The 142,802-nt window shown below is 44.2% G+C and overlaps 3 protein-coding genes and 1 pseudogene across 11 annotated transcripts in view; 3 read left to right on the forward strand and 1 right to left on the reverse strand.

The window, feature by feature from the left end:
- Positions 1 to 18,360, forward strand: part of PSTPIP2 (proline-serine-threonine phosphatase interacting protein 2) — a 71,105-nt gene extending 52,745 nt beyond the window's left edge. Inside the window, exons 6-15 of the mRNA XM_036322930.1 lie at positions 2,698 to 2,760; positions 6,143 to 6,241; positions 6,825 to 6,870; positions 7,956 to 8,035; positions 10,432 to 10,530; positions 11,287 to 11,383; positions 11,502 to 11,583; positions 13,442 to 13,476; positions 14,530 to 14,587; positions 16,802 to 18,360. Of these exons, the coding sequence (XP_036178823.1) occupies positions 2,698 to 2,760; positions 6,143 to 6,241; positions 6,825 to 6,870; positions 7,956 to 8,035; positions 10,432 to 10,530; positions 11,287 to 11,383; positions 11,502 to 11,583; positions 13,442 to 13,476; positions 14,530 to 14,579 (651 nt within the window). The 3' untranslated portion in view covers positions 14,580 to 14,587; positions 16,802 to 18,360. The remainder of the gene's footprint in view (positions 1 to 2,697; positions 2,761 to 6,142; positions 6,242 to 6,824; positions 6,871 to 7,955; positions 8,036 to 10,431; positions 10,531 to 11,286; positions 11,384 to 11,501; positions 11,584 to 13,441; positions 13,477 to 14,529; positions 14,588 to 16,801) is intronic.
- A 4,820-nt stretch (positions 18,361 to 23,180) lies between these two features.
- LOC118663398 lies at positions 23,181 to 23,838 on the forward strand (annotated as a pseudogene).
- A 4,945-nt stretch (positions 23,839 to 28,783) lies between these two features.
- Positions 28,784 to 117,750, forward strand: EPG5 (ectopic P-granules autophagy protein 5 homolog). 9 transcript variants are annotated; one of them, XM_036321459.1, is made up of 44 exons: positions 28,784 to 28,895; positions 36,096 to 37,037; positions 38,304 to 38,547; positions 39,861 to 39,997; positions 40,883 to 40,990; positions 42,357 to 42,430; positions 44,317 to 44,422; positions 45,262 to 45,376; positions 45,808 to 45,958; positions 48,455 to 48,610; positions 50,302 to 50,459; positions 52,238 to 52,392; positions 55,760 to 55,900; positions 57,184 to 57,348; positions 60,004 to 60,123; positions 60,648 to 60,907; positions 64,641 to 64,781; positions 65,390 to 65,534; positions 65,732 to 65,929; positions 66,303 to 66,413; positions 68,041 to 68,163; positions 69,744 to 69,910; positions 70,963 to 71,184; positions 73,799 to 73,922; positions 78,335 to 78,479; positions 81,820 to 81,991; positions 83,446 to 83,608; positions 89,959 to 90,101; positions 90,746 to 90,902; positions 91,941 to 92,135; positions 93,462 to 93,675; positions 95,651 to 95,799; positions 96,683 to 96,884; positions 97,697 to 97,769; positions 98,588 to 98,688; positions 101,332 to 101,507; positions 105,722 to 105,907; positions 106,383 to 106,592; positions 107,450 to 107,594; positions 110,493 to 110,735; positions 111,808 to 112,024; positions 112,533 to 112,748; positions 114,325 to 114,439; positions 115,780 to 117,750. In XM_036321459.1, the coding sequence occupies exons 1-44, from the start codon at positions 28,833 to 28,835 to the stop codon at positions 115,960 to 115,962; spliced, it is 7,731 nt and encodes a 2,576-aa protein (XP_036177352.1). In that variant the 5' UTR covers positions 28,784 to 28,832; the 3' UTR covers positions 115,963 to 117,750. The 9 variants fall into 9 exon arrangements, with proteins under 9 accessions (XP_036177352.1, XP_036177354.1, XP_036177355.1 ...); XM_036321457.1 differs by having other exon boundaries at positions 28,833 to 28,895; positions 98,585 to 98,688; XM_036321461.1 differs by lacking the exon at positions 112,533 to 112,748 and having other exon boundaries at positions 98,585 to 98,688.
- A 7,747-nt stretch (positions 117,751 to 125,497) lies between these two features.
- Positions 125,498 to 139,021, reverse strand: SIGLEC15 (sialic acid binding Ig like lectin 15). Its single transcript, XM_036322664.1, has 6 exons — positions 138,970 to 139,021; positions 129,468 to 129,527; positions 128,713 to 129,096; positions 127,214 to 127,594; positions 125,812 to 125,842; positions 125,498 to 125,618 (listed from the first exon to the last, which is right to left on the reverse strand). Exons 1-6 carry the CDS (start codon positions 139,019 to 139,021, stop codon positions 125,498 to 125,500), a joined length of 1,029 nt encoding a protein of 342 aa, XP_036178557.1.
- Positions 139,022 to 142,802: the final 3,781 nt, after the last annotated feature.

The raw sequence follows: 142,802 nt of genomic DNA on the forward strand, positions 1-142,802 counted from the left end.
CCCAGCCCAGAATGTCCTAAGCCTGACAGACAGCACGTGGTCAGTTACTCTCTCCTCTGGTACCCACGTCATTTTACCATATCAGCTGAGATCAGAGTGACCATGGCAGAGTTTTGTTCTGCCTATTTGGAGAGCAGTCTCCAAATAAAAGAACCTCCTTGGTTCCAGAGAGTGATGCTTCCAGTTTTCAGAATACAGTCTGAGTGGGGTAGACAGACAAACAGATCACTAAGTAGTTATTTCCATAATTAGGGCAGGGTCATTTGGGCCATTTATAAATCTCTCTTCCTTTTGTCCTCCCTCTTACTTCTCCCCACCCTATAACAGGGATGATTGTGCTTTTGCACTGCTTTGTGTTACTACATTTGGCCTGAGCAGGAAGTCCGAGTCCTCAAAGAAGCGCCTCCCCAAGGAGACCTGAAAGAGAACCCTTGACTTACAGGGGCCACCATGAGTGGGGTCACCCTCTAAGTGAACCGTGGACATGAGGACACTTAAATCAAGGTGGTGCAGCAGACAGTGCAGGACTTGGTGTCACCGAGTAGCCTTGAACAAAGGTCACCAATGGTGTGACCTCTGGGACTCTGGGTTACACCTGTCAGGTGAGAGAGTAGATTGCTGCTCTCGAGGATCCTACTGATGTACAAATGCCAGGAAACCTTGAAGGCAGAGCGAGGAATGATATGAAGTGAAAAGGTTTGGCTCACAGAACTTTGTAGCCATCTGAGAGGTGCTTGAAGCAGGTGTTATGCAGAACTTGGGCATAAGGAGCCCTGGCTTGGGCCATAAAGTATAAAATAGTCGCAGCTTCCAAACTGGAAGAATGGCAGTATGTATATTTGGACTAGAAAGGATCATGGAATAGACCAACATTGCTAATGAATCTGCTCCCTGGAGCCAGGGAAAATCGGGAACCGTTATCAAATACATAAACCCAGCTCCTCCTCTTGGCAAATGCACATAGGGGCTAATGTGAACCACACAGCTCCATGCAATGGCAAGGATCTGCCCACGCGTCCTCCATGTGGGGATCATGTTGGAGCCCTGTCTGTTCTCTCTGTCTATTTACCTTCACCATTAGCAGGCGCATAGCTACTTCTGGTTCCCCCTTTCAGAGATGATGCCTCGGTTCTCTGAGGGCCTCTTGGGGTTCTACAAAGCTCATATTTGAAGTGAGATATTCTCTCCAGATATCTTGAAAATCTGTATTTGTGTGTTATGGTAACAGAGAGCAACTTAATATTGCGGAAAAGAAACCACATTCAAGTTTAATTTTCATATTATTTTGCATTATATCATTTTGCACAAAAGCAATGTCATAGCTCATTTTGAATGATTGCATCTCCTGATCTTCTATCTTCCCAATTGCTTTTATAGGGCTACCATAGGGATAATGGTAGTTTGGGGTCATGATTAGGAACAAGGGTCAGGTTTCTGGGCTCAAATCTCAACTCTACTTGCTGAGTGTTAACCTTTGGTAAATTAATCCACCTCAGTTTATTGTCAAGAAAATGGGAATAAGAGTATTAGGTTGTTGTGATACAGGAAAACTGCTGATCACATAATGCTTGATAAATTGGAGCGACTATTATGTCTGAGGTACATTTTTATTATTAGCTGCATTACTTTGGCTAATAAATGTATTAATGTCACAACCACAATAAAGAAATTGGTCCCAAGTGCACACAACAGAGTAGTTTACCTTTTCTGGATTAGATGGAGTGAAGAGTAGGACAACAGCCTGGTTGTTGTGGCTCAGTGGTTGAGCATTGACCTGTGAACCAGGAGGCCACGGTTTGATTCCTGATCAGGGCACATGCCCTGATTGCTGACTCGATCCTCAGTAGCGGGTGTGCAAGAGGCAGCCGATCAATGATTCTCTCTTATCATTGATGTTTCTACCTCCCTCTCCTTCTCCCTTCCTCTCTGAAACCAATAAAAATATATTTTAAAAAAGAGTGGGAGAACAGTTTTTTTTAGCTGTCCTACAAATATTTCTCCCCTTCATCCTGTCCAGGCTCCTTGCTGGGTAAGGGTGTGTCATTGATCCACAGAAGTGAATGTTTATAAGTCTAATTATTTTTTTAAAATATATTTTATTGATTTTTTACAGAGAGGAAGGGAGAGAGATAGAGAGCTAGAAACATCAATGAGAGAGAAACATTGATCAGCTGCCTCCTGCACATCTCCTACTGGGGACGTGCCCGCAACCCAGGTACATGCCCTTGACCGGAATCGAACCTGGGACCTTTCAGTCTGCAAGCCGATGCTCTATCCACTGAGCCAAACTGGTTTTGGCTATAAGTCTAATTATTGTGCCAATATAAGCTTACGGAAAAAAGACCCCTTTTAAAATATAAATGGCACGTTAACAAAAGTGTAAAAAGTCCTTTTGACACCAAATGTTCTTGATCCCAGATTTGCTGAAGAGACTGTTCTAAGGTGATCAATGTTTCCCAATGGTGGCAGCCCAAGTTCAAAGATGGACCCCCTCCATTAATCAGCATCGGACCTTGGGCAAATTGTTCAACCTCTTTGCTGCAGTTTTCTCATCTGTGAAATAATAAATAGTATATCTACCTTCTGGGTTGTGTGAGGACTCAATGAGATAATCCATCTTGAACACATCCCTTCAAGATAAGATGGTATTAACAATAATTTCTGTTTGTATTAATAGTGCTTGTGTTCTCTTCACAGACAGAGCTTATAATGGATGCTGTCCATAAACAAAGGAGCTTACAATTCAAGAAAACCATGGATGTGAGTTTCACTTTATTGCCTTTTCCTGAAATTCTGTGCTGTGTATGAGCATATTCCTGCTCAAATAACATTTCAATAATGTTATTTATTAATACAATGACTCTTAGTGATTTCACTTTTCTTCTTTTTAAAGCCTTGGGAATATTGAGGATGAAACTAGATAGTAGGAACATAATATTACCTTTCAAATATGGGAAAGTATAGCAAGTTAATTTAAATATTTTAGGCCAAGACACAAAATTATATATACCATATGATCCCATTTATCTTGTTGGGATTTATCCCCCCCCCCCCCCCGTGACTATTCTCAATCTTTTTTTTTTTTTTTTTTTTTTTTTAAATCTTTATTGTTCAAAAAAAAAAAAATAAATCTTTATTGTTCAGATTATTACATTTGTTCCTCTTTTCCCCCCCATAACTCCCCTCCTCCCAGTTCCCGCCCCACCCTCCGCCCTCACTCCCCACCCACTGTCCTCATCCATAGGTGCACAATTTTTGTCCAGTCTCTTCCCGCATCTCCCACACCCCTTTCCCCCCCAAGAATAGTCAGTCCATTCCCTTTCTATGTCCCTGATTCTATTATAATCAACAGTTCATTCTGTTCATCAGATTATTTATGCACTTGATTCTTAGATTCACTTGTTGATAGATGCATGTTTGTTGTTCATAATTTGTATCTTTACCTTTTTCTTCCTCTTCCTCTTCTTAAAGGATACCTTTCAGCATTTCATATAATCCTGGTTTGGTGGTGATGAACTCCTTTAGCTTTTCCTTATCTGTGAAGCTCTTTATCTGACCTTCAATTCTGAATGATAGCTTTGCTGGATAAAGTAATCTTGGTTGTAGGTTCTTGGTATTCATCACTTTGAATATTTCTTGCCACTCCCTTCTGGCCTGCAAAGTTTCTGTTGAGAAATCAGCTGACAGTCGTATGGGTATTCCCTTGTAGGTAACTGAGTTTCTTTCTCTTGCTGTTTTTAAGATTCTCTCTTTATCTTTTGCTCTTGGCATTTTAATTATGATGTGTCTTGGTGTGGTCCTCTTTGGATTCCTTTTGTTTGGGGTTCTCCGCGCTTCTTGGACCTGTAAGTCCATTTCTTTCACCAGGTGGGGGAAGTTTTCTGTCATTATTTCTTCAAATAGGTTTTCAATATCTTGCTCTCTCTCATCTTCTGGCACCCCTATAATTCTGATGTTGGTACGCTTGAAGCTGTCCCAGAGGCTCCTTACACTATCCTCGCATTTTTGGATTTTTTTTTCATTTTGCTTTTCCGGTTGGGTGTTTTTTGCTTCCTCGCATTTCAAATCATTGACTTGATTCTTGCGCTCCTCTGGTCTGCTGTCGGGAGTCTGTATAATATTCGTTATTTCAGTCCGTGTATGCTTAATTTCTAGTTGGTTCCCCAATATAAGATCGAGGGTCTCATTAGTTTTCTTGTAGATCTCATTAAGTTTATCGGCGGCTTCTAAACAGTTCTTGAGAGACCTTAAAAGTGTGGTTCTGAACTCTATATCTTCCATTGACAATTTTGTCCTGTTTCTTTGTCTCCGCATTTTGTTATGCTTCCTTGGTGCACCCCCTAGTGGTCTTTGTTCTCAGTCTTATAATTAAACCTTGATTGTTGTAGCTAATACCAGGGAGGGTTTGACCTCCAGGCCAAGTGGCTATGAGAATCAGCTGTGTCAGCAATGAGAGAACTTCTGTCCTCTAGGGAGGTGCTAATCTAGCCTTTGCCTGAGGCTATCCGGCAAATGCCTCTGTGCAGGGCTTGGGCGGAGCGGGTCGCACAGGATCAACAGGGCGGGCCGGAGAGAGCAGTTATGGCGGCTCTCAGTCCCGTCCCCAGGGGCTCTGCCTCTCTGAGTCCCAACACCCACTGCAAAGCTCGGAGAGAAAGCTGCACTCGCTCTGACCGAAGCCAGACAGTCCCGCTTCTCCCGTTTGAGTCTGGGTCCCTAAAGACTCGCCCGTATCTGGAGCTCAGAGTCTGCGACTCCCTCCCGATTGAAAACGCCAACCGCGCCCTCCGCCGCCAGCCCGCTCCGCGCACTCCGCACCTCAGAATTTGACTTCAGCACTGCGCCTCCTCTGAGTGTCCGTATGCGTTTCTCTTTCCTCCTAGTTGTAGGACTTCCACTCAGCCAGCGTTCCTGTGGTTCTGGGTGATGTCCCTTCCGTTTTTTGGTTTCACTTTTGAAGTAGTTGTTCAAAGCAGCAAACTCCGGCGTTAACCTATGCCGCCATCTTGGTTCTCCCTATTCTCAATCTTGATTTCTTTTTTTTTTTTAATCTTTTTTTAAATCCTCACCTGAGGATATGTCTTTATTGATATTTATTTTTTAAAAATATATTTTTATTGATTTCAGAGAGGAAGGGAGAGGGAGAGAGAGAAACATCATTGATGAGAGAGAATCATCGATTGGCTGCCTCCTGCATGTCCCTTACTAAGGATCGAGCCCACAACCCAGGCATGTGCCCTGACCAAGAATCAAACCGGGCTCAAACAGAATTCTTTAAATCACAAAGGAACATGACTATTCTTATGCAACAGAAATCATGGGATTGATGCTACTGTCCACGTGCACTGGTGAGGCACAGTAGAATATTGAAGCATAATTATAATTTCCATGACCAAGTGATTCATAAACCTAAGTTCTAAGGATTATGAATGTTGGATTATGTTTTTTAAAAATTTATATGTCTTTCCTTCAATGTTGTTTTTTTTTAAGAGAGAGGAAAGGAGAGAGATAGGGAGATAGGAACATCTATGAGAGAGAAACATCATTGATCGACTGCCTCCTGCATGTCCCCTACAGGGAACTGAGCCCACAACCCGGGCATGTGCTCTGATCGGAAATCGAACTGTGACCTCCCAGTTGACAGTTTAATGCTCAGCCACTGAGCCACAGTGGCTGGGCTGGGTCACATATTTTATAGTTACCCTAGAGGCCCGATGCAAGGGGCTTGGCCCTCGCAGCCCCTCGCAACCCTGGCTTCATCCGGAAGGTCATTTGGCTGTTCAGTCTAATTAGCATATTAGCTCTTTATTATATAGGATAGGTCTTTTTATTTTTTTCCATCTGAAATGCCATCTTCTGTTCTGGTCAGTTTTTAACGCTCATGCACTTTGCTTGCCAAATAAGAGTTTTTATTTCCTTGATCAGGCTGCCATTACGTACATCATTGGGAAAAAGGCTAGAGAGATGTTGCAGCGATAGACAAGAAAGAGCATCAGCCTTCTGAGCAGCCACGTTCTAATGGTGATCACAGCCCTGTTCAGGGTGCCCTGTATTCGCTGGGCTTGGCAGGCTAGGATGGCTGCTTTTCAGGGTTATGTTCTGCTCACCTATTTTGGTCCTCTTTTGGCTCATAATAAATCAGGCAAAGAAGAACTATGAGCAGAAATGCCGAGACAAAGATGACGCAGAGCAGGCTGTCCACCGAAGTGCCAACCTGGTAAACCCGAAGCAACAGGAAAAGGTACCTGGGAGGGCTGACCGCCTGAAAACTCTGAGATTTACTATCTCAAGCTAAAGCCAATCAGTGATCTTAAATGAAAGGGACCTGCTCCCCAAGCTTCTGGCAATATCTTCCTTTGGGCTAATTAGGATCCTCGGAGCCAAAAAAACCCTTCACATTTTGGGGGTTGTGGAAGAGCTAGAGAAAGGAGGCCATGGGGAGGGAGTGGGGTGATAAGTGGGGGAGGGAATTTTGATTTTTTTTTTATCTTTCTTCAAAGCTCAACTCATGTATTCTTTGTAGCCAGGCTGCCTCCTGCTTGGGTATATGAGAAATTTAATTTTATAAAATATGGATAGAAGATTGTCAGTAACCAGAGGGCAGGAGTATGGCTTTAGGAAGACGTAGGGCAAGGTGCTTGATGGATATTTTGCAATGGCGAAAGATTAGAGGGCAAGTTGAATGATTTGCTCTTGGGAGGACCCTAGGTAAGACTTGTACTAGCACTTGTCTGTTTGCAGCCATTGCTTTTAGATCTGTTATGCCTATAGAATCCTGGCCCAGCTTTCCTGATCCCTTGTTCGTTTGCTTTATGTCCTCACAGCTTTTTGTGAAACTAGCAACCGCGAAGACAGCTGCAGAAGACTCCGGTGAGGGGGCTCCCCGGGGATGGGGGAGGGTTGTGGTGGGGTTTCCCTTATCCTAAATCTATCTGGTATACCTAACAATGAAGAACATATGGATATGCAATGGGCTTTCAGAAACAGGAAGGGGGAAAGGAAGGGAGAAAAGGGTAGGGAAACTGAGGAAGTGAATAGCTAACAGTTTCTGGCCACGGCTTGCCCAGTCTGGCTGCTGTACATGTAATAGGATGGAGATGGTAGGGGCATGAGGCGGCTGCTTTGTGTTCTGGAGCTCACACTGATTTTTTTTCTGGAACATTTATTTAAAAAGCCCATTTCAGCCCTGATTAACTCATACCTGCTATGAAAGAAACAGCCACGCCTGGAAGCCTCGTCATCATTGAAATCTAAGCTCCAAGCTTTTAATCCCCAGCGTGTCCTGCAGGAAATAAACCTCTCATGACCACGGTCACTTAAGAAGTGTCTAAACCTAAAGCTAAAGTAACTCGGTGCCCTTTTGGGCTCAAGGTAGTTCTCTGCATCTCTCATTGGATACATTTCCTGAAAATGAAAAGGGGTGGAAACTATTGAGGTGGAATCAGACAAAGGAAACCCTGGCCAACGTTCCCCCGCTGCTCTCACTTCTCCTTCCTTGGATCATTTCTTTCTTTTTTCCCCCTTTAATATATATTTTATTGATTTTTTCACAGAGAGGAAGGGAGAGGGATAGAGAGTTAGAAACATTGATGAGAGAGAAACATCAATCAGCTGCCTCCTGCACACTCTCCACTGGGGATGTGCCTGCAACTAAGGTACATGCCCTTGATCGGAATCGAACCTGGGACCCCTTGGTTCGAAGGCCGACGCTCTATCCACCGAGCCAAACCGATTAGGGCCCTTGGATCATTTCTTGCTAATTGCTTGGGTCAGTGCTTATTTCACAAAGATATTAGGAGGGTGAGCGAAGTGATTATGGCCTTCCAGTGTTCAGAGCTCATGGAGCCCGGTGCGCTCACTGCGAGTTTCATTTGCCATCTGGGATGAGCCTGATGGGTGGGTCTGCGAGCTGCCCCTGCCCTTTGCTGAACCCAAGCCCCTCACCTTCATTGCAGACAAGGCGTATATGCTGCACATCAACACGCTGGATAAGGTCCGAGAGGAGTGGCAGAGCGAGCACATCAAGGCCTGCGAGGTAGCCCAGCCAGACGCTGCTCAAGAGGGGGCGGAGAGTCTGCTTTTGTAGAAATGTGCCGTCCGCTTATTGTATCTACCGATTCTGATAGAATTGCTCGAGGGCAGATTGGAAATCAGAAGATGAAGTGGAGGATGGAAGGAACTGGCATGTTTCCCCCTAAACCTCATTTTTCTCTCTCTTCCCTACTCTGTCCAAGCCTGTTCAAGGCCTTCTTGTGTGTTCCGTTAGCACAGGCATGAAACAGCTGAAGCAATTAATGGTTAATTAGTTACTTAGAGAGCCTCGCGTGCACTTGGTATGTGATAAGGAAAATGCAGACAGCAGGTGAACAGGCTTCAGACGTTTTAGCCTCCCTCCGCCTTTGATTCCACCATTGCCCCCCTTCATTTTTAGCACATTGTGTTTACAAGAGACAGTAAGACATGACCCGGAAACTTCCTCCATTTTCCGTTACCTCCTCTACACATTTTCTTACCAGTGGTTCTCAAAGTGAGGTGCCAAGACCCGTAGCATTAGCATCACCAGGAAACTTGTTAGACCAACTCCAGACCTCCTGAAACAGAAACTCTGGAAGTGGGCCCAGAAGCCCTGCCGATGATTCTGATGCCAATTCAAACTTGAAAACTGCTGATCTACACATACCCTTTCCCTCCTTTTCTCCTGATACAGCACAGAAGTGGCTGCTCCCACCATCTGGGCTCAGGATCCCATCCAGCTGCCTGTCTCCATTGTCTTGTGCACACTTCCCTTTTATGGGGATTTCTTCCATTACCATTTACGCAAACTCAGCTCCCTCCTGGCTTTAAAACTTAGCAGCTATTGCTTCCCATCTCTACCTTCTCCTCTCTTTACAGCCTGGCTTCTTGAAGGAGCTGTCTCCACATCCTCATTGCCCCTGCCTGTCCCAGCCTGCTGGTCCTGGGGTTTGCTCCCTGCCCCTGCCCTCTTGGAGGAACCAGTGATCCCCTTGGTGTGAGGTCCAGTGGCCTGCTTCTAATGTTCCATTAGCACCAGCATGAAACAGAGGAATCAATTACTAGTAATGGTTAAGAAATTGCTTAGCCTCACATGCACTTGGTATGTGATAAGGAAAATGCAGGGAACTTTGCAGTTTCTAATCTTAGTTGACCTGTCTTTACCATCTTCTAAAATACTCTTTGTTGTTGTTGTTTGTTTGTTAATCTTCGAGGATATTTTTTCCATTGGTTTTTAGAGAGAGTGCAGGGGAGGGGGAGGGGGGGCAAGAGAGAGAGAGAGAGAGCGAGTGAGCAAGAGAGAGAGAGTGAGAGAGAGAAACATCGATGTGAGAGGGACACATGGATTGGTTGCCTCCTGTACTTGCCCTGACCGGGGCCTAGATCAAACCTGAAACCCAGGTATGTGCCCTTGACGGGAATCGAACTCAAGACCCTTTGGTGGGTGGGTTGATGCTCTAAACATTGAGCACACTGGCCAGGGCTAAAACACTCTTTTTTGCTTTACTTCCTTAACTTCACACTCTCATGGGAAAGCCTGGAGTAAAGCCATTTTTATAAGGTTTGAGAACATGTAAAACAATGCATGTTATAAAAACATGCATGGGAATGATAAAATTTAGGACAATGGTTATGTCTGGGGAAGGAGGTAGGCGACAGAGATTAGAAAAAGCACACAGGAGTTTTAACAGAATCTGAAGCAAAGTTGGTCAAAATTCTTGACAAAGCTGGGTAGTTGGTACATGGGAATTCATTATACTATCTCTCTACTCTTGATTATGTTTAAAATTTTACATTGTAAAATGTGTTCAATATTTTAAAAATACATTAATATATTACATTCATTGTTGAATAGAATAGCATCCACTTTATAGAATAGCTTGATTTTCCAAAAGTTATTTGTTTACATTTTTAAAAAACTGTTGTTCAGGCAATAACTTAAAAAACCAGAACTTCAGAAGACAAGTGCAAGGACCCCCATGTACTCATCAACTAGCATCAACAATTATGACCATTTGACCAATCTTACCAATTGAGTTCTTTCATGGGGGGGGGGGGGCGAAGGAGGGGCAAAGTTTGGAATCTGAGGCTCTGGTAGGCTGCCTTGGTGGAGATGCCCCTCAGGCAGTTGGAAATGTGAGCTGGAATTCAGGTTAGAACCAGGGTGTCTGGATTCATCATAGCTGCTTACCTTCAGAATTATACCCCATTGTGTTTGTGTTAATACCATATTAGAATCCATCTGCATTCTTTGCTTGCTATAAGAGTTTATGAGCTTCCTTGATGGTGAGGGGAGTACCCTAAATGGACAATAAGCTTGCATACTTGAGAGGTGACACTGTTTCTTAAGTCATAGCCAATCTAGACAAATGGCCCCTTTCTCTGCATATGTATTCACCTGTGGTTATGTTTCTGTAGGCGTTGGAAGCTCAAGAATATGAACGAATAAACTTCTTTCGGAACGCATTGTGGTTACACGTGAATCAGCTGTCAAAACAGTGTGTCACCAGCGATGAGGTAAGTCAGCGGCATCCATTAGCATGGAAAGAACTATAGACATTTATTAGTTCACTCCTCTCAGTTGAAACACAGAGCGGTACAGTGACTTACCCAGGGCCACACAATTGGTTGATAGAAGGATCCAGATAAGCACCTAACCTGCCTGCCTCTTGGCCTATTTTACTGCTATGACTTTTTCTTTAAGAAATTCAGAGCAGGAGGGCAGAGAAAGGAGATTTGACTACAGTTTAATCTATGGAAGGCAGAGATGTTACACCACGAATGTAAGTCCCAAGAGTCACTCCAGGACAGCACCAAGTACTAGCAGCTGACCGATGCTCCAGCTAATGGTCACTCCAGGGTTCAGGATTTACTTCAGGGCATTCCTGGGCCATTATCCAAGTTTAATTTGTGCGTAGTAATCCCCATGGGGAACCAGAATCTCAGAGGGGCCAGAATCAAGTTATCACAACCTTTGCTAAGAAATAGCCACTCTCACTCAGACGATACATTCACTTTAGAAGAACAATTAAACACAAAGAAAACCTGTAGGATGGAATGGAAGAACTTTTCTCCAAGTAATTGTCTTTGTGTCTCTGTGTGGCATTGGTCTTGGGACTTGGTATCTGTTTACTTTACCCCATCAATATTTTTTTTGAAATCTTTTCAAAATAAAATTTGGAAATGAGTCAGCCATATATCAAAGCCCCTGTTTTAATAAGCCACATCACAAGTTTTATGGAATCCCTCTTCCTTGATGTATCTTTTTGTTAGATGTATGAAGAAGTCCGTAAGAGTTTAGAGATGTGCAGCATCGAGCAGGACATTGAGTACTTTGTGAATCAACGAAAAACTGGACAGATGCCCCCAGGTGAATGGAGCAGCGGGGGCGGGGCTTCATTTCAGCAATTCTGTCCGTCTCTCTTGTCATATGTTGTTGACCGTGGAAGATGCCTGCCTCTTCATGTTTTGTTTCTTGATTCCTCTAGCACCCATCATGTATGAGAATTACTACTGCCCCCAGAAGAATGCAGCCCCACCAGGAAAGGCTACGGGGCCAAGCTTAGCAAGGTAACGACCAGCTTCCTTTCACATGAAGAAAAATACTTTTAATAAACATTTTTTTGTCATTAGTGTTCTAAGACATTAGCATGGAAACACAGCTACCATTGCATTTGCTAGATTTTTGGAAATAGCAATTTTAGGGCAAATGTGAAATGGATTTCTCCAGTCATAGCTCAAGGAGGACAATATCATGCCCGAGTGTGAATTTTATTATTCATGCATGAGTCCTATACCTTTCTCATAGCCTGCAGAGAGTAGGAGTCAGCAAACTCTGGCCCTCTGTGAGTCAGATCTGACCTGCCTGTTTTGGTAGTGCCTGTGAGTATTTTATGGTTGAAAAAAAATGGAAAGAATACTATCTTGTGACGTGAAAATTATATGAAATTCAAATTTCTGTGTTTGTCTATAAAGTTTTTTTCTTTTACTTTTTCCATCACCATTTATACTCCTTTCCCCTCTTCCACCTCCACCTCTCCCACTTAAGTATATAAAGTTTTTTTTTTTTTTTTAATATATTTTATTGATTTTTTACAGAGAGGAAGGGAGAGAGATAGAGAGTTGGAAACATCGATGAGAGAGAAACATTGATCAGCTGCCTCATGCACATCTCCTACTGGGGATGTGCCCGCAACCCAGGTACATGCCCTTGACCGGAATCGAACCTGGGACCTTTCAGTCCGCAGGCCGACGCTCTATCCACTGAGCCAAACCGGTTTCGGCAGTATATAAAGTTTTTATAAAATATGCATTTACTGATTTTAGAGACAGAGGAAGGGAGAGGGAGAGACAAACATCGATCAGCTGCCTCCTGCATGCAACCAAGCCCCTACTGGGGATCAAGCCTGTGCCCTGACCGGGAATTGAACCAGTGACCCCTGGTGCATGAGATGGCATCCAACCAACTGAGCCACGCCGGCTAAGGCTATATAAAGTTGTATTATAACATGACCACACTCGTTTGTTTACATTATGTCTACAGCTGCTTTCCCACTAGAGTTGACTAGAGTTGCAGGAGAAGTGACTGAAGCCAGCAAAGCCTAAATCACTTACCATCTGGCTCTTGACAGAAAAGTTTGCTGCCCCTGACATAAAACATCCTGAGAGAAGAGGAACTTTTGTTTTATATACTATACAGTCACCTTGAAGTCTAAGTTGTTGAATTTTCAATCCAGTTTTTAAAAAGATAATGGGGTGGGTTTTTTTGCTGGGGGAGGGGAAGATGGCATGATCATCATCATTATTCAAAACAGGTCATAGGAATTAGCTCTTCCAAGCCTCACAGTAAGGTGGGAGCTGTTTGCACTTCCCATTTCACACACAAAGATGCCAGTGTACAAGATCAGGAAGTCTTGCCCACACAGCTGAGACGTTCCTCCTGCCAGTCTGGTTGCGGGGGCAGGGCCCTGTGCATCTGACCACGGTGCATCTCGCTCCTCAGCAGAGCAGAATGTCTGCATCTTGCATTCCAGTAGTCAGTGCTGCAGGCCTTTGGCTTCATCGGAACTTTCTTTTTTTTTTTTTTTAAATATATTTTATTGATATTTTACAGAGAGGAAGGGAGAGAGATAGAGAGTTAGAAACATCGATGAGAGAGAAACATCGATCAGCTGCCTCCTGCACATCTCCTACTGGGGATATGCCCACAACCCAGGTACATGCCCTTGACCGGAATCGAACCTGAGACCTTTCAGTCCACAGGCTGACGCTCTATCCACTGAGCCAAACCGGTTTTGGCCATCGGAACTTTCTTGACCCTCTAAAGCAGAAGCCGGATCTGAGGAGAGTGCAAAATGCTTGTTGTGTGATGTAAAAAACTAGGAAAACAAGAACTTCTCTGAAAGACTTTGGTTTTCATTTCTTACAGGAGAGGACCTCTCCCGATTCCTAAGGGTTTACCAGGTATGCCAGCAAGAAAGGCCTTTGGAAATGCTTGTCAGGGTTTCTGTAAGGTTGAGTAGCTAGAATTGTGAAATAAAGGGAAAGAAGGGAATAATTAGAATCAAATTTCTGAAACAATAAGTCTGTATTAGAATCTTATGATAATGCTGTGTGTCACACAGAGGAATTTGGTAATTGTCTATTTTATAGCTATCCAAGAGAATTTAGCTCCTGGAGTGCCAAAAAAAACTTCTTAGAAGGCAGTCTTACTTAAGAGATTATTTTATCTTGGACCATGAGAATGGAAGAGCTGAGTTTCCATTGGATTATACAGAAATACAATTTACAGAAGGCATAGCTATCTAAAACCATTAACTTAATATTGTATGTTTTATGCATTGCCCATAATTGGATTTTTCACTAGTCACTGGTCCCCCCGCCCCTCCCCAAACTGTTACCATATCTCTGGGAGAAACATGCATTTTAGCATTTTTTGTTAGTTATGTTCTTTGGATAATGAGGAGATCCTTGAGGGTAGGCACTTTTCTTTTTCCTGTACCACTCACAATACCTAACACAGTACTGGGCATATAATAGGTACAGAACAAATATCTATTATTTGAATAAAAGAAAGATATACTTAACTATGTTCAAGGGAATGAGGGGAGAGACAGCTATTGCTGCATGGAACAGCTTAGCAAAAATTTAGTAACTGGGGAAAAAAATTAATGGCTGAAATTATATCTTTGAAGAACATAAGGATCTACATTATTTTATTTCTTATTGTCTTATAATTACATGATAATGTGGGACTTATTTTTGTCCATATTTGAAGATGACTTTACTGTAGGGGCAGCTAGCTAGATGTGGATGAAAAAGGACAAAATAATAATAATAATAGGAATTTCCAGAATATTCTCTGGTTTGTAGTTATGACTACCATTTGTGTGCTTTGTTGCCTTCTTACAAAAGGGCAGTCATAGAATCTTTGAGTCAAGTGCCTTGATTTGAAAGGGCTAAGATCCTATGAAAAAAATGTTGGCTTCATGTTGCTTTGTGTTCTGCTCTTTGCAGATGACCCAGATTATTCTTCGGTTGATGACTATAGTTTGATCTACCAGTAACATCAATGGTAAGAGCCATTAATTTTTACGTCATCAAGTTACATTTAGACTGTGATAGTATTTTTGAAGCCTTTGAGGCTGTTTTTGTTTTTAATCCTCACCAGAGGATACCTTTTTTCCATTGATTTTTTAGAGAGAGGGGAAGGGAGGGAGAGGAGAAGGTGTGGAGGAGGACAGAGAGAGAGAAACATTGATTGGTTTGCCTCCCACACCTGCCTTTGGGCCATGCCCTTGGTACATGCCTTTGGCTGGGAATTGACCCCATGACCTTTGATTCCTGGGCTGACCCCATGACCTGCTGAGCCAAACTGGCCAGGGCTGATGCTTCTTTGTAACAGCACTGCACGCAAGCAAGTTCTTGCGCCAGGCATGCTGGTGGGTGTGGTGTTCCTGCAGGGTGACTTCTTTGGATCCCACCACTGAAAGGGGACTGGAGACCACTCCATACCTATTTGAGGGTAGTTTCCCTTCATTAATTATTCTACAACCCTTTATCTTGCTCTCATTAAGCTCTTTTGTGGCTATTACTCACCTACATTAAAAGCAATGCTCACAAGCAAATCACACGTGATCTTCACCTTTTCAGTCTCCAAAGGGGAAAAGTCATGTAAAAAGAAGTCAATAGAAATAAGGCAAATATTAGTACACTCACCAAACACATAAGGGCATCATAGGGGTCATCCTGCACCAGATTACTACTGCTCTGAACCAGCAAACCACAAGGATTCCTCGAACAGGACTACTAAGTCAACCATTGCTACAAAGATGACTCATATTCTTTAGCATTCAAGTGCTTGCAACATGCCCCAAGTCACTGCAGTCTTCACAAATATTTCGAAATGCCTTTGAAGCCAAAATAGCAATATTAAATGGAATTCCTCATAAAGTATAATTCTTTTAACCCAATCAGCCGTATCTTGGGGTATGACGATATATATACATGTATATGAGCAAAGAAAATGTCTGAAAGGATATGTTCCCAAACAGGTGATAGTCTTTCTTTTTATTTGACCAGGTGTTTTAATTTGTCTGCAATGAAAATTTATTATTTCTTTAATTAAAAACTGTTTTTAAAGAATTGATCTTCTTTCCCTGGCCAGTGTGGCTCAGTTGGTTGAGCATCATCCCATGCACCAAAAGGTCACCAGTTCGATTCCCAGTCAGGGCACATGCTCTGATTGTGGGCTTGATCCCCAGTACAAGGCAGCCAATGGATGTTTCTCCCTCCGTTTCTTCCTCTTTCTCTCCCTCCCCCTTCCTCTCTCTCTAAAATCAATAAAAACATATTAGAAAAAGAGTTGACCCTCTTGCACAGTTTGTCCTTTATCTATTTACTTTTATTTGGCCAACACAGATTTATTTCTCATCCCAAAATATACAATTAGCATTGACAGCTTCAAATACTCTTCCTTCTATTTCTTTTGCATATTTCTGATCTTAGTGTGTTCCTGGGAATGAGAGGAGAGGCAGGTAGGATGCAGGAATGGAAGTGGAACAATCTCTCTGCCCCCTTCCTGGTTTTGTGTACAGCATAGTGGTTGGACAGTCATATACTGTACATAGTGTTCCCCCTGATATTTCAAGTACCCACCTGACACTGTACATAGTTGTTACAATATTGTTGTCTATATTCTCTATGCTGTACTTTACATCCCCAAGACAGATGATAACTTTTGAATTAAAAAATGTTTATCAAAAATATAAATACATGTATTATCCTATATAATAAAAGGGTAACATGCAAATTGACCGAATGGCAGAACGACTGGTCGCTATGATGTGCACTGGTCACCAGGGGGCAGATGCTCAATGCAGGAGCTGCCCCCTGGTGGTTAGTGCACTCCCACAGGGGAAGCACTGCTCAGCCACAAGCTGGGCTGACGGCTGGCAAGTACAGCAGCGGTGGTGGGAGCCTGCCTCTGTGGCAGCGCTAAGGATGTCTGGCTGTGACTTAGGCCCACTCCCCAGGGGTAGCGGGCCTAAGCCATCAGTCAGAAATCCCCTGAGGGCACCTCCCCCCTCCAGTGCATGAATATCGTGCACTGGGCATCTAGTTTACCATAAACTGATGGGTGCTATTATCATATCTCATTTTTCATTTGGAATACCCATTTCTTACCATTTGTTTTCCTTTATTCATGTTGAGTAAAATCTCAAGGTAGGAGCAGGGTGCTGAGGTGAATGGTTAATTCAAATGACATTTCTTTGTTATTTTCTTTCAGAAAACAGCTTTTTCTGGCTGGTGCTTCTCTGGCATGGAAGGAGGCACTGAGAGAAGCCGTATCCGTAGAAATTATGTCAATCATGAGGACTTTGAAGTGAACCCTGCTGTAATTCTTTGATATTTTAAATTCATGGTAAACATTTAGTTTAACTTAGCAAGTAGAGTTCTTCAGTTTCTAAAAGAAGTCGACAAACTGGCCTAGACTCAAGAATGACCCTTCCCCAATCAGTTACTAAAATTGTGGATGAATTGCATTTCTTGCTTGATCCAGATCTGGAGCCTTGACTCTTGGGGAATGGGGAACGGGGATGGCTGGAGAGGTGTCTGAGCATCAGCCTGCACAAGAAGATCCTAGGGCTCTGGGGCAGTGTGCTATGGCATTTCCACAGTGACACACTCTCAAAGGTGCAAGATTTAAAATCACCTTCCTTTTTGGCTAGAAGACTCTGATCATACTTTCTCATTTTACAGATGAGGAACTGAGACCCAAAAGTGTGAAATCAATTTCCTTACTGTTGTCCCAGCTGGCTCTGGGCAGAACCAGAACTAGAGTGCGAGCTCAGCCCATATCAGTGTTCCTCTAACCCTTCCTGAGGCGCTGATGCTCACGTTGAAATGTAAGACGCCAAATGTTTTTGCTGGCATCTTCTCAGTTGGGAAAATTACCAGAGTTTAAATGTCAGATTTATTTTTATGTGACTTACTGTGTCTCTTGAACTACACAGCACCATATTTAATCGAATGAAGAAGCATCTAGTATAAAATATACTATTATATATACCACGAAGAAAGAAGGGTGGGAGAGAGTTGACAGTTAACTTGTGATAGTTAACTGGCCAAGCCCATTTGAATTTGAGATGCTAAAGTGTGTAAAGAAAAAAGCATATCCTAGAATCAATGAAATGTGATATTTTGACTATTAATTGAAGAGAAATGTAGAGTTACAAAGCCAGCCCTCCGTCCCGGGTCTTCTTTAAAGCATCAACCTTACCCTTTCACAAAAACCCCAGGTCTTCTTTTGTCCCCCACAAGCAACAGGGAGATTATGTTCCCTTTGTACAACACTCGCGCACTGAGAAAGCGGTTCATTTTAGTTCATGACAAGTTAAAATAGCACCGGTACTTATTCAGTATGTCGTAAAATTCCATTCCCACAAGGCAAATGCTGTCCTCCCCTGAGCTGTGCAGTAGCTTTCCCAGAGCTATGGGCAAGTTGATAGAAGAAGCCGGATTCTTTTCCCTCTTTCCATGTAAGGTGCTATTGAAGGTGGCAGCTTCTTGTCATGACAGGAAACTTGCAGCAGTTGGATATCCTTTTGAGAAATTGAAGTTTGCAAAGGGCCATTGACTTCCCCAAATTGAACGGTCTTAGGACATTTTCCTTTGAACTCAGCACATCCTAAGTGCTTTATTTATTGTGGGCAACTCCTCAGGGATTTCACTTTTCTATTAGTAAGTGTGATTGATGTAAACGTGTTTTATGAATTGACAGTATTTTTATTTTAGTTGCTCTTTCAGTTTGATAGAAGTTAAATAAAGGTTCTTGGTGATTTGGGACTTACTTTGCACTTTTGTTTTAATCACATCTCTCTCCCAAGTGCTGTTTGACCCTTTGCCACACTTGCTCTGGTTAGACTACAGACGGACAAACTGCCATTGAGGGAGTCCAAGTGGAGACTGGTGCCATGCCACGTCCTACTAATCCTTCAGGTGCCAGCCTCAAGGCCACGTCCTCGGGGACCCCACTGCTGTACCCTTCCTCCTTCCCACATTTTTCTTGTTATTACACGATTCACTCTTGAAATCAATTGTTCAAGGTTAGGCTTCCCTCCTAGACCGTAACGTCTATGAGAGCAGGGCCCCTTTCTATCCTTTTTCCAGCTGCATCCTGAGACCGTGATACATATTAATAAATATGAAAGAATAGTGACCTAGAAGAGAACATTCCAGTGGAGAGAGAAATAAAGAGTGTAAAGGGATCAAAGCCAAATACATGTTAAATTTAGTAACTATGAGCTACTCTGCTGACTGTTGGTATCTTTTTAAAAAATATATATTTTTATTGATTTCAGAGAGGAAGAGAGAGGGAGAGGGAGAGAGAGATAGAAACATCAATGATGAGAAAGAATCATTGATTGGCTGCTTCCTGCATGCCCCACACTGGGGATTCAGCCCGCAACCTGGGCACGTGCCCTGACTGGGAATTGAACTGTGACTCCTGGTTCATAGTTCGATGCTCAACCACTGAGCCACGTGGGTTGGGCTGACTGTTGGTATCTTAAATGTGTCTGCAAGCAGTGTAGAAGTATCCTATCTAATAATAGAGAAACATGGTAATTAACCATAACTTCGCTACCCTTCCCATTGGCTAATCAGCGAGATATGCAAATTAACTGCCAACCAAGATAGTGGCCGGCAGCCAGGAAGCTGAAGCGAACAGGAGGCTTGCTTGCTCCAGTGATGGAGGAAGCCAAGGTTCCCCGCCTGCTGCTGCTGGCCTCTGAGCTTGCACTCTAAGCAACTATGTTGCAATTATAGAACCTAAACAAACCCCAGAAACCTGCTTTCAGCCGTCAGAGCTGGAGCGAGCAGGACCGCAACAGTGTTACAATTAAAGAATCCAAACAAACCAGATACCTGCTTTCAGCAGCCGAGGTCTCAGAGCTGGAGCCGAGCCTCAGAGCTAAAGCCAGCTCTCAGCTCCAGTGACAGCCATAGAAGGTAAATAAATCCCAGAATAAAAAGAAAAAGAAAAAAAGGAGAGGTTGGGAGCTTCAGTCACCCGCCAGCCTGAAAACGGCCCTCAGCCCCTCACCCAGACTAGTCAGGCACCCCAGTGGGGACCCCCACCCTGAAGGGTGTGTGACCAGCTGCAAACAGCCATCATCCCCTCATCCAGGCTGGCCAGGCACCCAAGCGGGACCCCCACATTGAAGGGGGTGTGACCAGCTGCAAACAGCCATCATCCCCTCATCCAGGCTGGCCAGGTACCCAAGCGGGACCCCAATCCTGATCCGGGACACCCTTCAGGGCAAACCAGCCGGCCCCCACCCATGCACCAGGCCTCTATCCTATACAGTAAAAGGGTAATATGCAAATAGCAGAAAGACTGGGAATGACTGGTCACTATGACACACACTGACCACCAGGGGGCAGACGCTCAATGCAGGAGCTGCCCTCTGGTGGTCAGGGCGCTCTCACATGGGAGGAGCTCTGCTCAGCCACAAGCCAGGCTGATGGCTGCCAGTACAGAGGTGGTGGTGGGAGCCTCTCCTGCCTCCTCAGCAGCACTAAGGATGTCTGACTGCAGTTTAGGCCTACTCCCCACTGGCAAGTGGACATCCCCCGAGGGCTGCTGTGCTGCCAGAGGGATGTCTGATTGCCATCTTAGGCTCAATTCCCTGGGGAGTGGGCCTAAGCCAGCAGGTGGTCATCCCCTGAGGGGTCCCAGACTGTGAGAGGGCACAGGTCAGGGAGAGGGACAACCCTCTCCCCGAGTGCACAAATTTTTGTGCACTGGGCCTCTAGTATCTAATAAGAAGTTAACACTCCTCACCCTAGAGTTAACCATTATTAACAGTGCAGTGTACTTCCTTTCACACGTTTTCTACCCATGTACAAATATCTGAAACTAGAGGCCCAGCGCCTGAAATCACACAAGACCCAGACCCACCCTGTGCGAGCTGTGGGACCCCAGACCCGCCCTGCACGAGCCGCAGGCCCCGCCTCTACCGTGTGAACCACAGGCCCCACCTCTGCCACACCAGTCCTGCCAGCCCCGCATGAGCCCCACCTCGCCGTGCAAGCTGCAAGTCCTGGCCCCGCAAGAGGTGCTCCATGCACCTTCTAGTGACCGGTTGTTTGGTCGTTCCGCCATTACAGCATCACAACCACAGGCCTTTTATGATATAGATAGCCAATGTCTATGCATATATTACTGGTGACCTTTTTTAAAAATATATATTTTATTGATTTTTTTACAGAGAGGAAGGGAGAAGAGATAGTTAGAAACATCAATGGGAGAGAAACATCAATCAGCTGCCTCCTGCACACCTCCTACTGGGGATGTGCCTGCAACCAAGGTACATGCCCTTGACCGGAATCGAATCTGGGACCTTTCAGTCTGCAGACTGATGCTCTAGCCACTGAGCCAAACCACTTAGGGCACTGGTGACCTTTTCATTTATAAATCTTGGAGATATTTCCTTGTAAGGACAGATAGCTCTACTTCATTTTTCCTTTAATTAAATGTTCCATAACTTTATTTAAACCAACTTCTGATGGTCATTGTTATTTTCAATTTTTCCACTAATAAAAACAATGCTTACAAGTGACCATACTTACATATTTTTGTGCATGTGTGCTTCTATATGGTAGCTGCCCTTCCCCTGAATCCTACCCTGATTCACCATAGATGAATAATAATTGTGATGCTTTATTTTTTTTAAGTATATTTTATTGATTTTTTACAGAGAGGAAGGGAGAAAGAGAGTGATAGAGAGTTAGAAACATCGATGAGAGAGAAACATCAATTCAGCTGCTTCCTGCACACTCCCCACTGGGGTTGTGCCCGCAACCAAGGTACATGTCCTTGACTGGAATCGAACCTGGGACCCTTCAGTCCGCAGGCCGACGCTCTATCCACTGAGCCAAATCGATCAGGACTAATTGTGATGCTTTAGATTAGAGTTTCTTACCATTCTACTTCCATAAACAGTGAGACCCTTTTTACCATCTTACTGGGAATGAATCTAATTCCAGTATCTGATCCTGACATCTGAGCTCCATTTCTAATACTGTCTTAGTTTGGGTTATCCCAGAAGGAGGCCTAGAGACAAGGACTTGAGATCAAACAGCCATCATCCCCTCATCCCCTTATCTAGGAAGTGAGTCCAGCGAACACGGGTGTTAAAAATGGGAAGTCAAAAAGGGAAGAGAAATGAAAAATAGTGGCCACTGTGGGAAATGAACTGACTCCCCCCTGGGAAATAGCACAGAACACATGCCTCTGTTCTTCCACCGGGCAGGTGAGGGAGCCGGGTATTTAGTTTGCTAAAGCTGCTGTACCACAAATTAGGTGGCTAAAATGATAGATGTTTATTGCCTCACAGCTGTGAATTCCAAAATAAAAGTGTCGGCAGGGCTGGCTGCTTGTGTGGGCTGTGAGGGAGGGACCTGCTCTAGGCATCCTTGCCTGGTAGATGGCTGTCTTCCCTCTGTGTGTGTTTCGGTGTCCCAATTCCCTGCCCCCCTTTTTATAAGGACACCAGCCGTACTGAATGAGAGCCCACCTTTATGACCTCATTTTGACTTGATTACCCCTGGAAAAGATCTTGTTTCCAAATAAAGCCACATTCTGAAGTGCTGGGGGTTAGTAATTCAACATATACATATTTGGGGATACAATTCAACCTGTAACTATTTATTCGCCAGCTCTCATCTGCCACTGGTTGAGCGTTGCTTTCAGTTCAGGGCAGTGCATTATTCCCCTGGCACTTTCAGCCTGTCTTACATTGACCAAAGAGAGCGCTGTGGCTCAGAGGGCTAGCTGCTGGAATTTGGGTCTGCATACTCAGAAATAAGTGCTTGGAGGATACAAGCAAGACACCAGCAGTGTCTGATGTTTTGAGGGTGCAAATAACTGTTTCTATGACTCATTTAAACTTTTTTCTTAGGAAATAAAATAGTGAAAGGGAAAATAATAGGAAAATACAGTTTTATGTCTTTCTTCCTGTAGAAGTAAAAGATTAACAGAAGAGATCCCCTCTATACAAGAGTCTTTTTAAAAAATGTAGGTTGGATATTTTTGTTAATTACTCTCACTGTCAGCTAATTGTTTCAAGAAATGGAAATAATTTAGAAGTAACATGATTTTTAAAAATAATTTTTAAAATGCATTTAATAACCATGAATGATGAAATAATGCCTCATACAGAATAATGTACAGGAAGTAATTAACTAGAATGAATGACTTCTTGGAAATTGTGTCATAGGAGGTTTCACCAATGGGGAGTTGCCACCAGATGGCAACAGAGATGCTTGGAATCTAATTTTCCCGAGCAAGTTTAAGAAAGGTCCGCCCAGGGCTCCTTCCTGGTTCAGCAGCTTTCACTGAAGCCCTTATGACAAGCGTGTTCCAGATGCTGGCTGACTTAGGAATCATGGTCATATTACATTTGGGGATGCCATAATATAATGTGTGAATTATACTCCTTTTATGGATGTCTGGTTTTCATTTTTAATTGATTGGAATTTTTTTCTGAGCTTAAAAATTATTTTAAATTATGAAAGGTGCAATAAAATTAATATAACCCATTGGAGGGCATTTTGATATTTACTAAAATTAAAAATGAGAGCTTTCCAACTTGGCCCTGGCAATAATGACTCCCACAAAGAAGGGCGGTGAGAAGAACAAGGGACATTCTGCCATCAATGAGATAGTGACCAGAGAATACACCATCAACCTTCACAGGCACATCCATGGAGTGGGTTTCAAAGAGTGCACCCCTCAAGCACTCAGAGAGATCTGGAAATTTGCCATGAAGGAGATGGGAGCTCCAGATATGTGCATTGACACCAGGCTCAACTAAGCTGTCTGGGCCAAAGGAATAAGGAATGTCCCATACTGTATCCGGTGCGGTTGTCCAGAACACAATAAGGATGAAGCTTCACCAAACAAGCTCTATATGTTGGTCACCTCCATACCTGTCCCCGCTTTCAAAAACCTAGAAACAGTTAATGTGGATGAGAACTAACTGCTAATTGTCGAATAAAATTATAAAACTGCCCAAAATAAAAATAAATGAGAATGTCTCTTTGAGCAGCAATGTAGGCATCTATCTTATAGAAGTACCCATGCTCAAAAATATGTAAGTATGGTCACTTGTAAGCATTGTTTTTAATTAGTGGAAAAATTGGAAATAACAATGACCATCAGAAGTTGGGTTAAATAAAGTTATGGAACATTTAATTAATTAAAGGAAAAATGAAGTAGAGCTATCTTCCCTGACAAATATCTCCAAGATTTATAAATTAAAAGGTCACAGGTAATACATGCATAGAGCATTTCAGAATGTGATATTTGTACATGGTTAGAAAAAGTGTGAAAGGATGTATGCTGCACTGTTAATAATGATTAACTCTAGGTTGAGGAGTGTTCTTTTTTATTATATGTACTTCTACACTGATTGCAGACACATTTAAAAATATTATAGCCGTAGCTGGTTTGCTCAGTAGACTGAAGGGTCCCAGGTTTGATTCCGGTCAAGGGCACATGCCTGGTTGCAGGCTTGATCCCCAGTAGGGGGCGTGCAGGAGGCAGCCAATCAATGATTCTCATCGTTGATATTTCTATCTCTCTCCTCCTCCCTTCCTCTCTAAAATCAATAAAAATATATTAAACAAAGAATATTATAATTTAAAACTATTATTAAACAATAAAATAAAACTATTATAGAAAAATTTGAAGAAAAAAATAAAGCCAATATCCAATAGTCAACATTGTGACTATTATAAATAATTCAGTGTCTTTTAAACAAAATATTTCTGATATTCTTCTTGGCCTCCCTAATGCCGTGACCCTTTAATACAGTTCCTCATGTTGTGGTGACCCCCAATTTCATTGTTACAAATTGAATATAATTAAAGCATAGTGATTAATCACAAAAAAAAATATGTAATTATATATGTGTTTTCCAATGGTCTTAGGCGACTCCTGTGAAAGGGTCGCGACCCACAGGTTGAGAACCGCTGGATAGAGTATTGTAAAAATGGAGAGACCTAGCCTGGCTTTCTATCTTAAAGTCCATTTATACTACACAACTGCATTGGTTCAAATCCCAGCTCCACCATTTACTAGCTGTGTGACCTTAGGCAAATAATTCAGCTTCTGTGAGCCTTAGTCTCTGCCTATAAAATGAGAACGATAAAAATTATTGACTTTGTAGGGTTGTTATGAGAATTAAATTAGTTATGTGAAAAGTACTCAGAACAGTTTCTGGCTGATGGTAAGAGCTCAAGAAATGGTAATTATTACCATCTAGAAAACAGCAGTAGCAAAGCCCTCACTGCTAATTAGGCCAGTAATTAACCTTGTTTGCTGTCAAAGTGATTTTGTTTTAGAGTGACTGCAGAAAGCATTTATGTACAGAAGATATTTATCATTTTTTAAAGTAACTTTTAAATTATTTTAAAATGAATCTTCAATGTATTCAAATCATACACATTTTAAAATTTAGTTTTTCTAAATTTAAATTTTTTTCTAAATTTTTCTAAAATTAAGTTTTCAAGTAATCTTTATAAATTTTGACATTGTATTTATAATTCTAATACATTTAACTAACCACTTTCAAAGGGGAACTTCAACATTTGGTCAACTCAAATTTAATAGACATAACTTTGTTAAATGATCATTCCCATTTACGACTTATACTAGAGGCCTGGTGCATGGATTCATACACTGGTGGGTTCCCTCAGCCTGGCCTGCTGCCTCTTGCAATTCAGGACCCCTCAGGGGATGTTGGATAGCTGCTTTCAGCCTGATCCCCGCAGGCCCTATCCAAACAGGAGGGAGCCCAATCCTGTGCGTTAAGCATCTGTCCCCTGGTGGTCAGTGCACATCATAGCAACCAGTCGACTGGTCGTTCAGTCACTTAGGCTTTTATATATATAGACTAGAGGCCCGGTGAATGAAATTCATGCACTGGGGGTTAGGGGTCCCTCAGCCCAGCCTGCCCCCTCTCACAGTCCGGGAGCCCTCAGTGGATGTCCTACTGACGGCTTAGGTCCGCTCCCCAGGGCCTAAGCCACAGTCTGGTAGCAGAGGCTCGGAGCAGGCACCCTGTGTGTGTGTGTGTGTGTGTGTGTGTGTGTGTGTGTGTCCATTGGGTGCCTGCCCCCAGCCACACTGTGGAGGCTTGGAGCAGGCACCCCTCTATGTTGATCTCTCAGGCTCCTAGGCGTGCCTGCATGTTGTTCTCTTCCTTGAGCGGCGGCCAGGGAGGGCTGGAAGCTTGGCTTTATCCATTGCTGGGGGCAACCCAAGCCTCCAGCTCTGTGGCCACCGAAGCTGGGTTAATTTGCATAGTCGCCCTGATTGGCTGGTAGGTATAGCAGAGTGAGACACCAATTTGCATGTTTCTCTTTTATTAGTGTAGATTCCTTCAAACATTTAAACTTCAGTATGAAATATATTTTGATTTATTCTATTGCCTGAACTGACCAATAAACATAACTTCTTACACAATTCTACTAAGTTCTAACAAATTCAGTTTATAAACACATAATATGCCTGCTTTTCCCCATAGGCTGTCATATATTTATTGCAATTTGTCTATACATTGTGTCTGTTTCCCAACTAAGCTGTAAAGCATGGGGAGTGAAGGTAAAGACAGTTCTGTTTTGTTAAGTAGTGACAGACACTTAGAGAACTTTGAAGACCAAAAGGATTTGAATTGGCAGAGGTCAGAGAGAATTTTCTAGACCAGAAGAAATACCAGCAAAAATTGTGGGTAGTAATGGTGGTATAAACATTTTTGTAAATATTGGCCAAGTTTTGCCTGTGATAATTTTATATACACTTATACCCCCCCTCTCTCGCAGGGTATTCAAAGTGCCTGCATAGTCTTAGTAGCTTTATTTTATATGTTTAATGAGCTCTTCAACAAGACACTATGCAGGTTGCATCTCTGAAGTCCTTTCCACTTTTCATGCCGTATTCCTGGATTTTTCATTGGTGGACAAAAGGGGCCACATGCTAATCTGGCAAGTTCAGGGAAGGCCTGCATGGCAATCTTGTAAACTCTAAGACCTAAAGTAACCACAAGGATGGTCTGAAATTAAAACTTTAACTAAAAGCAGCCATGGTGGGTAGTCATGTCCAAAGCCAGTATCTTCCCTGACAAGGTCAATCTTTAACTTAACTGAGCCTATTGTCTTTTTGCATCTATGATAACATATCATAGAAATGTTAAGGCTACCTGTAATTTCCCTTTTTTCTGGACCTCTCAGGGCACAACCAAATGCCCTGGGTGCCAGGACAGATATCACAAATTCCTTCATTGTTATTGTTATCATGTTTATTGTTGACTGTTAACTATCCTGTACCCACCAAGCAAATGAAGTATGTGTCTATCATTTTACTTTTTATCTAATCCCAGAGGTTAACCCCCACCCCTGCTGCTTTGCTTTCTCCCGCCTCCCTAATCTGTCACCAATGGATTTCATGTAACCCACTAATGTCTCCTCCTTTGATTGTAAAGTACAAAACAAGGCGAAAAGCCGCCATTCTCTGGAGCATTAATCCCAATTCGTTGAGATTCTGCTTCCCGGCAATTGTCGAAAGTTTGGCTCAAATAAACTCACAAAAATTCTTTACAGGTTTGAATGTTTTTAAGTTAACACATTCTAGGGTATGCTACCAGTGAGTTCATAGTTGTTGTTTTTCTTTTCCTCCCATACACACCAACTATCTTATCCCACATCAGACAAAACAACTCACATTCATTCATTTGAATCATCAAATATTAACTGAGCATCTACTATGTGCTGGCCAGGGGTCTAGCAGCCCTTGGGATGCCTCAAGGAACAAAACGAAGAACATTGCCCTTGAGGACTTTATATTCAACCCAGATTAACAGACACAAACCTTAAGCAAATTATTTAGTATTTTAAGAATTATTGCCGAAACCGGTTTGGCTCAGTGGATGGAGCATCGGCCTGCGGACTGAAGGGTCCCGGGTTCGATTCCGGTCAAGGGCATGTACCTGGGTTGTGGGCACATCCCCAGTAGGAGATGTGCAGGAGGCAGCTGATCGATGTTTCTCTTTCATTGATGTTTCTAACTCTCTATCTCTCTCCCTTCCTCTCTGTAAAAAATCAATAAAATATATTTTTTAAAAAAAGAATTATTAAGGGCTTTGGAAAAAAATAAATTGTAGAACTGGAAAAGGGAGATGTGGCCAACATTTTCACACCTGGAATTTTAAATAAAGAGGGCGCATAAAATCTATATAAAGAAATTTTTGGAGAAATGCTCTATTTTAAATTAGGGAAGATATATTGGATAATGTTTTTCTTCTTGATTAAAAATAAGTTCCTGAAAAAAAAAATATTTTTATGGCCTGGCCAGGCATGGCTCAGTGGTTGAGCATCCACCTATGAATCCCGAGGTCATGGTCAATTCTTGGTCAGGGCACATGCTGGGGTTGCCGGTTCGATCCCCAGGGAGGGGCGTGCAGGAGGCTGCCGATCAATGATTCTCTCATTGATGTTTCTTCCTCTCCCTCTCTCAAATCAATAAAAAATATTTTTTAAAAATAATATTTTTATGGGTCTTTTATTGCTTTTTCCTTTGCCTTCCTCAGGACGACTGTCTCTTTCCTGGGAATTTGTATAGTAATGATAATAACTACTATTTATTGACATGCCTGCCACTTCCAAGCACTTTTCACGATTAGCCCATTTATACCTTTATTACACCGGGAAAGGCAAGCACCGTCATTCTCCTCTACAAAAGAGGAAACTGAACTTCGATGGACATCAAGGTTCTTTCCTTAAGCGCAAACCAGAGACTGAAGCTAACTGGATCTGGTTACCAAATAAGATGAACAGGCAAGCACCTTTCCCCGGGCTTCTTTAAGCCCACGTGGCTGACCTGTGCGAGCGCACCGGGGACCCAGAGAGAGTGTGGCTCGGCAGAGCTCGGGAAACTGCCGGTTCGCGCCTCGCCCCTCCCCGCGGCCCAAGGCAACTCAGAGGAATTAGCGCGCCCCTAGGAGCCTGGCGGCCAGAGCACCTGGGCCAGGGGGCGGGGCCTGGGCGAAAGGGGGCGGGGCCACCGCATCCAGTGAGAAGAACTCCCAGAGTGGTTTGTCCTACGCGGCAGCCCGTAGAGGCTCCGAGCTGCCGCCCCTGCTCCGGGAGTGGTGGAGATTTGATCATGTGACAGTGCGGGGGGCGGGGCTGGGCAGGTTGTGGGAAGCGCAGGGGGTTGACAAAAACAAACAGCGACGCCCGACGCCGTAGGGTCTATGGCTGAGGCCGTGAGACCCGCACGCCGGGCCAAGGCCAAGGCCAGTCGGACTAAAACCAAGGTGAGGCTATCCCTCCGCCCGCACCCCCCGCCCCTGAGAGCCCCTGGAGGGGCTGTGTGTCTCCCTTTTCCTCTCTGGGCCTCTCCGGCCAACTCTCCCCATCCCCTGAGTCCTCCGCAGCCGCTGCCCCCCGCCTCCCCGTGTTGGATCCCACCGCCTGCTGACTCCATCCCGGCCCTCTGTTCCCCCTCCGCGTCCCCCTGCCGGACTGTCAGGAGTCCGCCTTTGCTTTTTGTTTCTCTGACCTCGCTGGGCTCTTCTCGACTTTCCTCCCTGGGTCTGGATTCCTGCCATGCAGCAGCTTTTCTCTTCCCAGCCTCATCTTTGAACCTGTCTCTTTTCTCCTTTATAATTGGAGAACCTTTTCAGTGAAGGAACCTCTCCTCCACGCACCGATTGTCCCCTTTGGCTGTATGGATAGCGACAGACAGGAAGTAGACTGTAGTGATGGGCCTCTTCACTTTTAAAATTCAAGGTGGTGGTGGTGGTGCTAGTTATTGATCATTATCCTGGTTGCTTAAGGGGGGAAGGGACACGAACGCCCAGAAGTTAAACTAGGGCGAGACTCACAGGGTTAGACTGACAGGTGGTATTGGTGTGTTTGCAGGTTGACTTGTTTTTAGGTGTAGTCCGAGTTTTCATTTTGTTCCCATATATTTTCTGAAATGACATTTATTTTACACTGAACAGATTAAATGCTACCCCTGGATGGCTGGACCTAGATAATTTTGGCATACCTGAAACTGAATTTACGTTAAGGAAATCATGAGGATGGTATTACAAGTCCAGGATAGTTTCATTTCTTCAAATGGGTGATGTTCCAGAGCTGGGGTAACTTAAAAATGAGACCCAGATCTGATTTCCTCGTGGGAACAAGGCTTGAACAGAAGACTAGTGTTCAAAGGTACCATATTTAATAAGCTGTACGTGATTTAGGTGAATCCCTTTCATTATGGTGCCTTTTAAAAAGACTCTAGTGGCGTTATGTGCATCCGTGTACCCAGGTCTGTGAGGAGTTACTCTTTGTGGAGAAAGCCATCATGTTACTTAATTGCAGAAACATTTTCAAGAGAAATACTTTTGCAATTAATTGGGTAAGAACTATCAAAACAGAGGAGAAAGAAAAAAGCCATGGTCAGCCCTGCATAAGCTCCCTGAACCGAGACTATAATAGTGTTTAACTTGTAAACATCAGTCTGTAGAGAACACAATCTTAATTAATTCTTAATCTCAATTTTTTTTAAAAGAACGATTAAACTAAAGCCTAGCTAAGTGAAATGGTAAGCCGAAGGCATGCAGTTAGTGCAGTTAGTGAGAAAACTCAAGTTAAAGCACCAACAACCTCCAAGGAAGTTTTTTTTTGGCTAAACTGGCCTCTTCATGTTCATTCTTGCTGCCCATTCTCTGAACTAAAGCTGGATTGATATTTTAAAAAACGGATTACTCTCCTCCTGAAAACCTTTCAAAGCTTTGCTATAGCCCAGAGGCTAGAGTCTGTCAAGTCCTTAAACATGGACTCAGGGCCCTCAATGATCTGGCTTTTTTTTTTCTTTCTTTTTTTTCTTCTCAGCCTCATGTCTGTTTCGTGCTCTTCCCTGCCCCCCATCCATCAGTACCACTCTGCATCTTTATGCCATTCATTTATTTCACTTGTAGTTACTTTGTCCACATCTCTATTTTTCCTTAAACTGTGAACTCAGTGAGGGAGGGACCTATCTTGTCTGTCTTGTTCCTATTACCTTTCACAGCTCTGGTAGGCCCTTGGTAATATTTGTTGGATGAAGGAGTCAATGTCAGTATTGAATAATATTTCCAAGCTTTGTCACTCAGGAGAGTTTACTCTGGTGGATTTCCTGAGTGGTGTGAGGAAACAAACAGAAAAAGTGCACAACACCTGTAAGGCCCCCTTACTTGTCAATCTAGAAAGTTAATTCTTCTTTTAGAGTCAGTAGATTCATTTCTTAGCACTGGTTATGGTTTGGCATTGATCATAAAGTCCTGCATTAATGAAACCTTTGCCGTCTGTGCTATAATTTGGCAACTATTTACAGAGTCATAAAGTAGTTCCAAGGCTCAGTTCAGGAAGTGAGTAGTGTCATGTGCTATTGTCTTTGGAATACTTTGGGCGGCTTCTGGATTTTACCCAGTAGCTGACCTGCATTCTTCATTGTTAATCACCTGGTAGATGACCTCACATTGTTAGGTTGCGGTTATCACCTGATACCTAAGAGTTAGTCCTAATAACATTTTCATTAAAAAAAAAGTCATCTGCTAAATATATCACCCACCTCAGAAGACCATGACTTTATTGTATTGATCTTGGTAGATTATAGGTTAAGAACAGTAGATTTTTAGATTGGACTTACTTTGTAGAAGCAGTGTATTTTATAGTCATAGAAAGTATTTTATAATTAATTTTAAATTCTGAATGCCAACAACTCATTAATAGTGAGAGTATACGGTGATTGCTAAGGATAGACTGAGATGTGGCCCAGAAGGCTGATAACAGAAAGACTTTTAAAACCCCTATCCCCTGTTGCTCTTCAGTCCCTCCCTTTCTTTAGTGATTATAGGAATGAAATTGGGGGATACTGTATATTATTATGTAGCTCCTTTTGTGCCCCTTAACAGTCATTCATTTGTTGAAGAAACACTCATTGATCACCTACTCCTACTATGTCCCAGAAACTGTACTAGATATTTGGGACTAATAGAAGGAAAAACAAAGAACCTGATCTTAATGGAGCTTGCATTCTAGAGGGAGAGAACAAACAAACAAAAAACCCTATACAAACAAATAAAATATATCATGTTAGAAGGTGATAAGTGCTGTGGAAAGAAGCAAAAGAGCCAGGAAAGGAGTACTGGTGAGATATTAGGAAGGGATGGAATTTTAAATAGGTTGTCAAGGTGATCCTCAGTGAAGGTGACATTTATATAAAGACATGAAAGAGATCAGGCAGTTAGCTCTGTGAATATTGGGGGAGAATGTCCAGGTAGAGGCAACAGCTAGGGCAAAAACTAAACTTCTAAATGTGCAAGAGCACATGGTAAGTATAAATATTTGTTGGATAATTCAATAATTTCTTCATATTAGGATGCTGTACCTAGGATGGAGCTCAGCATGTAGTTGGTAGTTAATTTTGTAAATTATAGGTCATCATCACTATCGTCTCAAGAAACATTTATTGAACACAGTGTCGAAAGTCAAAGGCAGATCAGATCCAAAGAAGCATAAGATCCGAAGAGGCATAAAATCAAAGGCAGATCCAGAGCCAAAGAGGCCTAAGAAACATTTATTGAACACAGTGTGAAAAATCAAAGGCAGATCAGACCCTTCAGTCCGAAGGTCAATGCTCTATCCACTAAGCCAAACTGGCTAGGGCACTCTTTCCCGATTTTAAAGCTCGTTACACCGATAACGTTACCATTGTCCCTCCTTCTCTCCCTCTGTCCTTCTCTGATCTGCTAGTCCATTTTTCCAGTTACATCTTCAGCTTCTCCTTTTCCCTCACCTTCTTCCCTGGGACGACTCTCTGTTAATTCCTTTTTTTTTTTTTTTTTAACCTAACTTTCGTATCTACACAGGTAGAGAGTTTTCTTTGGTCCCACTTTTGAAACCATGAGAAGCATTAAGTTCTTCTCCCAGGGAAAATAAAATCTAAAGGCTTCTGGTTCTTCCCTGGAGGGGCTAGAAGCTTTTAAAAATTCTTTAGTTGATTATCTAACCACATTATCTGTTGCTATTATTGTGGTTATGATTATTCCTTATAAGGTAGATCTGATGGAAGTGGGCAGCAAGTTTGGCAGTAGCAGCTGGAGACTTTATTTTGTTTAGAGAGGGGGAGAATTTGAAATTGCAAGGGCAGTCCTGCAATGGGGAGAGTGGACGTGTGAGGTGGAGCCGGAGTGGGGCGAGAGTGACACAGGAGGTTAAAAACTGCATGAGGGATGGGCTGGAGAGGAAACATGATGTAGCCTGTGGCTTGGAGGAGGTGTGGTTGTTTTCTGTGCACTTGATCATGTGGCCTGTCATGCGCCTGCTTCCAGCTTATCTTCTCTTCTGGTTAGCATTTATCCTCCCAGAGGTCTCAGAGTTTCAGAAAAGAGAACTAAAATTCTAGTCCAGTCTCTACTTGCTTACTTTTCTTTATTTCTCAACTCAGTAAGTGTTTAAAATCTCTTAGGTTTGTTTTTAACAGCTTTATTGAGCTATTATTAATATACTAGTACTGCCGAAACTGGTTTGGCTCAGTGGATAGAGCGTCGGCCTGCAGACTGAAGGGTCCCAGGTTCGATTCTGGTCAAGGGCATGTACCTGGGTTGCGGGCACATCCCCAGTAGGAGATGTGCAGGAGGCAGCTGATCGATGTTTCTCTCTCATCGATGTTTCTAACTCTCTATCTCTCTCCCTTCCTCTCTGTAAAAAATCAATAAAATATATTTAATAAAAAAAAATACTAGTACTATACAATTCACTTATGTAAAGTGTATAATTCACTGGTTTTTAGTATGATCACAGGGTTGTTCAGCCTTCACCACAGTGTATGAGGATTCTAATTTCTCTACATCCTTGCCACTACTTATTATCTGACTTTAAATAGTCATCCTAGTGGCATCTCATTGTGAGTTTGATTTGCATTTCTCTAATGGCTAATGATATTGAGCATCTTGTTATGTGTTATTTGTATATCTTCTTTGGAGAAATGTGTATTCAGTTCCTTTGCCTATTTTTAAATTGACTTATTTATCTCTTTATTATTGAGTTAGAAGAATTCTCTTAAAGAAATTTAACTAGTAAATTTGAAGATCTAGTAGGCTTTATTAAGTGATTCGTGAATTGGGAAGTATTCCATCTAGCAACTAGAAGGGTCCTCTGAGGAGTTGAACAAAATGAAAGGCTTTATAGGCAGAAGGAGGGGGGGACTAAGAAATTGAGAGGATTATTTCAACTCTGGCCTGTGTGACTCAGTTGGAGCATCATCCTGTAGTAGACCAAAAGGTGGTGGGTTTGATTTCCATTCAGGGCACATACCCAGGTTGTGGGTTTAATCCCAGATTGGGGTGCATGCAGGAGGCAACTGATCTATCTTTCTCTCTCTCTCTCTCTCTCTCTCTCTCTCTCTCTCTCTCTCTTAATTCCTCTCTCTATAACCAATTTTTAAAAAGGAGTGGATTGCCCTCACTGGTTTGGCTCAGTGGATAGAGCCTGCAGACTGAGGGGTTCCAGGTTCAATTCTGGTTAAGGGCACATGCCTGGGTTGCGAGCTTGATTCCCAGGAGAGGACATGCAGGAGGCAGCAATCAATGATTCTCTCATCATTGATGTTTCTCTCTTCCTCTCTGAAATCAATAAAAATATATTTAAAAAATAAATAAAAAGGAGTGGATTATTTCAGGCAGGGGCACTGTACCTGAGGGGGAAGACTGAGGTCTTATCAAGCAAATTATCTCACAGTATTGAAGAGGAAATTCCAGACTAATTGATTTGAATTCTACTCCTATGGGAGGATGAAACTGCACTTAGGATAGTTTTTAAGTCTTGATTTGAGATGTGGTTTAGCATTTTGACTTTCTTTTTTTTTTTTTAATTCTTTTTTCATTTTGGATATAAACCCCTTATAAGATCACTGATTTGCAAAAATTTTTTCCCATTCGGTGGGGTTGTCTTCATTTTCCTCCTGGTCTCATTTTAAGCACAAAAATTTTAAATTTTTATGAAGTTCAGTTTATCTATGTTTATTTTTAAATTCTTGTCACTTGTACTTTTTGTGTCTTGTCTTACGAAGGTTTGGCCTACCTTAGCCAAGGTCATGAAGACTTATTGCTTTGTCTTATCTCTTATACTAGTGTCCTGGTGTATGGATTTGTGCACATTGAAAGGAAATTAATTAGAAGAAATATTTTAATAGTGTTATTTGCATCTTGCCAATGAAAAAAGAATAGGATTCTACCGAGTCTCCTATCTACCTACTCCAGGACTTCTGTGAGGATCAAATGAGATGAGGCATGGGAAAACACTTCACAGACATTTAGTTAAACTGTAAAATGTTTGCACCTGGCTGTAAAGCAAGTCAGGTTCCTGGGCTGAAGAAACTTCAAAGAGGCTAGTAGTCACTAGGGAGAGGAAGCCGGGCATTGCTCCGTGACGTCATTACCTGGCATCCACAGTGACTGTTTCTGGGCTGGGCTGGGCTGGGCTGTGGACCGCATTTTGCGCCATGGGGTCTTGGCAGCGTTGGCTGCGATTTGGTGGGTTGTCGCTCTGGGGTGGTGGCGGGGCCTGTGTCCCACTTGGGGGAAGCCGAGTGTTGGTTTGTTGATGCCAGGTCCACGGTGCCATTTATTTTTAAACTAGAGGCCCAGTGCATGAATTCATGCATGGGTGGGGTCCAGCCGGCCCGTTCCGATGGGGGCCCATTGGGCCAGGCTGGCTGGAGGGAGGTGCCACAGGCGGTTGGCTGGCTGGCCCCGCCCCCGATCGGGGTGGGGTGGGGCATTTGGGGGCAGGGCCAGCCGGGAGGGGACATGGTTGGGGCCTGGATCAGGCCGTTTGGCTGCCACAGTGCATATCATAGCCACCGGTTGTTCCGGTCACTGGGTTTTTATATATATAGATGGCTAGTGCACGGTCATGTCATGGCAGCTCCTGTGTTGAGCGTCTGCCCCCTGGTGGTCAGTACGTGTCATAGCAACAGTCAGACAGACAGACACTTAGCCTTTTATATATATAGATTAGTTGTATGATTTTCTTTGAGTTAATATTTATATATGGTAGGGGTTCACTTTCATTTTTTGATATCAGTTATTCAGTGCCATTTCTCCCCCATTGTCTTGGCATTCTTGTTGAAAATCAATTGACCTTAAAAGGGAGGGCTTATTTCTGGATTCTCAATTTTGTTCCATTGATCTACTTGTCTATTCATGTGTTGGAACCACACTGTAGTAATACTATCGTAATTGGTTTTGAAATGGAAAAAAAAAAGAAAAAGCAAATTGTCAGTTTTCTAACTTTGTTCTTTTCAAGATTGTTTTGTCTGTTTTGGGTCCCTTGTGTTTTCTTATCAGCTTGTTAATTTCTATTAAAAAAAGGCAGCTTAGAGTGAGAAAATTTAGATTTTTATATACAAGTTTAAGATTCCTCATTGAAAACATTGGTTGCTATTATAAGTTATTTCACTGTATAAACCTTGTTTTTAGGAAAAGAAGAAATATGAAACTCTTCAGAGGGAAGAATTTGATGAAGTCTCCCTTGCGAACAGCTCCAGAGAGCTGGAAATCCCTACTCCAGTGTGTGAACTCACAGGAGACCAACCAAAGGTGTTAACTGATTCCGAGCTCCAGAATGATGCCCGTGGACAAGACGAAAGTGAAATGTTTGATGTACAACTCTCCTCCTTAACTATAAATAATGAAAGGTCCCTGACATGGAACGCAGAGACCCTAAAAGAAGGAGAGGAGGTTGGAGCCTGTGTTGGGGGTGATGCAGTCAAGCTGAAGGTTGACCCTGGAGACAATGTTGGAACCAAAGTAGGAACCCCCAAGAACTTTACAGATGTAGAGGAAAGTAAATTGGTACACTGTGGACCTTCTGAAAGCACACTGCAATCTAGTTTTTCTTATAATCAGCAGGAAATGGAAAATTTACAAGTCAGAGAAACTCAGCATAGCAAAGAAGACAAGCAAGCCTTGAATCTTTCTTCAGAGGTGCTACAAAATGTTGGCTTGCAGAGTTCTTGTGAAGCTATGGACGTTTTTCAGCCACCTAGAGTGAAAAAACTGTATCCCCAGTTGCCAGCTGAAATTGCTGAAGTGCCAGCTTTGGTGGCCCCGAAACCTTTGCTCCATAATGAGCGACTCTACCCGGAGCTCCCATCTCAACCAGAAGTAGTACCATTTACTAAAGAACAGCTAAAAATCTTTGAGCCTGGTTCATGGTTGGAAAATGTTGAGTCATATTTAGAAGAATTTGACAGCATGGCTCATCAAGACAGGCATGAATTTTATGAGTTGCTTTTGAACTATTCACGATGTAGGAAGCAGCTGCTTCTGGCTGAAGCTGAGCTGTTTGCTCTGACATCTGATTGCCAAAATGCTAAAAGTCGACTGTGGCACTTTAAGGAGGAACAGTTGTCTGTACAGGTATTTTGACTAGTGTTCTGTTAAGCTTTCTGGAGCCTGGGGAACTGCTATTCCCTTGATGCCCTCTAGGTCTGGAGTCTGCTCCCTATTCCCACACTGAGCCTGTCTTAGCTGAGTAGTATACTGCAGGAATTGTAAACTCAGGCACCTGCAAGGGCCATGCAGGTAACTGAAGAAATGACGCAGGCTGAGAGGGTTAGTGGTCTCTGAGTAAACCCATGTCTGGTCCAGCAGGGGCAGCTGCTCTTGAGTCCTAGCTGATTATTGCTGTGTGGTTGTGTTGATCCAGCAATGCCACACCTTACGATTTTCCAAATGTGAAGGATCTTGATTTGTTACTGTTACACACACACACACACACACACACACACACACACACAGGAGTAGAGGCCAAGCAATCATGTGTCCAAGTCATATTCAGCCTGTGGACTTTTTAGTTTGTGACCTTGGGCATAATGACAAGAATATTCAATGTGTAGAGAGTATCAAGGAGAGGATGATTCATGGAACAAGGTTAAGAGGAGATGAGGAAACAAGCAAGGCAGTTAGATGTGTCCCTATGGACAGCATGGTGACCATCAGGAAAGCCATTTCATAGTGGCTTGAAAGGAATGGCAGGGAAGAGAAGGCCACTCTAGACAAGTTTGTCATTGAAGGGAAACGAGGAGATACCAGAGAGAAACCCGTGATTTTCCCTCACCCCTAATCCTCTCGTTCATTGGGATACCTGTGTATCTCTTTGTAGACAGGAAGGAGTCTGTGGAGAGGGAAACATTTGGGGATATTGAAAAGGAGGTTAGAAACAACACAGCAGGCAGTGTTAGTATTGGAAAGGAAAGGAGTATCTTCTCTCGAACAGAATCACAATGAATGATGAGGATGAGTACAGGGATATTTTGAGTCCCTTGCACTTGAGGGGGATATCACATGGACCTTAGTGGGTTTGTAAAGTAGAAGTAGATCATCAATCACAAGGGTCTTAGGGACAAGCTCTATTTTTTCTTGTACCTTTCCCCACCTACTCCTTAGGGTTTCTCTTCTCTGAACTTGTGATTCATTGGTGATTGGCAGTATACTTGGCACTATACTCCTTGGCATGTGATTCTATACTTTATTGTTCTCTGTGTGGTATTACTGCCCCCTTCACCGTGATTTATAAGCATGTTGAAGATGGTACTGAAACCTATGTGTCGTATACCTGCTGCCTGATTATTTAAAGTCTAAAGAGTAACTGGTTTCATATTTTACCCTTTTGTCTACTGCTAGGGTATCTGTGCAGATCAAGTGAAAGTTTCGGGCTATCATCGCTACCAAAGAGTAGAGATGAGTGAAAATGCACTGGGGGAGCTAAAGAAGCTATTTGATGCCAAATCTGAGCACCTCCACCAGACCCTGGCTCTGCACTCCTACACGTCTGTGCTCTCAAGGTTGCAAGTGGAGTCTTACATTTATACATTGCTTAATAGTTCAGCTGTTCTGAGATCGTTAGCAGTTCATCAGCAAGGCCGAGGTGTGTAAGTAATGAAAGTCTCACTTTTGTAGTCTGCAGTTGAGGGGTACAATCTGGTTGAATTGATTGTACAGTAATTGATATTACAAAGTGCCATTGTACGTGTGGTTTTACCTTGCCTCCCCAATATAGGATTGTGACTTGCCTTACTAACGTTTTTAGGGAGCAGTGTGAGATCTACCTTCCCCATGGCTATCATCTCCTTCTCCAGGAAGCCAGCAAGCTCACTCTTTATCCTTAATGTCCCATATTGTCCTAATTTATGTGCTTGGACCAAGTCAGGTCCAAGTAGAGTGTTTGGTTGTAAAACTGATAATCGAGTACTTTTTCATTCTGTCTCTTGCACTGTATTTTCATTTGTCCAGCTTATTGGGTTGTTATCGTATTTAATTTTCATCAGAGGATCTAATGTTCTGAAATTTTCATCTTATTTTGGGTTTTAAGAAATTAGGCTTTACTATAGTGTGTGTAAAGTATTAATTATACTAATTGAATCATGTATTTTTTATATCTGGAAGTATAATATATTAGAATTGTTTAAAGTAAAAAATCCTCCCCCACCCCATCTTGTTCTCATAACTAATCAAAGAGCTGGGGCCTGTGCCACAGATCTGCTGCTTTTTAAAATATATATATATATTTATTTTTTAAATATATTTTATTGATTTTTTTACAGAGAGGAAGGGAGAGAGATAGAAAGTTAGAAACATTGATGAGAGAGAAACACCAATCAGCTGCCTCCTGTACACTCCCTACTGGGGATGTGCCCGCAACCAAGGTACATGCCCTTGACTGGAATCGAACCTGGGACCCTTGAGTCCTCCAGCCAACGCCCTATCCACTGAGCCAAACTGGTTAGGGCAATATATATTTCTTATTGATTTCAGAGAGGAAGGGAGAGAGATAGAGAGATAGAAACATCAATGATGAGAGAGAATCATTGATTGGCTGCCTCTTGCACACACCCCCCGTACTGGGGATTGAGCCTGCAACCCAGGCATGTGCCCTTGGCTGGAATCAAACCTGGGTTGCTCTATCCATTGAGCCAAACCATCTAGAGCTGCTGCTTTTTAAATAAAAAAGAAATTTTAATAAGTTAATTTTCTCTTGCTTTGAAATAGTTAACAAAGTTAAATACTTTTTTGGTTTACATATTTAGTAGAAATTCAAATATTTTTGATGCAGCTTTTCTTTTTGGATTTTTATCTAAAGTAAATATTTTAAAGAGTACTTTTTTAAAGTGAAGATAATAAATATCCCCCCCCCCAACACCATTTATATGGGATTCATTTAATTCTCTCTTTAATTTATAGCTTCTAAACAGGCAGAGAGCATTCCCTCTGATCTGTGTCAACTGAAAGAGTGCATTAGTGTCTTATTTATGTTCACCAGGAGAGTTAATGAAGATACTCAGTTCCGCGATGATATTCTTCTCTGGCTGCAAAAATTGGTAAAGCAATAGAAATAGATACAATAGTTTTTCCTTTATTTCCCTGATTACTTAATTATTTCTTCTTTCATTATAGTTTTTCTCCAACAGTTTCTTTAGCTAATTCATTTAATTTATTAGTGACATTGTCTTTGATCATGACACATGGAATTAAGTTACATTTACCTACTGCATTGTTAAACACAAAGTGCTTTTCTCTCTGATAAACTTTATGTTAAATGATTTCTAGCTTCAACTTAGGAAGAAATAGAAATGTGTGAAGCCTGTTACATTTAAGACTAGATTCATATTTAGAATATAGGTATCTGAACTAAAAATTTTCTATATTTCTTTATTATTTTATGTTTAATCTTACACTTAGTCTTACTTTAAAATTTTTTAGGGGGAAAAAGAAAGATGTTCGAAAAACGTAGGAAAGATGTTAGGTGTGTTATAGGGAAGGTGATTTGCTTATTGGTTATATTTCTTAATGGGGCTGCCTTGGGTGCTGTTTTGTTTTGGAGTTCATACTAAAGTTCTTAAATATGGATGAGGTTCCAAATATACTTATTTGTATTTGAGAAACTATTACAAACTGAGAATAGATTAAAATACTTGACTTCTGTCTATTCACAGATGGCCAGGAAAGTTAGTGATTTGTAATTTGCCAGATGTACAATTTTTGCAGAGAAATTACAGAAGATATTTTTATCGTAGTACTCATAGCTTCATAGGCCTCTGTGTGCCTCTGTGGTGGAAACTTAACCAGTGAATAGTGTATCTTATGCCTGGTTACTCTTTTGAAAGATCACATATGTATAAACATCAGATAAGTGTTTCACTAGACTGCTAGATACATTCTTCTTCTTTTTTAAATCGTGAAACTATATGTTCTTTGTTGTTCAGGTGTCAGTGTTACAAAGAGCTGGCTGTCTTGGAGATCAACTCTTCCTTCTAAACCATATTCTTCGATGCCCAGCTGGTGTTAGCAAATGGGCTGTTCCTTTCATTCAGGTTTGATGAATATCCGTCTGGTTTTGAGCAGCATGGGAGGGAGATTTTGTTAAACATTATTCCTAAAGAAATTGCTTTTAAAAAAGGCTAGTTAAAAAAATATTGATATTTCAGATAAAATTCTTAAAATACATCCAGAATATATTTATGGGAGTTTTTTATGCTGTAAGTTCTTAGGCCACCCTAAGAGCGTAATTGATGAAATGAAGTAGAACTGCGAAAGTTCCGTTATAGCCTGGCTTGGTAGGCTCAGTAGTATTTAATTCTGTAAAATTTCTATGTGGGAAGGCTCTCTCGGACTTTTTTTCTGTAATACTCAACACAGCTCCCTAAATTAATCCACTTCACACCACAGTTGGTACAGGTGAAGCAGAAACTACCAGCATCTCAAAGTTTATTAATATTGGCACATGTCCAGGTCTGTGTGATCAACTCTCATATAATTAACTTAGGCGTGGATTCTATGGTTTATGGACTTTCCTCTCTGCTGATTGCCTTTGGGTTGTTTTGTTTCTAGTAGCAATCACTCAGACGAGTAGAAGCCAGGTGTATGCCAAGTTCAGCCTCTTTTTTTTTCTTAAATGTATTTCTTTATTGATTTCAGAGAGGAAGAGAAAAGGAGAGATAGAAACATCAATGATGAGAGAGAATCATTGATTGGCTGCCTCCTGCACACCCCCTACTGGGGATCGAGCCTGCAACCCAGGCATGTGCCCTTGGCCGGAATAGAACCTGGGACTCTTCAGTCCGTAGGCTGACGCTCTATCCACTGAGCCAAGCCAGCTAGAGCAAAGTTCAACCTCTTGACATTACCTTTCCTTTAGGATTTCTAGTGGCAAGAAGTTTGAATTTTTTAAAAAATAACTTTTATTTATTGATTTTAGAGAGGAAGAGGGAGAGAGAAAGAGAGAAAGAGAGAGAGAGAGAGAGAAAGAAATATTGATCTGTTGTTTCACTTATTTATGCATTCATTGGTTGCTTCTTGTATATGCCCTGACCAGGGATTGAACCTGCATTGGGATGACACTCTAATCAACTGAGCTATCCAGCCAGGGCGAAGTTTGAATTGTTTTAGGTAGAAGGAGGATTTTTTAATTTTTGATTAAAATAGCAGTATTGTCCTTTGGCCCATATTGATACTGTTCAGGTAATTGATATAAACTGCTCAGCTACCTCTGCTCGTTAAGTACATCTGAATCAGTCCTGCCAGCTAACCCATGAGCTGTGCTCTCACTCTTGTGGGTTAGGTACCAGTTCCAGCTTTGCTTTCTTAAAAGCTCCCTTTCTCAGAATTCCTGTGAACTAAGATTATGGATACTTGCATTGTTGGTTTTCTACAGTATGCTTTTTCCTTTTTTGATTTCAGATCAAAGTTTTGAATAACCCCTCAGGGGTCTTTCATTTTATGCAGTCCCTTGCCCTGCTAATGTCTCCTGTCAAGTAAGTGGAAGATCTTTTTGAAATGGAAATTGAAATGCTCTTTCTGTCAAAGTATTGACTTCCTAAATTGTCCATATCCAAAGAACTATCAAGGCCTGGGTCAGCATCCCAGAATTTAACATTGCAGATTTTCTTTGGGTTTGATGCCCTTTGTCCCAAAGTGACCCCATTAACCTTTTTGGGTCTCCCTTTTAGTGGGTTTGCCTCTCCTGTCATATATGTCATTGTGAAAGATACTGTGGGGAGAGACAAAAAGATGATCTGTTTCTTAGAAGAACAGCTTTAGTGAAAGAGGAAATAAACCCCACAGAGACTTAAGTGCTGAATTGTGAAGCCATGATTGATGTAATGAGAATAAAGAGAGTAGAGTGGAGTTGTCAGAGAGGGTCAGAGTGGAGGAGCTGGGTTTGAAGAATGGAATGGATTTCAGTAGGAGAGAAGGAGTAGAGAGCACTGTAGTGAGAACAGTGAGCAGTGGCCCGAAGTGCAGGTGAGGATAGCTGTGCTGGGGACAGGTGGGAGGACAGCATGGCTGGGATGGTAACAGAGATGAATAGGGTGAGTCGGATTATAAAAGGCCTTGACATTAAGACAGAAGAATCTAGATTTGATATGGTCTGGCCTTTGTGGCAATTGAGGGTTCTTTGAACAAGGATAAAAGTTATATTTAAGGAAGTTTAGCCTCAACTGGAGGCAGAAGGTATGCAACTGAATTACATTATGGACGCCTGGCTCTCCTGGTTCTGGACCTAACCCAGCATCAAAAGGACAGACACATCCTTAACTGGGGAGAAGGCAGAGTCTGTGTCTATGTGACCTTGAACAGTGTTACCACCACTGGCTCTCAGTCTTGGAAAGCTTGTGTGCTTCCAGGCCTGAGCTGGGGTAATGGTAGTGGGAAAGAGAAAGAGGGGAACCTAAAGTCATCTCCCTACAGAAGGATGAGGTAGTTGATAAAAGAAAATCTGGGAAAGGAGTGCTTCAGATATAACGCCACAGACTTCTGAGTTCTAGTGACAGAGAGGGCATTGGCAGCCCTAATAGGCAGTAGAGACAGAAGGGAGGGCTCTTTTGTAAGGAGGAAAATTTGAGGTCGTTGAGGCATATATTCAATTGGATACACAAGAGACAGATACCAGTGGACATTCGGAGCTTCAGGACTGGAACTTCTCGAGTTGAAAGGCAGCTCTAGAGTTACAGAGCTGGAGATCATAGAATAAACTTCCTGGTTAAGGGAAGGAATGTATGAATGTTCAGGGTCAGGCCAGAGAGGAAGGAACAGAGGACTGAGAACCGGGTTGTGGTCTCAGAGAAGAAACTTCTCTGACTGCACCTACTCACTAATCCAGCCAACACCGTGTGAAAATCTGGCTGGCAGGAACTCTTCCTGATTCCTCTTTCACTTCCTAGATACAAGGCACATGTGATTTGTCTTAAAAATGTTTTTGCATTTAGATGTATTTGTGTGTGTGTGTGTGTGCGCGTGCATGTGTGTGCCTTAAACAAGCTTCTGCATTACCTGCGGATTATCCTTTTTATTCAATAAAGCATGATTTTTTAAAGTCATCTCTCTGGCAACACTCTGTAAGCCTGGTTAGAGTTAAGGTACTGCAGCAGTCGGGTGTATTGAGGTCCTACTGTGTGCAGGACTGGTACATTTTAACCGCTTTTATGTAATTACTCTCATCTTTAGTGGTCTCTGCACTGAAATTAGTGAGATTTTGGTCTCCTTGAGTTTTAGTCAGTTCTTATTTCTTATTTACTAATTTAAACCATTTGAAGATTGGGTCAATATCTGACGCTTCTTCAGGGTCAGTAGGTGATCCAGAATGCATGCGTGTGGGCTGTCAGCATTTGTGATTGGAGTGATGTCACTTGTCCTTTAGAAATCGAGCAGAGTTCCTGTGTCACATGAAGCCCAGTGAGGGGAAGCCATCCACCTCGGGGCCTGCGTCTGGGTCGTGGACACTAGTAGATGAAGGAGGAGAAGAGGTAACTCGCATTATTTTGATTAACCATTTTTGAGCTCTTTTTATGTGCCAAGTATTGTTCTAAGCACTTTCCACATATTATCTCACTTAATGGCGCCCAACAACCTCATGAGGCAAGTACTGTTGTGGTCCCATTTACAGTTGAGTAAACTGAAGTGCAGAGGGGTGAAAGAATTTGTTCCAAGTCATACAGTTATTAAGTGGCGGGGCCTCTAGGGCCTGTGCTCTGATCTAGTGTGCTATGCTGACACTTTTAGAATACATCCCTGTTGAGCTGAGAGAATAGAACCTGGAAATATTTACAGATTATGTAAACTTTATGTTAGGATTGTATTTTTTGTAGAAACAGTTTTCTGGGCTTGAGATCTCACCGCAGATTATGTGAGGCTGTGCCACAAAGAACTGGAGCTTACCAGGGTTCTGCCTTGCCTCTTATAAACTACTCAGTTCTTCTCTTTTGAAAGTAGAAGATGGTTTTCTATTTTTGATGAGACTTTAATGATCAAAATCCATTTTCTCAAGAAAACCCTCATTGATTTTTCTTTCTACTATTACACATGGTTAGTGGATCTGTAAAGATTTTTTTTTTTTTTTCAATTAGTTATTACTGAATGGACATGACCCAGATACACGTAAATTGTACTCACAATTTCAGGGGATTTACAGCCCATCCATAGAACTCATGCCATAAATCTCTGTCCCAGAAAAGAATTTGATGAAGGCTCATGAGAATACCACACATGTACCATTGAGACCTGTGATAATTTAGCTTCTGTAACTCTAGACCATAGTATGATCTGATCAAATCAGTGGACATGCTTTTTGCATCTTTTCCTTTAGGATGAAGACCCTGAGACTGGTTGGATTCTCCTTAATGAAGATGACTTGGTTATCCTTTTCTCACAGTTTCCATTTCATGAACTCTTTCAACATCTTCTTGGGTTTAAGGCAAAAGGTAGACTAATTCTTTGGTCATATGTAAAATGTGGTAGTGCCAAGTTCAAACAAAGGAACTCAGCATCAAGTCTTACCCTTGTGCAGGTTCCTGATTCAGATTCCCCTGTGCCCCGCCACGCTCTACAGAGGTGATTGCATCATACCTTGATGAGGCTTCCTTCCTTTCTCTTGTGCTTGTAATTTCCTACCGAATGTTTAACTGCAAAAAGGGTGACTAGCGCACACATTACCCAGCTTAAATAAATTGTTTTAACTTTATACCTTGTTTCAAGTTTCCCATTTCATATTAACACAGGAGCCAGAGAAATGGGAATTGTTAATTCTTCTCCTATTGGCTTTGTTTTCTTATTGAGGTATCTATACCTATATCTTTCAGTGTTTCTTCATAGTAATTATAATTTTTTTCTTTTCTTTGATTTTAACTTCCAGGTGATTATTTACCTGAAACAACAAGACCTCAAGAGATGATGAAAATTTTTGCTTTTGCCAACTCACTAGTGGAACTTCTGGCTGTGGGGTTAGAAACCTTTAATAGAGCACGCTATAGGCAGTTTGTGAAGCGGATTGGTTATATGATCAGGTAATACTGCTGTTGTTACATCTTGTCTATTTGCTTTGGTCAGACACAGATACTGCATAATTTGGATTATGGACATTGATGTGTATACTTCAGGTCTTATTTATCATAAAAATAAGAATTGGGTTTTTTTTCAGCATCTACTAGATGGAAATTTATAAAGGCTTCCAGTGAGAATATGTGGTTAATTGTCTCAAATTTAACTGTTGCTTGACAATTGCTCTTGGAGTCAAGATCCTCAAAGCAACTGCTGGGTTGAACTTAGCCAGAGAAACTGAACTTGGTCAAGGAAAATGTAGGCTCTTTCCCCTTCCCTTGCCCTCTATTTTCTTCTTTCTCCTAGCTTCTGCCTGGGGATTGTCACTTAGCTATGGGAAATCAGCAATTGCTCTTTTGTGTCATTGTTTTCGTTTTCTTTCTTATTTATTCTTATCCTCATTCCTGTTAAATATCATTTAAGGAAAATTCTGAAGACTTCAGCAGTGGCTACTCTTTTGATCTGGGAAAACATATGATTTATTTGAGTGAAAATTTGGTTTATGTTTTTATTATCAAGAAGAAATTTTTGAGAATAAGTACTACTTTTCATAGATTTAATTTTATATATTTTCTGCATCATCAATTTTTCTATCTGGGTCATTTCCTACAGCATATAAATATGCTTTTATTTCTTCCAACCATCCCCTTCCCCCAAACCCCTCCAAAAAACTTCGAAACTTTCCCTCCCCTCATTTGTTTCTAAAACAACATTGATTTTAATTAATTTTAGATGTGTTATTTATTCCTCAATCCATCAGCTTTATAAAGCCAGCTAAATGATTATAAGATGTCCTGCAAAGGCCAGGGGTCACTTTTAAGGTCTAGAGAAAACCTTCAGTAGAAGGTTTAGAAATGAGATGGTGGGAGGAGGGAGAGTTGTTGAGTTAGAGAGTAATTTCTTAGAAGCTAAAAACTTACTTGCTTATTATCAGAAGTCCTACTATACCTTTTCTGATTCTGTTCTGATAAATCAGGTAAAATTCGCCCTTGGGCTCACACACATTCTGTAGGATTGAATGATTACCATGTGCCAGGACTATGCCTTCTCATTTTATTCTTGTAATGACTCTATAGGAAAGACATTGTTATTATTGTTTAAAGATCAGTATTCTGTTTTTATATTATTTCTATGACACCTTGTCATTCCTGACTTTTCTCTTTTACACCCACATCCCATCTAATAGCCAATTCTATCATCTCTACCTTCAAAACATCATTTACTTTTTAATCAAATTTAAGATGCCACCATTTCTGAAGATATATTTTGTGTTCCACTAAGGAGGAAAAAATGCTGCCAAATAATGGCATTTTTATGGCCACCAGTTTTAGTGTACATTCCAGTAGCAGAGATTAAAGTATAAAAGGTGTGCATCGTTTTGAATCAACAGAACAGGCCATTTCCAGAATCCAGCATCTCACCACCTTCACGGCTACCGCCCGAGTTCATTCTTAGTTTTTTCTCCCTGATTATCACAGTGGCCTCTTTACTTGTCTTCCTGCTTTTGCCCTTCCTCCCCCGTCACCCGCCCCCAGCTTATTCTCACAGCAGCCAGTGTCCTCTTTAAATGGTGAGTCAGCTCATGTCACTGCTCTGCTCAAGTCTTTACTGCTCCCAATCTCTCATTCAGAGTAAAAGCCAGTCTTCACAGTGGCCCATAGGACCCTTCATGCTCTGGTTTCTTGTCACTTTTCTGATTTCCTCGCCAGCCAGTCCCCCTCTCACTCACTTTGCTTTATTTTATTTTTTTGTTAATCCTCATCACGGAAATTCTTTCATGACTTTTCAGAGAGTGACAGGGAGGAAGCGGGGAAGAGAGAGAGAGAAAGAGAGAAACATCGATGTGAGAGGGACTGGTTGCTCCCCACACACTCCCTGATGGGGCAGGGAGAGAACCTGCAACCCAGGTACATGCCCTTGACTGGAGTCGAACCTGGACACGTTGGTGCTCCAGCTGATATTCTAATCACTGAACTCCGTAGGCCAGGGCTCACTCACTTTGCTTTAGCACACTGGCTGCCTGCGGTTTCTCCAACATCCGGAACACGCCTGACGGCCTTCACACTGGTTGTTTCTTCTCCCTGGACGCGCTCCCCTTAAGTATCTCTGTGACTTCTTCCTGTCTTCAGGCTCACGCCCCTCCTTCTTCAGTGAGGCCTTTCCTGCTCCCAACCTGCTCCCCTTCCACCAACTTCAGAGCAACTTGATTCTCCTCTCCTACTTACTTTTCTCAATGTCACGTACAGCCATGTGACAGACTATATATTTTACTTTATTGGGTTTATTGTCTGTTTTCCCTACACTAAATGTAAGCTCCATGAGTGTAGGGGTTCCCTCCCCCCACTGAGTTCCCTTCAGAACATAGAAGATAGTAGGCGTTCAGTAATGCTTCAGATAGAATTAAAGCTGGCGACAGTGAGGACATTAATGAAGAGTGCTGTCTTGTCCTTCCTCATGCTCAGGATGACTCTTGGTTATGTGAGTGACCATTGGGCACAGTATGTGAGCCACAACCAGGGCGTGGGGTTGGCCCTGGAGCCCTACTCCATGGAGAAACTACAGGTTGAATTTGATGAGCTGTTTTTGAGAGCTGTCCTCCATGTGCTGAAAGCCAAAAGGTAAGAAGCATGACGTTAAGTGTTGAGAAATGGCTCCCTGGCTAGTGAGAAAGATTGACATGAAAGTATTGACTGAAGTAGATTCCTTGTAGTGTCTTAGTGTGTTTCCTCTAGTCCTTATCTTGAGCAAATTCATGGGCTTTCGTTTTCTTATCTATAGTGTTGACTGAAATGATCTCTCTTTCAGGTTTCTCTTAGTCTTAAAATAACTGGATTCTGAGATCTAGTTTTGATGCCCCTGAACTTGTGGGATAGCTGTGAGCAGGGGATGACCTTTACTTCACACCCACCTGGTGCCCGCAGTGAGGCAGAGTAGGTGCTCAGTGCATGGTCAGATGATTTTCTGACTTCTTGTTCTAGTTGTGAGAAGTCACTGGAGGGTTTTTGACTCCCCGCTCACCCACTCCCCGTGAACCTGCACACTTGCTCAGGCACATGCATCCACACCTCTGCAGCCTGTTGGTCAATCAGTTCTTAAAAGAATCTTTGGTTCAAAATCCATTTCTGCCCCTTATTACCATCCTCTCTGTGCCCCAGTAGCCTCGTTTGTGAATTGGGGATAATATCAATAGCAATGCTTGCCTTGGTTTTAGTGAGGATGGAATGAGTTGATATAAGCATGAAGCAGTGATTACAACAGTGCCTGGCACAGACTGAGTCCTTTGTGCGGATTTCCTGTGACTGTGATCTGTCCTTAAGGTGTTGATGACCGAGACATGTTAGAAAAATTACTGTAGTATGATTTAAGATTTTTTTCCCTGTCAGAGCTGAAGGTTTGTCTACTTTCTCAGTGTGGTGAGGTTGACTGATAATATAAAATGCTCCATGTGCTGAAAGCCAAAAGGTAAGAAGCATGATGTTAAGTGTTGAGAAATGGCTCCCTGGCTAGTGAGAAAGATTGACATGAAAGTATTGACTGAAGTAGATTCCTTGTAGTGTCTTAGTGTGTTTCCTCTAGTCCTTATCTTGAGCAAATTCATGGGCTTTCGTTTTCTTATCTATAGTGTTGACTGAAATGATCTCTCTTTCAGGTTTCTCTTAGTCTTAAAATAACTGGATTCTGAGATCTAGTTTTGATGCCCCTGAACTTGTGGGATAGCTGTGAGCAGGGGATGACCTTTACTTCACACCCACCTGGTGCCCGCAGTGAGGCAGAGTAGGTGCTCAGTGCATGGTCAGATGATTTTCTGACTTCTTGTTCTAGTTGTGAGAAGTCACTGGAGGGTTTTTGACTCCCCGCTCACCCACTCCCCGTGAACCTGCACACTTGCTCAGGCACATGCATCCACACCTCTGCAGCCTGTTGGTCAATCAGTTCTTAAAAGAATCTTTGGTTCAAAATCCATTTCTGCCCCTTATTACCATCCTCTCTGTGCCCCAGTAGCCTCGTTTGTGAATTGGGGATAATATCAATAGCAATGCTTGCCTTGGTTTTAGTGAGGATGGAATGAGTTGATATAAGCATGAAGCAGTGATTACAACAGTGCCTGGCACAGACTGAGTCCTTTGTGCGGATTTCCTGTGACTGTGATCTGTCCTTAAGGTGTTGATGACCGAGACATGTTAGAAAAATTACTGTAGTATGATTTAAGATTTTTTTCCCTGTCAGAGCTGAAGGTTTGTCTACTTTCTCAGTGTGGTGAGGTTGACTGATAATATAAAATGCTTCCTGCTCTCTTTGAAACACGCAGACTTGGCATTTGGCTGTTTATGTCGGAAATGCCTTTTGGAACACTGTCGGTCCAGATGCTCTGGAAACTCTTCTACCTCATGCACCAGGCGGAGAGCGGGACCCTGGAGACTCTCTGCACCGCCCTCCCACCCGCGGAGTGCAAGAAGCAGCTCCAAGGTATAGCCCCTCCGGAACAGGCATCCTCTTTCCCCACCTGTGCGCCTGTCCGCTGCATTGCTTTCTTCTCTTCACTCTTAGAAGGTCTAAGGCAGGGGTCCTCAAACTACGGTCCGTGGGCCACACGCGGCCCGCCGAAAACATTTATCCGGCCCGCCGGGTGTTTTTGCCGCCGCTGCCTGTTGCTTAGCAGCCGACTAGTTTTTTTTTAAACTATAGTCCAGCCCTCCAACGGTCTGAGGGACGGTGAACTGGCCCCTTGTTTAAAAAGTTTGAGGACCCCTGGTAAGGGAATGTTTTACTTTGCGTATTTGGGCGATAATTTTGAAATTTGAGTTTTTATGGATTTTGACTTACTAGAATGTAGTTTCAGATTTCATTATTCTAGAATGCTCTGGATAGTAATTTCTGTGGTAAACCCAATTTGGGGATGGGAAATGAAAATGGGGTTGGTAAATGCCCCATAGAGTTATTATTATTTTTTAAAATTATTATTTTATGGATTTCAGAGAAGAAGGGAGAGGGAGAGAGAGAGAGAGAGAAATATCAATGATGAGAGAGAATCATTGATTGGCTGTCTCCTGCATACCACCTACTGGGGATTGCCACCTATTGGGAATTGAGCCTGCAACCCCGGGCATGTGCCCTTGACAGGAATTGAACCTGGGACCCTTCAGTCCGCAGGCTGATGCCCTATCCACTGAGCCAAACCAGCTAGGGCCCCATGGAGTTATTTTGAAGATACAGGAAATTTGATGTACTGCCTTCGATATCTCAAATGTGTGAGCATATGAAAAGCACTGGTAGCTTGTTGCCTTCTTACTGTGGAAAGGCCTGTCAGGGGAATGTGTTTACTAAGCAGATTATTTTTCTTCACTCTATACAACTTGTCTTTGCAGCACTTAGTTTTCTGTCATGCATTGCAAAGCTATTGACTAATACTGCCCCCTATTGGCAAAATGTAATGTTGCTTACATGGCATCCTCTGAGAAATGGGCAAAACTTATACGGGGATAGCAAAATTAGGTTTATAGTTGTGAGTACGTGAAAGGTTTTATTATTTATTAATTACTGTATTATTTTCCATATGAACAGCTGTAAGCCTACTTTTACCCCACCCTGTATACTGTGTGTCACATTCATCAGTATTTCAGTCATTGTTATAATCGGTTTCTTGCCCCAAATTTTCATTTATAATCAGATCTCTTTAGTTTGGAATGCCACGCTTGTGCTGAGTAGTTTGCCAGTCTTAGCGGTTTTTGTTAGCAGGGTTGCCATTCATTTGCTTGGCAATTTTCAAGTAGCTTCAAGTTTGCCTTTGAAGATGTCTCACCTAGTGACAGTACTAGGGCTTTGCAGTTGACAAAGCGCTTTACCAATGACATGTCATTTAATCTTAAATAAACTTTGGAAGCAGATGAGGAAACTGAGGCTTGAAGATGTTAAATGTCAACTCTGAGGCTACATTATCGTTAGAGTAGGAAATTTATCTGGCCCAGCCTTCTTCTTGGTGCCTGTAGAAATCCATTCTGCAACAAAGAAAGAGAGTTTTTGTTGTCTAGTTTTAGCAGGAAAGAAGTGAAAGTTTAACCACTTGTATACCTCCTGTATACACAGGAGAGACCCAGGCACATTGAGTAACTTCAAGAAAGAACTTTTGTATCTACATATTTCTGAATGTCTTTTAAATTTGATATCTTCTTTCTCTCTGGAAGATTAATTAAAGTGATATATAGTTATTCTTTCCCCATTTTAATTTTTTTGATTTGAACTTTCAGACCCAGAACATTTTGTGAACTTTGAGAAGTGCCTTTCTTCCATGAATAGCTCAGACGAGATTTGCCTTCTGACTACGTTTGCTCAGATGGCTCAGGCCCGGAGAACCGATGTGGATGAAGACTTCGTAAAAATTATTGTTCTGGAGATATATGAGGTTAGAATATTAAGTTTTAGAAGTCAGCTAAAAAAATATTTTCTTTTGGATTATCCCCTCACTGATTCTTTTGGAATTGCTTTAAAAAGTAAAAGTGACTGTTGTGTGCTGTCTGCTCTCATGGGAGCTGGTAATCAAAGGAACATTATCCTATATAATAAAAGTCTAATATGCTGTGTCCAGTTGTTCGGTCATCTGTTCAACCAATCAAAATGTAATATGCTAATGATATGCTAAGGCTGCTCAACCGCTCGCTATGATGTGCACTGACCACCAGGGGACAGTTGACCAGTCGCTATGACTTGTACTGACCACCAAGGGGGCAGACAGTCGACCAGTTGCTATGATGTGCACTGACCAGCAGGGGACAGACGTTCCGACCGGTAGGTTAGCTTGCAGCTGGGGTCCAGCCGATAAGGATGGGCCAAACACTCCCTGGAGCCCTCCCCCGGTTCCTTCCCAGCTGGTCAACTTCCTGTGTTCCTCCCCGGCCCCGATTGTGCACTGGTGGGGTCCCTTGGCCTCGCCTGCGCCCTCTCGCAATCTGGGACCCCTCAGGGGATGTTGGAGAGCCGGTTTCGACCCGATCCCGCAGGCCAGGCCGAGGGACCCCACTGGTGCATGAATTCATGCACTGGGCCTCTTGTTTTACTATAAGGAGAGTGTTGAAAATATGAATCATTCCCATTCCATTTCCCCCTATTATATTTTGACATTTGATGCATGAGTTTTGATAAGGAATAGACAATCTGATACAGCCTGATACTCATAGTTTTTTTCTTTTTTAAATATTTTTTTATTGACTTCAGAGAGGGAGAGAGAAGGGGAGAGAGAGAGAGAGAGAGAAAAAAACATCAGTGATGAGAGAGATTCATTGATTGTCTGCCTCCTATATGCCCCACACCAGGAATCGAGCCTGCAACCTGGGTATGTGCCCTGACCAGGAATTGAACTGCGAACTCCTGATTCATAAGTTGACGCTCAATCACTGAGCCACGCTAGCCAGGTGATACTCATAGTTTCTTTTCTTTTTTTAAATATATTTCATTGATTTTTTTTTTTTTTTTACAGAGAGGAAGGGAGGGGGATAGAAAGTTAGAAACATTGATGAGAGAGAAACATCGATCCGCTGCCTCCTTTACACTCCCTACTGAGGATGTGCCCGCAACCAAGGTACATGCCCTTGACCGGAATTGAACCTGGGACTCTTTTTTAAAAAAATATATTTTATTAATTTTTTACAGAGAGGAAGGGAGAGGAATAGAGAGTTAGAAACATCGATGAGAGAGAAACATCGATCAGCTGCCTCCTGCACACCCCCCACTGGGGATGTACCCGCAACCAAGGTACATGCCCTTGACCGGAATCAAACTGGGACCCTGGAGTCCGCAGGCGGACGCTCTATCCACTGAGCCAAACCGGTTAGGGCGAACCTGGGACTCTTCAGTCTGCAGGCTGACGCTCTATCCACTGAGCCAAATCGGTTAGGGCTCATAGTTTCTATACTGTCTGTTCTCTCCACCCTCCCTCTCCGTCCCTGCCAATAATATGGAAATCTGGCTTTTAAGTCAGTTTGAAGGAGATGATGAAAAGAATACTGAACCTGGAGTTGAAGGTCTGAATTTCTTTTCAATTTGCTATTAATTGCCCATCTCATATCAGAAAAGATACCTTACCACTCTTGGCCTCAGTTTCCTCATCTATAAAGTGACTAGCTGGGCCCTGGCCAATGTGGCTCAGTTGGTTGAATATTGTCCTGTGCACTGAAATGTTACTGGTTCGATTCTGGTCAGGGCACATGTCTGGGTTGTGGGCTCGATCCCTGGTGGGGGGCATGCAGGAGGCAGGCTATTGATGTTATTAGACTCTCACATTAATGTTTCTCCCTCTCCTATCCTCTCTCTCTAAAAATCAATAAAAAATATTTAAAAAATAAAATAAAGATGAGATTCTCGTTTTCTTCACTTTTTTACTGAGCCATCCCTGACAATGGAGGAGAGTGAACTTTGGACCCTCGAATGTCTAAGGACATAGCCCTAAGTGGTTATTAAAACTTTCATTGGAGTTTTGTGTATATTAAAGTAAAATTATATTTAATTTAGGCTGTCATTTATCTGTTTATCTTCATAAAAAGTATTTGGTCCAGCCCTAGTCAGTTTTGCTCAGTGGTGAGAGCATCGGCCCTTGGACTGAAAGGTCACAGATTTGATTCTGGTCAAGGGCACGTACCTCTGTTGCAGGCTAGATCCCCAGCCCCAGTAGGGATGTATGCGGGAGGCAACTGATCGATGTGTCTCTTTCACATCGAAGTTTCTCTGTCTCTCCCTTCCACTCTCTAAAAATCAATGGAAAAAATATTCTCAGGTGAGGATTAACAACAACAACAAAAGTATTTGCTCCAAACTATTCAAGTAAACTCCAGTAAAATTATGTTTCAAGAAGAGTCTCTGAGGTTATTATCCTTAACCTAGTACTCCAGTTTGAGAATGGACAAGAGGATGAATTCTTTTCCAGGATCAAATAAGCTATTAAGCTGTACTTATGCTTGTATGTCGTAACCATGCGTGAGGCTAAGGCCTGGATGCATCTGCAATTCCAAACTATCTCCATGTTGTGAAAAACTTGGGGTAGAGGTATGTTTTCACATGCATTAAGATTGCTTTAGCAGTGGATCATAGCATTCTCCAAATCCTAAAGTAACATTTATGCTCTTGAATAATGTTTCAAGTGTTTTACCAGGACTCACAGTAAAAATTATATTCTGATGCTGTGTGTGCACATATGTACATTTTTACAAGAAATTAAACCAATATTTAATTTTAAGTGGATGCACTCACATTTTTCTATTCTATTTTACTTTACGTTATTTTTCTGTTCCATTCCATTGTATTTAAACGGTAAATGCTGGCACCACTGGATTGTAGCCTGTAGTTTGGAAGACATTGTTCAAGAGGAATTGGTAAACATTGATGTTTTAGGAGCTTTTGTAGTTGGGATCTTATTTTGTAGGAGAGAATATGTATTACCATGAAATGCATTCTGAATTTTATCATTTTAGTGATTTCCTCAAGTTTAGAAAAGTTTTACACGGAAGGGACTATTTTATTGCTACTTTAGGGTTTACTTTCTGAATCCAGCACATGAAATCATTGTTACCTGTTACCTTTCCCCTCTATTCTCTCCCCTTCCACCTCCCAGCTTCAGGGAACACACTTTGTTCTCTGAAGGTCTGACATGTTTTTGAACCTTGTATGAGTTGAGGCTGTTTTTTCACTTTACTTGAAAACATCTCTAAGTAAATTATGGAAATGTGTTTTGACAGATAATTGGTATTAACAGTGCCATCTCCACTCCCTCCCACTTTTAGGTATCGTATGTTACCCTGTCCACCAGAGAGACTTTTTCAAAGGTTGGTCGAGAGCTTTTAGGGGCCATCACAGCTGTTCACCCGGAGATAATTTCTATCCTTTTGGATAGAGTTCAAGACACCATTGACCAGGTTGGAATGGTAAGAGCGCTGCTTTTGTTTATTTGTTTGTTTCTTTTAAATCCTGGAGTAATGGAGCAATGGGCAAAATAGTAAGGCTGTTGGGAATGAGTGAGTCATGGGCACAACAGGACGAAGAGAACATTTAGTGTCCTGGGCTCTGTGCCCTTCAGATGCCTACTTGGGATCAGCTGCTGCTTAGAGAAAGCTGTGATTGTTTTTCTTTAATCTCCTCAAAGTGACCTTTCTCCCTCCCTCAGTAACAGGTTTTTACTTTAAATAATTAGTTACAAAGCCTATAGTTTATTAACAGTTTTTATTTCATAATTTTGTTTGGCTTTCATAATTTTATATTTTATCCTTGGAAGAAACAACTCTGAGTCAGAAACAAGGTACTATTTAAATCAGTCAAAATTAAAAGCAGTAGTTTGAGTTGAGCAAGACACATATAGTTTATTTCTTTATTTTTCACAATCACTTTTGTAATCTTTATGTAGTTTTTTGTTTGTTAATCCTTGCCAGAAGATATTTTTCCATTGATTTTTAGGGAGAGTGCAAGAGAGAGGGAAAGATAGAAAGAAACATTGATGTGAGAGAAACACATCGATTGGTTGCTTCCTGCACGAGCCCTGACCAGGGCCTGGGCCAGGGAGGAGCCTGCCACTAAGGTATGTGCCTTTGACTAGAATCGAATCCGGGACCCTTCGGTCCGCAGGCCAACAGTCTATCTACTGAGCAAAATCGGCCAGGGCTCTATATAGTTTTTAATAACAGCTTTATTGAGATATAATTCATATACCATACAATTCATCTACCATACATTCTATCTAGAATGTAGAAGTCAATGTATTTTACTGTTTTCACTGAAATGTACAAACATCACCACTGTCAATTTTAGGACATTTTTATCATCTCAGAAAGCAACCACATGCTCGTTAGCTATCATCGCTCTATCCTTCCATCCCCTCCAGCCCTAAGCAACCACTAATCTACTCTCTCTATATAGTTTTGACTATTCTGAACATTTCATATAAATGGAATTATGTACACAGGTCTTTTGTGACTAGCATCTTTCATTAGCGTGTTTTCCAGGATTGTCCATGTTATAGCAGGTGCTAAATATTCATTTTTAATATTAACACTTTTAATATTCATTTGATTTGGTTGTCCATTTCACATCTCTAAAAATCAAAATCCATTTTCCTTTGGAGAAAAAATTTTGCAAGGAGTTTAATGATGTAGTATTGTATATAGGATTGTCTCTAAGTTTTGATTTTAATTATTATCATTTTCTTCTTAATTAGGTGTCTTTATACTTGTTTAAAGAACTGCCTTTGTATCTTTGGCGACCTTCTGCATCCGAGATAGCTGTGATTCGGGATTGGTTACTGAATTATGACCTGACAATGGTGAAGAACAAGTTGGCCTGTGTCATTCTAGAAGGACTGAATTGGGGATTTGGTGAGCAGGTATGTGTTGAAACCATTCCTAGAGCAGTGATTTCCAACCTTTTCCATCTCATGGCCCACATAAGCTAATTACTAAAATTCTGCAGCCCACCAAAAAATACACTTTTTGCTGATCTGACAAAAAATAGGCATAATTTTTTTTTCATTCACACCAGCTGGCTATTGTGTTGGCTGTTGTCATTATTTTATTGGACAATCTAAGGAAAAAGGTCAGTGCCCCTGACTAAATAGGTATTGCATGTTTAAGATTTCTTGCGGCACACTGGTTGAAAATTGCTGCTGTAAACTGCAGGTTCTACACACATCCATTTCAGAGAAACATTTTCTCAAAACATTAACTTTTCCGAGTATCATTTGCAAGATCTGCAGATTCTTTTAGCTGTGTCAGAGTTTAGGATCTTCTCTTTCATTCTGTTTTTGCAGAGTGAGCATCCTCTGAATGAAGATAAATTGTTCCACATTGAAACTTCTTTCCTTTTTTTTAAAGACAATTTGTATCTGTTGTTTTATCTTTGGCTATTTACTTCAGTTCCTCCTAATTGCTCTCCTGCCTCTAGTCCTTCCCCTTCCTGCATTTTGTCTTGCGTGTCATTGTCAGATTTGTCTTCCGAACCGCTCTGGGCTGATTGAGAGCCTGAGCCAGCTTGGGTTCTATTCCCACTCTGCCACCTCCTGGCTCTGTGACTCTGGGCAAGCTCTTATACTCTCTGGGCCTCAGTTGCTCATCTCTAAGCATCAATATTAATAAGCTTACTTCATAGGGTTTTTGTAAGGACTCAGTAGCTTAGGACATGGTAAAACACGACAGTTCCTGGCACACGCCAAGTACTCAGTGGTGGTAGTTTTTATTAATGGTTTGTTATTCTTAAGGCCTTGCTACCTATCAAATGTCTCCAAGATGCCAGGTCAAGTGAATTAAAATTTTTTATTTTTATTTTTTAGTCCTCACCTGAGGATATTTTTTCCATTGATTTTTTAGAGAGAGTGGAAGAGTCAGGGAGAGACAGGGAGAAATATTGATATGTTTGTTTGCCTCCTGCATGAGCTCCGACCAGGGCCGGGCCTGGTCGGGGGAAGATCCTGCAATCAAGGTACGTGTCCTTGACTGGAATTGAACCTGGGACCCTTTGGTCTGCAGACCTACGCTCTATGCACTGAGCCAAATGGCTAGGGCTCAAGTGATTTTTGACTGTTAAACTCTTCCTGCCTCTTTACCCTAGATCTTAGTAGTGGACTCCTTGATCAAAATATTTAAACATTTTTAAGGGAAAATGGGGGAGAGCTTAGCCCTCTCCAGTTGCCTGGCAGCTTTTGTTCCGAGCAAGTCATTTAAGTCCTCACGGTCATGGTCAGTGGTTTGCCTGAACATGACTCCTGTTGCCCAGATGAGAACACTGAGGCCAGGGAGCTCTTCCCCTAGGGCAGTGGTCAGCAAACTGCGGCTCGCGAGCCACATGCGGCTCTTTGGCCCCTTGAGTGTGGCTCTTCCACAAAATACCACGTGCAGGCGCGCATGTACAGTGCGATTGAAACTTCGTGGCCCATGCGCATTAGTTGGTATTTTGTGGAAGAGCCACACTCAAGAAGCCAAAGAGCCGCATGTGGCTCGCGAGCCGCAGTTTGCCGACCACTGCCCTAAGGGTGACCCCGACCAGGTGGGACTGCCCATGGGTTCATGTGGCCTTCTCTCTCTCAGATGCTGGTGGGTGGACGCTGCATGGGGCTGTTCTCCACCTTCACATTCTCTGACTTGTGACTGGCCCCCACCCCGCCAGGTCCCCCTTTTCTCAGAGAGCTGCATGAAGATTCCCCTGTCAGTCTCCTTGCTCCTTTTTAGAGTTAGAAAGGTTATCTTCTATGAGAAGGTTAAAGAATGTGTTTCTTCAGGCGGCAGAGAAAGACTGGATGGAAAAAAATTTTTTAAAGGCCTTTTAATAGCTTTTCTTTAAAAAAATATTTTTATTGATTTTAGAGAGAGGAAGGGAGAGGGGGAGAGAGAGAGAAAAAAACATAGATGTGAGAGAAAAACATCAATCAGTTGCCTCCTGCATAAGCCCCAACTGGGGTTTGAACCTGCAACCTGGGCATGTGCCCTGACTGGGAATCGAACCAGCAACCTTTTGGTGCATAGGGCAACACTCAGCCAACTGAGCTACACAAACCAGGGATGGATGGAAATTTGATAGACAACTTTAAATTCCTGAATATTACACCTGTGTTGTTGAGTATTTTTTATATTATCAATGCTTATAGAACAAGAAAAGGGAATATATACTTAATTTATTAAATATCTCCCTGTTTAATAATAATTTATTAAATATCTCCCTGGCTTGTGGCAATGCCCTTAAACTTATAACTTTGTAGAGATTATAGGGAAGGGGAGGAGGATTACATTCAAAGATACCTGTTATGCCTGGAGTCTGGGATGACCCAGGTCTAAACCTATCTAGGTACAGTGTAATGTTTCTTTAAAATGAGATTGAAATTCCCCCTCCCATTGTCATTTTATAACTTAATCATTAAGGAACATGGTTTTTAGAAAATTTAGCTTCTGCATTCAAGATTCTTTTTCACTATTCAACCTAGTCTTTTGGTTTAAAGGTATATTAAAAAATATCAAGATTGCATATTTGTGCTTAATATTCTCTTTAATAGGGTACCCTTCATCTGGATCAAGCAGTCCATGCTGAAGTGGCTTTAATGATTCTTGAAGCGTACCAGAAATACCTCGCACAGAAGCCATATGCTGGGCTTCTTTCTGAAAGTATGAAGCAGGTATTGCCTTCCCTTATGTATTGAGAACATACATCTCTATTATAAATAGCCTGGGTGGATAAAGTTACCGTATTTACCCTATGGTTGGGTAAAAATTTTCCTTTAAGAAGTATGACCATTTTAATATCATGGAATTTGAGTTGAGCTACAGAGGTGTGCTGGAGCTGGCCTGTACTGGCTCAGGAGAACTGATTGCCTAAATTGGCAAATGTATAAATGTGTTTCCTCAGCTCCAACTGGTTGTTAAACTTATTTACCAGCACACCATTTTTTTTTTGCATAATAACTTTTATATTATTACTGTTTTGCTTGGCCTGACTCAGATCAAGTTCACAAAATGACTAGCAAGTAAGCAGAAGTGGTCACTGAGAAACTGCTTTAATTTAGTGTCACAAACACGAATACCAGTAAGTGATATGTTCTCTCTTTCAACAGCATTATTGATCACAAAGGAGATGGATGGGTTAGCTTACTGATTTAATGTGCACATGACTAATCTGGTTTAAAATAAATCATTGTTTTAGGTTTCATATTTGGCCAGTATTGTTCGATATGGAGAGACACCTGAGACCTCATTTAACCAATGGGCCTGGAACTTGATCTTGAGGTTAAAACTGCACAAAAATGATTACGGAATGCAGCAGAATTGTCCAACTGTTCCTTTCTCCAGCACTGTGCCTGACATGACAGAGTCTCCCACGTTCCATCCCCTCTTGAAGGCTGTTAAAGCAGGAGTTCCCATTGGCTGTTATCTGGCCTTAGCTATGACGACGGTGGGCCACAGGTACAGTGTTGGGGCTGAAATCTTACAGTCAGTGATACTAGAATCTCCTCTTTCACATCCCAAGGTCTGAGGCCTCCATTAAACCTATCTAGAGTAATCAGGGCCAAAGCATAAGCCTTAATTACTAGCCTATCAAGGGGAAATGCTGCCCAAACTCATATGATACATTTGTAAGTTACCTTGTAAGACACAGTTACCTTGTTGCATTATGAAGTGTTGTTGTATGTGTCACCCAGCGTGGAATGTTTATGTCAGCAGTGGATGTATTTATTCTTTCCCTCAGAATAATGATCAAAGAAAACAATTGCTCACTTGTACAGAATTTTAAAGTGATGCAGCCCTGGTTCCTCAGCTAAAGGGCTAGCCCTGCCCAGGGGGATGAAATGCTTGATGAGTCACAGGCTTCTCTGGGACAAGCTCATAGCTGTCTGTATCTCCAACCCTGGAGCATGTATCCTGCTGTATTGTAGTTGTCTGCCTAATTTTATCAGGGGTCTTCTCTGAGGTTAGAACTCGGGAACTGTGTTTGTCTTGTGTTACCAGAAACAATGAATGAATGAATTCTTAGTTGGTTAAAAATCCTTTACTTTAAAGATCATTTTCCTACAAGGTATTCATTTTTTTCTAGCCTACCCATTTTTCTAAAAACCTCTCTGACCTATGCTTTCTGGTTCTTGCATTTCATACGCATTGTAACACCTTTTAGTATTCTGATTTCAACGTCATGTTCCACATTGAGTGTATTTTCAGTGGGATGCCAGTTGTCCTATCAGCTGTTCGTGTTCAGCCTTGTGCTAGAGAGCAGGAGAGATACGGAGCTGTTAGACAGCTGCCCTCAGGTTGTTGACAGTTTGGTGGAGATGGTAGACAGAAAACAATGGTCAGTTCTAAAGATATACTCATGGGCTGCGTGATATGTATAAAGCAGAGGTTCTCAACGGAGTTGCTCTTTAATTCGCTTTTGGATGATTCTAAAAATACCAGTGCAGGGGAGAGTGTGAGAATAATCCTGATCTAATTGGTCTGAGGGGCCAGGTCTCTAGATTATTCTAATATAGAGCATGGATTGAGAACCACCAGTATGAGCAGGAAGAATTTAAGGGAGTGAAAGTCATTAGAGCAGATTACCTTCATGGAGGAGCTAAGCTTTGGAGAGGAGTCTTTTTTTTAAATATATTTTATTGATTTTTTACAGAGAGGAAGGGAGAGAGATAGAGAGTTAGAAACATCGATGAGAGAGAAACATCGATCATCCGCCTCCTGCACATCTCCTACTGGGGATGTGCCCGCAACCCAGGTACATGCCCTTGACCAGAATCGAACCTGGGACCCTTCAGTCCGCAGGCCGACGCTCTATCCACTGAGCCAAACCGGTTTCGGCTGGAGAGGAGTCTTAATTAGAGAAGGCCTTCTAGGCTAAGGAGCAGAGTGGTGACTCACCTCCTCCAGGTGATCAGCACCCTTAGTGTTGAAGATTCAGCCCAAGGTCACCCCTCCACCCTGCAGCACCTGTGCATTCTGAGCCACACACTCACTGTGCTGTAGTGTAAAAGTTTATCTCCCTCTCCTTCAAGGTCAGGACATTGATTCATTCACCTTTGTACACCCAGAACTTGTACTTAGTAGGTATTGATTGAATGAATGTGAGAAGGAGCACCAGGTGTCTGAGAGGTTAGGAGGAAGAGGCGAGGAGAAGTGATGAAGAAATACTTCTGACTAAAGCCTGTGATTCCTGTTAGAGAATGGAGGTGATCAGATGGGTCAGGAGGGCCAACTTATTGACAAATTTGAAGGTCAGGTTAAAGGGTAGAATTGATCTATCAGGAAGAGGGAGATGTTATATAGGCCTTTTGGAAGGTACTCTGCATTGTTTCTAGTAGCTCTAGTGTCATTCACAATTTACTGTATCTCACGTTCCTTATCTTTAAAATGGGAATAATAATAGTTTTGGATTTTATGAGGCCTTAGTGAGTATTATACATTTAACATGCATAGACCAGTGTCTGGCACGTGAATTATTTGAATGGTGTTCTGAACTTAATTGTTTCATGATTTCTTTAATTTTTTATAATCATTTTGGGACTATAGCTTCTTATTGATCCTGCTACAGGTTCTCTAAAGATAAATACTTGTTTACTGCTAATTACTGGATTCTGAATGGGAGTGAGGGTAAAGATAAGGGTTTTTTTTGAGGAGCTGAACTCTAGTGTAAAAGTCCACCATGATCATCTGGGATGTATACTAGTATATACTAGAACTAAAGCCAATTTTATGAGTGGGCTTGAGGTTTGGGGTAGAGTATGCAAGGAGGTAAGTTGTACTTGAATATAACCTCACAGACAGTTCAGAGACAGCAGTCAAAAAAATTACCCAGAATCTTTCTCACCCTAATACAACATTGTTGGGTTTTATTGTTATTGTTTTGATTATTTTTATGCAATTTTTCTTTTGCTCTTTTTTAGAGTTATAAATATACTAGAGGCCCGGTGCATGAATTTGTGCACCAGTGGCGTCCCTTGGCCTGGCCTGTGGGATAGGGCTGAAACTGGCTCTCTGACATCCCCCAAGGGGCCCCTGATTGTGAGTGGGCGCAGGCCTGGCCGAGGGACCCCACCAGTGCATGATCAGGGCCGGGGAGGAATGTGGGAGATTGGCCAGCCAGGGAGGGACCACAGGAGGGCTCCAGGGCAGTCCCTATTGGCTGCACCCCAGCAGCAAGCTAACCTACTGGTTGGAGCATCTGCTCCCTGGTGGTCAGTGCATGTCATAGCAACTGGTTGACCCACTGTCTGCCCCCTGGTGGTCAGTGCACATCATAGCGAGTAGTTGAGTGGCCTTAGCATATCATTAGCATATTACGCTTTGATTGGTTGAATGGACTACCAGACACTTAGCATATTAGGCTTTTATTATATAGGATGCCACTGCAACACAATGAGCATTTTGGTGTGATATCATCCCTGTTTTACTCCTCTATATAACTTTTTTACTAGTAGTTGTAGTCAGAAGTATAACATTTTATATTTTTCCTCCCTCTATTGTTATAGCAGAAGTATTTTTTCATGTTGCCCATGGCCATCAAATGCATTATCTAAAAATTGTGCAATAATGTTCCCATTGAATGGGTTTTTCTCAATATTTACATGTCATTTTGGCCTCCAAGTTTGCAATTATAAATAATTCTGAGAAGCACATTTTTACATGGGTTATCTCTCTTTTTTTCTATCTTTGAGATTATTTCTTAAGGATAGATTCTCTGGAGTAAATTTTGATGCCAAAGTGGTTTCAGAAGACCTTTGCCGGAGTATACTGTCAGATTGAGCTCACCTTTGAGTCTTCTCTTTGCTGTGACTACCTTGTAGGACTAGCAAATAATGAGAGCCCCTTAACTCTTAGCAGAAGCACCATTTGGGAAACAAAATAGGGTAGCAGCAAGTGCTCTGGACTAGAAATTTGCAAACCTGCAAATTTTGACCCTACACTAGGAAATTATGTGAATTTGGGCACATATTTCACCTTTCTCATCTATAAAATGAAAATATAGATGAATGTTTAAGTTCCTTTGTACTTCCAGAGTTCCGATTCTAATACTTCTGTGTGAAGTTTGTGTATGCAAGAATGTGCTGGAGACGTAAGATAATCCTGGTATCATGTAGGCTGACAGCTCATTGGAAGAACATCAGTTTATGAACTGGCTGCCTTGTATGCTCATTGCCTTTTTCTTTTTCCATAGCATTGAGAAGTTCTGTGCAGAAGGCATCCCACTGTTGGGAATTCTGGTCCAGTCGAGGCATTTGAGAACAGTGGTCCATGTCCTGGACAAGATTCTGCCTTTGTTCTACCCTTGCCAGTATTACCTTCTGAAGAATGAGCAGTAAGTAGAGAACAGCTCAGCAGGTACAGATGACTACGTCTCTGGTTTCTGTGTGCTGCTACCATCTGTACAGTGGTGAGCAAAGCAGGCTGGGCATTGCTGTCAGGCACAGGAAGTTATCACATCCTCAGGATGTAGTTACTGGTTTTAAGGACCATGAAGGAAAACAACAGGGTGCTATGAGAGAGGTTAATGGGTTAGATGTATTTTAGATAAGTGCCCTATATGTGACCTGTGTGAAGTTGACACCCAAGAAAATATTGTGGAATGATTTTGTTAACATGTCTGCTTTTGTTAGTGAAGTGGGGAGTGTAGAAGGGATATTGGGGCACTTTGGAGTGTTTTTCCTCAGATTCTCTTTAATTTGCACGTGTTTGTGTGTCTTGAGTCTGTTCATACCCTTCTCCTGGTAAATACAATTCCTTTTAACCCACATGAAATTGGAAAACCTGATTCTTTTGAAATTCTTGAAGGTTTATCAGAATCCGTAAATAAAGCTGGTCTAAAAAATGGGACCACTGTAATATTTTTCTTCTTTTTCGTAAGTAATTACCCACTGGAAATTCTGTTGACTTTGGAAGATAAGGTGTCATTGTATGTGTTGGCAGGTTTTTGTCACACCTCCTGCTGTTCCTGCACTTGGACAGTGGCGTCCCTCAGGGTGTCACGCAGCAGGTCACCCACAAGGTGGCACAGCATCTGACTGGAGCCAGCCATGGGGACAACGTGAAGCTTCTCAACAGCATGATCCAGGTCAGGGCCTTTCCCAAGCACCCCTAGTGCCAGCGCATCTCCATGTTGGTCTTCCCAGAGCTCTTGGCACAGTCCTTTTGGCCAAGAAAGTCAGTAGATTGGGGTTTTGGAGTGGAGGTAGATACTATTTTGTTGGTGTTTTAAAAAATGGGAGGTTGGTTATTACCTTTCACCTCACCTGAGCCCTTTCTCCATAGGCCCACATATCTGTAAGCACTCAGCCCAATGAGGTGGGCCCCATTGCCGTATTGGAGTTTTGGGTTCAGGCTCTAATAAGCCAACATCTTTGGTTCCGAGAACAACCCGTCCTCTTCCTTATGGACCACTTGTGTAAAACAGCTTTTCAGCTCATGCAGGAGGACTGTGTGCAGAAATTACTCTACCAGCAACATAAGGTAAACCTATTAGAGAATTTATCTTTCAGGCCCTTGCTAGATAGTAGCCTTCTAAGAAGCTTCCCCTCAAAACACCATTCTCAGCACTACTCTGTGGCTAAAAAACTTGTCTTACTGAAGTCTTATCTCAGTAACCGCAGTCCATTGGCTCAGATCCCCATAAAGCCAAAGAAATATCCCTGCACTCCCATTACATTTGGCTGTAATACACTGCCTGGGTCTGTGATTGCTGGTGGACTAATGAATTATTGAAATCCGTGTCTTACCAGCATCTTACATTATAGTAAGATAATTGCTGATATTCCTGAAAAGGTCATTGATAAGTTTTTTTTTAAAGCCTCCTCTCTCTGCTCCAATCCTCTCCCCGGTGTAGAATGCTTTGGGTTACCACTGTGACCGGAGTCTGCTCTCTTCCTTGGTGAGCTGGATCGTGGCCGGCAACATCACTCCTTCCTTCGTGGAGGGCTTGGCCACGCCCACTCAGGTAGGAAACCCTTGGGAGCATTTGTTACCTCAGTGAACTTTAATATCGTTTTCATCCTTACTAGTACATTATTACTAGCCTCCCATAACTAGCATTGACATAGCACTCACTAGGAGAGTACGTCTTCATCTCATCCTCACAGTAGCCTCTGCTGAGTTTCACTGTCGCTGTTTCTGTTTCATAGAGGGGTTAACTGAGGTTTGATGGCATTCGTGGCTGGCTCAGGTTCAGACAGCTCGAGACCAGACCCGGTGTGCCTGACTGCACAGCCTGGCCAGCCGCATGGCAGAGTGGTTAAGAGTGGACACTGGAGCCAGAGGATGCTGCCATTTGCTGGCACTGTGCCCTGGGCAGCTTGCTTACCTCTCTGTCCTCAGTTTCCTCAACTGTCAAAAGGAAGTAACGATTGCACCAACATGCAAAGCATTAGAACAGTGCTTAGCATGTAGTGCTCACTGGATAGGTGTTGGCTGTTATTATTGCTGTCATCATTATCACCAGCACATTATTTTCATCATTATTACCACCTCTTAGACTTCGTGCTGAATTACGCCTGTTTCATCACTTAAGCCAGTAGTAACATCCTTCACCTCCTATCAGTCTTACCTCCTGCTTATACTTCTTGAGATCTAGCTGAAGCCAACTCCTTGCTGTTACCTGCTCACGTCTTTGCCTTTGCCTAGCTCCGTGGTCGGCAAACTGCGGCTTGTGAGCCACATGCGGCTCTTTGGCCCCTTGAGTGTGGCTCTTCCTAAGCCTTAGGAGTACCCTAATTCAGTGAATAACAGTGTACCTATCTATATAGTTTAGTTTTAAAAATTTGGCTCTCAAAAGAAATCTCAATCGTTGTACTGTTGATATTTGGCTCTGTTGACTAATGAGTTTGCCGACCACTGGGCTAGCTGATTGTTTTACTAGGCAAGCCTTTCCTCCAGTCTCTAAGTAGAGCCTTCTCTGAACATACCCTCCCTCCCTCTGGCTTCCCATAGCACATTATTCCTGACTCAGTAGTCACCACTACACACTTCCACTTTTGGTTACTTACATATTAGTCTTGTCTCCTGTTAGAAGGAAAACTTCTTTAAAAAAAATATTTTCATTGATTTCAGAGAGAGGAAGTGAGAGGGAGAAAGAGATAGAAACATCAGTGATGAGAAAGAATCATCAATCAGCTGCCTCCTGCACACCCCTTACCGGGGATGGAGTCTGCAACCTGGGCATGTGCGCTGACCGGGAATTGAACTGTGACCTCCTGGTTCATGGGTCTATGCTCAATCACTGAGCCACACCGGCTGGGCTAGATGGAAAACTTCTTAAGAGCAGAGCTTGTGTCTACCTCGCTTTCCTGTCTTCCATGCATATAGAAACTGCCTGCTAAATGTTTTTGAGCAAACAAACATCCTGTTTTAGTATAAAGGAATTTGACATTTTTAAGTGAACTGTTTTATCTGAATTTATATCTGTGATAAGAGTATAGATAGGTATGAAAACTGTTAATTTTAGAAACCCTAAATATTTGTTGATTGAGATCTATGATAGGAAAGATATTAGTTTGTGGATTATCAGGATGTATTTTGTTTGCCTAGTGAGCTGCTGATTGCTCTACTGTTACCTGTTGTCATTGTAGGTGTGGTTTGCATGGACCGTCCTGAACATGGAGTCCATCTTTGAAGAAGATTCTCAGCTCAGAAGAGTTGTTGAAGGGGAATTGGTTATAAACCCTTCTTTCACTCCTGACCAAGCTTTGAAGGTGCAAATACCAGTTCTGCATTTGAGTGGGAGAAGGTGGTTTATGCTTTGATGCTGATGGATTCACCTCTAGCTTTTGAACACCTATGGTTTCGTTTGTTGTGAATGTTTGGAAAGCACATAACTAGACCAATGTAGAAAATGTTACACTTGAAGTGTATGCGTCTTTCCCAGGGTTCATTGCACATTGAGAGTCACACTGATTATTGAAGGCCGTGCTCATTGCATGTGAAGGAGATCACCAGTGTTTTAAAGCAATTTCCAGTGTGTCCCACGTGCATCAGAATCTCCTGGAGATTCTTGGACTCCCAACTTCTGAAATTCTGAGTTTGGAGTAGGATCAGGAATTTATTTTTAAAAACTCCCTAGCTGATCCTCAGGCTCACTAAAGTATGAGAAAGACTGGAACAAAGCTTTAGAACTAACTAAGTGCCTTCTCTTTTAGGGTCCCCCAGGCGTGTCAGAATTGTGGCCGGCAGGCTGCATGCCTCATTTAAATGCCGGCTGCAAGTTTGACATGCTTGGACTATTGACTTTGCTTTGGAGTTTCAGAGCCTATCAAACAATTTATCACTCTTGAAAGTCCTTTTAAAAATCTAATTTTCAAGAGATTGATAAAGTTTGACAGTAAACTTTACTTTTGGTTTTCATCTACTTTCTTTTTTTTTAATAAACGTTTGGTGTTTTATTTTTATTTATTTATTATTATTCACTAGAGGCCTGGTGCACGACATTCGTGCACTTGGGGGGGGAGGGGTCCCTCAGTCCAGCTTGCGCCCTCTCGCAGTCTGGGACCCTCATTCCTTACCATCTGCCTGTAGCAGAGGTGGAAGAGGCTCCCACCACCGCTGCTGCACTTGCCAGCCATGAGCCTTCTTCTGGCTGAGTGGCGCTTCCCCTGTGGGAGCTCACTGACCACCAAGGGGAAGCTCCTGCATTGAGCATCTGCCCCCTGGTGGTCAGTGTGCATCATAGTGATGGGTTGTTCTGCAGTTTGGTCAATTTGCATATTAGGGTTTTATTATATAGGATTTTAAAATATATTTTTATTTCAGATAGGAAGGGAGAGGGAGAGAGAGAGAGAGAGAGAGAGAGAGAGAGAGAGAGAGAGAGAGAAACATCAGTGATGAGAGAGAATCATTGATCAGCCTGCCTCCTACACAATCCGCTCCGCGCCCCCCCCCCCCCCCCCCCCCCCGCTGGGGATAGAGACCGCATCCAGGCATGTGCCCTTGACCAGACTCGAACCTGGGACCCTTCAGTCCATAGGCCGGTGCTCTGTCCACTGAGCCAAACCTGCCAGGGCCATCTCCTACTTTCTTGCACTGTAGTGTTTTATATACAAAGACATAAAGGCGTGTCAAGGCATGGACATGAGGTTAGGGTGACAGTTGAGACCCTTTTCAATTCTAGGGTCTGTGAAATGTTTTGACAGAAGAAAAGCTACCCCTTATCTCCTGCTAACAAGGAGGTTAAAGTTTTAGCTAGTGGGTTGGAGAAGTAAGTTCTGGATCATTTAGAAAGAGCAAACTTTGCACTTGTGTTCATTTCATGGTGCTCATAGCTCCGCCTCTTCTGTAGAAAGCCCAGGCCCAGCTGAAGCTCCCCCTTGTCCCGTCGCTGCAGAGGCTGCTGGTCTATCGCTGGGCCCACCAGGCTCTTGTCACTCCATCTGATCATCCTCTTCTGCCGCTCATCTGGCAGAAGTTCTTCCTGCTGTACCTGCACCGCCCAGGACCGCAATACGGGTAGGTAGCCAGTACTGTCGTCTGTTTCTGTGAATCCTTCCTGCCTTAGCACTGCTCTGCTGCCCTGAGTTCTCACACTGAGGCAGGTGAGCTAGAGTCTCAGCTAGGAGTTTCCCTCCCTTCCTGCTTCACAACTGTTCAGGATATCTTGTGGCAGCTCTCTCTTTACCATCTCCCATACCCAACGTGGGGAAGACAACACCCTGGAACCTCTGGAAATGCAAAGGGAGAGAAATTGCCCCAAATAGGCTGCTTGTGACTGTCATGGGGCTCGTTGGAGGAGATCTGTGATGAATCGAGCAGGTGTGGACAAAGGCCAAGCTGTGTCTGGCAGCCTTTGGGCTGGGCCTGGGGGCGTCCAACATTTCCACTGGATATGAAGGGACTGACCAGCTGGAACTGCCCACTGTTACTGACCATTGATCTTTAGCTCCAATTCAATTCCTAGCTCATCTTTCACTACCTTAACTCGCTCCCTCGAAACATAAATGTTAATTCTTTGAAACGTCTGTTTTCTACCAGATTGCAAGTTCTTCAAGAGCAGAGACTATCTTTAAAATATATATTTTTTTATTGATTTCAGAGAGGAAGGGAGAGGGAGAGAGAGATAGAAACATCAATGAAAGAGAATCATTGATTGGCTGCCTCCTGCATGCCCCTCTCCCCCCCCCCCCCCACTGGGGGTCGAGCCCGTAACCCGGGCATGTGCCATTGACCAGAATCGAACCTGGGACCCTTCAGTTCGCAGGCTGATGCTCTGTCCACTGAGCCAAACCGACTAGGGCGATGAGAGACTATTTTTAATCTCTTCCGTACCAGTCTAAGTGGTGATAATATCTTGAATTTGCATAGCATTTCATTTTTAAAAAAACTTTTCATATATACCATTTTGTTGGCGCCTCATAATAACTGTTATGGTAGAACTAGTATGTATTAATTTAACGCAGTATATATACAGCTATAGTAAATTGACTTGTTATTGTGATTTTGTGGTCACATAGGAGGTACATCATGCATTGATCTTGTTGTGATCCATGCTTGTATTTCTTAAGGCTACCCATAGATGGTTGTATTGGAAGAAGATTTTTCCAAAGCCCTGCACATACTAATTTGTTGAAAGAAATGAAGAGGCGCCTGACCGAGGTAGCTGATTTCCACCACGCAGCGAGCAAGGCCCTCCGTGTTCCAGCAGAGGGCAGTGAAGGGCCACCCGAGAGCCCGGCTGGCACCCCTGCTTACCTCACTTCACCCGAGCTGCACACGGAGCTAGTGAGGTAACACGTGGTTGTTTAGCCATTTACGTGTTGTTGGCAGCACAGTACTGTGCTGGGGCAGTTACTCGTTCCTTAACTACTGGATGTTACTCTCTTGTTAGATTCACTAGGGAAGGCAGCTTTGACTATAGGTTTATGTCTTGTAATGTTTCTCTTCTTATGTTTCTTGTGGGAAATGAATCAGCAGTTTGTGAGTACCTGGAGTCTTTCACCTGGAGTGAAAGATCTTAAACTAGAGGCTTATGTCATTTTTTTAATGTAAAAACAGAAATAAACCTAAACAATTGGCTGTGGCAGGTGAACAACAGGTGAAGCCTGCTTGGTAGTTTTGTAAAAGAAATAAATGAAAAGAAAAAAAAAGAAAGAAATAAATGAGCATGGCAGAGCTCTTTAAGTGGGAGTTCATAGCCTCTTAGGGGATTTCAGGACCCACCTGGGGTGGGATCTAGTGGGATCTAGTAATCTCCCAAAAACTGCTTCTAAAATCGGCACAATATTGGCATCCCCAAAAGGTTAAGAACTTTGAAATAAGTTTGGGTCCCTATCCCATTTTCATTTATTTTTTAAATTTATTTTAAAAATATGTTTTTATTGATTTCAGAGAGGAAAGGAGAAGGATAGAGAGATAGAAACATCAATGATGAGAGAGAATCATTGATTGGCTGCCTCCTGCACGTCCCCTACTGGGGATCGAGCCCACAACCTGGGCATGTGCCCTTGACCACAATCAAACCTGGGACCCTTCAATCTGCAGTCCGACACTCTATCCACTTAACCAAACTAGCTAGGGCCCTTCACCTTTCATTTATAAGTTTGCTGTAAACCAGATTTTAATCTTATAAGTAAGACATTAAAAATGGCTCTTTATGTTAGTCCTGGGAACAAAATGTCTTGGTGTGGACACCCTGTGCTTGGAGCCAGCAATGAGGCTCGGGCTGGACATCAGAGCCCTAGGGCTGTCTCTCAGCCTCCAAATGATTTCTCCCTGTTTTACTTGCTCGAGGGAAACTGATTGTTAACCGGGCTTAACCAGTGGGAAGACTTTATCTTTGAACATTTAGATCAGCGAAGAAAGTCTCTGCTGTTCCCTCTGCCTCTCTTAAATCCCCCTTCCTTTGTCGTGTTGGTAGTGTCCATCTAATCCAGCGGTTCTCAACCTGTGGGTCGCGACCCCTTTGGGGGTCGAACGACCCTTTCACAGGGGTCGCCTAAGACCATCGGAAAACACATATATAATTACATATTGTTTTTGTGATTAATCACTATGCTTTAATTATGTTCAATTTGTAACAATGAAAATACATCCTGCATATCACATACTTATATTACGATTCATAACAGTAGCAAAATTACAGTTATGAAGTAGCAACGAAAATAATTTTATGGTTGGGGGTCACCACAACATGAGGACCCCCATTAAAGGGTCGCGGCATTAGGAAGGTTGAGAACCACTGATCTAATCGAATCAGGGGCTGGAAGAGAGATCCATACCAGCCTCTCCCCTGCAAGAGCTCAAACCCCAGTCTCGGCTCTCTTCCTACACAGACCACTGCAGAGATAAAGGAGGTAATTTTCCACTTCATTGAGCAAAGCCAAGTCATGCCACCTCCGCCCAGTTCCTCACCCAGTCACTCGTGTGCTGGAGACTACTCTGGTACCTTTTGCTGCAAACAGCTGCTTAAAGTACCAGTGATTTTAGCTCAATGGACTGTGTTCCTTATTAAAACAAAAAATAAAAACAAAGGAAACATCATTAAAATTTATAAAATGTTTTTACTGGAAAGTTCAGATTGTTTTTCTTTCTCTTTATAGCTTGGCTTTGTTTTATTTCTTCTTAATGGGTCTAGGACAGTGATGGTGAACCGATGACACGCGTGTCAGAGGTGACACGCGAACTCATTTTTTTGGTTGATTTTTCTTTGTTAAATGGCACTTAAATATATAAAATAAATATCAAATATATAAATCTTTGTTTTACTATGGTTGCAAATATCAAAAAATTTCTATATGTGACACGGCACCAGAGTTAAATTAGGGTTTTTCAAAATGCTGACACGCCGAGCTCAAAAGGTCCGCCATCACTGGTCTAGGATCACACATGCTGTGGGTTCTATCTGTGAATCCTGTGGCAGGAGATGCCATTGAGCCTACCGCTGGCAGGTGCTGCCAATGCGTAAGTTGAAAATGGCATTTACTGTTTCTCAGGAAGACAGGAGGTATATTTATTTGGATGTTGTTTAAACTTTCCAAAGCACTAAGGCTCATTGACTGGGTTGCTCAGGAAAGAGCAGCTCCAAATTCATTCCTAGGTTTGTGATAAAATCACCTTTCCAGGTTTTTTTCTGTTTACTGTATTTAATAATGGAATTCCCAGAGTTCTTTCTTCACACCTTGTCTTTTAGCAATAATTGCATTATATTTTATTTGTCTGTAACCTGTTTCTCCCCAGCTGGCTCATGAGCTTTATGGGAGAGTGATGGTTGTTGGGAACATTTTCTGTACCATGTGCCTTCTTTACTTTTATGTTGTGGTGCAATTGTTTCTAGAGATGTAAGAAACTTCATCTGTGTGCACATCTTTTTATATTTTATATAATTATGTTCTTTTCTTTTAGGCTCTTCAACGTATATATATTATGGCTAGAAGATGAGAATTTTCAAAAAGGAGATACCTATATCCCTACTCTACCAAAGCATTATGACACTCACAGGCTAGCCAAAGTGATGCAGAATCAGCAGGTGAGACTATGGCTGTGTCTCTTTTAGCATCTCTGACTATATTTTGAATTGGTCACATTCATAATCGAAGGGTAAAACCACTTATAGATATGGAAATCACATGCTCAAATGGTCATTGTTTTTGTGGATTTTGTCAGTATACTAGTGATTGTTGTATTAAAGGGATAGTCCCTCTTGAATTTCCGGCCCCACCATGACCTCACCTGAATGCCTAAAACTCAGTCTAGGGCTTTCTACCATCTCATAAACATAGCCTTCCTCGAACTGCTTGTATACTTTCTTAATTTAAATTGTTGGAAGCCGAACACTTTTAGCTGTCATCTCCACTCCCATAAAAAGCACCATGTGAGAATTTATTAGGATTCATACATTATATATGAAGTTACGTGGAATAGATGGGAGCTCACCTTTATGTGGCTTTGGAGATGACTCGCAGATGTCACAGTTTTGGTTGCCCTTCTGGAAGTACTCAGTTCTAGTCTTTACATATTCTAAGCTGTTCTCTCCCTAGAACCCAGAGATGTCTGTGGTCCTTTTTCAGGCCAAAACTTTTAAGTTTTCTCTTACCTTCTGTGTGTGTGTGTGTGTGTGTGTGTGTGTACACATTTCTCCTATTCCAGTTCCATTTTTCTAGGTGCTGAACTCTAGTGGGCATTGACCTTGACACTGGGATGGGATTTAGGAACCTCTAAGACTTGAGAGACTTTAATTTGGATTTTTAAACTTATCTGCTTCCATATTATATGTAGTATTTCATTTCTAGTAGGTGTCTTTGATTTCTTTCCTTCTTCCTTTTTCTCTCTCTTTCTTTCCTCCCTTCATTTTTCTTTTTTCCTTCTCTTTCTTCCATGAGTCTTTATTTAGTGGTTTTAAGGTATCAGATATCAAATGTCAAATATACAAAAAGAGACCTGGCACAGTCCCTGCCTTCAAGGAGCTTACTGTCAAATGAGGGACTAAACAATGATTACATCTGGTGAGAAAGATTGTGGGAGTAGAATGTACAGGGTGCCGTGGGGACACAGGAGCAGCACCCAGTTCAGACTGGGGCAGGAGTGGTGATCTTTGAGTTGAGACCTGAAATAGGGAAAATAAATGTGATCTTAGTGTCGTGAAATCCTGAGTGAGGTTCCATACCCATTTCTTCTTTACATGCCACACACCAAGGCCTTAACGTGTAGGTACGTGGTGTTGTGAAAAATTAATCATAGCTCTTTTGGTTCTTTGACATTTATCTTGGCTCTCCAGCATCTACTGAGTTAATTGCTTTGTTTTTCTTAAGTCTGCTTGCCCTTTGCTTTTATAGCTCCTATTTTTAAAAAATATATTTTTATTGAGAGGGGGATAGAAATATCAATGATGAGAGAGAATCATTGATCGGCTGCCTCCTGCATGCTCCCTGCTGGGGATCGAGCCCGCTCACCAGGCATGTGCCCTTGACTGGAATCGAACCCGGGACCCTTCAGTCTGCAGGCCAATGCTCTAGCCACTGAGCCAAACCAGCTAGGACTATAGCTCCTATTTTTTATCTGTAATCCAAGTTCTAGGTTTTTCTGTCCTTTTGTGTTTTCTGAGGCATCTCTGCTTAATCCATCACTGATTCTCAGGAATCTTCTCTAATTGTTGGCCTCTGTCAGCAGTTACTTAGCACAGAGGCAGAGAAGGTAACAGTGGCCCCACTTAAAGGAGATGTTTATGTGTATGCACAACAGGAGGGCCTGGCATGGCCCTTGAACAGTCGGGTGCATTTAGGAACCATCCTGTGATCAGGATGACTTGGAAGTTCCTTCTCTAAGTCTGGAGTGCCTTGTGCCATGGTTAGTTTGGAAATAATGACTTAGGACTTAATGGCAGTGTGCTAATTTGAAGCCAGGGACATTTTCAGGCTCAGAAGGATCCTTTAGACCACTTAAAATAAGGAAAAAAAAGGGAATTATGGTGCACAAAACCATAGTCTATAACTGATCATCTACTATTACTATTTGAAGTAATTTTTAGTGTTCAGTGATGGTTGACTCTTTTTTCTCATTAAAGTGAGTCCACTATTCTAGTTTGTAGTGATCCCCAAAGTGAAGTACATAGAGAAATACAAGAATGTGCAAGACAAAATAGAATATGCAAGACAGTTCACTGGAGTGTGGGAAAAGAATGCTGGAAGTTCTATTTTTTCTAATTTTTTATTTCATCTTTTACTATGAAAAGATTCAATTGTACAGGAAATAGAATCTATACTAATAATAGCCTAGGGCCGTCAGGACCTAAAAGACCAGAAGGATGACCAGTCACCAGGAAGTGCATGGAGCACCTCTCAGTCCCTCCCCCACTGCCCACAGGCTCCTATCACAGGAAAGCTGTCGGCAGGTGGGCAGGCGGGCAGGTGGGTAGGGTGGTGGGGGGTGGGCGGGGCCAGGCAGGCATGGCAGCTGTGGATCAGGCCCAGATAGAGGCTTGGAGAGAGAGGCAGGGCCTGATCAGCAGCTGCTGTGGCTGCTGGCAAGCCCCAGAGAGAGAGAGAGGCAGGCAGGGCCTGATCAGCAGCTGCTGCAGAGGATTTCCCAGAAGAGCCACTGGCTGCCTAGGAGGCAGAGCTTTTGATGCTGACTGGCATAGAAACCGACCAGACAGAACCAAGTCTAGGTGAACTCTGAGGAGCCAATGGCTGCCTAGGAGGCAGAGCTTTTGATGCTGACTGGCATAGAAACCGACCAGTCAGAACCAAGTCTAGGTGAACTCTGAGGAGCCAATGGCTGCCTAGGAGGCAGAGCTTTTGACGCTGACTGCCATAGGAGCCAATCAATCAGAACCTAATCTGGGTGAACTGCGAAGGCAGAACCTAAGGTGGGGGCTGAGGCGGGTTTTAAGGACAATAGCTGTTTGGTGTAAGATGTAAGAAAGCAGTTCAATTTTTTAATGATTGATTTGGCAGTATAGTGCATATGGCTGGCTATCAGTCCAGATATAGGGATTACGTATTTTTGTCTGCAAAGAGCATCTCCTCCTGCTGAAAAAGGCTCCCCCTCCATTTAAGCAATCCTATCCTATATAATCTATCTATACTAATAGAAGGGTAATATGCTAATTAGACCAGGTTGACTGGCCATCTTCCAGACCTCCGACTTCCTTCCGGACAAAGCCATGGTGGTGGGGGCTGAGGCAGAGGCAGTTGGGGGTGATCAGGCTGGCAGGGGGGCAATTGGGGGTGACTAGGTTGGCAGGGGGGCAGTTAGGGGCGATCAGGCTGGCAGGGGAGAGCAGTTGGGGGCAATCAGGCTGGCAGGAGAGCAGTTAGGGGTGATCAGGCAGGCAGGCAGAGGGGTTAGAGGCGATCAGGCAGGCAGGCAGGTGAGCAGTTAGGAGCCAGCGGCCCCACATTGCGAGGGGGATGTCCGATTGGAGAGGGAGCAGTCTGGGCTGAGGGAACCCGCGCCCCGCCCCCTCCTGCATGAATTTTGTGCACTGGGCCTCTAGTAGTATATAATAGACATGCCCATTCTCCCCCTCCCCACTTTGTGTACCATGTGTGTAGTTTCATCTGTAGTTCACCCGTACCCTCCACCGTGTTATCTTGTAGCTAATCCTAGAGAGCACTTGATAAATAAAGATATTAAAAGATGAGGATTAAAAGTGCACATGGCTTACCATGCTTGCATGCACTTTCTTTTTCCCTGAATCCTTTTTGATGATAGAAAAAAAAAGATGAAGATTAAAAGATAACATAATCCAATAGCATTTACGTTGGAAAAACAATAATAGGTTATTAAAATCAAGCATCTAATCAGTGTTCAAATTTCTCATTGTCTCATAAATGTCGTAAAAGTTTTGTTGTGCTGTATTTGTACAGTTTCTTTGAATCAGGATCTGAATTTTGTGATTGGTTTATAGCTCTTAAGTCCTTTTAATCTGTAGGTCCTCCCCTTAGTCCTTTTCTCCCTTGCAATTTATTTGTTAAAGAAACTGGGTAGTTTGTCCATAGAGTTTCCCCACAGTCTACATTTGCTTACTGCATCTTTGTGGTGAAGTTTAATATGTTTTTCTGTTCCCTGTAAATTGTTCATGGGACATAGGGTTTGAGCTAATCCAGATTCAATTATTTTCAATATATTTAAATTTATCTCTGTACAATTTCTGTTATTTACCTATGTCTTATAATTTCTTAGCTCAGTAATATGTATGTATAATTTATAAATATACATTTAGTGGGACTATAAAATTAGTTTTTCTGATCAATGGTAAATATCAAAAAAGTTTTGAGATTCTTGCTAAGATTGTTAGAGTGTCAGTTTTAAATGCGATTCTTCCTAATGCTGGAGAACTTGGAATAGACCAAACTTATTGGTTCACTTTATAGTTAAATATATAGGTTTATATGTGAATATATCTGGGAAAGTTAAGGTTCTGTGTTTTCATTCTAGGATCTGTGGATGGAATATCTGAACATGGAGCGCATACATTACGAGTTTCAAGAAACCATTGGCCTGTGGACGCAGGCCAAACTTGAGTCCCATTCCACATCCTGCAGTTTGTCAGTTCAGCTAGACTTCACTGATCCTTTTTTGGGTGAGTCATACAAGCATCAGCCCCTTTGTATGAAGGATGGAATGATGAGGGAATCAGAGCCTTTGAGGGTTAAGGTGTACAATAGCGTATTCCTCCAGTAAGCATTGATTTTTTAAGGAGTTCATAGTTAACTTGTCTACCACTTAGGATTAGGTTAGGCTGTGAGTGAGAGAAAATTCAAAAATAGTAATGGCTTAAATAAGATAGAGATTTTTTTTTTAATAAGATAGAGATTTAATTTGATTTTTCTCATGTAAAAGGAGTCTGGATGCAGGCCTCTCAGAGTGGTGTGTAGCTTCATGACCTATAAGCCTTCAAGGACCCCTGCTCCTCCTCTGTGGCTGCCTCCCTGTTTTCACACCTGACATCCACTTATGGTCCCAGGTTAAGATTACGGTCACATTCACGTTTTACCCAACAGGAAGGGGAAACTCATTCTTTAAGGACTCCTTTGAGAAGCTGCGTACAGACTATCCAATTATAGCTCATTGGCTCAAATGAGACACATGGTTCTACCTACCTGAAAAGGAGACTGAAAAGTGACTTTAAAAAGACATTTTAATTGACATCAATGTATAAAGTGCAACTTTACATTTCATTATTTTGGATTTGCAATTTTACAGTTCAGAAGTAAAAGTGTATAAACTTTTCTTTGTATCTGGAACTCTTACCATACAATACACATGGATTATATTCCTAAAGTTTCTGACTTGGTTGTTTTCTCACAGTGCATTTTTCTAAAGAAACACAGTTTTATAAATTGTCAGTTTTCTATGCCAGGCCACAAAAACTCATTTAACCTGGAAAGTTGATGACATATCTTACAACAAAAATAACATAAAACAATATTTAGGTTCACTTGCTGGTTTTAATACTGAATATATTTTTTAAATGTAGGGCATATAATACAATTATGAACATAACTTTTGAATAAAATATTGTAATATGTAGTGTAATAGAGCACTGAAGTGATTTAGAGAAAGGCAAAAATATCTTCTTGTTTCCAGCCCTGCCACTAACCAACTAGTTAGCTGTGTGATCAGAGAAAAAAAGCTTTAGTCCACTCATCTGTAAAAGGAAGGTGCTAGACAGTTTCATCTAAGGCTTTAAAATTTTCCCTCCAACATCTTTCTCCCCACTTTTCCCCTGAAATAATAATAGTTTTTCACCACAACTATAAAAATTTTATGCGTTCATTGAAAAAAAATTAAACAGCATAGAAAAGTATATAGGGGAAGGTCTAAAAGTTGCCCTCAACCCAGCACATTTAGTCTTATTTTCTATTCTTTAAAGTCTGTTAAGGAGAAAAAGAAATATGTTTGTAGGTCTGGAAGCTGGTGAATACTGCTCTGTTAATGTCCTCCCATCTGTAATGCTTTCACATGGCCTTCACACCGCCCCAAAGGCGGATTGTTTTCTCTGGACTAAAATGAGCAATTTGTTCAGCCTTCAGTTTGTTCCAGGCTCTGTCCCAATACTTTATATGCGTTAATTCCATCCTCCCAACAACCCTATGAGGTTTATCCCCACTGAGCAAATAGTGAACCTGAGAGGTATAATAAGATGGTTAGTGTGCACATGGCTTGGACCAGTTTTAAATGTAGGGCATATAATAGAATTATAGATTTAGTCACTTTTGGTCCAGAGTGGTGATTATAGTTAAAAATGCTCTGAATTTATTTTTGCCTGTCTTTTATTTTGCACTTAAAATATCCTTGATTTTTCTTTTCTTGTTTTTATGATAAGTGGTACTGATTTTGAAAAAGAGCTTCCAGTTTTCTTTAGAGTCATGTCCTAAAATGTTGCTGGAAGGAAACCTGAACATACTCAGCAGTCTTATCCAGTGATGAATATCCAACTTCGTTACATTCTGTGCGGGGAGTGGTAGTTCTAGTGGAAAAACCCCGGCTATAAGGGACGATCCTGTACTTGACCTGTTTGGAATGTTAAATTCCATCTGTTTGGGGTACAAATAGTACAAGTCTTCTTATGCCAAGTAAAGTCACGTCTATTAAACTTAGTTTTTCTTAACAAGAATAGAAAATTGAATGCTACATTTGGAATGAAATCAGAAATTCATAGTAGTCCCTTAAGTACTTGTTGACTTGACACTCCCGTGACCTCTCATCCCCTGTTATCTTACTATGGAAAAGAAACAGGGATGTGGCAGCTTTTCTTCATGTTCTTCAGTTCCTGCCTGCACTCTGGTATGTGTGTAGTGTAGTAGAGAGAGAGGGAGGGAAGGTAGGATATATTGGATACCTACTGTGTTGTGTTCAGCTGTGTACTAGGTGTAGAAATGTAAACATTTAACTTGGACTCAGCAATATGAGAACATGTGCAATTTACTGCAAGGTTAACAGTACAGATTTACCTTTATTTTTCTTATATGCCACCTTATTTCTTATTTGGGCTCCATAATTTGTTGAGTGAATGAATAGTGAATGAATGAATGAATGAATGAATGAATGAATGACTATATGACTATGTAAACATAAATTCTGTAGGAGTTTGTGCCCATGTTCTTACTCATTTTAACTCGACTACTTTCAACCCTCTTGTCTAAACCTTGGCCTATCTAAGATTTTTCACTTAGCTGTATTCCATGATGCTCATTTCTTTTTCTCCCATTCCTATGAAGTTTATTTGGGTGATTGCATTAAACTTTTAACTGGGCTACCTGCCCCACCCCCCCATTCCATTGTCTGATGGTAGCTACCATCTTTCTCAAGCTTACTTAGAGCTGTTCACTAGATCCTCTTTGTTGTTTTTTTTAAATTTATTTTTATTGATTTCAGAGAGGAAGGGAGAGGGAGAGACAGAAACATCAATAATGAGAGAGAATTATTGATCAGCTAGCTGCCTCCTGTGGGATCGAGCACGCAACCCGGGCATGTGCCCTTGACCAGAATCAAATCTGGGACCCTTCAGTCTGCAGGCCAACACTTTATCCACTGAGCCATACTGGCTAGGGCCACTAGATCCCCTTTGTACTAGCATAAGTCCAAACGTGTTAGTGCATCATGCAAGGCTATCTAGGGTAATAATTTAAGATTGTGAGCTGTAACTCTTTAACTATCATTAAGACTTTTTGAGGTAGGAGTTCTATTCAATCACACCCCGTGCTCCTGATCTCCCAGCTCCTGGGAGAGTATTAGTAGGCCTGTGTGGGTGCTCCCTCAGAGCTTATAAATGATAAAAGATTTAGGCCTCTGAAGTATCTATTCTGTATATCTCAGCATTTTTTATGATGGTAGCAGGCCAGGGCTTTGCACCCTCTCAGTAAGTTACTACCTAGTTGTAGCCATTACTCAGTAAATATAACTTTGTTTTCTTTCAGCTAAAGAGAGGGTCTTAAGTAACTTGCGGAAGCATGACGCTCCCCAGCCTCCCCTTGCTCTGCACCCAGTGAGGCCTCCTGTGCAGGTTATTTCCTCTGATGTGCTCCTGAGTCAGAAGGACACCACCCAGGTGGTGCGCACAGACCTGAATCTGTTGCGACAGCAGGCCAGGTAAGCCCAGGAGACCCCCGGGTCACGCCTCCCTGCTTGCTGCCTTGACAGCTGGGTGACTTAGCACCTGGAAGGGTCCTCATCAGCGTTCTGGCCAGGCGGGTAACGGGTGGAGACGGACTCACACGGCTACTTTAGTTAACCAAGTTGTGACAAGTCTTTTAACTTCCCATGGAAATTATGTGGTGCTTTCATGGACTATAAATTTGTACATGTTTCCTGTGGTGGCATTTCTGAGTGTCAGCAGTGCCAGCTGAGTGTTTCCTATGCTTCTCCTGAGGAACCTGCTGATAATGGAAAGGTTGTGTTTAAAGGGGATGAATTGAGGTTTACTTTCTTTGTCATCGCTTTGTTCTCTCACTCTCCATACTCTTAAAAATCGGCACAGGCATTGATCGACGTGCGGGAAAGGCATTTAGTGTTCTGTGTTCACGAGAGAGACAGAATGATCAACTCTTTAAGGTTCTGGCTTGCCATCTTGTGAGAAGGAGCGTGTGGGTAGCAAGTCTATTTTATAAAGTAAAAGAGTCTATTTGGCAAATCCCACAGGAATCAACCTCTCCTTTTTTTAAAATTTATCTTTATTGTTGAAAGTATTACAGACGCCTCCTTTCCCCTCATTGACCCACTCCACACCGCTCCTGCCCCTGGGAATCAGTCTCTTATTGGCCTTTGTTTCCTTTGCTGTTTTTGGTCCAGTTATGTATTTGCATGTGCACACAACTCCTCTACATAGGCACACACGTACTGGCCTGCACGAGAAAGTAATCATAACTACACTTAGAACAGTATTGACACCATGTAAGAATTAACTTTCTCCATTTAAAGAAATATATGTTTTTTATTGATTTCAGAGAGGAAGGGAGAGGGAGAGAGAAACATCAATGATGATAGAGAATCATCGATTGGCTGCCTCCTGCATGCCCCTCACTAGGGATGAGCCTGCAACCTGGGCATGTGCCCTTGACTGGAATTGAACCTGGGACCCTTAAGTCTGCAGGCCGACGTTCTTATCCACTGAGCCAAACCAGCTAGGGCAACTTTCTCCATTTTTGAAAATTTAGTTTGAGTTACTAATACCTAAAAAATCAGTGATACGTACAAGTAAGGGCACCCCTTTAGGATAGTTAAATTAGGTTGAAATTCTCATTTGTTCTTATATATTTAAGGGTTCATTTAAAAAGCATTGCTAATATAACAGATTCTAAGTGAAGTTTTATTTCTGGCTAAAAAGTTGTCCCACTTTTTCTTGGTTTCTTAATTTTCTGGTTAGCATGACTGCCAGGGTGAGAATTTGGGTGAGCCTTGGCACACACACCTTTGGCCTTTTTACTGTGGAATCCTTATATCTTGCTCTAATGCAGGCTTGGGTAACTGTAAGCCTTTATCACTTATTATGAGATCTTTCTGAGACTTTCTTTGACCTCCGGGATGATTTTTTTTTCTTTCCCCAGAACGGCTGCTCTTCGGGAATCTCAGCAAGTTGCCCTGGATAGTGAGCTGTTGGACACAATGCCCAAACAGTATGTTAATCGAGAAGAACAGACCACACTACATTTGGAGTGCAGAGGCATTAGTGGTAAGAAATGCCAAGGAGCAGCAGTTGTAACAGTCCAGGTAAGATGGTTTAAATTCCTTTGTAGTTCAGAGAATTTTAATTGAGCCCCTAATTGGCATATCATTGAGAAAGACTGAAAGAAGTATATAGCAGGTGAGCCATGTCTCAAAACATGTAACAGTTTTTAGGGGAGTGAAGACACACACAGCTAATCACCTGTTTCCATAAGTGCTGACAAGTCATATAAAACAGATAGAAATTCAAAGAAAAGGAGAATCATCGAGGAGATTGTGAGAGTGGGGGCCTTAAACTGATCCTTACAAGATTTTGATAATGATAGTTTGGATTCAGTAAGAAGCAGTGTGGGAATGGAGTCAGCATGACTTCATCTAGGGGTCAGGGGCTGGCTGTGTCAGTGTGTTTCAAGTTGTTGTTGGAAGTGGTGGTAGGATCCACAGTGGGGAGGTTGGAGTTCACGTTGGAAAGGATGCGCATTGGGAGCGCTGGCTGTGTGCTGTGGACAGTTGGGGGACCCGGAAGACAAACATGGGAGGGACCTGTGGAAGGCAGATCAGCTGGGTAGCACCTGCCAACAGGCAAATGGGGAGTTGTGCAACAATGTGTATAAAAATTAAACTACCTCTAGAGTCACCTTCTTGAATTGGAAAAATAAAATTAAGTTGGATGTGACTTTGGAAGGACTTCCAAAGGGAAGTTTAGCTTTAGCCAGCATATCATAGCATTTGCTTCATGCCAGCCACTGTCTGAACACTTTACAGAACTGATTGTTATCTTCACCACAACCCAATAAGAGGGTAATTTTTCTTATCTGCATTTCCAGATGAAGAAATAGAGGCATAGAGAGGTTAAGTTACATACCCAAGGTGACACAGCCAGTGAGTGGCTAAGCCAGGAAGTCCCAGGCAGTCTGGTTAGAGCACATGCCCCTTAATCACCTCACCTCACTCTGTCTGCACATGAATTCAAGATTCCCTGAGCTGCGGAAGAAATGTTTAGAGAGAGGCCTACTTACTGCCTGACTACATTTGCACAAAAATAGCTCTCCTATTTGGTTAGCTTTTAGAAATTGGAACATTTTATTTTCTGACCCTTGGTTGTCTCTCAATAATTTCTCCTTTGTGTGTGTGCCAATCCCCATTTTTACCAGTCCAAATGTATTCTTTTTCTTTTCTTTTTTCAAATTTTCTTCTGGTATTCTAATGTATTCTTTTTAAAAAATATATTTTCATTGATTTTTAGAGAGAGAGGAAGGGAGAGGGAGAGAGAGAAATATTAACGTGAAAGGGAGACATCAATCTGCTGCCTCCTGCATGCCCTAACTGGGGATCGAGCCCACAACCCAGGCATGTGCCCTGACTGAGAATTGAACTGGCAACCTTTTGGTGCATGGGACGATGCCCAATCAACTGAGCCACACTGGCCAGGGTTCTAATGTAGTCTTTATCTCCTTGGGTGACTGTTTTATCTAAAATGTCTTCTCAAAAACAACTTTTATATTTTGTAGTTTTCATTACCTTCAAAGTTATTTCTGGCAAAGTAACATATTTGTATGCATCTAAAGTTAGGAAATTCAATCTGGAATGTGATCATTGATTAGAGAATTCATGGATCGGGTCATTTTTTAAAATCAGCTTCATGGAAAATGATTTCATATTTAAAATATAAATTTTAAAATTAAAAAACATAAATGTTTTAATAATTTTAATGCTCATTTATGAAGATTTCAAATTATATCATGAAAATATTTTATTGCTTGATAAAACTTTTCTGGGAGGGGACGCCTTGGAAATTTCCAGCCATCTGCAAGTGTTTGAACTATGTATAGCTTGTTGGGGGTATACAAAAGCCAAATATATTTTATGGGAATTGAGACGTGCTTCTTCTGTGGTTGCCTCTCCTAATAGAAGCCTAATAATTCAGTGACATTCCCTGAGGACATGGGGTGATTTATAATAGGGTTCCTTGTGTTGTACTTTGTTATTGTGGGGCATGTTTGCGGGACTCAGAATTGATTTATTGTCATGTGAAAAATTTGTTCATTCCTAGAAATGAAAGATGGAAAAGACCCACTGAGGGCCTCAGGTTATTGTGAAAGCTTACTGGAGGACCAGCTGTGTCCTACTTTTAAATTTCTTTGTCTACTTCAAGTGACTCAGGAGGGGCTTCCATCAGGCTGCTTTGTTCTATTGTCTACGACTTCTTGTAATTATGAGCTGGTGGTCATTCAGTCTCTCTCACCCCCGTTCTAGGAAGAAAACTTTCAACAGTGGTGGGAACAGTAAACAAAATAAGTAGACTAGGAAATAATGAGCATTTTGGGAAAGTGGCAAAACTTTCCTACACTAGTTGGTTTTCTTTTATTCTTCAATATTAGTAAAAGGCGAAAGATTTATGCGGTCTGAAGAGAAACCAGAGCATATTCTTCAATATTAGTAGTTTCCACGACATGGATGGAGGTTTTAAAGTTCAAGTTATGAAGTGGACTTGGTCTCGTCTCTACATTTCCCAGTGAAGTGAACTTCTGTTCTTTCTCTCTTGTCCTTAAGTCTTTCCACTTTCCTTCATCCTCACTGTCTTCCTTCTCTCACATTCTCTTTCACTCTCTGGCTGTTTCTCTCCAGGCCAGCCCAGCGCTGTGGCCCTCAAAGACCAGCTCTAATTGCAGTTGCTGACATATTGGGCAAAAGAACTGACTGCACATCATATTCCTAATCACATCTTAAGCTATTAAATTTTGGCCTATTGCTTGAAAGTTTTGAAATTCAGTATTTGTATTGGTTCAGTAAGTGGTTTAATGGAAGTTATTTAATTTTTTATCTTTCATTTCTCTAGTAGTAAAAACGAAAGTAATTATTGTTAACATATATTATTGGATAGTCGCTTTTGTGGCTTTTGATCCATACTAACAGCCTATGTTTTTCTTTGAAACAAGAAGTTTTGTAAAGATCTTTACCACAATGGTGGTGCATGTTATAGAAGAAAGTTGTCATTATGATCATAAAAAGTAGGTGTTGAGTGTATTGTCAGAGCTGTGCTGTGCTGGGTGCTATGTAAAGCCAAATAGGACCATTGCCCTTCAGGAGCTTTTGATTTGGAATTTATGTCCCCTGACATAAATAAGTCTCGATTAAATAAGTTTGTGAATTAAATGTTGACATTATTCACAGACAAAGGATACCTGTAACCATTATAGTGGTGGCTGAAGATTGGGTTTGGGCAGGTGCATATAAAGGAAAATGTAGACCCTACTGCTCACCCAGGTAATTGTGGAAAACCATCTAAGGAGAATGTAGGATTTAAAACTCTTGCCTCCTAGATGTTCTGGTCTTTTCAGCATTCTCCACCGTGCCTGCAAAATAAGTCCAAGTTCCCCAGTTTGCTTTAAAGGCCTCTTCTGCTCCCCGGTCTCATTGCACTGCACCCTTCAGCCCAATCCCTTGACCCCAATCAGCCTGGCCAGCCTCCTCCTCAATGTCCTGTCCTCCTGTCCCCCACATCTGCCACATTGGTTCCGTCTTTGTTTTGCAGCCTGGGCCAAGGATCTTTTCTGCATCAATCCACATCCAAAAAAGAACATTAAAAAATGCAAAAACAAAGCAGTTATTATATAGGTCACCATCAGTTAATTAGAAAAAGGGTTGTTAGCCCCTCAACTAGGAAAGACATAATCTTTTTTTTTTTTTTAATTTATTGCTTAAAGTATTACAAAGGGTATTACATATGTGTCCATTTTATCCCCCCGCCCTAGACAGTCCCCTAGCCTCCCCTATCCCCCAATGTCTTATGTCCACTGGTTATGCTTATATGCATGCATACAAGTCCTTTAGTTGATCTCTTACCCCCCTACCTCCTGCCCCCCAACCCTCCCCAGCCTTCCCGCTGCAGTTTGACAATCGGTTTGAGGCAGCTCTGCCTCTGTATCTATTATCGTTCAAAAGTTTATAATGGTCTCTATTATCCATGAATGAGTGAGATCATGTGGTATCTTTCCTTCATTGACTGGCTTATTTCACTTAGCATAATGCTCTCCAATTCCATCCATGACATTGCAAATGGTAAGAGTTCCTTCCTTTTTAGAGCAGCATAGTATTCCATCGTGTAGATGTACCACAGTTTTCTAATCCATTCATCTACTGATGGGCACTTAGGCTGTTTCCAGATCTTAGCTATGGTGAATTGTGCTGCTATGAACATAGGGGTGCATATATCCTTTCTGATTGGTGTTTCTGGTTTCTTGGGATATATTCCTAGAAGTGGGATCACAGGGTCAAATGGGAGTTCCATTTTCAGTTTTTTAAGGAAACCCCATACTGTCTTCCATAGTGGCTGCACCAGTCTGCATTCCCACCAGCAGTGCACAAGTGTTCCTTTTTCTCCACATCCTCTCCAGCACTTGTCGTTTGTTGATTTGTTGATGATAGCCAGTCTGACAGGTGTGAGATGGTACCTCATTGTTGTTTTGATTTGCATCTCTCGGATGATTAGTGACTTTGAGCATGTTTTCATATGTCTCTTGGCTTTCTGAATGTCCTCTTTTGAAAGGTGTCTATTTAGGTCCTTTGCCCATTTTTTGATTGGATTGTTTATCTTCCTTTTGTTAAGTTGTATGAGTTCCCTATAAATTTTGGAGATTAGGCCCTTATCAGATATGACATTGGCAAATATGTTTTCCCACACAGTGGGTTTTCTCATTGTTTTGTTGATGGTTTCTTTTGCTGTGCAGAAGCTTTTTATTTTGATGTAGTCCCATTTGTTCATTTTCTCTTTAGTTTCAAGTGCCCTAGGAGCTGTATCAGTGAAGAAATTGCTTCGGCATATGTCTGAGATTTTGTTGCCTTTGGATTCTTCTAGAATTTTTATGGTTTCCTGTCGTACATTTAAGTCCTTTATCCATTTTGAGTTTATTTTTGTGTATGGTGTAAGTTGGTGGTCTAGTTTCATTTTCTTGCATATATCTGTCCAATTTTCCCAACACCATTTATTGAAGAGACTATCTTGGCTCCATTGTATGTTCTTGCCTCCTTTGTCAAATATTAATTGAGCATATAGGTTCGGGCCGATTTCTGGGCTCTCTATTCTATTCCATTGATCTATATGCCTATTCTTGTGCCAGTACCAGGCAGTTTTGAGAACAGTGGCTTTGTAATACAACTTGATATCTGGTATTGAGATCCCACCTACTTTGGTCTTTTTCAGGATTGCTGCAGCTATTCGGGGTCTTTTTTTATTCCAGATGAATTTTTGGAGAGTTCGTTCTAGATCTCTGAAGTATGCCGTTGGTATTTTAATGGGAAGTGCGTTGAATTTATAGATTGCTTTGGGTAGTATGGACATTTTAATGATGTTGATTCTACCAATCCATGAACACGGTATGTTCTTCCATCTGTTTATGTCTTCCTCTATATCTAGGAAAGACATAATCTTAAGTAAAGGATAGTCTTTTAAATTTAAATGAGATAAATTTAGTTGTGTTTTTTTGAAGCTTACTAAATTCTTCTTGTTTTTTATATCTTTACTGAAATCCAATAAAAATTTAATCAAAGATAAGCTTTCAGGAACCATTGAATTAGTCAATTGCTCTTTCCAAGGCATGCAACTGATTTGGGCACGTCCCGTATTTATCTTATTTTATTGTTTGCTTTATAAGTATATGCCATTTTTTTCCCTTTCAAAATGGCATATGTTTTATTAACAGCATCCATGTCCTCCTTTGTTTATGCTGGGCACACGTGAGATGTGCAGCCTCTGTCTCGAGTTGAATTGTATGTGCTGCTGGGTGGGAGAACAGAAGGGTTAAGGCAGCCGTGGGCAAACTACGGCCTGCCGGCCGGATCCGGCCCGTTTGAAATGAATAAAACTATTGAAAAAAAAGACCGTATCCTTTTATGTAATGATGTTTACTTTGAATTTATATTAGTTCACACAAACACTCCATCCATGCTTTTGTTCCGGCCCTCCGGTCCAGTTTAAGAACCTATTGTGGCCCTCGAGTCAAAAAGTTTGCCCACCCCTGGGTTAAGGCTTTGTGGACAGATGATCAACAGAGGAGGGCCTCGTGGAGGAAGACATTGAGTCATCTTTTTATGAGGATTGCGGCATCAAAACATAAGCGACATAGAGCATATCCTACAGAAGACGTTGAACCAGCGAAAATGAATTCAAGTCTGCTCAATTCAAGTCAAAACTAATTTCCCTTATGAAAAATTTGGAGATTCTTGAATATTTTTTTGACATTTCCCCCCCATCCCTGTCAGGTTCAACCAAGAGTCTTGAGCTATCATATTAATTGTAATAATCTTTTATCATATGCCAGTATATATGTAATAATATATCCGCTCTATAAACATTAGGGGCAAAAATATCTGTTGACCATTTTAATTTTTGTTAGTTTGAAGGTATGCACAAGAACGAAGCAGTAAGCCAACAGCTTCATGCTTTGTGGAAAGAAGTGAAGCAGTTACAAGCAGAAGCTACTAAACCACCACCGCTTAATATTGTGGAGGCGGCTGTGCATGCAGAAAACTTGATTACGTAAGTTGTAAGGACATTCTACTTTAAAATACTCCTTTGCTATTGTCGATAGTAATAGTCTACTACACTCCCCCAGGCATCCACTAATTAAATTAGCATAGGGATTGGCATACTATGGCCTTTGGACCAAAATCTGCCCTACCACCTATTTTTATTTTTTTAAAAAATATTTTTATTGATTTCAGAGAGGGAAGGAGAGGGAAAGAGAATCCAGAATCAAACCCTGGACCCTTCCGTCCACAGGCCAATGCTCTATCCACTGAGTCAAACCGGCGAGGGTGCCACCTATTTTCCTAAAGTTTTATTGGAATACAGCCATACCCATTTATTTATTTTTTAAATATATATTTTTATTGATTTCAGAGAGGAAGGGAGAGAGAGGTAGAAACATCAGTGATGAGAGAGAATCATTGATCAGCTGACTTCTGCACACCTCACACTGGGGATCGAGCATAAATAATTTTTATGTACTGAAAGTAAGATGTTGGGTCAAGTTGGAAGATAACCAAGAAATATTTCTAAAGTGACATTTGTATGGGATTTGAGCACTCTTAGGAATATTGCCTGAGAAATGTAGAGTATCAGAAACCCGAGTAAGTTTGGATTCTCATACTGCAGACCACTTCTTACCTGTTTTCCTACAGGACCTTAGTGAATGCCTATAAGTTGCAGCCGACGCCTGGGGTTCAGAAGGTTGGCATTAGCCTCTTCTTTACTGTTGTGGATTACGTCAGCGATGAGACTCAACGTCACCCTCCCACAAGGCAGTTCTTTACTTCCTGCATTGAAATTTTGGGACAGGTAAGGTTAATCTGTGTTGCTAGCCTTTTTCAGATATAATGAAATACACCCTATTGTATTCTTATTAGATATGTGACTTCAGACTTATATTGCAGGTTCAGAAGCCCTTTTATTTATTTATTTATTTATTTTAAATATGTTTTTATTGCTTTCAGAGAGGAAGGGAAAGGGAGACAGGGATAGAAACATCAATGATGAGAGAAAATCATTGATCGGTTGCCTCCTGCATGCTCTCTACTGGGGATCAAGCCCGTAGCCCGGGCATGTGCCCTGACCAGGAATAGAATTGTGACCGGATTCACAGGTCGAAGCTCAACCACTGAGCCATGCCAGCTGGGCTTAAGTCATATTTCTTTAAGTATTTGTTAAGTTGCATAATTTTTCATGTTTTGGCCATTTATATCTTTTTGGTGATTTGCTGGTTATTGTCCTTTGCACATTTTCTGTTGGAGAGTTTCTTTTTTTATTGCTTTTCAAAGAGCAACTCAGACTGTTAACCCGGTATCTGGAATTCGTTATAAATTAATTTTTCTATTTCATCATTCTTTAATTTTATACACTTTGCTTTATGGAAGTTATCAATTCAGATCTGTCAGTCTTGTCCTTTATTATTGCTGCTTGTGGTCAAGTTTATCAGAACTTTCCTGACCCTGAGATTATTTAAATGTTCACGCACACTCTAGTGCTCTTAACCATTAGAACCAAGTTAAAGCAATGTGAAGTTTTCCTGATTAGACTTTAATTGTAAAAAGTTAGCTTTTTAAAAAAGTATTAAAGTCTATAACCTGAAAGTTGTGTTTTCTTGACATAATGCAGGGTCACTCTGGGTACTTAGTAATCATGGCAGGTACATTGCAGATTGTTCATACTGTCTACAGTGGAAGTGATATGTTCATTTTAGGTTTCTTTTGATTGTTTTATATTTTCATTTAGAAAGAACTCCTGTTTGCCTTGTATACTACCCGTTAAAACTTGGTTCCTTAAGTAACGGTTGGGGAGTGGAGAATTGATGGCATTTTCCTCTTTTATTCGTTCAAGGTGTTCATCAGTGGCACTAAATCAGAATGCAGAAGAGTGCTGGAGACCGTTCTGAAGAACAGGAGGCTCTGCTCTCTTCTGTCTCCTTTCTTTACTCCCAATGCTGCGCCTGCAGAGTTCATACAGCTCTACGAGAAAGTGGTGAGGTTCCTGAGTGAGGACAACAGTGACATGATTTTCATGCTGCTGACCAAGGTGAGATGTGATCCCATCCGATGTCATCACTGAAATGTAGAAACTATGGTGTTTCCCACTCCACAGACATGAAAGGCCCTCCAGAGTCCTGCTTCCAGGTGGACTGTAGGCTCACAGGCCTTTTCCAATTTTGTGTGGTCTTTAAGCAGCCCAATTCCACAGCTTCCTCTTTTGGGGTGTCATTTGTGAGGCGAACGTGATAACCACTACACTACGGAAACGCGCTTGGGGTGTCATTTGTATTGTATGGGACAGTCTAATTTCACTAGAAAAAGGACCTAGTTCCCAAACTCTCTTTTAAAAACTTAGTACAGTTTTGAAATATTCATTATAGTAATTTAGTACATCCTTCTTTTGAATTTATCCTGAATTAATGCCTAAATTGTGTTTGATAAATGGGTTGTACTGTATCCAAGTCTCTCATATTTAGAACAAGCCAGATCTAAGCAAATTGCCTTTGTCGTCATTCCAAATAGGATGTTATTTAACTCAGACCCAGGCAATGCATTTACTTAACGAGTTGGGAAATTTAGAGCCTCAGCTATTTTGTCTTCAATTGTATTTCTCTGACATCTGTGAGTCATAAAACCTGGTGATTTTTTAGGGTCTAGGACTGATCTCAGTTGTAATGGGAGAGAACATGTGGTATAGTGTGGGATTCTGGAAGGTGACCTCAGCACCCTGAATTTTTATTAACTGAGGTAGCTAACTGATGCAGATTCAGAAACATGGCTGCTTGAGGGAGACAGTTCCTTAAGCGCTGCTTGTTTGCAGCACTGTGACCAGCGGAAGAGAACTACGGATCCTTATAGGGAAAACTTACCCACAAGCTTTTATTTTAAATATTTTTTTAAATTGATTTCAGAGAGGAAGGGAGAGGGAGAGAGAAATAGAAACATCAATGAGAGAGAATCATTGATTGGCTGCCCCCTGCATGCCCCCCACTGGGGATCTAGTCCACAATCCGGGCATGTGCCCTGGACTGGAATTGAACCCAGGACCCTTCAGTCCGCAGGCCAACTCTCTATCCACTGAGCCACACCACCCAGGGCCCCACAAGCTTTTTAAATTGCAAAAAAGCATGTGGAGCTGAGAAAACTCTGCCTTTGCGGGCTTTAGAGATGGAGGCATAGCAGCACCCATCAATCATTGAACTGCCCAGATTCTTTTAGGTGTTTGTGTATAAACTTCAGTTTGTTTAAGTCTTTATGAAAATCTAAATGCTAGGTAATCTTTGATTTTTAAATTAAATCGTACAGACTTTAGTCTACTTCAGTTAACTTTCTAGTGTCAATAAAATTGCTTCTTGTGTCTTTTTCGTTTTAGTTCCATGTGAAGCAATGGTTAAACACCGCCAGGCCTCCTCTGTCTGAGCGCACCAGGCTTCTGGAGTCCATTCACCTGGCCCTCACTGCCTGGGGCCTAGAGCCAGACGAAGACATTTTGATGCCGTTTAACCTTTTCTGCAAGCACTGGACTTACCTTCTTCTCTACCAGTTCCCTGACCAGTACAGTGACATTCTCAGGCTGCTCATGCAAAGTAAGTGACAGGTTAGACTGCAGTGAATAATAGGACGCCATCCCACAAACGTCAGCCACAAATGTGAAAGTAACACAAGTGCGCAGGATTAGTGTGACTGACTTTTACCTGAAGAACTCGACAAACAATGCCCAGGAGATGGCTACTTGTAAAAATGGTCATTTATTGTCTGAAATGCTGGAAAGGGCCCCATTGGGCAAGGCGGCACTTAGCCTTCGGTGTTGGAGTCCACAGTTGTGCACCCATCTCTCTCCCTTGACTTGGCAGCTGTCTTGAATGGGGTAGAAGTGAGCTTGATTACTCTGCTGACTACAGATTTGCTCAGAGAAGGAAGTTGCTCCTTACTTGACAGTTGGTTTCTCTGTAGTTGAAAATAGTGAATAGATTTTAGGGTTTTTTCCCCTCAATTTTTTAATTTAATTTTTTTGCAACTGCATTTTATCCCTACATAATGACAGACTGTATTTATATTTGTTAAGGAGAGGAGAAGCATTAAACTTTCCCCATTCCCATCATTTCTGTCCCCTTCCAGCAATTTCCCATTGGAGTGTTGGAGACTAGAGGAGAAATAAGGAATGTAGGCTTTTTATTTTTGGAATTTCACTAGGCAGGATTTTTACTTGAAAAATGAGATAGTATTTATTTTTCATACAAACTTTATACTATTTACAGATGTAATGGAAAACTAAATTTTGCTTTATGCCAAATCTTTGTGTTACTTATCAGAGATTATTTAATGAATAAGTTAATGCTCTTATGTATTGGACTGCCAGAAGAATACTGAAATCTGTGGCCTCATTTTTAAAGCCCTCTGGCTTTCATTGTTTCCTATGGAGGGAAGTTGCAGGGCAAGTGGAGAATACTGACAGGGAAATCTATTTGTACAATTTTTGATGCATATTTACCATATTTACATAGCTAATTTTTGTTCTAAATTTTCAAAATTTGATCAAGTATATGTTGTCTCCCCCCCCCCCCCCCCGGCCCCGAAAGCTTTTAAAGAGATTGTACACTGTTTATGTAGACAACCATAGACTTGCATGTAGCAGAAAATGTATACTTCCCAGGGGAGGTAACTCAATGAAAGGTTTGGGAATAACAGTACACCCCTGTCACATTCCATGACCTCCAGCCTCCTGGCTTCCCATCCCTCCCTGGCCACCATGTCAGTTCCTAGCATCCATTCTTTGCTCATCTGCTCTCTTCCTTCAACCTGGGGGAGCCTGTTTGATTTTTCCTGGCTTCACTGCTCTCTTGTAGGTGTGAATGATCCCACACTTGTAGCGTGGCTCTAGGCCTCTGTCCTAAGATCAGACCACAGGTAGCAGTTGGACACAAACCCTTTCAATGTAGTGCAGCTGACCCAACATCCTCCCCTCAGACCTGCACCTGTGAGCCTCTGTTACTCTGACCCTCGTGCCATCTCCGGGGAAAGGCCTGAGGAGTTATTCCTGTCCTCTGGGATGTGAGCTTTACAAGGAGTAGGCTGTTGGTTGGTGGTCCCTACTTTTGCATGATGTCTGTGTTGCTTTAGGTTTTCCCATTGTAGGAGTGGAGTTTTAGGGGAACTTATGACACCTTTTGAAGACAGCCCAGACTCTGCTGTTGCTTCTGCACCCCGTCTTTCCTGCCCTGTCACCATTATTTGTCTCACATCATCCAGCCAGGAGGATGGCACCTTACCTCTCCCCAGTCAGGTCTGTAGGTGGGGTTCCCTCCTGGACTCCAGCTCAGATGGCTCTGGCTGTCTTACTCCTAGCAGGATGGTCAGGAACAGGGAAGCCAAGTGTTCAGGTGGATAGTTTAGTTCTTTTAATGGGTTCACTTCACTTTAGTCTCTTCACCACCGATCTTTATGAATTTGTTTTGGATTTTTATTTAATATTTATTCCTTGATAAAATTCTTGTGTTCTTTGATTCATATTTTTGTTTGTGAAAGATGCTGACTTGCTGTCCTCTGTCCTTACCCCATAAGGCTCTGCTGAGCAGCTGCTGAGCCCTGAGTGTTGGAAAGCCACTCTGAGAGCCCTGGGCTGCTGCGCCCCAAACTGCCAGCAGGGGGCAGCTCTTGCCGAGAGCACGGTGCTTCAAAGCTCTCCGGATGTCCTTTTGTCAGACAAGCAGGTGTGTAGCTTTTGGTGTCTGACTTTTTTTTTTGTTTTTTGTTAGTCTGTGCATTTCTTTTCCATTTCCTTTGTTATTTAAACAATTGGAACACATTTTACATTTATAGCTAAAAAGTTTCTTTTGCCCTAGCTGGTTTGGCTCAGTGGATAGAGCATTGGGTTGTGGACTAAAGGGTCCCAGATCTGGTTAAGGGCACCTAGCTCGGTTACAAGCTTGATCCCTGGCCCTGGTCGGGGCACATGTGGGAGGCAACGAATCAATGTGTCTTTCTCACACCGATGTTTCTCTCTCTCTCTCTCTCTCTCTCTCTCTCTCTCTCTCTCTCTCTCTCTCTCCCCCCCCTCCCTCCCCCTTCCCCCTTCCACTCTCTCTTAAAAGAAGGAAAAATATCCTCGGGTGAGGATTAACAAAAACAATTATTTTTTATTTAAATTTAGAAAGTTCCTTTTTGTGCATTATCTTTTAAGAGCTCTGAGCTTTTCTTTGTCATTCACTTGCTTCCCCCCAAACCCCCTCTACCGGATCACCTTTCTCTCACACCTCAGTGATTCTTGCCTATCTGATCAAGAGCAGCCTGGGCCTCCTCCCTCCCCACCTTAACCCACCTATTTCTTAACTTTATACACTGGCTCCCTCGGCCAGGATTTCAGGTAATGTTCCACAGAGCTCTCATTTTGACACATGTTCTATGATATGGTCCACATGAAAATGTATTTGAAGTAAATGTTTCCTCTATTTTAGGAACAGTTTGAAATATGATGATTTACTTTCACGTGCTATATAACTTGGCAACAATCTTACAAAGTCAGTCACAGCCTACTGTGACACTCTTGTCCAAGTAGCATCAGTGAGCAGTTTTTAACCAGTCATTCTCTTCCAGGTAATGGAGACTATACAGTGGCTCTCAAACTTTTTTTATAAGCTTCGCTTATCCACGTTGGACTTTAAAAGTTTCGGTTTATTCTCAAAGTGGAGTCCTTACTTGGGTGATATGCAGACACTCTTGGGCTATCTTGTGAAAAGGCTGCTTGACTCAGAAATGGAATGCTTGGCCCAGGACCCATCTGCCAGCAGCAAAACAGGTAATATGCTTGAGTGTAACATGGACGTGGGTGTTTTGACCTTCCATTAGGAAGCGGCTTGAATAGACACATTAAGAGGTTTAAATCTTGGAGATAAAACTATCAAAGTGTCAAGCAGGGAAATATATAGCAGAGGTGTGAACCCATGGGCTGTATGTGTCATACCTGCACCTATATTCAGTTAGACAGTAGGTGCTTGCTTCGGCTTGTCTCTGCCCCTCCTTTGTAGGGTGGGGTCTGGAGAAATAGGTTTCAATCTCCATCTCTTTCTTCCTATTACTTATATCACTGAGAAAATGGTTTTGAATATTTAAGCTTATATCTTTACACAAATGTATTGTTACAAAGTTATTCATAACATTTTGTAATAAAAATTCAATTCAGGAAATTACGCTGTAGTAAATGAAAATGTACTTAGTTACGCTAAACTTTGTTTTTATACCAACATAAGCTTATGAGTATACAGATATTAAGTAAATTATTATTATTATTTTTGTTAATCCTCATCTGAGGATATCTTTTCCATTGATTTTTCGAGAGAGTGGAAGGGAGGGGGAGAGACAGAGAGAGAGAAACATTGATGTGAGAGAGACACATGGATTGGTTGCCTCCCCGGTGCCCACCCCGATCTCAAGCCTGCAACCAAGGTATGTGCCCTTGACTGAACCCGGGACCCTTCAGTCTCCGGGCTGACGCTCCAACCACTGAGCCAAACTGGGCAGGCAGAAGTAGATTCTTTTATATAGTGTTATCAGTGATATTGACAAAGGATTTGCTTGTTTCTTGTCTCTAAAAGTTTTTGTTTGTTTCAGTGCTGAGATCCCTGCACTCAGTGATCATCCAGCTGTTTAAGCCATGGATCCTGGTTTTAGAGGACAGTGAAAGGTACATCATTTTTCGGATATTCAGGTTCTTTTGAAATTTATGGACTTAAAGTTCTGATGTTGTTTTGGCACAAGTGATGCACTGACAGATTTAATTTTTTTAAGTTAGGGCCATATTTAAATTTAGAAAAAGCTTCTTTATGAAAGAAAATTAAGACATTTTCTGCTTGTAGAGTTAGGTTAGTCAGGTTGATCAGAGCTGTTATCTTGATATTTTGAAGCAAAATTGGACACTCATTTCTAGTTTTCCATGATAAAGTTGAATGAGTTTTGGTACTTAATTTCAGAAAAACAGATGCTGCTCTCCTTAATTAGGTTTGGATAATATAACACTAAAAGCTGAGACCTATTTGGTCTTATTCAGTATCTCAGTTATTTTTGGAACTAAGTTGGCTTTCAGATTAGTGGGTGGGAATTACCCTTTTAACATGAACTCTGCACTAGAATGAAAGTATTATTTTGTGAGCACTTAAGAGAGAGAGGTGTAAAGCTGTCCAAATACCTCTTAGAAGTCTTTTTCCCCCTAAAAGCATACAGACAAAAACTAGGTGAACTTGACGGGAGTTTTGTAAAAATTACAACAGTGGTAGACATCATAGTATTTAAGGTGTTTTCACAAATACTGATTCATCTGATTCTTAGACTCAGAAAAATTAAATATCTTGCTCCTGTCCCACAGCCTGAGAAGTGGTCTAAATGTGTTTTTGGGCTACATAACACAGTGTTTTCTGTGACTTAGGCAAGCCCCAAACTCTGGGACCTGGAGTAATTTTAATCATGGCATTTCATTTCTATGTGCATTTCATCTGTTTAAAGCAGCCAGCGCCATTACCCCTGGCTGGAGAGCGATGCTGTGGTGGCCTCAGGCATCGTGCAGCTGTTCACTGACTGCATTGGCTCGCTGCATGAGAGATTTAAAGGTAGGAAGATGTTCTATTATGCCTATTATGTCACTTTGTCCCTAAGTCATTCAGGTAATCTTTTGCCTCTGCTTCCCTACTTTTTTAGATTTTATTTTATTTAGTATGCAGTCCTCTTTGACTAAAGGAAGTCACTGATACAGTATTTAGTGTAGTTTGTAGCCTCTTGTTTGTGAGTAGCTATTAGTTTCATCAGCTGTGGAAAGTATACAGCCTCTCTCTTTCAAATATTGTCCATCCCCCTTCTGTCTTCTAGGACTTTGACTTCTTTTTCATGTTTTTCTATTTTTCTGTATTTCATTTTGGGAAAATTCTGGAAGTTTATTTTTCAACTTACTCAGTGTCTCTAACTATAGCTATGTCCAGTTTTTTAAAATATCTATTGAATTCCTCATTTTAGTTTCTAGAATTTTTATTTTTCAAATCTACCCTGATAACTTTTTAAAAAAAGTATTTTTATTGGTTTCAGAGAGGAAGAGAGAGGGGGAGAGAGAGAGAGAAACATCCATGATGAGAGTAAATCATTGATTGGCTGCCTCCTGCACGCCCCCGACTGGGGTCAAGCGTGCAATCCTGGCATGTGCCCTTGACCGGAATCGAACCCCAGACCCTTGAGTCTGCAGGCTGATACTCTATCCACTAAGCCAAACTGGCTAGGGTTACCCTGCTCATTTTTGACGGGATCTTTTTTCTTTTTTTTTTTAAATTCTAGTTTTCACTTCTTTAAAATGTTTAAACATGCCTCTTTCCTTTATGATCTCTATGCAACAATTGCATTATCTGAAGTTCCCATTGCAGGGCGGATTATGCTGCTATTGGATGTTCTTTCAAATTCTTATTTTGTGTATTTTGTAATTTTGTGTCCTAAGCCCATGTTTAGAGAGATTTTATGTAGGGAGATTCTCTAAAGGCTAGGATGGGATGTGCCTCCGGAGAAAATCTGCATTTGGCCAATTGTAACTATGTACTTTCTTGGCTTGGGGTTTCTCACATCACACACTTCCATGAAACCCAGGTCCAAACTGAACTTGCAGGCAGTCCTCAGTTATCACAGTAAACCTTTTTTTCTCTCTAAGTCCCAGTCCAGGCCAAGATAGGGAAGGTGCCTTTCCCTGAATCAATGACAGTCTAGTCCTCGGAAGATCTTCTGTCTCCTGTGCTGTTAAAACCAACCATAAGCAAAAAGTCCAGGCATCTGTGGCCTCAGTATCACTTTATCCCCCTGGTTTCCTGGCCTCTCCTTGCTTTGGCTCCTGGCATTTTCTTCCATTGAGTGTACTACGCATTTTCAAAGATATTAATGTTTTCTTAGTGTATCAGAATGATTTATATTAGTAGGTTTATGAGGCCATTAGGTCCAACCAACTCAGACTCTTGCAAGAGACACCTATTTTCCTGTCCAGTTTCTGTTCCTGTCTATTTATTCTTTTCTTGTCCAAAATACTATTTATGTCCTACTCTTATTCAGAAACTTTTAAGTATAGTGTTATAGCTCATCATTCAAATATGTCTTTTCCAGTGCATTTCGACATTATGTGGTGGTTTTTAAAGGGAAGCACCCTACTCCAGCCACACTGCTCTGCTCCCTGTTCTCTAAAGTCCTTGGGCCTTCCTTCTGCCCTCACTTGTGAGGGCACAGAACTTACTGTGTTTGGGCTGGGGCTAGCTCACTCTTAACCTGAGGGATTCCTCCCAGAGTCTTCTACCTACATGTCCATCCTTATCCAAACAAAACTATCTTTTATCCGTATTTAAACAATGCTACCCTTCATGTCTTAAAAGGTTAAACCATGGGTTAATGATTCATGCTGTGGAGTAAGGACTGGGAATCTAGCACAGGGTTATTAGGAATGATAAATGGATGGGTACCATGTGTTACGCTCATGTTTTTCAAAAGTGAGTGTTGAGAAACACTGTCAGGTTCCTGCCCTTATTGTGTGTGGCGCTCTCTCCTGTGACCAACTATGCTGCATTCCAGTGCATAGAACCTGAAGGCTGAAACCATTTGTTTTAGACTAAATGCTCCTAATGTTGACATTAGCTCTGGAGGCACTAAAGCAGTTGATTCTTGTGAGAATAATACTGAGTGATCCAGGTTGCAGAAGAATGTGAGATTTCTTTTAGAATGACTTACCTGAATGACAGTTGATAGTCTGGTTACATTTCTCTTTGAAGAATATTGGATTCCTTCAAGGTTCCAAAGGACCAAAGTGCCTAGGCAAGAGACTGAATCCATGCTGAGGACCACAGACTAAAGGGACATCTGGAAGTAGTTAGGGCTGTGGAAGTGTACTTGAGTAAAAAGCCATCTATTCAGAAGTTTTGAAGGAAAACTGATCACCCCTGCTAGCTACCACACACCAGCTACTCATTTTAGTTACCCAAGTAATTAAAGTACCATTCTTTATTGTTAACCTGTCTACAGGATTTTCCCCCTGGCATGTGAAAATCTTTGATTTAAAAAAAAAAAATGAATTACATATGAGCATTTATGCCAATAATGCTGGCTGAAAATCTTTGAAAATGGGTAATTATTGGGAACCTTAGGTTTTAGACTTTTAGTTCAAATTGGTATTTTGTATCATTATTATTTTAAAAGGTAAATCAAGAGGTCTTGAGCTGTATTTTCTTTTTCGGTTTTAGGTTATCTGTTGCCGGGTGATGCAGGGGCCCTTCGGTTACACCTGATGCATTATTGTGAAGCGTGTACAGCGCCCAAAATGCCAGAGTTCATCCTGTACGCTCTTCACAGTGCCTACCGGAAGCTCCCGTGGAGGGACCTGCACCCCGACCAGATGCTCATGGAGGCCTTCTTCAAAGTAAGCCCTTCACTCCACGGCCTGGAGAGCTTGGCTTCCAGGTTTTCCGCACAGTTGCCAGGTGTGCCAAAGTGGAAAGCATCTTCCCAGGGAAACCATTTTATGCTGTTGGCATATGATTGGAAACATTTATGGGACCGTGTTTAAAACCCAGAGACAGACTCTGTCATATGGCAGTTGTCTCCTAGACTTCAGTAATATTGTCGTGTGAGTACACAGCTTAATGACAGTGTCACACTCTTTAGTGCTTTCTGTGTATGTATGTTTTTCTGGGATAGTATTATTACTACTGACTGGCAAATGTTCTGTTAAAGCAAAATGTAAATTGTTGGTACTCAAGCCATCGGTTTCTTTAAGCAGTTCTGCAGGGATAACTAGGCTGGAGGAGAGGGAAGTGTCTTGTAACACCGGTCGATGGTGCAGCATAATTACGTGAAGCCGGGATGACCTGGAAGAGCGCCCTCGGTGTGTGTGAGCCTGTGGCAGGAGCCGTACTTACAGAGCCAGGCACAGGGTGCCACTCACAGACCGGTCGGGCGGTTTTGTTGTTAAGTTTCTATTTTTAAAAACCGTTTATAATCTTAGCTTTATATGATTGTTTCAGTCTATTTGTTCATAGTCATCAGTTCGTTTGTGTTTACTCTTCATGTCACATTTACTAGTGGAGCATCTTACATGCTTTAATGACCGTAGGCCCAGTTACTTATGGCAGTTAGTAAAGTGTCCTGCAGTCTCTTAGTGCTCTAGATGGAAACCCGCCAGAGCTGCTCTTGTCAGCCACTCCCCGTAGCTCTGGCAGAAGCTGAGGACAGTTGTCTTAGAGAAATACAGGGTTCAGAGTGAACTCACAGGGAGATTGAGCAGGGGAGACAGGCACGAAGTAGATATTCATTATCATTAGGATGTGGAAGGGCATGTTTTTTTTTTTTTTTTTTTTTTTTTTTTAAATTTTTTTAATTAAATCTTTATTGTTCAGATTATTACATTTGTTCCTCTTTTTTTTCCCCCCATAACTCCCCTCCTCCCAGTTCCCGCCCCACCCTCCGCCCTCACTCCCCACCCACTGTCCTCATCCATAGGTGCACGATTTTTGTCCAGTCTCTTCCCGCATCTCCCACACCCCTTTCCCCCCCAGGAATAGTCAGTCCATTCCCTTTCTATGTCCCTGATTCTATTTGTAATCAACAGTTCATTCTGTTCATCAGATTATTTATTCACTTGATTCTTAGATTCACTTGTTGATAGATGCATATTTGTTGTTCATAATTTGTATCTTTACCTTTTTCTTCCTCTTCCTCTTCTTAAAGGATACCTTTCAGCATTTCATATAATCCTGGTTTGGTGGTGATGAACTCCTTTAGCTTTTCCTTATCTGTGAAGCTCTTTATCTGACCTTCAATTCTGAATGAGAGCTTTGCTGGATAAAGTAATCTTGGTTGTAGGTTCTTGGTATTCATCACTTTGAATATTTCTTGCCACTCCCTTCTGGCCTGCAAAGTTTCTGTTGAGAAATCAGCTGACAGTCGTATGGGTATTCCCTTGTAGGTAACTGAGTTTCTTTCTCTTGCTGTTTTTAAGATTCTCTCTTTATCTTTTGCTCTTGGCATTTTAATTATGATGTGTCTTGGTGTGGTCCTCTTTGGATTCCTTTTGTTTGGGCTTCTCCGCGCTTCTTGGACCTGTAAGTCCATTTCTTTCACCAGGTGGGGGAAGTTTTCTGTCATTATTTCTTCAAATAGGTTTTCAATATCTTGCTCTCTCTCATCTTCTGGCACCCCTATAATTCTGATGTTGGTACGCTTGAAGCTGTCCCAGAGGCTCCTTACACTATCCTCGCATTTTTGGATTCTTTTTTCATTTTGCTTTTCCGGTTGGGTGTTTTTTGCTTCCTCGCATTTCAAATCATTGACTTGATTCTTGCGCTCCTCTGGTCTGCTGTCGGGAGTCTGTATAATATTCGTTATTTCAGTCCGTGTATGCTTAATTTCTAGTTGGTTCCCCAATATAAGATCGAGGGTCTTATTAGTTTTCTTGTAGATCTCATTAAGTTTATCGGCGGCTTCTAAACAGTTCTTGAGAGACCTTAAAAGTGTGGTTCTGAACTCTATATCTTCCATTGACAATTTTGTCCTGTTTCTTTGTCTCCGCATTTTGTTATGCTTCCTTGGTGCACCCCCTAGTGGTCTTTGTTCGCAGTCTTATAGTTAAATCTTGATTGTTGTAGTTAATTCCAGGGAGGGTTTGACCTCCAGGCCAAGTGGCTATGAGAATCAGCTGTGTCAGCAGTGAGAGAACTTCTGTCCTCTAGGGAGGTGCTAATCTGGCGTTTGCCTGAGGCTATCCGGCAAATGCCTGTGTGCAGGGCTTGGGCGGGGCGGGTCGCACAGGATCAACAGGGTGGGCCGGAGAGAGCAGTTATGGCGGCTCTCAGTCCTGTCCCCAGGGGCTCTGCCTCTCTGAGTCCCAGCACCCGCTGCAAAGCTCAGAGAGAAAGCTGCACTCGCTCTTACCGAAGCCAGACAGTCCCGCTTCTCCCGTTTGAGTCTGGGTCCCTAAAGACTCGCCTGTATCTGGAACTCAGAGTCTGCGACTCCCTCAGGATGTGGAAGGGCATGTTTGTTTAAAGAGCTGTGAGGTAGCATCTGAGGGAGAGAGCAGCCTTGGCCGTATGAGAGATGAAGTAGCAGAGTGGTCTGAAGGGATGATGCTGTAGACTTTGTGACTCCAGGAGTTTTAGTTTAATGATGACCTTGACCTGCTAGAAACGGGAACCTTTTAGTTCTATGTTCTTTGTTGAGGGGGTTGAGGGTGAGGATAAGGAGCAGGTTATAAAGGAGGATTACGAATCATTTTCCAAAAGGAAAAGGAATAAGTAGTGAGCATGGTATAATGATGGTGGGAATGGAAGGATGTGACTCATTACCAAATCCCATTGATTGGGACTTTATAGGGTAGAGCTTCTTTTTTTTAAAAATATATATTTTATTGATTTTTTTAACAGAGAGGAAGGGAGAGGGATAGAGAGTTAGAAACATTGATGAGAGAGAAACATTGATCAGCTGCCTCCTGCACACCCCCCCCCACTGGGGATGTGCCTGCAACAGAGGTACATGCCCTTGACCGGAATCAAACCTGGGACCCTTCAGTCCGCAGGCCGACACTCTTTATCAACTGAGCCAAACTGGTTAGGGCAGGGTAGAGCTTCTTAATCTTTATTGGGAAAGGAAAATTTTATAGCTAGCCATGTTTTATTTTAAACAGACTGGAAATAGGCTTATAAGATAACTTTGACATTGATAATATACTATATAATACATTTGCCACTCCCCTAATCCTTAAATTTTATTTTTTTGGACCTGGACATCTTTTCTTTGGGGGAAGAGAATGGGAAGGGTTTTTTGTTTGTTTGTTTGTTTTAAATATATATTTTTTGATATCAGAGAGGGAGAGATGGAAACATCAGTGATGGGAGAGAATCATTGATTGGCTGCCTCCTACACACCCTCTACTGGGGATTGAGCCCACAACCCCGGCATGTGCCTATTCTAATAATTTTAAATAAGATTTAATTAAATATTATACCATCATCAAAAATTATAAAGACTAATGGAGACATTTTTGAAACATAACATTACACTAAAAAGGAGTTTAGTGTAGATACACTAGTATAGTGGTTCTCCAAGTGTGGTTCCAGGACCAGCAGCGTCAGTACCGCCTGAGGACTTGTTAGCAATGCAGACTTCTGCACTGCCCCCTGACGTAGGAAATGAATGATTCCAGGGGTGGGACCCCGCAGTCTGTGTGTTAGCAGGTCCTCCAGATGCTTCTGACACATGCTCGGCTGTGGGGGATATTGACTGGCAGATCTCACCCTTGTCTGACCCAGCGCACGTGAGGACTGAGATGGGCCCTCAGCACCAGGGCCCTGGCAGGGATTCCTGCCGTGTGAGAGCTAGGGCGCGCTTTCCTCTTCTGCTGAGAAGCAGTAGAAGCAGCAGTGACCTCCAGTCAAACTGCAGACTGTACACTCACTGCACGTGGAAGGAAAGACTGTCAACGCTAAAACTCTGGGGGCAGGATTATGGGTGACTTCTATAATTTGGAAAAAGATGTTATTTTTAAAAATATAATTGAGTAAACCTTGATTTATACACATTTCCAAGATACATAGATAGCTTAAAGCAAAACAGTGGTTTTAATTTGTTTTCTTTCAGGTGGAACGCGGAAGCCCCAAGAGCTGCTTCTTATTTTTGGGGTCTGTCCTCTGTGAAGTGAATTGGGTCAGTGTGCTCTCTGATGCCTGGAGTCCCAGTCCCCTCCCCGAGACCCGGAGCATGGTTGTCTGCCTCCTTTTCATGATGATTTTATTGGCAAAGGAAGACCAGCTGGTTGACCAGCCGGTAAGTTTGGAGACCTGGGATACAGCTTGGCAGGCCCCCGGATCCTGACTCTTGACGAAGCTGTCATTTGTCAGTTGTTGCCCTGATGCCTTCCTCCCTGTGACTGTGCTCAGCATGTGGGATGCCCGATTTTCTTGGATAATCTGTAATCCAATAGATTATGAAGGGAACTACACTGAGTCAGAATATAAAAAGTAATGTTATTTTACATCTCATTAATTGCTAGTTCTAACACCAGATCAGAGAATCCCTTTGAAAATTGGGTTCTGAATGCTTAGAGATCTTGTATTTTTGCCCCGACTTTGGCTGTTACTTTCACTAGTGCTCCTAACTTGAGTAGATACTTATTTGACATCTTAACTGTTCTGTGTTTTCAAATAGACCATCTTAGTGGTCACTTCCGAGACTAATTAGAAACACATGTTTCTGGAAAGTGGGAGCTCTGGAAATAAAGAACTGTGTGTTTCGTTTTTAGGACTCGCCTCTACTTAGTCTCCTGGGGCAGACGAGCTCCCTTTCGTGGCATCTTGTGGATATGGTGTCTTATCAGAGTGTGCTAGGTTATTTCAGCAGCCACTACCAGCCCTCCATCCTCCTGGCTAAGGAATCTTCTGCTGAATTAATCGTGAAGCTCCTAAAAGTGGCTGCGGGCCTCTCCATTCCTACTGACAGCCAGAAACATCTTGTAAGTTGAGGGGGTGCTTTAAAAGGCAGAGTGTTCCTCAGGGCTGGCGATGGCATGAGTGCTGCTGAGGACAGCCTTGAGCTCTGTGACAGCCCATCTGAGAAAGTGGGAGGGTGCTGAGCACGTGTGCTCATATTTTGGCCTCTTGGATCTTTTTGTTTTGGTAAGCCTTTACTTGCTAGCAGTGTCACATGCTCACAAGAGGCCAAAAGGATTATGGATTAGTGGTCTGAATGTCATTGGCAGCAGAATGTCAGGGAAGTGATGAGTTTGGTCCCGAACTCACTGTCATTCTGCTCTTGGTTTTCTCATCTGAAATAATACCTTGCCTCAAAGTGTTGTTGTGAGGATTAAATTAAATAACGAACATAAAAATTTTTGGAAAAGCTCCTGGCCAGTAATTAGTGTGTAGTTAATGTTTTAATGTAGTAAAAAAGGAAGAGTGATCTACAGGAATTTGGGGGAATATAGGCCCTAGTCCAGTGATGGCGAACCTTTTGAGCTTGCCGTGTCAGCATTTTGAAAAACCCTAACTTAACTCTGGTGCCGTGTCACATCTAGAAATTTTTTGATATTTGCAACCATAGTAAAACAAAGACTTATATTTTTGATATTTATTTTATATATTTAAATGCCACGTAACAAAGAAAAATCAACCAAAAAAAATGAGTTCGCATGTCACCTCTGACACGTGTGTCATAGGTTCGCCATCGCTGCCCTAGTCTAAGTGTTACCACAGATTTGCATGTCTCTAGACACAGGGCCCTTAGACACCCCTGCTGCGTGGCTTCCTGCTCTGTCCTCCATTCACACAGCTTGCATGGATTCATTTGAATGATTCTTTGTTTTATTGTCAGGATGCAGTTCCAAAATGCCGAGCCTTCATTCATCAGATGGTTCAATTCCTCAGCTCCCTGGAACAAAATGGAAAAATCACCCTAGCCATCCTAGAACAGGAAATGTCTAAGCTCTTAGATGATATCATTGTCTTTAACCTGCCTGGTAAGCGACCACCGGAAGGTTGTGTATTTATTCAGTAAATGAATTCCTGTTGTCTATAAGGCATTGTGACATCAGAAAGATGGACAAGATACAGTCATTTCTGTTCCCAGAGAATCAGAGGCAAACGCATGAAGTGAAAATTGACAGAACTGGGAAGAGAAATGTCATATTCACTTATAGTGAGAGATTTTGACACATGCCTCACAGTAATTGATAGGTCAAATAGACAATCAGTAAGACTATAGGAAGTCTGGATGTGCTGGCATGTAGTGAATGATGAACCTGTTTCATATACCAGGTGTACCAGTTAATAATGCGGATTTTGTGATCAAAGAAAACATGAAAATTTCAAGAGAAACATCAAAAGTGCTTTATTCAAAGTAATGTCTATCGCTAGCTACACATTTTCCCCATCTTTCGGGTAATTTGTGGGTACCGTCCCAATAGAACTTTTCTCGTTTTGAGGCAAACCATTCAGAGATCCAATTTTCCACTTCTTCGTATGTTTTGAAGTGCTGCTCACAAAGTACATGTGCCATCGATCGGAACAAGTGGTCATCTGAAGGTGGAAGGTCTGATGAATACAGCGGGTGGGTTAATCCTTCCCAGGCAAGATCTTTTAATGTGTCTTTAACTGGTTTTGAAGTGTGTAATGATGCGTTATCATGAAGCAAAATTACTTTGCCATGTCTTCTGGCCCATTCTGGTCGTTTTGCAATCAAAGCGTGGTTCAATTTGATTATCTGTTGTCGGTAGCGATCAGTATTAGCGCTTTCACCTGGTTTTAGATGCTCATAATACACCACCTTCCTATCCCACCAAACGCAGAGCATTGTCTTCTTTCCGAAAAGATTTGGCCTTGCAGTCGATGTTGATGGTTGACCTGGATCAACCCATGATTTTGTGCATTTGGGATCCTCAAAATAAAACCACTTTTCATCGTCAGTCACAATTCGATGCAAAAAAGACTTTCTTTCGTGCCTCTGAAGCAACATTTTACTGATGACTTTCGGTTTTTCATTTGTCTTTTGTTCAGTTGATGTGGCACTCATTTTCCTTCCTTTAAAATCTTTCCCATTGCCTGTAAACGATCGGAAATTGTTTACCGAGCAACATTTATCTTTCTGCAAGTTGTTTTTGAGTTTGACACGCATCTTCATCCAATCATGCTTGTAATTGTTGGTCTTCAAACTTTTTTGGTTGACCTGGATGTTCTTTGTCTTTCACATCAAAATCATCACTTTTAAAGTGTTTAAACCAGTGTTCACAAGTATCTTGAGATGGAGCATGTTCACCATAAGCTTCCCGAAGTATACAATAACTTTCTTTCAGCAGCACTTTTCTTCAAAATAAAGTAATGTATTAAAACTTCACGCAACTGCTCTTTTTTTGGCGCGAAATTCGACATTTTTAAGTGTAAAAATATCTATGATGTTAACACCTTCAGAAAATTTGATATATGAAGTTTTGAAGCTTGTTGTCAATACAACAAAATAGCATACATATCAAATCGCATATATATCAACATATGTGTAACTCCATCTACTGAAAAAATCCGCATTATTAACCAGTAAACCTGGTAGATCCTGTAGGTATGGAATAAGATGATGCACCTAGCATTTAACACCAACTTGCAAGCCACAACATTCAGAGACTGTTAAAGGAAAGAAAGGGAATTTAGAAAGCTGTACTGGAGAAGCTGTTTTAGAGGTGATCCTGTGATTGGGCCATGAAGTTTGAATAACAGCTTACCAGGCAAAGGAGAGAAAGGTATTCTAGAAAGATCTTAATCAGAAGAATGATGGGATCACATCTCATTTTTACGAATGTGTTTGTTGGCTCAGTTGATGACTAATAGAAGGGGAGAGGCTGAGATCTGTTAGGAGGCTTATTGCAGTCATTTTTTATTCCCATGAGTCATAATTAAAAGGTAAATTAAAATTGCTGTTCAGATGAAATTCAGAGATAAGCCTTTAAAGTCCTTGCTTGATGATAAGTAGGTCTTATAGTGACATTAAATTAGGGTTTATTTAATGTTGTGCAAGTGGGTGAATTTGGTCGGATGAGTGTGGTGAGTAAGATCTCCCTACTCCATTGACATAAACACTGAAACCGTGGTGTGAGAAAGCCACAAGTCTATCATGTACAAAAGTGTGTACCCAACTCCAGGAGCTAGAAATGGCAAAGACTGTGCCTAATGAATATTTTCTCCATCTGTTTTTTAATGTAAAAAAGAAATCTACCTTAGTAACCGCCTCATTGGCAGTTATCTTATAAAATGAATTTGCTCTTTTTCTTGTGTACTATTCTCTTTTTGCATCTTAATTTTTTTGAGAGCCATTTATATTACCAGCCTATTTTTATTATTCAAAAAAGCAAATAAATAGAAGATCTGCTATTAGGAGGTTATTTTTTTAAAGGTTTTTCCTCTTTTGTATTTCATTTTAAACTACAACTACTCTGTGTAAATCCCTGTAGAATTGACAGCTTTGGCATTGCAGACGGTACTGTTTCTAATTAGTTTACCCAGTGAGAGCTGAGATCTATGCATTTGGTTTTCCAAATGAGTAAAGTTGGGGAAATAATAGCTAATTAAACATGTGCTGGTAAGTGAGTTACTCTTTCACACCAGCTTGATTTGTCTGTTTATTAAAGCATTGCTTGGCCACGCTGCTTAACCAGGGACCTTGCCGCAGTTCCTGCCCTTACAAAGCACTCATGTGCTACGTTCTGTCCTTAAAAGCTAAGTCCTGTCCACAGTCTTCTTTCTGCTCTGAGGTCAGCCACAGAACCGTAGAACCTGCCTGGAGAGCAGCTTAGATGAAAGCACTGTTTCCCTGGGTCACGTTCATACGCCTTCCAGCCGCCTTTCTCAGTGTGTGTCTCTGTCCCCCTCAGACGTGGGCAGCCAGACCCGCCACATGGCCCTCAGCAGCCTCTTCATGGAAGTCCTGATGATGATGAACAACGCGACTATTCCGACGGCGGAGTTCCTCCGGGGCAGTATCCGGACCTGGATTGAACAAAAGGTGCACGGGCTGGTGGTCCTGCCCCTTTTAACTGCCACCTGCCAGAGCCTGGCTTCCGTCCGCCACATGGCCGAGATGACGGAGGCCTGCATCACTGCCTACTTCAGGGAAGGTGAGGAGCCATCTCCTGCTCTCTGTAAAAGTGTTGATGTTTCAGAATGTTTTTGGTCTTTCTCATAAAGATCTGCACTTAGCATGAGGACCTGTGACCAATGTCTGTTGGTACAGGCGTGTTTCAGGGGAGGGAACATCTCTACTCCATTTTACTGGTGGAGTATCAGGCCAGCCTTTCATGGTAGACACATCGTGTGTGTCACAGACCCAAACATAGTCCTCCAAGAAAGTGCTATAAACCAGAATCTATATAATAATGACCCACCATATTAATTTCCTCTATTTTGTCACTTGTTAAAATGAGTTTTCATAGGACTCCTTTTATTGTTTTTTTGTTGCATCTCTTAAACTATTATGAAGAGGTCACCCTCTCTTCTCCCCACACCACCACCACCTTCCTTTTACCTTTGTCACTCTCTATCTCTGTCACATTCTGGAAACAACCTGGTCTGGTTAAGAAGAGTTGCAGAGAGCACCTCTCCACTCACACCCAGATGCACACCGTGGTGTGCATGCACATAGGCGAGATAGGAGGGAACTGGAGGGAGAATGCCAGAAAGAGCTGTATTCTGCCCTTTATGACAACCTGTGAACCCCCATGGGAGGTGGTATGCACATCACCATGTCACCCCATGCTAATTCCCCCCAAAGAATTAACCATTAGGATGCCATCCCTGCTCCAAATCATTTGTGTACTAAAATAAAAATGCTTTTTTTTCATTTTTGAAACATTTTGAAGGATTTCTGTTGAGATATGAGTCAAACTAAGCATGAGTAAAAAATATGGTGGATAGAATAGTTATAATCTCCCTTAAGATGAGAAAGGTGGTTTATAAAAATGCAGCACCGGATTCTGATTTCTTGGCCCTCTCTGGTGGCTGGCCAGGCACGGGCATTTTGCAGGCTGGCTTTCCAGTCTTAGCTCAGGCCCGTTTTGCTGTTGTGGCTCTAGCGCCACAGTGGGCAGTGTCTTCTTGACGTGAAGCTTAAAGGGAAGAGACTCACTAGAATAGTTCCGTCATTTGAATCTGACGTTGACCTGCACTCTCCTCTTGGTGTTCTTTTCGTAGGCTCCCTCCATCAGATTGTAGGATGGGGCCCCATCCTGGTGTCCCTTCAAGTTCCCGAGCTCACCATAGAAGAGTTTCTGCAGGAGTGCCTGTCCCTCGGCAGTTACTTGACCCTCTATGTCTACCTGCTACAGTGTCTCAATAGCGAGCAGACCCTGAGGAACGAAATGAAAGTGCTGCTTCTCCTAAGCAAGTGGTTGGAACAGGTGTATCCCAGGTGGGTTGGCCCTCTGGCTGCTGGTCAGACTCATTGGGTTTGATCACTTGGAATGTAGGGTTGAAGTCAGTGTTCATTTAAGTTCACAGAACCAAGTGAAACAGAAACAAGCAAGGCTATGAGGTACAGGAACACTTGTTTTAGAAAGATTTTTACTTGCCTGGGCTAATTTTCTGAGCACGATTTCTATGTCCTAAAACAGACATGTTGAAACACCAGCCCTTAGCTTCCTCATCAGTTCAGTAGGGATAACAGTGTTTACCTAATAGGGTTGTTGTGAGGATTCAGTGAAGGAACATAAAGCTCACGCACAATGTCTGGCATGCGGCAAGTATTCAATAAACGGTAGCTGTTACGGTCCCCTGACTTCGTTAGCATTGTTACTCGTTAGCTTAAGCTTTAGAAGTACTCAATGCCCCTTGCACTCAAAACTCACAGGTGGACTTTCAGTTAAGTGGGAGTAGAAAAAATCCCCTTCTGATGTTCTTTCCTCCTGGCCTCCCGCCAGGTCTGCTCAGGAAGAGGCAAAGCTGTTTCTGTGGTGGCACCAAGTCCTGCAGCTGTCCCTGATTCAGACGGAGCAGAACGACTCGGTCCTGACCGAATCGGTCATTCGAATCCTGCTCCTGCTGCAGAGCAGGCAGAGCCTGTTGGCCGAGGAGAGGCTCAGCTCGGGGATTCTGGGGGCGATTGGCTTTGGCCGGAAGTCGCCCCTGTCTAACAGGTGAGGAAGCGCCTGCGCTGCTCTCTGAGTGGCCTCAGCGTCGGCACCCACCCAGGGTTGTGAGACATCAGTAGGTTTTTGACTTAAGGGACTAGGTTTCCCTCAAAGACTAAGGGAAAATGATCAAGGCCTGGTCACATCTCCTGATTTTAAAATCATATTTATATTTTTCTCATTTTAAAACAATTTTGGTTTTATGTTCAAAGAATTTTTTTTTTTAAAGTAATGTCTCCTGTTGTATTTTGACTTTGTAACCTGACCACACTGCTGATTTCTTCTTGCCTTGGAGCCCGTGATAGTTTGTGGGATTAGGTTAAAATGCCCTGTCAGCTGCCTCACTGAGTGCACTTTCTCAGGGTAATCCTGGTCCCAGCAGGGACCCCTCTGCTAGGGCTGTTAAGTCAGGATGAGTTAAAGTTAATTGAGAAGAAGGATAAGCAGTGAGAAACAAATCTAGACTTTTGCTGCTTAAAAGTCCAAGGTCTGAAAGAATTGCATTAGCCTCCCATTGTATCTCCTAATAGGTACCTCATGCTGGTTTTTCTTTAAAGCCCTTATCGGTGCTGGGAAGAGTTCGCATCCCATTCTGACGTCAACATTCTTGCGGACTAGCTCATCCTGTTGTTGCAACTTTGGGGACCACTTAATCCAAACCAGTTAGCATCCTGTTTCTTTGCTTGTGATAGAATTTATCAGACCGTGTGATTCTGATTCGCTTAAATTCTGGTGAAATACACATAACATAAAATTTATCATGGTAACCATTTTAAAATGTATGATTCAGTGACATTTAGTATATTCACAATGTTGTTGCAACCATCACTGCTAACCTAGTTTCAGAATATTTTCATCATCCCAAATGGCAGTCCATTAAGCAATCACTCCCTATTAGTCCCTGTGTGTTTCCTATTCTGCGCGTCTCCTGTAAATGGAATCGTATAGTACGTGGCCTTGTGTCTAGCTTCTCTCCCATAGCATAACATTCAAGGCTCATCCATTGTTTAGCATGTATCAGTGCTTCATTCCTTTTTGGGACTGAATAATATTCCATTGTATGGATATACACCACCAGGTTTTGTTTATCCATTCATCAGTTGATAGGCATTTGGGTTTTTCTATCTTTCGGCTATCGTGAATAATGCTGCTCTGAAATTTGTGTACAAGTTTTTGTTAGAACAAGCACTCCTTTTAGGTTCATTTGGGTGTATGTTCCCAGGAGTGGAATTGCTGGGCCACATCGGTACGCTGTGTTTAAGTTATTGAGGACCCACCAAACTTTCCCACAGCACCTGCACCATTCTTTACATCCCCACCAGCCCTGTCAGAGTTCCAGCTCTTCTATATCTTGCCAACACTTTCATTCCTGGTCTGAATTATGCCTACATTGTTTGGGCAGTGATAGTGGAAGGGAAGACTAAGGCTCCTTCTTAATCATATTTAAGAGTTTCCTGAAGAGGCTAAAAACAACAGTATGTCCAGAAATGTGTTAGTCTTGATTTTTAATAGAAAATATGTTATTTGTTTTTAAATGGTTACTTCAGTAGTCATTGACTTCTGACCTCTCCCTACGCCCAAGGTTCCGCGTGGTTGCCCGAGGCATGGCCGCCTTCCTTTCTGTTCAGGTTCCTGCCGAGGATCAGATCCGGTTGAAGCCTGGCTCTGAATTATACCTCACCCTAAAAGCTCAGCAGGTCAGTGAAAGCAGCTTTCAATGAAAGGGCAGGTGTTTTCCGCCAGGTGGGGAGGGCGGGAGGTGGCGCTGTGGTCTTTTCAGTGCTGGTGTGATGGCTGCAGGAGCCCAGCACGCCCTTAGTGCTCTACCTATTGGAAAAAGGGTGCATGTGTGCTGCCCCAGATTTTCTACCATGTTCTGTAAAGGTTCCTGCCTGGAGCACTGTTACCACCATGTGGAAGAAGCAAGGCGTAGGCAGGCCGGTCTGGGATAGAACTTGGGGGCTGAGGACTGGCACCGAGGAGGGGCCATGGCTGAGAGTGATGGGGGTTAGCTGAGCTGTCACTTGAACCAAGAAAATGATTCCTGTTCTGTGAGTCTGGAGGTTGACCACTGTTGGAATAACCCAACATGGAGAGAATGGTAGCTGTGAGAAGTTATAGTGTGTTCTAAAATGTGGAAGGTCCCATTCTTGTCACTGTTGTCACCTGTCACCAGGCTGGCCAGGTACAAAGGTGTGCAGTATAAAATGGTGCGCATTCTTGAGTGCCTACTGCATGCCAGTCTCTGGCTGGTCTACATTGGAGTCACTTGATGCTGATCCTCATAACAACCTGGTAGCATAGAAACTTTTATTATCCTCATTTTTATGGATGAGGAAATGGAGAGAAAGAGAAGCTAAGTAATTTGCTGCTAATCTCACAGCTAATGAGTGCTGGAGCCAGGATTGGGGTTCACTCGCCAGGCCACCTCGGGGCCCATGCTCAGGCATTCTGCAGTGTCTCTGTTCGTGGTATGTGTCGCTCTGTGGTTAGCTTTGTGGTGTCTCAGGCAGCCACGTTCAGGATGGTATCTTGGTTCTTAAGAGCGAAGGTTAAGCAGTACAACCAGCAAGTTTTTCCCCAGCATCTCTGTTTTTACAATGCCCGGCTGTGTCACCAACTGACTAGACAACTGCTGCTTGAACCCCCGTGTCATGTATGAACTGTCACAAGTCAGCAGATGAGTCTCTGGTTGTGAAGTCAGTGTCCTCCGCCGCTGCTGGCACTGGAGGGTGGGGGACAGGCAGCAGGCCAGGTGGCTGCGGCCGCGGCTCTCTGTGGGGAAGGGCTGTGCAGCAGTGCAGGCCAGGAAGAGGGGAGGCTGTGTGTAGACATGGCAAAAGCCCAGAAGCTGGAGCAGCCGGCCTCCTTTTGTATGTGGTTAATCAGTGCCTGTGTTGGGACTTCTGATTCCAGTTCTGTAGCTTCCCCAGAGGTCCACGGTTGTACGAGATGACAACGGTAGGTGTGCCATACCTGCTGGACTCACCGTACAAGCATCCAGGTGGTTAACCCTCTTGCCTTCCCTGTCTTTTAGGCTCTGAGCGCGCTTGAATCTTTGACAATAAGTAAGCAGTATGTTGAATACCAGGAGCAGATCTCTCAAGCGGCACAATTCATAAAGCACCCTGGCCATTGCCTCCATGACGGGAAAAGCTTCCTGGCTCTTCTGGTGAACCGCTTCTATCCGGAAGTGCATTATCTGGACAACATACGATAGAGACACTGGCTCCTCAAATACCGCTGCTGTTTATGTTTACATTTACCTTTGCTGTTGCACAAGTGGCTGCTCAGCTTCACTGTGGAGCTCAGTGTGGCCAATGAAGTAGTTGACTGAGATGCAAGTCAGAGGCACTAGAGAATGCTTTTGTGCATGTGCACGTGTGTGTGTGTGTGTGTGTGTGAGCTCTTAAAACTTCCCTGGACTTTTTAGTTTTTATGTTCATCCAATGAGATAAACTTACCCAGTTCCACTTGGGGACAGGGCTACTCTCAGTTGCCGAGCATCCAGGCCATCTCACAAGGACTCTCCTGTTTTCTTTCAGTGTCGAGGCTCCTGTGCCAGATCTAACCACTTTGGGAACCATGTAGAACCCTCACTTTTGAACCCCATTCATGTTTTTTCAAAGTAAAACAAGCTTTGGAAATTTCTGCATTTCTCAACTGTGGGAAAGTACATCAGCTTAACAGTGTTGTTTATTTCTCTCAGAAGGGAGAGAAGATGCTGAATTAAAGTAAGTCATTGTCCAAGATGTGATCACTTGATCCTGATTCTAGTGGACAGCAGGGGTGGTGACCAGTACACTTCATCCAACGCGTGTCCTCATGGAGAGAGGCCATCCGTCTAAGTCGGGGTGGCACGCTGGCAGTTTGCGCTGAGCCTGCTGGGCATGGGTGTGTTTGTTTGGTCCACATGTGGAGAGTGTGAAATGGCTTCCTTTCTCCAGTCCAGTATAGGTATACATTCTCTTCATCCTATCCCAGCCCTCCCTCCGTTCACATCACTTACTTGGCCTCTGTAGACATCTAAATTAGCAACTCTTTATAGACACCAAGTTAGAACTCTGAGTGCCCTATTAGAGAGAGGGGGGGGCTTGGTTCTCTGTTCCTGCTTAGTTCTTCACTCCATTTTGAAACTGAAATGAAGTTAGCAAACCTATTGAAACACTGGTCCGTGGAAACTAGGTCAGGTCAGGTCAGGTCAGGAGACAACTGAAGATTGGCTTTTTTTTAGTAGCCACGTGCCTTCTGTTACAGTTCATGCATTACCAAAGCCCGTTGTACATCGCCTTGTTCTCTTGTCATCTTTTTGCTCTTGTCATTTCCCCCAGGAATTGGCCATCTGACTCCTTCAACCATACTCATAATCCCGTTGGCTCCAAATTGATTTTGGTTGTCCACTTGCATAATGTGTCTTTTGTTTATGGGTTATCTGTAGCCTAAGGAAATTTACCTGAAAATGTCTAACCGTCCCTGGGCGCTTTTAGCAGGGGATGGGGACATGGGTTAACAGAGATACTTTCTGTTCAGACATCCTCCTGCAGTGCTTCCCCGAACATGTGCAAGCCTACGGTGGTTCTTTTTTAAGGGGACAGAGCATTCTGCCTCACAGACGTGGCCTGAAGAAGACCACCCCTGAGCAGCCTGCAGGTCTGTAGGCCACCCATGGCCTTATCAGATGGGCACTGCTCAGAGCTGTCCTTGCTTCTGCTCCTCTCCATTTTCAAAACCATTCATCTTCCTGTGCTTCGGATGAGAAACTTTTAGAAGCTGTGGACAGTGTAGGGGCTGATTTGGCAACAGACTTTTTTTGACAGGAAACACTTTGTGTGCTGTTTTCTTTGAGGAGGATGTAATTATTGATATCCTAGACTGTGAAATTTTTGTGTGACAGTATGTACATTTCAAAGAAAATTATGACTAATCTGTTAATTTTTGAAGGTTTATAATATTTATAATGTATTTGATCTCTAAAAATTATAAAACATAAAATCATTCTTTAATTGTAGCTGGTGAGAATCTGTTTTTATACTGTCGAACTCTCTTGTAAAATTTTTCAGTTGTTAAGGTTGATGCCGATTTTTATGCCTGATGTCTTCTAATTTATTTGACAGTGTGCCTTGAATATCAGAGATGTTTGGTCAAAGTGCTTCCTCTTTAACTCCCTCGTGCTTAACAGAGGGTCTACTCACGGCATAGGGTCATCTGAGAGGCTCTGGACAGTGCTTTAAAGACAAAGAGCAAAATAAGCCATCAGAGAAAGACCAGTATCACATGGTCTCACTCATATGTGGAATCTAATGAACAACATAAACTGGTGAACAAAATAGATCCAGAGACACAGAGCATGGAGCAGAGGGACAAATCGTAGAAGGAAGGTGGGGTGGGGGGTGGGGAGAGATTAACTGGGGAACTTATATGCATACTAGAGGCCCAGCATGCACAAAATCCTGTGGGAGTAGCTCACTTCCGCGTGCCTCAGCTAGCCGCCCCACCCATGGCCGCTAGTAGCTCGTGCCCCACCCCGGCTGCCGTGAGAGCCGCTGCTCGTTTGGTCATGATGGTATGACAGCTACGGGCCTTTTATATAAGAGACTAGGGGCCTAGTGCACGAATTTGTGCACCTTGAAAGAAACTGTGGGCTGCAAGGCTGCGCTGGGCACAGGGGTGGGTCTCAGCCCATCCTCTGTGCCCTTGCCTGGCCCCTCCTTGCCTGGCCACTCCCACGCTCTGACAGCGCCAGCCCCGCTTGCACCTGCTGATGGCGCCAGAACCGCCGCTTGTACTCATTGCTGGTGCCGGCCCCGCTCACACCTGCAGCTGGTGCTGGAGTTGCCGCTTCCACCCACTGCTGCACCTGGCGCTGGTCCTGATTGCTCAGCGAGCGCCATCAGTGGGTGCGAGTGGCGGCTGCTGCACCGATCGCTTCTCAGGAGCAGGGGGAGGTGGAGAAGCCCTCAGGGGCAATTGGAGCCAGCAGCCACTGCTCGCACCCACTGACAGTGCCTAGCAATCGGGACCAGTGCCAGGTGCTGGCAGCGGGTGCGAGCGGTGGCTGGTAGCCCTGATTGCCTCTCAGGAGCAGGGGGAAGTGGAGAAGCCCTGAGGGGCAATCGGGACCGGTGCTGGGTGCAAGCAGTGGGTGTGAGCAGTGGCTCCGGCACCAGCTGCAGGTGTGAGCGGGGTCGGTGCTGGCAGTGGGTGCGAGAGCCAGGCAGGACCATGATGTGCAGGAGCAAAGAATTTTCAGTAACCACCAGAGGCTCTCCCTGATGACAGCAGTTGGCACCCCACCTTGGTCTGGCATCCCCATGTACCTGCTTCACCATCCCACCTTGGCCAACATGTGCCATGTTCTGTGCATGCCCCCTGGTGGTCAGCACATGTCATAGCGACTGGTTGTTTGGTTGTTCCAGTTGTTCTGCCATTAGGTCTATTTGCATATTAGCCTTTTATTATATAGGATATGCATAGCCCATGGACACAGACAATAGTGTGGTGAAGGCCTGGGAGGGGCAGGTGTGGAGTTGAGGTCAATGGGGGGTGATGGGTAAGGAGGGCACTGTAATACTTTCAACAATAAAGATTAAAAAAAAAAAAAGATCCTGAAATAGCTAGAAGGTGGCAATGCTGCTGTGGCCTAGGAATGAAGAGACCCAGTGTGGCCAGTGGCTTTTGGGAATAAGGAGCCATTGCTGACAAAAACAGTTGCAGGGCCAGTCCCGGAGACAGTCCTGGTGCTGCATGTGGAGGCCTGGACCAGGCAAGGCCAAGCCCCTTTATCCCCAGCAGTGTTGAGGGTGACCTGGTACAGACTTCTCCCCACATGTGGCCATCAGTGGTGTCTGGTGAAGATGTGCTTTGTGCACATGTGTCCAGCAGCTTTTTGGTCTTGTGAAAAGCACCTCTGCATCTCCACTCATCTCCCCACTCCACAGTGCAGAGGACGGTGAGCTGGGAGGCACGGAGGCTAAGGCCGGGAGGGCCTGCTTATGTGTCTGCTCAGCCTGATGGGGGCAGGACCCACCCCTACATGTGTCCCCAAGTTACCTGGGGCTCAAATTTAAGCATCACTCGCCTGCAGATGCCAAGAGTGTGCCTTCTACATTCTGTGCCCTCGCCTGGTCCCTGCCCTGGAGGGTGGTCACACTAGTGTGGACCAAGCAGCCAAGTTCACTCCCCTGGACTCTCTGGTGGCATCAGCCCTCAGCAGCTGTGCCCTGGGGTTGGCACATTCAGTTAGTGCTGAGCGCAAACTCCAGGCCTCAGTTTCACATCAGTTGCTGCCAAAGACTGGCCTCCTTAGCCATCTGCATGACGGGTCCAACAGTGAGGCGCTTTGTGCTTCACCTTTAAAGCTGCCCGCTCTTCATTTTGGGCCAACATAACAGCTTATTTTGAGGCAGTAGTTGCTTTTTTCCTGCTCAGTTAACTTTGTCTTCTTAAGCAAAATGTTGGAAATAGGTGTTTTGCTTTTTAAAGAAGTTCCTCTGTTGTGATCTTCCATGTGCCAAGCTGCGTGAAGTTCTTGGCTTACAACTGGCTCAACCTTGTTCTCGTCCAAGATGGTCCTCACTCACTATACTGGTATCCACATCCTGTAGAAGCTGGAGTTGAAGTTTCCGTCAGTTTGACTGGATTCCTTATTGCTGATGACAATTACTTGAAAAAAATGAACTACTGACCCTATTTGAGGATAATGTCATTTATTATATATAACTTTTATTTTTTAATGAGAGATGTAATATCTCTAATAAGCACTGAGGGTTAGAATTTATTTTTCTTTCCATGGCTTAAAATCACCCGTGTTTTCAACTCTTTTTTTCCTTCCCACATGTCTAGTATGGCCTTTAAAAACCCAACTTAATGCCTGGCTGGCGTGTCTGAGTGGTTGAGCATTGACCTATGAGCCAGGAGGTCACAGTTGATTCCCAGTCAGGGCACATGCCTGGGTTGGGGGCTCGGTCCTCAGTGGGAAGTGGGGAGGACATGCAGGAGGCAGTCGATCAATGATTCCCTCTCATCATTGATGTTTCTCTCGCTTTCCTCCTCTCTGAAATCAGTAAAAATATATATATTTTAAAAACCCAACTTATTTTGGTCATTAAATGTGCAATATTCACTTCTTCATTGTTCAGCATTTTACACATTGTACAAAGGACATGTTTTTATATAATGACTAGAGGCCCAGTGCACATTATTGTGTGGCCCCACCCACCTGTGTGCCCCCCTCTCCCCCCCGCCCGCCCACCCACCAATTTCACAGCAGCGTTTGCAGCAGTGCTTGTAGCCGCCCACCGCCTCGCCGCCCTGCTGGCCCACCGGCCACCAGCCTTGCTGCGATTGGACCCTGTGGGCTGCGGGGGAGGGCCCGAGAGGTGCTCCATGCACCTCATGGTGACTGGTTGTTTGGTTGTTTTGGTTGTGATGCCTCTTGGCATTTTATTATTATGATGAGAAACAAGAAAAAATGAGAATTGGTTAAGTAAACTGCAAATAAACTAGACTCAAATTTAACGTATACATGGTGGACATGGCTCATTTTTGGCAAGTTGGTTGGCAGGTCTTTTCTTCCAGAAATTACACTAAGGAAAAATGGGAAAATAGAAAGCTTGTAGTGGGTGGAATCTATATTCTGTGACATTTCACTACAATGGGCGAGGCCTCTAGTTTCAAAGAGAAATTAAACCTTGGGGGTTTAAGAGTTGGCATTGACAGGAAGCCACCTGGTGATTCCAGAGACTCAGGAGCACCTGGACGGCCCATCACATGGTTGGGACTGTGGTAGGAGGGACATGAAACTGCACAAAGGCTCTCACAGCCTGAGTTCCTGGGTGGGGCTGGGGGAGGGCGCCTCTGGAAGGGCAGAGCTGCCAGGGGAGGGTGGTGTAACCCGCTTGGTCATGGTTTGTCAGGAAATCACTTCAGCTTTGGAAAGTTCTTCCTTGGTGTTCCTTTTCATTAACATTTGTAGGACACACTCTGAATGGGTCAAGGATGGTGGGAGGGCAAACACGCGATGCTGGCCAGTTCACTTTCCTACCTGGGACTTTCCCCCCACATTAAAGTGAGAATTATTGAAGCCATACCCGTCTCCTGGGTTTTTAGTGAGAACTACCCAAGATCACAGAGGCGAAGGGGCATTGAGGACACAGGGACCCCAGAAATTTAGGAGCTGTTCCTGTGGAGGGGGTGGGGCTGAGCCTAAGTGGCCAGGGATGGAGGTGGGTCAAGCCCAGGACCCCTAACCCTTGGTCTCAAAGGTCCCTCTAGCCCAGCCGTGGGCAAACTACGGCCCGCGGGCCGGATCTAGCCTGTTTGAAATGAATAAAACTAAAAAAGAAAGACCGTACCCTTTTATGTAATGATGTTTACTTTGAATTTATATTAGTTCACACAAACACTCCATCCATGCTTTTGTTCCGGCCCTCCGGTCCAGTTTAAGAACCCATTGTGGCTCTCGAGTCAAAGTTTTTCCACCCCTGCTCTAGCCTGAAGGTAGACACCTGTCTCTCATCCACTCTGGGCATGAGATATGTGTGAACACTCTGCTCCTCACCCCCACCCCAGTGTCATTTCCATCCGAAGGCACGGGGACTACCTCCAGTGTAGATTATACCGTGTCGTCTCATGTAGCCACATCTTGATTTAAAATCTAGGCTATTAGCTAGCTCTTTGAGGCAGGGAAAGTGTGTTGGGCTCTTGGTGCATCTGGGCGGGCACCCGGGCGGTTGTTGCCTCTTCCATCTGCTGCCCATGTCCAGCCCCCTGTGCATTGTGAGCGAGTTGTTGGAGTGCCAGAGGGAGCCTCCACTGTCCCTCCTCTAAGTGTGCCCCAGCCCATCACTGTGTCTGGAACAATGTGGTCAGAGGCACATTCCTTTGAGGAATGCTGCTGCTTCCGTTTCAAAGTGCAAAGACACAGGAAGGACCACCATCGGGGAACTGTGAATGTGGGTTGTAAGACCATATTATTGAATTATCAATTTTCTCAAATGTGGTAATGGCATTGAGGTTATGGGGGAGGATGCTCTTGTTCTCAGAAGTCACAGTATTTAGGGGTGACATACTGTGATGCCTGCAGCTTACTCACAAATGGTTCGGCCACACACACACACACACACACACACACAGTTGAATGTAGGTAGTAGGTACCTGGGGGAACATCTTGCTTTTTCAGTTTTGCTGTGCATTTGAAAATGATCACAGTACAAAGTTAGGGGTAAAATCACCTGGAGGATTTGTGTAAAATTCCAGCCCTGCACTCAGAGCCTGTGATTCCGGAAGTCCAGGTGTGCTCAGAATGGGGATCTGAGCAAGCTCCCCAGGGGTTCCTGATGCAGGCGCCCTTGGAACCCCCTGGGGAGACACTGCTCTGAGTGCCAGGGTTCCAGGGTGGAAACCCAGCCCCAGAGCATTGTGGGGCTGGAGCAGGTGCAGTGATCAGACAGGTGAGAGTCGTCATGCTAAGCAGTACAGGGAGCTTAGCCCCTTGGGTTCACTGACTCCCTTCCGCTACTTGGAGCCTCCTCTGCAGCCTCTGCTAGGCCTCACCCTGCCCCACCCCCACACTCCAGAACTTTCAATTGTTTAAACATCATGCTGTGTCTAACCTCCTGGCCTTTGCTCAGACTGTCCCCTCTGCTTAGAATGCCCTTCTTTCCTACCTCCCAACCTGCATTCTCCCCCATTTTCATGGCTAATGTGTACTCCCTCCACGTCCCCCCTCTAGGAATCCTTCCCAAGTCTGGCCAGTCATCCCTTTTGATGTGCTCCCACAGCACCCCCAGCATACTGTTGCCCTTAATAATTTCCCATTCGCTATGGAGTCCTCAGGGCTGTCCCCAATGCACTGCCCAGCCCTTGAGGGTGAGTGGGACATGTACTTATATATGGCAAATGGGAGACCCTCTAGAGCAAACATGTCAAACGCAAAGGCTAACATGGGCCAAATAAATGAGGCATGTGGTCCATGGGCCGAGAGTTTGACATACTTGCTCTAGAGCTTTCTTTTTACCTCCAACCCAGAAACCCACAACATTAGAGATGGTAGATCCCTAAGTAAGAACAATGAGCAATCCCACCCCCGTCCCCCTGCCCCCCCTCCCCCACCAATCTGTGATGGGCATGTAGCTTTGGTGAGAATAAACCCTAACTATTTTCAGCCATTGTGATTTGGGGGTTTGTTTGTTACCACAGCCTGCCTGATACACATACCTTATTCATTTTTGTACCCCCCAAACATTTGGCCCAACTCCTAGCACAAAACAGATACATAAGAAATAATTCCTATCACTATTGTTCTTGGCTGTGAGACTGGCCTCAAAGACCAGGCAGAGGTTCCAAGACCAGCATCCTGTGTCCTTCATTTCTTCCCTGGTGATACAGGACCCTCCGTTGAGGTGCCCCAAAGCATCCCCATTCAGGGAGGTACAAATGCCAACTCCTCTCACCCTTTAACAGCTTGGATAGGCTCCTGGATGGATCCCAGTTAACCATGAGACTCCTTCACCCACTTGCCCTGGCGAAGGCTCTGGGGAGGGGGGGGACCTCATATCACTGCCCTGCTCATTAACTTGTAAAATCCCTCAGCCTTCAGGCCATCTCCCCAAGGAAGCATGAGAGAGGACCTGTGCTTACTCTGGGTCACCATTTGAGCATTTGAAAAAGTCCTGAAGGAACGGAAGTTTGTTCCCTTTGCCTCTTCAGTCCCCTGTGGGGGGAATATCTGTGGCCCTTTCCTCTTGCCAGCTCACCCGGGCCCCAAGTCCACCTCCTCCCCTCTGCCTGACCCCAAGGAAGTGATCAACAAGTTCACACAGACGTGTGAATGTGGAAGGCGGGACCCTGCAAGTCAGCCTGGCAAATGGGTTGAAACTGCTGGTGCCTTTGTGCATCCTGGGAGGATGCAGGTGGTAGAAAGGTCAGAGCTGCAGCTGCTTTATCCTCAGGGTCCTGCAGCCCAGTCCCCGTGAGGTTTCCCAGCCTGAGGACAGTGGATTCCAGATGCTCTGAGATGATGGGTGTTGGTTTCCTTTTCCCAGGAGTCCCAGCTGGAGGCAGTGCAGAGCAGCTGATGGGGTAAGAGGTGGGCAAAGCGGGTGGGGCACTCCCAGAGGAGACACCAGGGGGCAGGGGCACCAGGGTCCTCCTCACCGCTGACTCGCTCTTCCTGGGACCACCGCTTTGCACGGCCCCAGCCCCACAGCCCGGGCCTCAGGCTTGCTCTCCGGAACTTGCATCCTCAGCGAGGCCGCACTTGTCCGAGAACTAACTCTGCAAGTCCCAAGGTCGCGCTCACATATGTAGACAGCTTGGCACTTCCCCAAGTCCCTTCACATCCTCAGACCTTGAGAGTCCTCCAGCCAGGAGGGAAAAATATTACTGTCCCTGTTCAACAGTAGAGAAAAGTGCCTGGGCCACACAGCAAGTGAGTGATAGTCAGGGTGGAGTCTGGGCCTCGGGGCCCTATGGCCAGTGTCCTGCCTGCTCTACTGTGGTGTTCTAGGTAAGAAAAGGGCTTTTCCAGACGTTTCACATGGAGCTCACACATGCACAGACATATACACATTCTTTCAAAATGCTGGTCCCACTGACGTAATATTACCGGGGCTCCGAGACAGATGTCCATGTAGGAGACCACTGAGCCCCTGTGTGGGGTCTTGACTCTCAGGGGGTGCCCAGCTGGGGGCTGCCAAGGTGCCTGAGAGCCAGGAAGGGCTGCCCCAGCCAAGCCTCACGCCGGCCTTTGCAGCTCATGGTGCACAAGTGGATGCCTGTGTCTGAGAGGCTCCCCGTGGTGGACATGTGGCTGTGGGTGGACTCCGTGGGCTCCTCTGGCTCAAATTCTCATAATTGGACTCTTGAGCCTGAGGCCTGTGGGCAAGAGAAAGTTTGGCTGATCAGCCAATACCGTAGGTAGGGGTCCCTGACTTCCCAAACCACAGCCCAGCCAGGGGCAGGAAGGAGGGATGAGGTGGGTGTTGGGGCCCTGATCCAGGGCCTGGACACTAACTGAAGGTTGGAGGCAGGGCAGCGCAGAACTGGTGGGGGTGGGTAGCTCACTTACCGTGGTGCGGTGTCCTGACTGACTGGATCCTCTATGTGAGGGATAGGGAGAAAGAGAGAGAGAGGGCATGAATCTACAGGGCGGCCTCCAGACTATAGGCCTGGCCGTCCACCCCGCCCCACAGTGGACAGTGGTCTGAAGGGAAAGCTGGCAGGGTGTGAAGGGTCACGTGAAGGGTGAGCAGGAGTTACCGAGGAGAAGGGTGGAGTAAGGGACGGTCCAATAGAAAAACCTGCCCTCCTGAGGACCCGGAGCACGGAATCCTAGATGAGTTTGAAGAACCAGCAAGAGAGACAGTGTGGCCGCGGCAAAATGGCAGCTGGGGCAACGGTGATCAGTTTTGGATTTCATCCCAGGGGAGTGTGAGGCTGGTGCTATTGGCCTGGGTGGTCTGAGTGGCTCTGGGAACCCCCACTTTGGGGCACAAGAAAATTTCCCCTCCAGCCCAGGAGCAATGTGGGGCCCACTGCAGCTCCCTATTTAGCCCCCCACACTTCTGTGCATGCTGTTCCCCTGGGAACACACTAGCCCCTTGTCTTCCTAGCTCAGTGATGGCAAACCTATGACACGCGTGTCAGAGGTGACACACGAACTCATTTTTTTGGTTGATTTTTCTTTGTTAAATGGCATTTAAATATATAAAATATCAAAAGTATAAGTCTTTGTTTTACTATGGTTGCAAATATCAACAAATTTCTATATGTGACACGGTACCAGAGTTAAGTTAGGGTTTTTCAAAATGCTGACACGCCAAGCTCAAAATGTTCACCATCACTGTTCTGGCTCATGCCTCCTTACAGTTCACCTCCCTCTGGCCTCACTTGTATAATGCCCTCCTTCCTGGCCCCACCCAGATGCCCCCCAGAGGGATGCATGTGTGCCCTGAGCTCCCACAGTGCCCCGACTCTAGGACACACTTCTGCGACTGCAAGCATCTCCTCACTCCTCATCCCATCCAAGGGCAGGAACCCCGTTTTATTCACCTCTATTGTGAGAACCCCACAGCGCCAGCAGGTCCTCCCAATGTCCCAATGCTGCTGTAACTAGTGAAATGGTGCTACTCGCCAAGCCTACCTGTGATCAGAGAGCTCAGGGAGGAGTCCTTTATGGGGGTGGTAAAGGGGAGGGCTCCAAAACTACACTGACTGGTGTCTATCTCTGCGACTGGAGGCTAGAGGTGAGTCCCTTAGCCTTGCTGGCCTCAGCTTCCTGATTGTAAAGTGGGTTCACGCTGTTCCCAGCTCCTGGGTTTGATGCAGGTAGCGGAAATGGAGGGGGTGCAGAGGCGCAAAAATGAGGTTTTGGTTGTGTCATGCCAGGTGGTCAGCCTGATGGTCTTATCGAAAAGGACAGCCCCGCCCCGCCGCTCCCCTAGCACCCACTTGGGCCCAGGCGCACCCACCGAGGCGGCGGCGGCGGCTGGTGCAGGCGGCCAGCGCGCCCAGCAGCAGCAGCGCCTTGAGGCCGAGCGCGCCGAGCAGGAGGGCGATGGTGGAGGCCCCGGAGGCGCCGTGGAAACGGAACAAGTAGACGCTGGCCTCGGCGCGGCCCAGGCTGTTGGAGGCCGTGCACGTGTAGCGACCGTCTTGGGCCAGCGCTGGCAGCTCGGCGGTCACCTGGTGGCCAACACCCTGCCCCGGGCCCGGCGCGGCGGCGGAGCGGTTGCCCAGGGCCGGGCCGGACCAGGTGAGGGCGGGCGGCGGCTCCCCCTCGGCGGTGCAGAGGGCGCGGAAGGCGTGCGTCGGGCCCGGCAGCACCGATATATTGATGATCCGCGGGGCAGCTGCGGGCGGCAGTCGGTGGGGCGGGGAAGAAAGCGAAGCGCGGTCAGAGGGTGCGGCCGGCAAGGAGCAAAGGTACCCTCCGGTGTCTCCTTTTCTCGCCCAGAACGTAGGGAGAGGTGGGAGCAACGCGTAACGGAGGGAGGGAGTGGGCACCTGGGCACCAGCCTGCCTGGGTCCTGGGGCCCTGGTCCAACTCTCCCGCCGCGCTGTGCCTCCGTTTCTCCAGGTGTAAATGCGGCTCACTTACCTGATGGGTCGGTAGGAAGATTTGGCCAGTTAATGCGTGCAGGGCGCTTGGACTAGGGCCCGGCCCACAGTAAGTGCTCACTAAATAGTCCTTGTTATGGTGGTGGCGCAGGGTGGGGGTGGGGGGGTAGCCTGCCGGTGTGATCTCAAGGGCACCTCCCAGCACCAGGCCACCTCACCAAGAGCTAGAGTGGAGACTGATGCTCTGAGTCCCGGGCCTGTGTTAGGCAGGCGCCCCCCGGGAGGAAACTGACATGCTCTCAGAGGGGCGCGCAGCCAGCCCGAGGCGCAGGCGAAGTTCTTGGGAGGGTCAGACTCCAACCCCAAACTCCTGGACGACCCCGCCCAGGACCATAGCAGGTCCCGGCTTTTTAAAGCTCTACAGGTCATCCCGATGCGCAGCCCGAGCAAACCGCTGCTCTAGGGACGGGGACGCTGGTTCCCACATCTTTATACCCCAGCGTCGAGCCAGCGCGCCGCCCCGGGGACGCGGTGCCTTTCAGAGCCCACAGCGCCCACCCCATGGCAGCCCTGTTGCCATATTTCGGGGTATCCACCGTTCACTAGTTCTTCGCTCCCCTGGACTTGGAGCTCCTGGGGACTTAACTCTCCAAGGGCTTCTCTACAATGCCCATTCCCGGGCCCACCTAGCCCTTCGGGGCCGCGATTTGCACGTTTGACAAAGTCCCAGGGGGCCCCATAACCACTGCCAAGTGTGAGGCCCCGCCCTGGAGAAAGGAGGGTGTATGGCTCCCCGTCCTATCTCAGCGGCGCGGCACCTCGTAAGCCCCCCAGAGGGGCGGGGAGGGGCGGGGGGGGGGGCGGGAGGGAGGAAGGCTGCCGCCTCGCCCGCAGCCCGCCCCGCGCTCACCGGTCACGTGCAGCCGGACGCCGTGGCGGCTCTCGTAGCGGTCGTGGATGTCGCCCGCGAACTCCACGCGGCAGAAGTAGCGGCCGTCGTCGGCCAGGGCGAGGCGCTCCACGCGCAGCGAGAGGTCGTTGCGGCGCGGGTTGCCCAGCAGGCGGAAGCGGCCGTGCAGGCTGAGCGCTGTCTGGCAGAGCTCGCTGCCCCGCGCCGCCGCGCAGCGGAACACCTGCGGGCCCGCGAAGGGCTCGCCCGCGCGCCAGATGGCCGTCAGCGGCCCGTCGTAGTGGCGGTGCGGGTGCGTGAAGGTGCAGGGCAGCACGGCCGCCTCGCCCGCCGCCGCGCTCACCTCGGCCGGCAGCTGCATGGACCAGCGCTGCGTCGGGGCACCTGGGGGGGGGGGGGCGGCCCCGGGGGTCAGCCTTACCCGCCCCTGGCCTGGCTGCGGCCCCCGCCCCCATTCCCAGGCTTCCAGGGGGACCCCTTGTAAACCCATGACTCAGGAAGCACCCCTGCCCCGGAAGAAGGGTCTGGAAACCCACCGGGTGCCTAGAGACATCTCCTGGAGCCTTGACTCTCTTAACCGGGAGGTTCCTGGACCCTCCCCCACTTCCCTGGGACTATTCCCTCTCTTTCTCCCCACGGTCCCACCTCCCCAACAGGCCCAGTGACTCCAGCACTTGCCCTGCTGCAGAGAAGTCCTGGATTCTGTGGTTACTAGAGTCCCAACCCCTCCAAGATGGTGAGGATAAAGCACTTACTGTGCACGTCTGTGTTGAGCAAGTTCCCGGTGGTATCTCTCTTAGTTCTCACAAATGATCCTAGAGGTAAGCATAGTTATCGCCCGTTAGGCACAGAGGGTGAAGTAGTTGCCTGCGGTCACACAACCAGCATGTGGCAAAACCAGCATTCAAACTCAGTCCCGCCTGACTCCGCAGCAGCACTCCGTTGCACTAAAGGCATGGGGCCTCGGGTCTCATCCAAGGACACCAACACTCCCACTCATAGAGGGGAAACTGAGGCCTGGGAGGGGTGGTATGTTTTGAAGCAAAAGTGTTAAGTTGGTGGATAAGATTCCTCTAGAATCCAGGCCAACCCAAGTGGGCTTCCCAAGAGGCTGGTGCCCAGACAGGGAGCTGAGAGGCACTGCGTGGTGGGCAGTTAGGCTGCCCCTTGCTCTGTGCAAGCATGCCTGTCCGGACTCCGTGTCCTCACCTCCTGGGCTGTGAGCCTCTGAAGTATGGCCAAGCGAGAGCCAGAGGCTTCACTCTGCCTCCAGCTCACTGAGGGCTAGTGAGTGACTCCTGTGCAATTGAACATGTGCTTCGAGAGAGGGCTGGGCTGGGTGGGTGGGTGGCTGTCAGTGTGGGTCCTCAGAGGATCAAACCAAGGGTCGTGCCTCCCCAAGGAGGGAGGGCAGGCTTAGCAGCTAGTGCCCAGCTGCAGTTCACGAAAAAAAATATTTAGAGAGAATAATATAGCAGCCCTTGTATTTGCAAAGGGCTTTGCAATTTACATAGTTCTTTCACACACATCATGTCACATGACCCTCAAGACACCCAGGGGAGAAAAGCAGGGCCAACATTGTTATAGATGAGAAAATGAAGGCCCAGAGGCACACAGGCAGAAAGGGGGAGAGACCCGGCTTTTCTGATGCCAAGTCCAGTGCTCTTTGCTCTTCAAGGTAGCCTGACAGAGTCATCTCTCTGTGAACCATCCACAGGTTAGAGCAGTGGTCAGCACACTCATTAGTCAACAGAACCAAATATCAACAGTACAACGATTGAAATTTCTTTTGAGAGCCAAATTTTTTAAACTTAAACTATATAGGTAGGTACATTGTTATTAACTTAATTAGGGTACTTCTAAGGCTTAGGAAGAGCCACACTCGAGGGGCCAAAGAGCCGCATGTGGCTCACGAGCTGCAGTTTGCCGACCACGGGGTTAGAGCATTCCTCCTGCACAGAATCCCTGTCTATACCACCACGTGACTCCCACTAATGTGGGGAGCATTGCGCATCCCCTCCCCGTGATAGCCCTTCCAGAAGCCCATCATGGCTACCGGACCCATTAAGCCTTTTCTGGTGAAGGTCCCAGTTCCCCCACTGCCCCGCCCACTCCCACTGCCTGCTCAGTACTTTCCTGCAGTGTAGTGTCCTGACCCGGGCTCTAGGTGTGGGCTCCGGGTGCGCTGGGCCTGCAGAGTGGGGTCCGAATCGGATTCTGTGAGTTGGGCCTCATATACAACCTCACTTTGCCCTTGTGCTGAGCTTGCGATCAAATAAAACCACAAGTTCTTTTTTTCACATAATCTGCTAAGCCAAATCTCTTTTCTTCCGGACAAGTGGAATTACGCTTTTGAACCCAAATGGAGGACTTGACAATTATCCTGAGTAAGAGCTTGTTTGCTCAGTCGTTAATAATCAAATTTGAGAAACCTTCTGAGGTTTGGCTGGTTCACTCGGTACTCCCAGCTGCAGAAAGCATCTTCCCGCTCTGAGACTTAGCCCCTGCCTCAGTTTCCCTGCATTTCCCACCCTCTGTAACTTCAGCCTCCTCTGACCCCCTGCATCTCACAGGCAACCCAGATTCCCCAGGCATTGTTCGTTCTTGTCCATTTATCAGTTAGCAAACATTTATCGGACACGTCCCCACTCTAAGCCAGGCACCGGGATTGGAGAGGGGGTTACAAAGATCAACAGAAAGATTTACCAGCCTGCTGGAGCTCACAGCTCAGAAAGGGAGGCGGATCTGGGAACACATAATTACCCCACTGCCTGCCAGGTGCTCTGATGAGAGACAGTGTTCCCTTTGTCTGAGCATGGTTCTGGGCCCTTTCACTCACCAGCTCCCCCCTCAGCACCCCCAGGTCTCCTCCGAGTCTGCCGACAGTGGGAGGCCTTCCTTGAGGCCCACAACTGGGTATGGCACCCCTACCCTGTGCCCTAGGGCTGGCAGAGGTACTTCCTCTGCATGGGCATTGCCTGTTCACTGTGTGTCTCGCCCAGGTACCCAGCACAGGGCCCATGTGTGTGTGGTCACACTTGTGTTGTTACTGCCCAGCACAGTGCCATGTCACATAGTAAGTAACGCAATTGCCATGACAGTGGGAGGGTGATCCGGCTGGCAGGAATGGCTGGGCACATAGTGGGTGGGGGAGAGGCATCGTGCAGATAGTAGGCAGGCAGGGAGTGGAGGACCCATGAGAGAGGAGACACCATTTCAGCAGAGGCTCGACAAAGGAGTGGGATGTTACTAAGCCTCGAGGTGGGTTGAAGGCAGTCTAGACAAAGGGGGCAACAGGACAATGCAGAAGGCAGGGACATCAACAGAGAGGTTGCAGGACATGTGGGGTTTAGGGGGCCAGAGGCCACAGTACTTTGGGGGCTCCTTGAGGGACATACCTCATCTCATTTCATATGCACAACAACCCCGTGAGGGACTGTCATTAGCCCCTTGTTATTATTTATTTTTTTAAATATATTTTTATTGATTTCAGAGAGGAAGAGAGAGGGAGAGATAGAAAGATCAATGATGAGAGAGAATCATTGATCAGCTGCCTCCTGCATTCCCCACATTGGAGATCAAGCCAGGCATGTGCCCTGACTAAGAATCGAACCATGACCTTCTGGTTCATAGGTCAACGCTCAACCACTGAGCCACACCAGCCGGGCTAGCTCCTTTTTAGAGACGGGGATGGGGGTTCGGGGAGGGTGGGGATTGGGGCTCAGAAAGCACAAGGGATATGACCAGGTCAGCTGACTAACCAGAAGCAGAGAGAAGCAGAGCCTGAGGCTTTGCCCTCAGGGGTTCAGATTCAGCCTGAAGTGTGACACAGATGGGGGGGTGGCGGGGGGAGGCCTTCCCTCCCTGGGGTTCTGCTGTAAGAGCAGAGAGGGCACACAGAGGCCTTTACCAAGTGTTACCCTCTTGGCTCTGGGTAGGGCTGGAGGCCGGAATCTGGGTTTCCTGTTTACCTGCTGTAGGACTCCCTCTCACACGAAGACCTTTGGATGAATCCCCCTACGGAACTCAAAGTTGGCAGGAATTGCCCAGGGTTCAGATGCATTTGCTTTGGCAGGGATCCAAGCTCCCAGCATCCTGTGACATTTAGCATTCTCTCTGGCAGCTCACACACAGTCTCTTGTCTTTTAGGACAGGGGAGGGAAGACACCACCCTTTCTTATAGGATCTCTAATTTCCTTATCTCGGTTTTGTCAACCTCTGGGGTCAACAGGAGGCCCATATTCTTCTGGTGGGCCACAGGGCATGGTGGAAAGTATTTCAGCTTTGGCACAGCTAAGCCTAGGGGGACAATCTTACTTGGGGGTCATTCTCTCTTCAGACGTGTATCAAGCACCCAGTCTGGACCTGGCACTGTTCTAGGCTCATTCACGTAGTAAGAGATGTTTGGGCAAGATTCTTACTAAATGGCCCAGGTCTCATTCGGGCTTTTCTGTGGCAGAAAGGGGAACACAATACCTTTCTCATAGGATTGAGGATTGAATGAAATCTCTGTAGATCACAGTGCCTGACACTCAGAAAAGACTCAATGGCTGTCAGCTCCCTCGATTCACTAGCCCTGCAAAGGGGCGGGGTTGAAGGGGGCAGGGTGGAGAGTGCTGACCAGCGGAGGAGTCCCTCTCTAAATCAGGGACAAGGGTCCTCACTCTGCAGGGTTGTGGGGAAGAGTAAATGAGCTGCTCGTCCAAAGTCCAGCACAGGACTCCCTGAGGATGACAGCTGCCGAGGTTGCGAGACCCGCTTATCAGAGATTTGTGGACCGACTGGGGACTTTTACAAGGCCACCCAAGTCGGTCAGCACTCTCCACCCTGCCCCCTCCACTGGTCAGCACTCTCCACGCAGGGTGAGGCGGGGTGGGGGTGGGGGGCGTTAAGACACATTGATATCCTAACATTGCACCATTTGTGACTGGACTTGGCATCTTAGACCACAGGAAATTCGATAGCCTCGCTCTTGCCCATAACTCACCTGGTAGCCAGTCATTTCTTTGTGTATTTATTCACTCAATAGCTACTCATTGAGGGCCTATTGTGTGCTAGACATTGTGTTGGGGATGCAATTACTGCAACAATTAGCGGCCCTCCTCGGTTCTAACAGGTGTTTGCTTAGCACCCCTGCCTAGGGAACTAGAAAGTGAAAAGCTGGAAAGTGGATTCTGTTTGCAGGCCCATTGAAAGCAGCAAGAAAAGACAGCTGACATCCTGGGAGGAAGGAGCCTGTGAACATGATGAAAAGACGGCTCAGGACCCGGGACCGAAACGCCAAAAGTTTAGCACAGAAGAGACCTTTAAAAAGGAGTGAGGGCAGAGGGTCTTCAGGCACCGTGACCTGCAGCAGGCTGTGTGACAGATGCTTGCAGCTGTGACCCGAGTCACCTTGGGAAGGTTCATTACTATGAGAGGTGGGCCCCCAGGTGGGGGATCAGGCATCTGTTTTGGGCTCTAGCCCAGGCCAGACTGACCCTGACTTTGTGACGTTAGGCAAGTCCCCACAGCTCTCTGGCCTCAGTGGGCTCATCTGTGAAACGATGTCTCGATGTTTACTAAGGTGACTTTTCAGTCTAAAAGTCTATTCTGAAAATAACATTTGGATAAAAGTGATAAGGAAGTCAAGTATTTTAGAAATATGTCTGTTTAAATTAAAAGACTATACCTAATGGCTTACTTAAAAATAAGCCATTAGGTATCCAGAAAACTTAGCTATTGACAGTTGCATCTGGGCCTTGATGCTCCTGTACCCATTTACCAAACTCTCCACATCGTTCCTCATGGTGACTGGTGCTCAGCTGGGAAAGGCTGGGCTGCAATATTGGGCACCAGCTCCTGCGTCACCATAACCACGACTCAACTAAGGGGTAGTCGAGTCACCCTGGACTTGTTATCCCAAAGCACCATGCATATCTGCAGAACCTGGATGGGCAGAAGGGGTATCTGGATGGATCAGAAATAGAAACCTTGGTTTTGGCTGCCTTTGACCAAGAATTCTACCAGTTCCTTGGTGAAGAGGGAGCAGGAATGTGCCTGGGGCCTCTCTGGAGGTCACTGGCAGTGGGCTCTGTAATAGTCTGCTCATGTGAACTATAGAGAAAACCGCTTATCGGTCTCATCACAGAATGCGGGCCAGTTGCTGTCTGTGGACCACAGACAGGAAAGTGATCCCGGGGTGGTCCTGGTGGGACGATGGCCAGTGGGATAAGCACCCTCACAGATGGGGCTTTAACAAGAATAGGTCTGCTGGGTGGGTTTTATGTGACATTTTAAGAGGAAACAAGTTATGGACTTGGGAGGGGGAAGGATGACACCACATGGGCAGTCAGCATGGACCTCGGAGGGATAGCCTAGCGGCACTTACAGGAACTCAGCGGTACTGCTCCCGTGGTGGCTGGTCAATCTGATGAGTCAGCTGTGTGTGCAGGGCTACCCTCCCCAGGGACACCTGGGCAATTCAGCAAGGGTGTTCTCAGGGAATGACTCTAATGGTGGCCTCTCAGGCACAGTGACACCTGGAGGGTCAGGTGAGGGCGTTTTGGGAGCAGGGAGGGATGTTCATTGTGGCCACCAACCTCACCAGTTAGGTGTGTGGGTTGAGCTGGGGAACGCTGCCTTTCTTCCAATCCCCTCCTGCCCCTTGGTTTGCTGCCGCAGTGCTTTCTGAGCCTGCATGCTGTCCAGATAGGTTATCAGTGGAGAAAAGATGAGAAAGGGGTAGAGTCCAGAGGGGAGAGGAGGGAGTGGAAACAGGAATTCCATCCTTCAGTGAGAACCAGATCCAGAAGGGTCTAGGGAAGGGGTAAGGCACACTGATGTGTGAGTACAGGGCGTGTGGGTCTCCAGCTGCCCTCAGGTTATCCTGGCTTCCCCCTACACCCTGGCCTCTTTGGCTGCTCACCTGAGCTGAGTGAGATGCAGAGCCACTGTCCTGGGGCCCGTGTCCACCACAGGACGCTGCTCTTCAGAGTTCTGATTCAGCCTGTCCCTGTCTGCACTCCTCGCCTCCTCCAGAGCCCTGTTCTCCTTCACTCCTCCTCCTCCCCGGGTAGGACTTCTCCATCCAGCTGCTGACCAGAGTAGCCACCACCAGCAGCAGAAGCATCCTGGCTCCCTAACCCTTCCCATTCCTCCTGGACCCATGGTGCAGCCACCTCCTCCCTGACTCTACCTGCATCCCGCACGGGCACCCCACAGCCTGGGTGAGTCTGCGATGGCCTGGCCTTTGCAGTTGGTTTTTCTTCAGTGATTCAGAGCTCGTCAACTGCATTCCTCAGAGCGCCAGGCTTTGGCCCAGGCTCACCACCACTGCACACAGGCGACTCCCGTTCACATCCAGGCTGTGACATCCCAGAGTCACCTGACCTCTCTAAATCAGGGACAAGGGTCCTCACTCTGCAGGGTTGTGGGGAAGAGTAAATGAGCTGCTCGTCAAAGGTCCAGCACAGGACTCCCTGAGGATGACAGCTGCTGAGATTGCGAAACCCGCTTATCAGAGATTTGTGGACCGACTGGGGACTTTTACAAGGCCACCCAAGTGGTCAGAGCCCAGACCAGTGTCCACCTCCCCCATTCCTTGGCATCTCCCACTTTCCAAAAGCAGATTTGTGGGGAGAACTTGGGGAAAGACAAGGGAGAGAGTGTGGGGACCACCTGGAGGTGAGGGCCTGCCCAGAGCACTGGGTGCTGAGTGGGTGACGTGAGGAGGGAGAAGGGTGGGGGAAGTGGAGGAGGGATTGTGGAGCAGCTCCATCCACTTCACTTTTGCCCGCGGCCTGCCCTGGGCCCCACGCTCAGAGTGTGGACAGGATGCGACTGTGACCCTGGGCGTGCGGCCCTTTGGGCTCTCACATCGCACCAGGCCCAGCCTGGTCCAGGAGCTTCCTGCCCAGTCCTGCTGCCACCTGGAGGGGCTCACCGGTGGCCGTCACCAGAGGAGTTCCAGAAAGTGGGACCCCCTCACCTCAGCTATGGACCTTTGGGTTTTAGCAGTGAGGCAGCTGCCACTGTGAGAACAACAGGGTCCCTCCCATGAGGCTCACACATGTGGCTCAGCCTTCTGCGCAATCTTGACACACAGCTGGAGCACTGGTGCGGGTCGGGCTTGTTCTGGAACATGTGACCGCGCATGCTTCCTCTAACTCTTGTGTTTAACTGACTCATAGCAGCTGACCTTCAGCAGGAGGGAAACAAACCCAAAGCAAAACACAAATACCCCCATACCTCGCTTCTCTCCAAGCTGTGTGCCTTCTGCAACCTTTCATGCCATGTATTGCATAACCACCAAGGGCCAGGATCTAACTGTCCTTCACATCACCACTGTGAGGTGGCAAGGACCCCACTTTATCGGGGCTCAGAGAAGTTAGGAAGCCTGCGCAGGGCCACACAGCCAATAAATAGCAGAGCCAGGATTCAAAGCCACATCTGACATTAACACTCAGGTCCTGCACTGCTGCTGTCCTATCTGCCCCGGGTCTGGGCAGGGCCGCCTCTTCCAGCTCCTACCCTCTATGTGGGACCCAACCTTAAAGCACCCCAGAAAGATGGCTGAGTTCAGCCAACTTGGGAGAAAGGCTCCTTCCCCATTAGCCCCTGCCATAGGGCCCTGTGCAGGGGACGGCGGGCAGTGTGTGTGTGGGGTCTAGTCCATGGTTCTAACCTCAGTTCCAACCCTGGTCACTCACCAAAGCTCTCTGTGTGTCAGTTTCCCATCTGTGAAAAGGGAATAGAATAGCTCCTTCCTCACAGGGTTCTGAGGCTCACATGAGTTACTAATTAAAGTGCCAGCACTTAGAGTTGCGTGGGCACTTCCTGTTCCTGTTCCTGTTCCACCCAGACCTGTCTGGGCTCTGCTAGAGAGGAAGGGAAGGAGCCGAAGGGGTGCGAGTTTATCATCCAGTCCTGGCGAGAGGCCCCCACACAAGGAATGTTGTTGAACAGCTGAGAACATCATGATGTCAGTGAAGTCGCCAGCAGCATGTGGCAGCAGGGACCGGGCTCACAGACACGGATGCAGAGTCCAGGGGTCACGGGAAGGACCTCCCAGGCTGGGATCGAGGAAAGAGGTGGGGCCCAGACAGAGGGCCACAGAGGATGGCCTCTGTCATTTATCCCAGTTCCCTTGATGGCCCTGGCCATCAGAATCACTCAAGGTGATGGTGGAAGAATGCATATTCCTGGGCCCTGCTGCCTGATCATGTGATTCCATAGGTCTAGGATGGAGCTGAAGTATCTGCATTTTAGTGTGTGTGTGTGTGTGTGTGTGTGTGTGTGTGTGTGTGTGTGTTTAAGCCTCACCCAAGGATATTTTTTCCCATTGATTTTTAGAGAGAGTAGAAGGAGGAGAGGGGGGACAAAGAGGGAGAGAAAGAGAGAGGAAAATATTGATATGAGAGAGACACATCGATTGGTTGCCTCCTGCACAAGCCCTGACCAGAGCTGGGATCAAACTTGCAACCTAGGTATGTGCCCTTGACTGGGAATCAAACCCACAACCCTTTGGTGCGTGGGCCTATGCTCTAACCACTGGAAAGCCTGGGCTAGCAGTATCTGCATTTTAACAAGCATCTCACGCCTCTGGGATTGTGATGCAGATGGTCAGGGATCAACCTGTGAGGCACACTGTTCCCAGGGACACTAACTCACTGAGCTTAAGGACCCAGATGTCACTGTTACTGAGCCTGCCACAGAGAGTTCCCGCTCACCCTTCGCAGTTCCTGCTGGGAGGCCAGGGTGCCCTCTCCCACTTGCTCTATTTCCCACGTGAAATCATCTGCATCCTTACCCCAAACCTCAGTGTGCTCTCCTCCACTCCCCTTGGGGCGTGCCAGTGCCCATCACAACGTAAAACACTGTGTGGGCGGGGCTGGCTTTCCCACCTGAGAGAGTGAGAGGTCACAACACCCAAAGTCTGTTCGGAGCCTGACTCTCCTCCCCAATTCTTGTCCATTATCTCCCTGGATCCCCACAGCACTGGGTGGGCCAGGCAGCCTTTCTACAGGTGGGGACACAGGCCCAGAGCAGCCAGGGGCTGCCTCAATCACTTGGAACTCAAGGCAAAGCCCAGACTTGAACTTCTGGCTTCTGTCACCCCAGCCTCCCGGAGTGCAGCTCTTCCTCCTCCACAGGCCTGGAGACTCTGGGTAATTAATCCCAGCTTCACTGAGTTTAAGGCGAGAAGACTGTACCGAGGGTTTTGTGAGCACCTGTTCTGTTCCCAGCGTGGGCCAGAGAGAAGAGTGGGAAACTCACCCATCGGGAGGATGCACACCAAGCAGGCCAGGAGTCGGACGGACCCTTCCATGTTGTGAGCGCCTGGAGACCAGCCCCCACATTCGGTCAGGCCACCTCGGAGAACCCTCCTTTGCGTGGGTGTGAGGGAAGAAAGGTGTGAGGAGGGGTGGGCGGTGTGCCCAGGTCTGCACCGTGCAGGGCTCTGTGGGTGCTGGAGGAACTGGGGAGAGGCGGCCAGGCAGCCCGAGGTATGATCAGATGAGACCCGTGGGGTTTAGTCATGTGGAAAACTAAGAGGGGAACCACTCGGATGATTTTTCAGGACAGGAAACAGAGAAGTGGATGGGAAGATTGCAAGGCCCTTTCTGTAGCCTGGTCCCTTTAACAAATGACTGCTTCCTTCCCTCCCCTCCCCTACCTCTTTCTTCCCTTCCCTCTCCCTTTCCCTTCCTACATTTTTAGTGTCAGGATGGGTTTCCTCTCCCTCCAGTCCCTTCTTTTCTCCCCTTCCCCATCCGCTTTGGAAAGGAGTTGTGACAAGATGATGAAAGAGATGTTGGGGAGGAGCCTGCCAACATAACTCATCCAAGTGCAGCCAGAAGGCTGTCAGTACCTCCAAGGAAAAGACTGTTCACAGATGACCACCTCTGACGGGGTCCAACCCCTGCAGGTCCAGGGGTCCCCAAAGGTGTGGACGGAGTCGGCGAAGAAGGAATGACATGGAGACAGCGTTCAGTTGATCAGCAGCCTAGCCAGGATCTCCAGCCAAGTTCTGGTCTGGATCTCCAGAGAGGTTCTGCCTAGGATCTCCTGCCAGGGTCTGTGGCCATGTTCCCTCGCTAGGTTCTCCAGCCAGGTTCAGTCACCAGGTTCTAGTCAGGTTCTCTTGCCAATTTCTGTAGTCAGGTTCAGTCCAGGATCTTTTGCCATGTTCTCTCCAGCGAAGTTCTTCTGTTTATTGTCTTCTTACATCTGTATTTATACCAGTTGATTCAATCCTATCAATCTATTACAAAGGTTAGGGCGTTTCTTATCTCCATTCCAGGGAGTAAAGATTATGTAGCTTAAGCATGATTGTTCATAGTTAAAGTGATTAATTACCCGCCTGGCACTTTGTTGAGGGGTTTTATTCCCTCCCTAACTTCAGGGGAAAATCCCTACCTGGGGAAACAACCTTTCTCAGAGAGGAAACCTTGGTTAAAACACATAGTGCCAAGGTGAGCAAACATATTAAGAACAGTATGCCATATATGCCAGGTCCCTTGAAACAGCAAGGATGGATCGGCTCCCGGCATACCTCCATGACCAGAGCCCTCCAGAGGGCCTGGGTCCTAAACCTGCACCCCAGATTTTGATGGTCATAAGGATCACATGAGGATCTTATTAAAATTTAGGTTCTGACCTGGGTTGTCTATCGAGTCCCTAGTGCCGCTGCTGGTCCATGAGCCATACATGCATTACATCCAGTATGGAGAGCTGAGGCCCCCAACCCCATCCCTGGGCCACTGGGTAGAATATCAGATGGAAATGTGGACCCTGGGGGAGAAGGGAAGCTTTTGGAAGCTTACTTGGTGGACTCTTCTGGGATGACAGTGGAAGCTAGAGGTCTGTTTGCTCCATCGAACGGACAGTGTTGGATTTGGACTGTCTGGTGGTAGGATCTCTTTTCTGCTAATGCACTGGACTTGAGTGCCCTGCACAGAGGTAACATTAGCAATGCCACTCTTCCCATTCAGGTGGCGGAGGAAATGCTGTCGGCCAAGTCCAGTTTGTGCCTTGCCTATCATCTGCTCCTCCCCTAGTAACCTCTCACTCTCTCAGGTGAGAAAGCCAGTCCCATCCCACCCTGGAGGCTCCGCCCTGCCTCAAGGTGAGTTCTCTCTGGTGGCCTGGCCATCTTGGAGAAGAGGAGGGTCAAGCTCTGGGGGTCCCAGAATCCTCAGAAAATGAGGAAGGATCTTCTATTCTTGACTGGACTGCTTCCCCAGCTCCTGGCAGAGCAGGGTCCCAGCTCAGTTCCAACTGCTCGGGACTCCTTCTCATGCTCCACTGAACTCCAACTTGCTTCTTTCTTCTAAGTAGTGAACCAGGGGCATCCTTTTAGGAGATGTGGACCTACCCCATTCTTTCAAATAGCTCCTTAGAATCCCACAGAATATATTTTATGTCACATAATTTGTTTAACCACTCCCTATTAATGGGTGTTAAAATTACAAGCAAAGCTGCAGGAGAAATTCGTGCACGTGTCTTTACATACTAGTACTTATATTTCATTAATAATCCCAGAAGTGGGTTCTCTGGGTCATAGGGTATGAACATTTTGCATTTTTTTGTTGTTGTTGTTAATCCTCACCTGAGGATAGTTTTTCCATTGATTTTTAGGGAGTGGAAGAGAGAGAGAAAGACAGAGAGAAACATTGATGTGAGAGAAACACATTGATTGGTTGTCTCCTGCATGAGCCTCCTAACCAGGGCCCAGGCCAGGGAGGAGCCTGCAACCAAGGTACAGGCCCTTGACCGGAATCAAACCCGGGACCCTTTGGTCCTGGACCAATGCTCTATCCACTGAGCCAAACCGGCTAGGGCAGACATTTTGCATTTTAATTATTATGCCTAGATTATGCTCCTAAGAGTTTGCAGTTGTTGTGGTGTTTTACATCTTATTGTATACGTTACAATCAAAGGAGGAGGTTTAAGGGGGTTACATGAAATCCACTGGTGATACATTAGGGATGTGGAAGAAAGCAAATGGGTATGGGGTGGGATAAGGTGGGGGAAGGAGTAGAGGGTGGGGAGGGATCTCTGGGATTAGATAAAAAGTAAAATGAATAGACACATACTTCTTTTACATAGGTGGGTGCAGGATAGTTAACAGTTAACAAGTAACACGGTAACAATAACAGTGAGGGGTTCTGTGGTCTCCTGCTCTGCTGGTCTAGATACAGGAAATCACCCTGACATTCCAAAGGTATGTTATTGTAGAAGCAAAAAGTCAATGGATGGGCTCAGTTAAGGTAAAGACTGACCTTTGCCAAGGAAGATACAGCCTAAGACATAGCTACCTGCCATGACTAGCTTTTAGTTAGAAATTTTTAATGTCAGACCATCCAGTGTGGTTACTTTTGGCCTCAGAATTTGTAAGGCCCACCATGCAGGCCTCTTCTGAGCCACTTTTTCATCCACACTTCTCCCTTTTGGTCATAAATCAATCCAAAGGATGCATTGATGACCAACCTTTTAGCTGGATAATGTGGCCCCCCTGTGCTAGGAAGGCTCATTCCTAGGAAGACTTAGTGTCAGCATTTGTCTTGCTGAATAATGGACCATGGGCAATAGGGCAAGATCATAACCTTGGATGGAAGTCAAGGCCAAATTTTTCTCAAAAGTGAAAAGCAGGTAAATGGGAGGTAAGTATAGCATTTACTTACTAGTGGCCCAGTGCACGAATTCATGTACATTGAAAGGAAATTAATTAGAAGAAATATTTTAATATCGCTACTTGCCCTTTCTCTATAATAGAAGTGTCAACCAAATTCATGATTGACAATGACAGATCGAAACACACGCATGTGATTGGCAACAGTGAGAGCTTTATATGTATCGCTCATGTGCAAGGTAATTGTCAGCAACACAGCAGTAAATATGAACACGAAGCAGATTATTATTGTAGATCACGCAGGGAGAACAAAGGGTAAAATATTTAACTGCAGCAGTGTTTGACTATATTCTGCACAGTGAGAAAACCTGAAATCATTTCCAAGGTTCACCATTTCTTCTTTTTAGTCGGGTCAAGTGTCTAAGCTTTCTAAATCTCCATTTTCCAGCTAATGAAAAAACATAGGATTCCACCG

The sequence above is a fragment of the Myotis myotis genome, unplaced genomic scaffold (genome assembly GCF_014108235.1).
Source record: "Myotis myotis isolate mMyoMyo1 unplaced genomic scaffold, mMyoMyo1.p scaffold_m19_p_9, whole genome shotgun sequence".
Classification (NCBI taxonomy): domain Eukaryota; kingdom Metazoa; phylum Chordata; class Mammalia; order Chiroptera; family Vespertilionidae; genus Myotis; species Myotis myotis.

Excerpts from the sequence above, each read along its gene's own strand:
- SIGLEC15 (XM_036322664.1), bottom strand. The coding sequence starts at position 139,021 with ATGGAAGGGTCCGTCCGACTCCTGGCCTGCTTGGTGTGCATCCTCCCG. Across the intron at positions 127,595-128,712 it reads CGTCCGGCTGCACGTGACCG|CTGCCCCGCGGATCATCAAT; the intron begins GTGAGCGCGGGG and ends TGCCGCCCGCAG. Across the intron at positions 125,619-125,811 it reads AGTCAGGACACCGCACCACG|GCCTCAGGCTCAAGAGTCCA; the intron begins GTAAGTGAGCTA and ends TCTTGCCCACAG.
- EPG5 (XM_036321457.1), top strand. The coding sequence starts at position 28,833 with ATGGCTGAGGCCGTGAGACCCGCACGCCGGGCCAAGGCCAAGGCCAGT. Across the intron at positions 40,991-42,356 it reads GGGCTGTTCCTTTCATTCAG|ATCAAAGTTTTGAATAACCC; the intron begins GTTTGATGAATA and ends TTTTGATTTCAG. Across the intron at positions 50,460-52,237 it reads GTGCAAGAAGCAGCTCCAAG|ACCCAGAACATTTTGTGAAC; the intron begins GTATAGCCCCTC and ends TTGAACTTTCAG.